Source organism: Anolis sagrei, chromosome 1 (genome assembly GCF_037176765.1).
Source record: "Anolis sagrei isolate rAnoSag1 chromosome 1, rAnoSag1.mat, whole genome shotgun sequence".
NCBI classification, from domain to species: Eukaryota; Metazoa; Chordata; class Lepidosauria; order Squamata; family Dactyloidae; genus Anolis; species Anolis sagrei.
In genome coordinates, this window is record NC_090021.1 from 125,144,587 (window position 1) to 125,288,765 (window position 144,179).

The following is a 144,179-nucleotide window of genomic DNA, read 5'->3' on the forward strand; positions in this document are numbered from 1 at the left end:
TGCACAGCCACTCATAGGATGAAAGTGCAATAAATTAATTCATAAAGCTGGGACTCTAAAGCTATTTCCCATGCTAAATGTAGAGCCGTAAATATGCATGTAGTGACATCTGGGGAAGTGGCTGAAAACTCAGCTGTCATGTAAACCAGATTCTATTACACTGGGAGCCTTTCAAAGATCTTTACAGTGGCACAATTTCACTGAAGGCCAAAATATAGATGATTAAATATCACTAAGGGAAGCAATTAGGCATATGCACAACTCAGATGCAAAAAAAAAGGTGACCCTTGTCTTTCATCAAGATAATTTCACTCTCCTCTTGTTGCTGCTGTGCATCCAGTTCTGACAGTTTAACGTTCACGTTCTCCTTGTCCTGGGGACAGGTGTCCTGCTTCCCTGTAGAGCAGTGGTTCTCAACCTGTGGGTCCCCAGGTGTTTTGACTTACAACTCCCAGAAATCCCAGCCGGTTTACCAGATGTAAGGATTTCTGGGAGTTGAAGGCAAAAACATCTGGGGACCCACAGGTTGAGAACCACTGCTCTAGACTAAAGCTCCCAGCATTCCTCATCACTGGCTATGCTAAAGGTGTGTGTGTCTTGGTAAAGGTTTTCCCCTGATATTAAGTCCAGTCATGTCCAACTCTGGGGTGTGGTGCTCATCTCCATTTCTAAGCCGAAGAGCTGGCGTTGTCCGTAGACACCTCCAAGGTCATGTGGCCAGCATGACTGTATGGTGCCCATGTCTGTCTACATTACAGAATTAATGCAGTTCGACATCACTGTGTCTGTCATGGTTCAATGAAACAGAATCATGGGAGCTGCCATTTGGGGAGGCACACTTTGGAAAAGAAGGATTTTTCACGATGTTTCCACACTACACTTTCCATGATTCCATAGCATTGAGCTATGACAGGAAAGGTGGTGTTCAATTGTATTATGTTTGCACTATAGAAAAAATACAGAGTGCTAAGACTACTGGAACTGAAGTCCAACAAGATCTAAGGCTTCCCTGCCCTACCCAAATGTTATTCTTTCTCATTCTTCACAAATGTAAAAACATGGAGAATTATTTTGACTCTTGGGGGAATGCTATGCCAAAGAGGTGTATTCTTACAGTGCGATCTAACAGTATTAGGGCTATGACACTCTCCCATTATCAACAATCCAAGTACTAAAAAATGAAATAAAATAAAGCTGCAGCCGAAAGATATTATTTGTTAAATGATAGGGCAGCAAGAGAAAAGAAAACTGGAGCACTAAATCCAAAGAAGTATAACTATCATGTGTCCTCCTCCTCCTCCCGCCCCCACAACCATTGCAATTGAAGAGTCACATATAGTTGCCCCAAACTGATCATACCTTGAATTCTAGCCTTTAAACATCCCTATTTTACATTCCACCGTATTACTTAAGTCCGTATCAGAATGACCCAGAGGAAAATGAATAGAAGTGTAAGGTTGCCCGATTCATGCTTTGCAAGCTTTTCTTACCTCTTTAAGGTGATTTATGAGATGAGTAAAGAATACTCGTAATAAACATCAGTGATTGTTACAGATACATAGCACATGGGCCCATATCATACTAACAGCCACTCATGGAAATATTGAAATAAAAGCCCTTTTCCTCTCTAACAGTAAAGCAAATGAAGTAGCTATTTCTCATTTGAATTGTGTTGTTTTATAAAATTAGACTTTAAAAGCCAAGGGATTTCTCACTGATATGCAACATTCATGCGAGGAAATGGGAAGCATAAAGTAGGATACTACACTACAGGCGGTCCTCATATATAAATCAGTTACATACTTCTGGCAAAACTAGAATGGAATTGTAGATCTTTTTTAGCACAAAGTAAATCTCTGCAATTCTTGCCTTGTGGCGCCATCTATTGTTTATGTAGGTACATTCCACACTTGGCCATAAATGATGCTTGCAGCAACTGGAAGAGAGGCATTTGTGAAAACAGGCCACTTACTATCTGTCTCTTGTCTCACTTTACATAAACCAAGCATGAGCCCATTACATTTTAATTTTACTGAAGTTTTCCATTTCAGATAGGAATGTTGTTGTAGTTGTTGTTGATGCAAATTTGAGTAATTTTTTTCAAAAATAAACAGAAACAAAATGCTTTCTCTCATTTACATGACACAATTCAATAGGAACAGCTGCTTCCAGCATGGGGAAAAAACCATACTGTATTTAGTTCTTGTGGGTTTTTTCGGGCTATATGGCCATGTTCTAGAGGCATTTCTCCTGACGTTTCGCCTGCATCTATGGCAAGCATCCTCAGAGGTAGAGGTCTGTTGCAATTAGGACAATGGGTTTATATATCTGTGGAATGGCTGGGGTGGGGCAAGGGGCTCTTCCCTGCTGCAATTAGGTGTGAATGTTTAGCTAATCACCTTCATTAGCATTTGAAGGCCTGCCTGAACCTGGGAAAATCTGTTGCTGGGAGGTGTTAATCTGTGCCTGGTTTCTTCCTCTCTGTTGTTTAGCTGTTATAATTTTAGAGTTCTTTAATACTGGTAGCCAGATTTTGTTCATTTTCATGGTCTCTTCCTTTCTGTTGAAATTGTCCACATGCTTGTGGATTTCAATGGCTTCTCTGTGTAGTCTGACATGGTGGTTGTTGGTGTGGTCCAGCATTTCTGTGTTTTCAAATAATATGCTGTGTCCAGGCTGGTTCATCAGGGAAGAGCTCCTTGCCCCACCCCAGCCATTCCACAGATATATAAACCCATTGTCCTAATTGCAACAGACCTCTACCTCTGAGGATGCTTGCCATAGATGCAGGCGAAACGTCAGGAGAAATGCCTCTAGAACATGGCCATATAGCCCGAAAAAACCCACAAGAACTGAGTGATTCCGGCCATGAAAGCCTTCGACAATACATACTGTATTTGCTTGCCATATAGGTGTTAAAGATGGGGAGCCTCTCGAGAAAACAAAGTGGCAATCCTAATAATTGGAAACTGTTAGAGTGAAAGACAGACTTTAAGAGCTCAAAGGACCTTAACTTATGAATCTGTCTGTTTTTTGGTTTTTGTCAGTAGTTGAATGGGCCTTAAGAAGCTTTGCTAACAACAAGGCAGCAGGAGATGACAGGATTCCAGCTGAACTGTTTAAAATCTTGAAAGATGATGCAGTCAAGGTGATGCATGCCAGCAAATACGCCAGCAAATATGGAAAACACAAGAATGGCCATCAGACTGGAAAAATCAACTTATATCCCCATACCAAAAAAAGGAAATGCTACAGACTGCTCAAACTTCCATACAGTGGCACTTATTTCTCATGCCAGTAAGATAATGCTCAAGATCCTGCAAGGAAAACTCCAGCAATACATGGAGCGAGAGTTGCCAGATGTACAAGCTGGGTTTAGAAAAGGCAGAGGAACAAGAGACCAATTTGCCAATATCCACTGGATAATGGAGAAAGGCAGGGAGATTCAGAAAAACGTCTATTTCTGTTCCATTGACTATTCTAAAGCCCTTGACTGTGTGGATCAGAATAAATTGTGGCAAGTTCTTGGTGGTATGGGCGTACCAAATCACCTTGTCTCTTTCCTGAAAAATCTGTATAAGGACCAAGTAGCAACAGTAAGAACTGACCATGGAATAACAGACTGGTTCAAGAGTGGGAAAGGTGTACGGCAGGGTGGTATACTCTCACCCAACCTATTCAACTTGTATGCAGAACACATCATGCGATGTGTGGGGCTTGACGAATGCAAGGCTGGGGTAAAAATTGCTGGAAAAAACATTAACAACCTTAGATATGCAGATGATACCACTTTGATGGCCGAAAGCGAGGAGGGGCTGAGGAGCTTTCTAATCAAGGTGAAAGAAGAAAGTGCAAAAGCTGGGTTGCAGTTAAACATTAAAAAACCCAAGATTATGGCAACAAGGATGATTGATAACTGGAAAATAGAGGGAGAAAACGAGGAGGCAGTGGCAGACTTTGTATTTCTAGGTGCAAAGAATACTGCAGATGCAGACTGCAGCCAGGAAATCAGGAGACGCTTACTTCTTGGGAGGCGAGCAATGTCCAATCTCGATAAAATAGTGGAGAGTAGAAACAGCACACTGGCAATGAAGATCCGCATAGTTAAAGCAATGGTATTCCCCATAGTAACCTACGGATGTAAGAGCTGGACCATAGGGAAGGCTGAGCGAAAGAAGATAGATGCTTTTGAACTGTGGTGTTGGAGGAAAGTTCTGAGAGTGCCTTGGACCACCAGAAGATCCAAGCAGTCCATACTTCAGGAAATAAAGCCCGACTGCTCATTGGAGGGAAGGATACTAGAGGCAAAGATGAAGTACTTTGGCCACATAATGAGAAGACAGGAAAGCTTATAGAAGACAATGATGCTCGGGAAAATTGAAAGAAAAAGGAAGAGGGGCCAACCAAGGGCAAGATGGATGGATGGCATTCTTGAAGTGACTTGCTTGGCCTTGAAGGGGCTAGGGGTGGTGACGGCCGACAGGGAGCTCTGGCGTGGGCTGGTCCATGAGGTCACAAAGAGTCAGAAGCGACTGAATGAATGAACACCAACAGTAGTCAAATTTTCAATCTTGGTAGATTCTTTTGAGGGAAAACACCATGCATCCCTATTAGTCAACCATCAATTAAATGGGTCTACAACAGATTGAACTACCCAACAAGACATCTTGGGTAATTCAATCTGGAGTAGACTCATTGAATCAGTTGTTGACTATTGAGTTGGAACATAGTGTGGAAACTGCTTGAAAAAGAAGGTCCAAAACGCTGTAGCTGTTGACCTTCCTGTTGAAATGGTCCGCTGCCAATCTGACATCTCTATTTAGAAAGGGGTTATAATTTATGTGACAAACGAGTTTCAAATGGGGTTGCATTTTAATATGTTTTTACCTTTTTACTATGTTTAGTTCAGTTTTTAAATACTTTTCTCAGGGATACTCAGTGTATCCCAATGAGTTTTTTGAGGAGCGTTAATCTCAAAAATGCCCCATTTCCACAAAATTTGTTCTAGCCAGGCTTTTACTCACTCTTGGTGCCGTGTACAAATTTACCTCATGTTAATAACCCCATCCACCTCACTTTCTTTCTTCATGATCCTTCTTCTTCTTACCTTGAACTAACTGCACAAGCCTACATTCCATTGAAAGAATTGACGGCTTTGTATTTAATATGTACAGAGAGTCCTGGAGTTACAAGCATCCAATTTACAAAAACCTCATAGTTAAGAACCGAGATGAGAAAGTGAGAGTAATCTACTAGTAGGAAGGGAAATTCACTCCTGAAAGAGCTATCATGAGAGAAAGTTATTATTATTATTATTGTTGTTGTTGTCTGCTCTGATGCTTTATCACCAATCCTTGTTTCCATAACAAGCCATTTTTTTTTCAAAATTGAATGCAAACCCTGGAGGGCAAGAATCAAAAGGCAAACGTATATCGCAAGATGAAGAAAGAAATTGAGATTTTCTTTAAGAGGTGGGCACAGTGAAGTGATGGGGTGAGGCAAGAGAAAAGAAAGAAGTGAACTGGATTATATGGCAGTATGGACTCATATAATCCATTTCAAAGCAGATAATCTGGTTTGATAACCTGGATTATATGGCAGATTATATGACAGTGTAGAAGGGGCTATAGATGGGGCCTGAGGCCTCATCTATGGCCTGATCTACACTCCCTTATCATCTAGGTTATTTGTTTTGAACTGGATTATATAGCAGCATAGACTCATATAATCCAGTTCAAAGCAGATAACCTGGATTCAGATATGGCATTGTAGATCATGCCTACGTAAAGGTTGTCCTCTAACATTAAGTCCAGTCATGTCAGACTCTGGGGGTTGGTGCTCATCTCAATTTCTAAGGTGAAGAGCCAGTGTTGTCCATAGATACCTCCAAGGTTATGTGGCCAGCATGACTGCATGGAGCGCTGTTACCTTCCCACTGGAGCGGTACCTATTGATCTACTCAATATTGATGTGAGGAGAAGAAGAAAAAAATGGGGAGAGTAAAAAAGAAAAGGTGGGAGAAAAAGAAGAAAAAGGATGTGAGAAGGAGGGGAAAATGGAAATAGAAGGAAAAGGATAGAACCTCTATGAAGATACCCGGGAGTCAAAACATCAAACCACTATTTTCCTTATTTTTTCTTCTTCTTTTCTCAATTTCCTATTTTGTCTTTAGGACACACCATTTTCTTTCTATGTGTGTGTGTGTATCTTCGTTTATAGTTCTCTCCTACTTTTTCTATATTTTCTTAATTGCTTTCAATTGTTTTTATGAAAAATTCTCAATAAAGATTATTCTTTTAAAAAACAGGAAGGGTCCTGAGGCTGTGAGGAATGGTGGGAGTTGAAGTCCAAAACTCCTAGATGGCCCAAGTTGGCCCAGGCCTGAAACAGAGATCGGAATGGTCCTTGGCTGTAGCTCTATGGTTTTTCTCTCGGCGAGAGCGGAACAGGAAGAGGATAGGGGAAGGAAGCCGTCGCTCGGGGACGAGCACGTGACCGGAAGCCGCGTGTTTAAACGCTGGCGCGCGGCGGCCGTCACCTTGCTATGGAGTCCCTGCTGGCAGGTATCCTCGAGGGAAGGCTAGGGCAGGGAAGAGAAGGGAAGGGAAGGGAGGAGGAGGAGGAGGAGGGTTCCATCTCGCCCAGTCCTTCCCAGGCCGGATTCCATCCAGAGCTCACCAGGAAATAGTTGAGAAATAGCCCTGATTATATGCAGGCCACATGCCAATCCCTTATTGAATTCACACCTTGGGCTTCCTCACCCAGGACTCTCCAAGGAATGAAAACAAGGGGAAACTTCCAAACATTGGTCCCAGTCCCCTCACGTAGAGTGATGCTGATTCAATATCTTTCCCAGCTTTCGAATTTCAAAATTCAGTCATTCTTAGAGGGCATAGAGTTGGAAGAGATCTCATAGGCCATCCAGTCCAACCCCCTGCCAAAAAACAGGAAAATTACATTCAAAGCACTCCCGACGGATGGCCAATCAAGCCTCCAAAGAAGGAGCGTCCACCACTCCAGGTTAGGTCAGCTCTCACAATCAAGAAGTTTTTCCTAATGTTCAGGTGGAATCTCCTTTCCTGTAGTTTGAACCTTTGCTCCTAGTCCCAGTCTCCAGGGCAGCAGAAAACAAGCCTGCTCCCTCCTCCCTATGAGTTCCCCTCACATATTTATTCATGGCCATCAGGTCTCCTCTTGGAGCCCCCGGTGGCACAGTAGGTTAAACCCCTGTGCGGCAGGATTGAAGACCGACAGGTCCCAGGTTCGAATCCAGGGAGAGGCGGATGAGCTCCCTCTATCAGCTCCAGCTCCTCATGCGGGGACATGAGAGAAGCCTCCCACAAGGATGATAAAAACATCAAATCATCTGGGCGTCCCCTGGACACCTTTATTGTAAAACTCATTCATTCCTTGGAATACCCTTCCAGTGGCTTACAAGTAATATGGATTTAGTTATTTATCATGTCAGCAAATTGAGGATACAGTTATATATAGAAAAACCACAAACAGAGTTAGAAACTTGGCATTATACTACATTTCCTTTGACCAGAAGCTGGCCACTTGGAGTGCCTCTGGTGTCACTATGAGAAGGTCCTCCATTGTACATGTGGCAGAGCTCAGACCGCATTGTAGTAAGTGGTCTGTGGCTTGCTCTTCTCTGCACTCGCATGTTGTGGACTTAACTTTGTAGCCCCAGTTCTTAAGGTTAGCTCTGCATCTCGTGGTGCCAGAGCATAGCCTGTTCAGCACCTTCCAAGTTGCTCAGTCTTCTGTGTGCCCAGGGGAAGTCTCACATCTGGTATCAGCTACTGATTGGCGCAGTGGGTTAAAGCCCTGTGCCGGCAGGACTTAAGACCAACAGGTCGCAGGTTCGAATCCGGGGAGAGGCGGATGAGCTCCCTCTATCAGCTCCAGCTCCTCGTGCGGGGACATGAGAGCCTCCCACAAGGATGATAAAAACATCAAAATCATCCGGGCGTCCCCTGGGCAACGTCCCTGCAGACTGTCAATTCTCTCACAACAGGATGCTCCTGAAACGACCCAAAAAAAAAAGCCACTGATTGAGGTTCCAGGTTTTAACCTACCACTTTTGGACTCTCACTAACTGAGGTGTTCTGCAAGTATCTCTGTAGATATTAGGAAGCTGTTTCTTAATTTAAGATGTTGACATGCTGGTTGATATCCATACAGAGGATGGGCCAGAGATGTCAATGCCTTTGTCCTTTCATTACAGGCTGCTACTTCCTGGTGGATATCAGGTGGTGCAATAATAATAATAATAATAATAATAATAATAACTTTATTTCTAACCTGCTCTCTCCCCCAAGGAACTTAGGGCTGCTTCCAAACAAAGGCAGACATTCAATGCATCATACAATATTAAACAACATCTTAAATGTGAAGACATTTGCCCTTGTGCTTTGCTACTCTGCTGCGAAATATGCATGTCCAGTGTGGAATACCTTTTACCATGGTAAAACAGTGGATGTGACTCTTAATTAGAAATGTTGCATTATCACAGGGTGTCTGCATCCTATGCTGCTGGAGAAATACTATTTAGCTGGTATAATTTTAGTCTGTTGTGCCTATAAGAAGCAACTTGTAGTAATATGGGTACAATGTAGTAATAATAGACAACATTTAATTGTAAATAGATGTATACTTATGACAACTTACCAAAATCAGAAGAAGTCAGAATCTTTCCAGCAGGGCCCTGTTGATAAAAGGCCCTGAAGAAGAGTAATTCCAGATGGAACATCAATGCCTTGTATTTTCCATATGCAGTATGTTTGTATCCTTCCTAGACTGCGCTTAATGGCTACTTCTGTATTTGTTGAGTTCAAAGTTCATTCAAGCAGCATAAATACCGCACAGATATCAAATCTTATCTGCCCAGCTCAGTTCTTGGATGAGAGACCACCAATGAAGGCTCTGTTTCAGAGGAAAAAATATGCTAAACCACCTTTGAGTATTCATTCTCTTCTTTTAAAAGAAACCTGTGACAGGCAAGCTGAAGGCACAGACATACACATGGGCCCATTCATCTCTGCATTATCAGAAGGAATAAAAGTAGACATAAAAACAATGGGAAATGGAAAGATCAATACTTTACACACATTATAGTTATATTTTTTCAGCAATAGTACATTGCAGTTTCAATAGAGTGCTCTAGATCATTTTAAAATAATGTAATTACAGCATACAGCTAACTTATAATTACTCATTTTGTATTTGATACCTGCATTGCTACTGCATTGTCTTTTAGAGGAAGTCTAACATATTGCCTTGGTTCCCTATATGACACACAAAAACTTTGCCGTCTGTAAAATGGGCATCATAGTGGCATTCATTGCAGTTGTTCAGATGCAAAATGAACACAAGGAAAGCCTTACACTGCAGGGACATAATGTCTTTCTTTGCTTCACAACCACTTCATCAAAAAATTGAACCTTTCTACAGCTGTAAACTTTGTAAAAGAATACAGTGTTGTTACTAAGAGTACTGCAAGCAGAATTAGAAAGGAAAGTTTGGATATCTGGTTGTGAAAGGAATTCAGGCTTATATTTTAAATACTATATTTTCCCTTAAACTGCTGTGCTTAAAATAGAAAAATGCTGCTTAGTTGCCTTACATTGATCCTATAACCTTTCCATGACAGAAATGACTCTGTATGACACTAGGTAACAGCTGGTCACTTTAAAATTGGAGTCTAAGGCCCCTTTCACACTGCCCCTATATCCCAGGATCTGATCCCAGATTATATTCTTATCCCACCTTAACTGGCAGTGGAGACTCATATTTAAAGCAGATTATCTGGGATCAGATCCTGGGATATAGGGTAGTGTGGAAGGATCCTAAAGTACAATACACTTACTGGCTGTCATGGAGGTACAGGTTGGCTGTTAAGGTAAATTTTAAGGAATTTTAAGCAGCAGTCTTTCAGATATGTGTATGTGCATCATCTTAGACATGTTAGTTTAGGTATTGAAAAGCAGCATTTCTGAAACGAGAAGGCATCCCTGAACACAGAGATGGTTTAACTAATGTAAACAAACCATAACATAGACATGATTGCAAATTTGACAGTCTAACTCTAAAGTGAATATTAACCTTCCTCTCCCACCATGTAAATTTATCTTTTCTTTGTTACTTAGGTGTAACAGCATATGTTGAAGTATGGTCCTCCAGCAGAACAGAAAACTATTCACAAGCTTTCACCCAACAACTTCTTGAAATGGGGGCAAAAGTAAGTAATATTTTGCAAAGGAGGCTCATTGATTTATTTTAAACTGCAGTTTGCTTGCATTCTAATTCTGGCTTCACAGTTTTATCGCAAAGCATCTTGGGTTTTGGACCATCAATGATTCAGGTTTTATGCAAAAATCTAGGAATCAATGCATTCTCATCAGATAATATGTCTTGTACCAAGTAGATATTTTTATTGTCACTGCAATTTTGTCAGTCTGTTTGGAATAGCTTCCAGAATACCTATCATTCAGAGATGGAATCAGAAATGTTTTTTCTTTTCCTAGAAATACCAAATTTTGATTTGTTGGTTTCAATATTTCATATTTTCTATCTCTTTGTTTTCAATACTGCTGTCCTCAGGGATTGTCCCATCTATAATCCAAACTTCCTTTTTCTCAATAACTATTATATCTGGCTTTTTGAAAACTAATGGTTTATGAGTATGGACAACAACTTGTTATCATTTATGGGCTTTTCTAGCCCATAAATCAGTATGTATATAAATGCACGAAGCCATTTTTTGTGAAGTTTTTAGCATGACTCCTAATACTGACTATAACTTGGTAAGTACAATATTTTAATGTAATTTCACTTAAGTTTCTCTGTTTTCATATTATTTTGTTCATCTCTTCATTTCTTTTCTTGCCATTTTCTAAATTGAAAAGTCTTCTCATTCTTGCTAAAGCATCATCCATACAGATGTTCAATGATAATATAACATTGGGTATTCATTAATATTTAGTGGAAAATATAGAATGAGTTTCAACTGTTTTTTAAACAATCATTCAGTGAATTCCATGCCCTCTTTCAGTTTCATTGCTGCTGAGATGGAAAGGGGTTCATCTCAGCTGTGAAATAAAGGGCAGTTGCTCATTGTCTCCAGAGATCTCATGTCAAGATCATTCAACATGTAGAAGAGAAGACAGTATCACTCCCCAAGGCTTTGTATTCAGAACAGCTGCCTTGGTGATTAGAATTCAGCCAAAATATACAAAAGGAAACATTCCTGCTGAGGAGCATGCACAGGTTGTGAATCCTATCTATTTGTGAAATCCAAATGTGATTATACTGTTGCAGCCATTATTATGCAGCAATCTAATCACTATATTAAGCAACTTTAAAAATTACTCTTAAACTTTTTGAAATATCAGAAGATTGTTCCCCTCCCCTTCAAATCCTTTATTTTATGGGTGAACTGTAACTCCCAGATGCCAAGTTCAATAACCCCCATATCCTGTCAGTATACAAAGTTATTGTTTGGTCTTTGTGCCAATTGTGATCCAGATCTATCGTTGACTGGGTTCAGTGCTCTCTGGATAAGGGTGAACTACACTCCGATAATCCAAGGTCAACTCTCTTCAAACCCCGGAAGTATGCACACTTGGCCATGTTGGGGCTGTATGTCAAGTTTGTATCCAGATCCATCACTTGCTGGGTTCGGTGTTCTCTGAATACAGGTGAACTATAACTTCTGATGCCAAGGTCAATCACCCCAAAGTCCACCAGTGTGCAAAGTTGGTAGTGTTGGGTCTGTGTGCCAGGTTTGGTCCAGATCTGTCATTGATGGGGTTCAGAGTGCTCTTAGATTGCATGTGAACTATACATCCCAGTCCCTACAACTCCTATAAATCATGGTGAATTCTCCCCAAGCTTCACTAGCATAGGAAAGAGTAGGAAAGGGTTAAACAAGAGGCAGTGGGTGGGGTCATGCAAATCCCACACCAATGGAAAGAGAAAGAGAGACTCTGGGATGTGGTACTCACTATGACCTTTTAAAATGTTTTTTATTGTAGTGGTATCCATCTAATCTAGGGGTCTTCAAACTAAGGTCCGAGGGCTAGATATGGCCCTCCAAGGTAATTTTCCTGGCCCTTGCTCAGGGTCAGCCAAAGTCTGAAATGACCTGAAAGCACACAACAACAATCCTATCTCATCAACCAAAAGCAGCCCCACACTTCCCATTGAAATACTAATAAGTTTATATTTGTTAAAATTGTTCTTCATTTGAATTATTGTATTGTTTTTAAGTGTTTTTGCACTACAAACAAGGTATGTACAGTGTGCATAGGAATTCATTCGTGTGTTTTTTTCACATTATAATCCGGTCCTCCAACAGTTTGAGGGACTGTGCCTTGGCCCTCTGTTTAAAAAGTTTGAAGACCCCTAATCTAATCCATCGGATTATATATGGATTATATACATCCATAAACCATTACATTTTTGCCCCTTCTTCCCCTCCCCCCTCTCTCCAACTTTACAACAAAGCATTTTTAAAGTGCGGCCAGTCCAGGATTCTGTCCATTTTTCCTTTATCTGATCATTAGCTTTCCCTTCATCAACCCATTTCACATATCTTAACCAGTTCTCTTTAATTCTTTGTATTTTTATAGACCATGGTATATCTTGTTGCATTATTTCCATAATATCCAATTGTACTTGTTCATAAGTATATTCATTCCATCTGTCCATTGTCCATTTTTTCTTATCCCTTCATCCCAATGCTATCACAGCATGGGCAGCTTTAATCATCGCCATCAAAGTTTGTTGGTCTTCTTTCTTCAGCGTTTGTAGGCCCAACGTTCCAATTTCCAACAGTCCCGGCCCAATATACAAATTTACCTTGAATAGACCATTTATTTGTTCTAAAACCCTCTTCCAGAATCTCTGCACTTCCTCACATCCCCACCACATATGTGTAAACCATCCCTTCTCCTCTTTACAATGCCATTGTACTCACTATGTCCTTGGAGGGAGGGTTTTGCTGGCTCCTCAGCAATGTGAGTTACAGCTCTTTGTGGAGGTGGGAGGCTGTCTGCAAGTGGACACCTCTGTCACATAAACACATGCACATTTTTACTTTTATTATGTGTATAGATTATAGATTATTATTAGACTTCATAGTTTAGGGAGTCAATGTTAAGTAATTCTTTTAAAAATATTTTCTCACTTTTCAACCCCCCCAAAAAACATATTAATATTAAACAAAAATATGATTACTTTAGGGCATGGGTTTCAAAGTCATTTTTACCAAGGACCACATCATGCTTATAGTTTCCTTCAGAGGGCTTGTTGTAATTGTAAGATTATATAAATGTAACTATGTTGCCCTGTCATTGAAAGCTTCACGAACGACATAAAATGACATGGTGGACAAGATTCAGCTCGTGGGGCTTGTGTTTGACACATGTGCTTTAAGATGATATGGCTCAGCTTCTATTGTACAGTTACCATTTCCATCAACTTTCATCTTAATCACTTGTCTGTTGTCAGTTGGGTATTTTATTTCCTGGTTGCAACCTACTTAGGCCTTTCCTCTCATGGCTGTAGGCCTTTCAGGGTTCAAGAGTAGAAGAGGATGGAAGGCATGTCCAACAGGTCAGCTGATGAGGAATGACATTAAGATGTTACAGTATCTGCCTGTATGCTGCTCACTTCTTCCTCTGAGGAATGCAGGCATTGATTGCATTGACCCTGCAAATCTGTGACTAGAAACATTGCAAGACCCAAAAGACTTTAGATATGTGGGATCTGAGCAGCCAAAAGACCTAGATTTTAAGGCATTTTCCCAAATAGTGGTTCTATTTAAGTCATTTATATAAATGAAGAAATAAGATAATAGGGTTGATTATTTTAGACAATGTTACTAATAAGATATCAATGAACTTGAAGATTTCTATCGGACTGTGTACAACTTGCTGAGGAATAATAATAATTGTAACATTACTTTGAAAGCTGCAAATATTTTGACAGAGGGGTAAACATGTATTATTTGTCAGTATATCCAATGAACTTAATTTTGAGAAAGAGTTTCTAGGTAACCTCTTAAAAGTCTTTGTGTTCTTTCCTTTATGTTTAGGTTTCCAAGCATTTCAACAAGCAAGTGACTCATGTGGTATTTAAAGATGGACTCTCATCTACATGGAATAGAGCACAAAAGGCTGGGATTAAATTGGTGTCAGTACTTTGGGTTGAAAAGTAAGTCTTAATACATTCTTGAATTGTGCCAGAAAGGATCATGTTGAAAGATGATGGTGCCATCAACATGAATATTTTATATTTGAATAAAATAATTACAAGCAAGAACAGCTGGCCACAATTATGTCATATTCCAAACTGAGTATCCCAAAGGAGGCTTACACTGTGGAGAGCACGTAATTCAAAGGTAGAACATATGCTTTGCAAGTGACATGTCCTAAATACAATTTTCATTATATTGCTTTTAAAAGTATACTTAGACAGTATGGCTGCATGACACATCAGAGACCTGCTGTCTGTTAGTTACAGTGATGGACATAATTGGGAAGATAGAAGGAAACCGTGGTCTGCCGTAGTGTAACAACAATGAACGAAAAGACAAACCAGATATTTAAAGAAATATGTAAGTGATAACAAATAGAATTCAATTAATTCTGAACAAACTGCCCACACAACTGATAAATGAATCAATATTAAGTACATTTTATACCTGTTCAGGAGATTAATTTTGATCATCATGGGGACTGGTGAACATGTGTGCCACTTTCACAATAAAATAGCTGATCTCTTTTAATTTGTTTTATATTGTACTCTGTTACAAATTATAGTAATGCAAATTGATAATATTTTGCCAATTAGCAAAATGATAACTGTGACACTGATGAAGAAGTCTTCATTATCACAGTGTTTGTAGAGATTGACAATGTGTTCATATAGAAAATGACAGTTGGCTGGCCTGTACTATCTTTCCAAAATATTTAAACTTTGAAATTTTATCTCATGGCACAGTATTTTAATGACAAATGCATTTTCACCCCCATTATAGAAAGAAATGCCAAATACTGAGGATATTACTATAATTTGTGTGCTTTACAACTGTGATCACTAGGTGTCACTAAAATCATGCAGTCAATCTAAAGAGAACATTTAGTGTTGATATTTGTTGTGGAACTCCTATCGTGCATTGACATCTGAGATGTTTGAACATGCACTCTCAGTACTCAAAGGGCAGTGTCTAAGATTGTCACACATTCATCAGTATCCTAGAAATTGTATTTCAGGTCTGTGTAACCAAATATTTCACGGTGGAATGTGCTGTTTCTCAGTGTTCGAGCTAGCTAGTCATGCTCTTTTCTAATAAAGGTTTGAATGCCCCAAAATTGTCAGCATGGGTGGCTGAGATAATAGCATAAAACAAACTTTTTCCCATGAAATAATCTTTGCATTGAACCCACAGAAAGCAAAGGTGCAATTATCTCAATCACCCATGTGAACAATTTTCGGGTATTAGAACCTTATCAGGTTGTGTGTAAGATGTGTATATTAACATCTATGAATTTGAGTCTCATTTGCAAATAAAAGTATTCCATTTTTTATTTTTAAAAAGCTGAAATCCAAAACACTTCTGGTCCTAAACCAAATATTTTAACTAAGGGACCCTCAGCTTGTATCCTTCATTTTGTTTTCTATCCATTTATCCATCCCTCCACCCTCTTCTTCCAATAGCTATGGAACCTAAATGGATTTAATCTATGGTAATCTGATTTAGGAGGTTTCTACCTACTTAATGTATGTTTGTTTTCTACAAATACATTTTTCTGCTTTCTGAAACTTTGCATTCTCCCAAGCTTGCTAATATTCCTTCTTTCTCAGTATACTTATTTTTACTGTACAGTAATTACAGTTTACGACTTGAGTTTGCTTTTACTATATACAGACAGTGCTTTGGTTCAATATGCCAGTCAGCAATTTTTCCTTCTAGGATAGTGGTCCCATGCTAGTTGGGTTATTCTCAGTGTCATAAAAAAAATTTTCTGTTCACATGTCTTTTCCCCCCTGAGTTTGTTGACTGCTCTGGCATCTTGACTGCATTCCCCTAGGGCAGTGGTTTTCAACCTGTAGGTCCCCAGATGTTTTGGCCTTCAACTCCCAGAAATCCTAACAGCCGGTAAACTGTAGGCCAAAACACTTGGGGGCCCACAGGTTGAGAAACACTGCCCTAAGGAATGAATTTGCTAGTAGGATGTATGATGATTAATAACAAATCATCTCCAAGAAAGGTTAGCCTCCAGTGTCATGTTTCTCATTAAGATATGTTAGAAGAAATGGAAAGGAACTTAAAGTGGAGGTACCTGGATCAATGTTCATCCCTTAGTAACTGTGGCCAATTTCTAAAAGAAAGACACGAAGACAGACCGACCCTTGTGTCCAATAAGGTCAAAGTTAGCTGTAGAAGAGAAGTATAGTACCTGGAACATATACTTTTTTCCGTGTCAAGGGCGACTTGAAGAACTGCAAGTTGCTTCTGGTGTAGAACACATACTGAAAAACACTATTTTAATACAACACAATAAAGCTAGCATTAGAGAACTTTTAGATCAAATGCTAGAAATGAAGTGTTTGGGTCTTGTTTCAGACAAAATTCAGTTTACAAAATTGAGGCTTGTTCCTAAAAATTATACATTAAAAACATCTTGATTTTATGTCAAGCCTACCTAGGTGTGTTTAGGAAATAGTAAAGTCATCTAATGTACAGTGAATCCTTGGTATTCCCGGGTTCCAGGACCACCATCCCCACTCCCAGAAGGTCAAAAATGTGCATGTTCAAGTAGAAACATATAAGCCTCATCTTGCATTTGCAGTCTCATTAAAGGACTTCTGTTCCTTGTGAGAGATTGAGAATGTGAAGCTATATGTCCTGATGAAAAATAGTTTTATGGCAGGAATTGAGGTGCAGGAAAGCTCTGCCAGTTTCCCATTTTGCTTTAAGAAAGAACCCTTTCTGCCTCAAAGGCAGAATTGGACAGCTGGTATGTTCCTCACCATGAATCCATATGCATAATATTGTGTACATTTGAATCCACAGTGAATTCAGTCCATGGTGAGCCCACAGATATGGCAGGGCCCACTGTATTATGACATTATGTGCAAACATTTTTTTTTACGTTTTTATATAAGGCATGGCGGGCTATTTACAAAGCAGAATTCATAGAGAAGTAGCCACGACCAGGAAAGAATCATCGGTTTCATTGCTATTAAGTTTATTTGCTTTCTTTTACATTTTACCACATGCATTTTTCTCCCAAAAGCTGTTTTGGTTGTTTTACTCGATTGTGCATGTCATAGAGGGTTGTGATTTCTTGGCAGGCATATGGAATACTCCCTTTAATGTTTGGAAGAAGTTGCTATAAGCATCTGGATAATTCTGTATGCTTGAGTTTTCAGGGTTGGGGAAATGAGCCAGAGCTCTATCAAATTTAGAACTGGCTTGGTATATGCTACTAAAATTTTGATCCTTTCACAAAAAAGTGGGGGCATGAAGGCCTTTGCTTCTCAGAATGTAAAACAAAGTGATTGACCTGAATGACATTTAAGACTTGCCAGAAGGGCTTTGCTTGGATTCTGGCTGCCAGCAAAACTCAGGAATGTGACCTTTGTCCTTAAAGATTCTCCGTTCCTTTCCTATCTTGAGTCTAAATTACTAGCTCTTTACAGTTTTGTGCTCTATCTTAATTCAGATGAATCAAAATAGAAACTGTGGCATTTCAAATGTGACTTTTACAAGCAAACAAGTGGCTTATTTGATAACCTTCCGTTTTTGTGCAAGATATGCTCCATAGCAATTTTGGATATTGTAGGAAAAACAGATGAGAACTGATCTGAAGATAGTTAACTTCAACTATCCAAATGAGCAGGAGTAGTTTACTATATCAATTTGTTCTCAAGAACAGCAATAAATCCAACAGAACCACTGCATTTAATAACTTTTTTTCTCTTCAGATGCCGAGAAACTGGAAATCGCATTGATGAGTCACTATACCCAGCCAAAAATAGTAATGAAGGATTACCTCCATTTATTAAAAAGGTGTGAATGTCACTTGAAATTTGTTGTTTCTTCTTGGTCTTTAGTGTAGTCTAATTTGTTATTACAAATCTGTATGTATTCATCTCAAGATCCTCTGTAAACAGATCCCGACCTATGTATTAGAGATCTCCATCCAACTCCTTTTGGAACTAGGAATTTTACAGATGCAACCCAAATACTAGGAACATGTAGTACAAACACCAGGTTCTTGTTGGTATTTTTAACCACAGCATAACCAGAGAATCACTTGCTGAATGGTAGAGTAAGCACACATATAATGAATTCATTGGGTCTGTTTTGGTTGAGACTTGAAATATCATTCCATTCAAAATGTGTAAGCACAATTAGGTATGGTAAAACATACCCTTTATTCCTGTTGGTTTTTCCAAATTGATGTCCTTTCTCCTATCTTTGGAAAGTTTGGTAAGTTTCCCTGTTTCTGAACAATTGTACACCATGCTGGTTTCTTATAGTGCTGCTTACCCATCTTTCTGAAAATGAGGAATGATTGCCTTTCAAGAATTTAAAATTGCTTGCCAGCAGAAGCCCTTTAAAATAGGCCAAGCTGTCAGAATTGCAGCCTTATTCAACAGGCTGCTTTGAGCTATTGGAAGTGAAGTTCGACCCACTTAAAATGGAGATCCATCACACTCCTTTTCCCTTAGCTGAAGAAAGGAAGTATATGGAAAACAATTGTGGAGAAGACTGAAAGACATCTGTTTATTTCTCCAGATTATAAAATGAATTGATGGTTTAACACTTTGTGTTTATATGTTTTCTGATTGACTTTATTTACTAAATTTTCAAAATTCAAAATTGGAAATTAACAAATATATGTCCCCCTGCTTTTTGTGGAGCTTTTATAAATCGAAATCTGTTTGTTAGGTCATGTGCCAAAAGTGGATTGTTATTGCAAGATATATGAATCAATGTCATAATTTTTTTTCAGCACAAATGCATGCAACCCAAAGATTTTACTGAAAAATCTCCTCAAAATGATCGGAAACTACAAAAAAGGTTGGAAATTATGGCTAAAGAATTAGCAGTACAAAAAGCAACAATAGGCAAGTACATGATTTGTTCACATTGTTAATTTTTGAAACCATTCACACAAAAATGGTAAGGATAGAATTAAGATACTGTTCTGCAATTGTGTTTCCAAACTAATATCGGTAAGTGTAAACATCTGTGAAATTTGTAAAAAGAGATAACTGTGGATAGATAAAAGGAAGAGAGGCAAAAGAACTTTCTTCAGTCTTCGGTTTCGTTTCATTGATTGATTCCTTCTGGATGGAGGAGTTCAAAAGAATGAAAAGAGAGCACTTATCTTTTCCTGTGCAGATATTTCCCAAATCCTTCTTGGTAAGGACCTCCCCTCTGTTCCCACAGTTCAATAGAGGGGTAGATTAAGGATCAAACAGTTCTTTTATTCCCTTTGGTTGGGCCAGGAGAATGATCAGTAAAATGAGTTCCTGATCTCCTGAGGATTCTCTCTGGAGGCAGCAAAAAGTGCATCGCCACGACCCATGAGAAGAACCTCCTTTGAACCTCTCACCCCTCCAATATAGTTTTGAGTCAGAACAAAACACCCTTCTATCCTAACCTCTGACCCCTCCCCAATTTAGGCTTCTTGTCTTTTCATGAGGAACATACTGGAGTGCTATTGAATTTGAAGCTGTATGTACTCCTAAGGTTTCTTAAAATTGGTTGCATTTAAGTGCAGTGTTTAATAATATGAGTGACATCACAGTTGAACAGAACAGGACATCATCCAAAATATGAACTTTGGCAAACCACAGTTCACAAGCAGAAGTGCCATCCACTTGTAATTTTTGGTCCATTTTGTGGCCAGATTTATGTGATATGTCTCCCAAACATTGCTCTGTGGGGGATATTGGGTATCGGTGTTTCTCTGAGAATGTTCTAGAGCAGGGGTTCTCAACCTAGGACCATTGAGAAAAATGAGACTTTTGGGGGGTCAGAAGTACAATATCTTTAAAAACTCCACAGCTTTGAGGTAAAGCCAAATTATTTTTCATAGCATTTTCTATTTCATATTTTGTAGAGTCGGGTTTCAGTTGTGTGAATTAGTTACTCAGCCTAATGGTCAGAGGCAGTCTTTGGTTATCCCTCAGAGCAATAGAACCATATATAAAAAAAGCTTGTTTCTAGTCATCACAAAGGTTACATTGATTGAGAATTACTTAAAGTAAAAAACTTTCATTTAATTTCTATAAATTAAAACAAATATAATAAAGCTTGTTCTATTAAAAAAACAACCTGTTTAAAAAACTGCTTTGCCACCAGGAGGATGCGGGGGGCCACAGGGAGAAAACAAGGCTGAAAGGGGGCCACGGTTCAAAAATGGTTGGGAAGCATTGGTCTAGATCACCCCTCTTCAACCTGTGGCCCTCCAGGTGTTTGGGATTCCAACTCCCAGAAGTAGCCTTTGGCAGCTTGTCCAATGGTCAGGATTTCTGGAAGCTGAAGTCCAAAACACCTCGTTGGCCACAGATTATGTAGGCCTGGTTCCAAAGAACAGTGGAATTGGTTGGTTGAAACTATGAACAGAAGGTGCCGATAAAGTTCAACAGAAGAGGTCAATTGTTAGGGCCTACATAGGGTTGCAACTGCAGCCCCTTTTTTATTTTTTACCTTTTAGATTTCCTACAAAAAAATTAATGAAATGTCCCCTTGAAAAAGATCTTACGTTCCCTTTAGGCATGGTGGTAGCTGTTCCAAAACAATTTTGGGGGGAGGGGCCCAGAAGAGGCCCTTTTTCATGCATAGAATGAACTGTTATGTCAGCATCCAATTTACTTCCAAGTAGAAAAATGCCTTTCCTGGGCCTAAAATAACCCACATAGGGCCAAAATCACAGTGGCATTGTCTTCCTAAGCATCATGCCTTTGAGTGGCCCCACTCCCTTTCCCCTCCCAGCCTTCACAGAATATGGAAGTATGGCCTGAATTGTTGTCCTCCCCTCTATTGCGGGTATAATGCAGAGTGCCCTCAGGAAAACCGGTAAGAATGGCTGCCTCTTCAGGCCACCCAAACTCCTCTGAAGGTTGCACATGGCCTGCGGGCTGTATGTTATGCAAGTCTACCTTAAGTAATCTCAGGAGCAAATGTGTCTGTTGTTGATATACAGAATAGAGAATTTAAAGTAATCTGTATTTTGCAGAAATTGATACACCAGTTTTAATATTTGAAGAAAATGGGTCGTTAGCCTACAGCCCCGCAAGTAAAATCAGGTATCAGTGCAGTGCAATGGAGAAAAGAATAAAGGACATGAAGGAGAAACGGGAAAACATGTCCCTTACAGGTATGTTGAAAAATGTAGTTTGTAATTTGCAAAATAGTTGAAATACTTTTCCTTTTTATTGCTGACAGTTTCTTAGCATTGCCACCACCAGATATTCCTTTCCAAATATCTGGTTTTAGTGGTGAACAGTATGCTGTAATACAATGTTCAATGTCAGAATTGAGAAATACAGCTGAGTATCACCAGCAAAAAAGATTGATATTGAAAACCATACAAAGTGTAAGGTTGCCTAAAAATAATTTATTTAAAAAACAGCAACAGAACCCTGCGGAACTCTAACCTAAAGGGGGGAAAATACATGACCCCCAGGTACCACATTAAATGATTGGTCTGAGAAATAATATGTGACCCCAATGAAAACTAAGCCCTAGGTCATGACATAAATACAACAAAAGAGCATGAACAACTGTGGAAAGACTGCAGTGAGATCAAGGACTGACCATAAGCATTTTGATTTGGCCTTACTAAGATAGCCTGTGATTTCCATAAGAGCTGTCCGTAGGGCAGTATGTTCCAAAACTTTCTAGAAGAAAGGCTACCGTAAGACAGGATGATAATGAAGAATTGGAGAAGCAGTAGCACTTGGAACTAGCTGAAAGCAACAGAGCAATAATAAGAGAAGGAAAAATGGCAGGGACAACAAATATTAAGAAGAGGAGGAAGAGGACCAGGAAAGTGAGCAGATGAATTCAAAGACATTATCATTTTGGATAGTTTGTCTGACAAGGCAGAGAGGAAAGTAGGAAATATAGAAGAAAGATGCAGTTTGTACATTAAATAATAAAGTTTTGAGCCCAAATCAACTCATATCAGCATATTAGTTTAACTTGCAGTTCATCCATCCAATTTCAACATGTAAAAGTCCAATATCTTCTGGAGATCCCCGGATTCATCACATATTATTTAAAAGCGAAAACTGATTTTGTCTTTTTGTATTACTTAATAAATAAAGGTTAATATTTCATCCTTTCTCCCATTTCCCAGCTTCACAGATGTCTCAGGTGTCTTATCCCAGTTCAGTTCCAACAATGCAAGAACAGAGTCCTCTTTCTACCAGTGCAACTTGTGAATTGTCATCAGGTAAATATACATATATATTTTACATCCCAAGCTTAATATTTTGAAACATAAATATTAAACAATAAGTATTTAAATTTAATATCTGAAGTGAAATCTACCATATGTGACATCATAGATGATTTTGGAATATGCCATAAACTACGGCACAGCTGAAGGAAGTGGAATGTGAACCTTCTTGTCACATTCCACCTTTGCTGGTAATTTCAGTTCAAGAGCATATTCTTCATCACATGCAAAACAAGTTAATATAACAGAAAATCAGATACTTCTAGATCCCATTAAAATATATACTGTTTAACTGCTTAAATGCATGTGAGTTCAGTGAAACTTAGATATAGCTGTGTTTTCCTGGATATTTAATTGCAAACAGTTGCTGCATACATGTAAAATGTTCATCAAAACTGAAGTCATTGCAGCCAACATCCCACATAGACCTACCAGCCCTATGAGAAGTGACTTAAAGAGCTGGGCATGTTTAGCCTGCAGAAGAGAAGACTGAGAGGAAACATTATGGCCATGTATAAAAATGTGAGGGGAAGTCATACGGAGGAGGGAGCAAGCTTGTTTTCTGCTACCCCAGAGACTAGGAAGCAGAGCAATGGCTTCAAATTGCAGGAAAGGAGATTCTACCTGAACCTTAGGAAGAACTTCCCGACTGTGAGAGCTGTTCAGCAGTGGAACTCTCTGACGTGGAGAGTGGTGGGGGCTCCTTCTTTGGAGGCTTTTAAACAGAGGCTGGATGGCCATCTGTTGAGGCTGCTTTTAATGCAATTTTCCTGCTTCTTGGCAGGTTTTGGACTGGAAGGCCCACGAGATCTCTTCCAACTCTATGATTCTTTGACCTTGTTTCTCTGTTGGGAAGGGGGCACATTTATTCTGTTACTATTGAGAGCTATATAGATTCTTTTTCACCATGTGTGCCTGTGGGATACTGAGTTATGGTGAAAAAGCATTGTACAGATAATTGTGGTTGCTTGTGGATTGCTTAATTGTGGTCACTTGCAAAGCCAGTCTTTACTAAAGACATACTCACAGCCATCCCTTTTTACTTTTTGGAGGAGAGCTAATTAACTGTTGTTTAATGGATGAATGCAAAGCCCCAGCAACCATTGTGCAAGTCTGAGATCCATTTTATTTATGCTTGCATAAGATTGTACCACATTGGGAAATGTATAGAATCTTGCTCTGTATTTCTGTTTAGTACAGTGTTGTTCACTGTATTAAAACCAACTTGACCCCTACTCTAGTAATAATTGATACATCATTGAAAAGTGTTGTCTTTAATTTTATGTCATTTTTAAGTGATTAAGTTACTGGTGGTTTTTTTGGATTTGAATTGCTGTTTTTGTGTCTGTTTGGGTTTTTTTAGGAGAAAGCAGTGACATTTTAAACCCAGGTTTAGCCGATGCATTGGAAAATATTGATACAAAGGGTCCTGTGAAAGAGTCAAATGAATTACTGTGTGAAGTTGACAGTATTTCCACTTCTGCATTATGGAATTCTCCGTTATCTGCAGATGACTTCAAACGTACAAGCCGAGAACAACCCAATGGAAAACGTTTGAAAAAAAAACTAATTCTCCCAAACAGCTTGGAAGATGAGTGGCTTGTTGAAAAGGCAAGATGTGAAATTACCTCTACACAAAAACACAGTGGGAGGAATGATTGCTTTAGAATACTAATTGGAAATCACCTTTCTCAGCCAAATAATTTGGATTATAGTGTTTCTTCAGAGGGTACAACCCATTTGAAAGATACAGAAGAGACCAGCAGGAACCACTTAAATTCAGAAATCAATGTGCCTTCCACTAATCCAATTCTTTCTCCAATAGTAACTGGTTGTTCTTCAAAAGAACAAAAGAAATCCAGAAGGAGATCAAGTCTTAGACGGAGCGCCACAGTTTTACCTAAGAGAGATTCCCACAATGACTTTTTGCAGGCATTGCTTAGTCCTGTTCAGACCACCAAAGACCAAGACACTTCTTTTGAAGATTATTTTTCACCATCTAACTTTAATAAGGCTAAAGTAAGGTTGAGCCTTCCTTTTTCACGCCTGCAGGAATCACAGAGTCCTGATGAAACGGTTTGCAAATACAGTCCATCAAAAAGTGAACCAGAGGGAATCTTAAAAGAGCCTAGTAAAATCAGTGCAACTCATAGCAGAAAGAGAAAAAGAGTGACTGAAATTAATGAGGGTGTGTCAAGTAGAGACTGCGTGCTACCTATAACGCCTAGGAATAAAGAATGTTCAACTCTAAATTATATGTCAGAGAACGAAAAAGGAGACACAAGTGAAACAGACTCTCTTTTGAATCTCAGCATTCAAGAAAAAAATTCTGTAAATAGATGTTTTCCCCAAACTGGTAAGTTGCTGCTGGAAGATAACACTGAGCTACTTGAAGACATTTGAAAGACAGGCATTCTAAAGTATAGTTAGGAATGACAAGATATCCAATATATTGTTTCTGAGACCAAGATAAGAAATTTTCATACACAATTGGATAGTAGCAGGCTTTTAAATGCTCACTATTCCATAAATGTATTTCTAACCTAATTGAGTGTTCAATGAATATTCAGTGGAAGATTTTGTAAAGATTTAGACTACGATCACCGAAGATGGTTGTATAAAGCAGGACTCTTAACCAAGTAATTCACAGAATATTGAATGAAATTATTTAATATCAACATGAAGGTGAACACCTGCTGTGGGTTTTGTTCTCTTCATTTCTCTATTGTAGAAGATTACACTTATAATATTTGTTCTAGTGTGAAGCAACCTGTATTTTTTAAAATAATAATGTTTTCTTTAGATTAAAGCAGAACCGTTCGCTCCAGGCCTTGGTGATGTTTTAACTCAGCATTGTTGACAGCTATACCTTTTTTTTAATTTTTAAAGCTGAAAGCTGTTCAGTGTTTTTCTGCAAATCATAATTTTTGAATATTTCAATGACAGGAAGGTGTCGTCACTTAGTACAGCTAGATCTTCATTGAAGGCCTGCAATTCTAAACATGTTTGTGTTATGGCTTGATCACATAGATACATTTACTCTGAAGAAAGTAAGGCTTTAGAAAACATTTTTGAATGGCAGAGATTTTTTTTCATTTGAAAATGGGTTATTTTGGTTAAAAAATTGAGTTGGTGCATGGGGGATTAGAAGGATCTATAGCAGTCCCAAATAGAGTGCTAAATATCCCCCAGCTTATGTGGTTGCATGATTCACACTCTTGAGGCTCTTGTTAAGTAAAATCCTGACAAAGAAGAAGGTTTTCCAGATCGTTATATGGAAGTGATGGCTGCTAACATGATTATACATTTCAAAATACTTTGGATACAGCCCAAATACTTTTCTAAGGCATTTCTCTTAAACTTTGTTCATATGTATCATTGGTCTGTTTCTTATACAAGTGAAAGAACGTTGATTCAAATGCCTTCAAATGTTTACATTTTTTGTGTTTCAAAATCTTGTAAAATAAAATTGTTGAACATTTCTATTTGTTTTTTATAGCACACCATAATTTTCTCAAGATAATGGCTGTCTTGGATTTTAAAAATGTAGATAATATCAAAGTTATTGAAGTTGTGTGCTACTGTGCTATAAAGTCTGTATTTGGATCTCATTGAGGCCCAGTGAAGAAACATCTGTTAAGTCATTTTAAGAGGGTGATTGCGTTAATCAACACATTTGCTCTTATACTTTCACAAAATAATAATGTTATTATTATATATTATATATATTATTATAAATAATAATAATAAACTAGCAGCATCCTTTTGTAAAAGGTCCTGTTACGTTGATAAAAAAGAGTACCATTCTTAAATTATTATGCTTAGAGTGATATCTTGCTAGAGAGATGGTCTTACAGATAGTACTGTCTTTAACATTCATCAGCTATTTACAAAGTAACTATCCCAAAACTTGTAAACTAAGGTTAAATAATATCTCAGTGAAGGACCTCTGTATACCATATTTACCCGAATCTAATGCTCACCTTTTCTGGTTACATAACCGCTCCAAACTTAGGGTACGCAAACAAATCATGTCACAGGGTAATTTTATTGCTGTTTCAAAGCCAAAGGGGAAGGTGTTCCAGGAGCTGCACCTGGAATTCCTATTTGAGGGACGTCATATCTCATCTCTCAAGGGCAAGATGGATGGATGGCTTCCTTGAAGTGACTGGATTGACCTTGAAGGAGCTGGGCATGGTGACGGCCGACAGGGAGCTCTGGCGTGAGCTAGTCCATGAGGTCACGAAGAGTCGGAAACGACTGAACAAATGAACAATAACAACAAAATCTCTCATTTAATGGCCATGACTCAATGCTGTGCAATCCTGGATTTGTCGTTTAGTGAGGCATCAGCATTATTTGGCAGAGAAGGCTCAAGGGCTTGTCAAACTACTGCCCCCATGATTCCATAGCATTAAACCACAAGGCATTCTACAGCATAGATGCATCCTAAGGTTTTCCTTTCCATTGCTGGAAGCTTCGATGCTCTAACAATTTTGTTTTTAAAGAAGGAATCCTAACCAGGCAGCAACTGTAATGTGAACATTTTTGCCCAAAAGACAAAGAGTGCACTTTTTTGTATTGTCGAAGACTTTCATGGCTGGAATCACTGGGTTGTAGGTTTTTTTGGGCTATATGGCCATGTTCTAGAGGCATTCTCTCCTGACGTTTCACCTGCATCTATGGCAAGCATCCTCAGAGATTGTGAGGTAGGAGTCACAACCTCTGAGGATGCCTGCCATAGATGCAGGCGAAACGTCAGGAGAGAGTGCCTCTAGAACATGACCATATAGCCCGAAAAAGCCTACAACAACCTAGTTCACTTTTTTGTTGCTGCGCATTACATTCCCCAGCAAGTACTTTTTTTGTTTTGTTTTTGTTTCAGGGTTTTGTAAATAGGCTCACATTAGATTTGTTGGTGCATTAGACTCGAGTTAATATGGCTATGATTTAGAACTGGAACTAGAAGTTTTTCAAGATTTCTAGTTCTGATCTGTAATTTTTAAGTACTTTAAATAGCTGTAATATCAGACCTTGGAGAGGTTTTCCTTTTGGGCTACAACCTTCAGAAAATTACAGTCCAAAAAAGTAACTCTTCTGAACTCTGTATAATTCTGATAATCCATCCAAGCTCCATGATTGATCTGTCGTGCTTTCACATAATACTGTATTTTATCAATGCTAAGATGTACTTTTTTCCTATATAAACATCTCTAAAAATGGGGTGCATCTTAGAATCACACACGAATCTTACGTGTTTTTGGTGATGGTGGTACTGAAATTAGAGAGCGTCTGACAATTGATGGCATCTTACAATTGAAGAAATGTGGTATTCAATATTAAATTGGATTCTAAAGGAATCATCCAGTGTTGTGAAAAACCTCACCTAATTAGATACAGCATCTTAAACCCCCCTTAATAAAACTTATTCAAAAACCTAGAGCAGACTCACTAACCTGCTGACATCGGATCCCAACTGACCTCATCTCAACTTTGGGCCACTCTGAGCTTTAGCATGAAGTGAGCTCAGTCTTATTTCTATTGATGGGCAATACATAGTTATTTGACCTCCTAGAATAATTTCAAGGGTCCATTTTAAAATTAAATAGTGAACACATGCCTACTATCATGCCATTACCATGGATACATACACCTTATTTCCATTAAAGAGTGTTCATTGTCCTCAAACTCCATTTTGTTCTAAAACTCTTCTTTACCCACTTCTTACAAACATAACCGTGTGAGTGGCTCTGAAAAAAAAGAGTTGAATGTGGAAAAATGTTACAGGGTTCTGTATATTGGTGACTAAATATAACTAACAGCCAGCAGGCCTTGTTTTGGGATTATTACTATTATTATTATTTCACTCTCCAGTGAAAGAGAAAGGAATATTTTTTGTTGTCCACAGATTTTATAAGGGGCATGCAGCAAGGAATTGGAGGGGTTTTTTTTAGTGTCTCTTTGGAAATAACAATGATTTACACCATGCCCATTTTGAAAGAAGTATTCTAAATCTCAAAGTTGAGATTCTTGCCCTTCCAGATCTTGTTAGATTACCAGGTCTTGCATCTGTTACTATTGGCTCTTGTTTAGGGCTGGTAGAACTTTGCAATCATATAGCTTGATGATGACAAGTTGCCTACTATTGTATTGTGTATATATACTGTAGAATAATTCCAGTTTGACACTACTTCAACTGCTGTGACTCAATGTTATGAAATCATGGGAGGAGTTGTTTGGTGAGACACTAGCATTCTTCGGCAGAGAATGCTAAAGACTTTTTAAAACTACAATCCCCATGATTCTAGCTTTGAGCCATGGCAGTTAAAAGTGGCATCAAACTGTATTGATTTAATATGTTTCAGAATTCAAATCATTTTGTTCACACCTAATGTTTTGTTAGTATGGATACAATTTTTGAGGGTGCTTGGGTTTCATGGTTTTGGAGAGAGAGCTCAGAGACATGCAGACACTTTTTATTATAGAAATAAAGAAGGACACACAGATTATGAACAAACCTCCCCATGCAGCTTAAAACAGAGTTATCAGTCACATTTTGAAAAATGTCTCCTCTTAGACTACAGATAAATGTCTCATTACTCCTTTAACTGTGACCTTTCGCAGAGTACTGCAACGTATTTTCCTCCTTTGAAAATTAATTCTGAATGGATTTGGCTTCTAGGTGATGACGTCAAAAGTGATTCTTGTGAGCTTTGGTGTGGCCCGATGAATGAGAAAGTAAAGAATACTGTGAAAATCAAAAAGGTTAGTCCAGTCAGATTTTCCCTGATCCACTTAGAACCAAAATGTGAAAGTTCATATCATTTCTGTCCCGACCCCTAGTTCAGCAACATCTACACCATGGACTGAATAGCACTTTGTCTTCATGTAAAAATCTTCCTGAGCTTGCAGTTCTCCTTTAATGCAAAGGACACCTTCCCCTTCCCAAATGGTGTGGGGTCTTTACGGTTGTTTTTGTTTGGCAATTTGTTTGTTTTCGTTGGCAATAAATCCTGACATGTACTTCCCAGCCACTTCTGGTTTTATTTTTATTTTGCTGGGGTTTCCCACAACACATCTTGGGAGAGGGAGGTTTGACACCTAGACCTCCAAAGTTTGCCCACCCTTAACATAGCAGATTTTATTTATTTATTGCATTGATAGCCCAACCCTTTCCCCAATAATAGAATTTAAAACAGTAGTTAGAAAGTACATATTCAAAATTATAGCAGCTAGTCCTGTAATGAAAGTAGGAAAAAATCAACTTTTTTATTAAACATTTCCACATAAAAGTAAAATATAAAATGTTTATAACTACTAGGGAATAAATGGGCCAGCACATCTGTGATCCTGGGATGGATGGGGGATACCCATCAAGGTCCAAGGTGGCTGCCTTGCTCTTCTACTTTTTTCTCTCACCTCCTCCTCCTCACTTTGCTCTCCCTAGCTTATTTTTATGGCAGCTAAGAATACTGGAAGAAGAAAGCTGTGAAAGCCTGGGTGCATTGAGCAAGAATAAAAAAGAAAGGGATGTCTGGTTTCTCCCTTCCTCTGCCCAGGTGAAACAGACACCCACAGTTCAGTATTGGGGTCCCCCAAAATTGGCAACAGCAAATGGTTTCTGAATGCCACTCATTTATACAAATCCGTTAGCAACAACATACAGTGTTTACAGTGGACTCTTCAGAAGATGCTTCAGCTGAGTCCACAAAAAGGAAAATCAGCCTCTTTAGCAAGCCTTCCACATGCCAATTTATGAACAATACATGTTTTGTCGAAGGCTTTCATGACCAGAATCACTGGGTTGTTGTAGGTTTTTTCGGGCTATGTGGCCATGTTCTAGGAGAGAATGCCTCTAGAACATGGCCATATAGCCCGAAAAAACCTACAGCAACCCAATAAATGTTTGGTTTTTATACCTATTTTATATACCTGGGGTCATATAAACATTTCTCAGGTAGAACTGGGTCACAAGTGGAAAAAGTTTAAGAAGCCATGCTCTAAAACAAGGTGTCCAAACCCAAAATAACCTTTCTCAGCACAAAGAAATGCTCTTTGTTTGTACACGTGCTGATGTTCTAATGAATTTTAGTGCAGCATCACCAATTTTGCAAACAATGGGGCAGGCATGCTGTCCACAGGGTGTATATATATTATCCCTACCATACTATAATAATATCACTTAATGAGCGGGGGGTGGGGGGAGCAATATCTGTAATGACCTATCAAAAGCCAATTTCATTTGATCATGAATGATTTTGGGATTGGGTGCATCACTTCTATAGGTAATAGAATAAAGTTCACACTAGGGCATTTACAGTTAAATATAAAATAGCTGAAGTTTAAAGCGAATAGGCTCAAAAGCTATTATTCAATATTTTAAGAAAATAGGCATAATATTGAGGAAACCTGTTACATACGGCCCAAGAGAGCTATACATTTTTTTAGATCTTTACAAGATTGAGGTGGGGGGAGGGGGGGAGGGTAGGCTCATGATACTCCTCTGCATGATAAAGACATTTATTTGAGGGTTACAAGGTTGCACTGGTTTAGCACCAACATAAATGGATGAACCTACTGTTTATTCTTTTAGTCCATATGACATGGCGTCATGGTTCAGTGAGGATTTCCTCCCATGTGGAAAGAAACCATATATGTATAGAACACACATTCCAGCAGATCTCCTGCAAGTGGGATCATGGCTATGTGTGATTTTTGCCAATGGTAGATTGTATACTGTACTATATTATTCCAGCTTTTATTGCTTTATGTAAAAAGAGGGGAAAGGAGGTGCATGTTCCAACCCCTTCTCCACTCCATATCTGGGAAGGGAATAACTGAGCACAAATGCAGAATTCAGTGCTGTCAGAAGCCTATTCAATAAGGTCTTACAATTGAATGGAGTGCTCTTTTCAGGTCTTCCCTGTCAGCTGAAGTAGGGGAGAAACAAAGGATATCCTCAGCTCTTACTTGGAATAAAGCAAGAAAGTTTTGCATGTCCAATCCCTCTGTTCAGAAATCAAGGCTCGGTCTTTTTGGCAAGATGGATGGCTAGCTGAAGTCCACTTAAATAAAACAATATTAAGTCCAGTTATTGTTGGATATAATCACTACAACCTTTGTATGCCACACTTTTGTACACTTTGCATACAAAAGTGTAAATATTTAGCTCTTTGGTGAAACTGAACACATTGATGGGGAAACTGAGATGTAAATGATTCTCTCTTATCTTCCTTCTTTGCATCTCTAGCCTTTAAGAACATTAGTCATGACAAGCATGTCATCTGAGTAAGTATTGCATTTAATGACGACATTCTGATCTGTATAAATTTTGGAAATGAATATGTAGTCTTGCACTGTTATGGACCATATTAACAATTCCTTGTAAACCCTAGTTTAAAACACATGTTGGTTTTGATGATTAGAAACATAAGGTAAAGAAGGGACTATGTGAAAATTTTGGTGAGAGAGACACTAAATATATAACCATTTAAAATTGTATTGAAAAGATATTATTTTTACTTTTTTCTTTCTTTTTGCGCTTCTCCCCATATAATTGACCTTTTAATTTATAGTATTTTAGTTTATCATATTTCATATTTCTCATATTGCTTCTGATCTTTGTAATTTTAATATATTTTTAAATTCTTAATAAAAGCCATTATATACAAAAAAAATTAGTAGGACTGTATCCTGTTAGGGTGACTTGGTTGATGGAACACTCATTGACTGAGCAGAATTGTCTGTTAGCAAGGGAAGGAGGTAGTATTTGCCCATTCTGGCCACTTCTATAGTCTCCCCCAAAATTGCTCCAGAAAATTAGGGGATCCTCAGACCCCCAATTGCTCAAGAGAGGAACTTTTCAAAACATCACTACCATCACTGAGGGGGCCCTGGTGGTTCAGTGGGTTAAACCACTGAGCTGCTGAACTTGCTAACCGAAAAGTTGGTGATTAGAATCTGGGGAGCGGGGTGAGCTCTCACTGTTAGCCCCAGCTTCTGCCAACCTAGCAGTTAGAAAACATGCAAATGTGAGTAGATTAGTAGGTATCGCTTCTGCGGGAAGGTAACAGCGCTCCATACAGTCATACTGGCCACATAACCTTGGAGTTGTCTACGGACAACGCCGGCTCTTTAGCTTAGAAATGGAGATGAGCACTACTCCCCAGAGTCGGACACGACTAGACTTAATGTCAGGGTAAACTTTTACCTTTACCTTACCATCACCTTTCTGTGAATGATAACCTTTGCTCAATCAAAGAGCAAACTTGTCAGTTGGATCCAGCCCATTAACTGCATGAAGGAGAGCCTAACTGATTTGAAAGGACAGCTCCAATCCTGTGCATATTTGCTCATTTATCCTGCTATACATGAATTACCTGGCAGTTGTGCTGAGATGAGACAGCCCTCGGTATATTGATTAAACGTAGAGTTCTTTTTTCTTTCAGAATGTTTAGTACTATGTGATTAATATCTAATATTACCTAATGTGTAAGAGTATGTTTAGTATTTAAAAACGTGTAATACTGAGAAAATCCTGTATGGAAACATCAAGATAGCATTATCATGTCTTCTTTTTCCCTCCTTAAAGGAAGCAGAATGCAATAATTCAAGTGGTGAAAAAGTTGGGAGGTTTTCTGTTTTCGGATGAAGTATGCAAAAATACAAGTCATGTGATTGTAGGGAGCCCCCGTCGTACCTTAAATGTGCTCATGGGGATTGCTCAGGGCTGTTGGATTGTCTGTTATGAATGGGTAAGTAAGATAAGTGACCACTTATATGTTTCCTTTACAAATTATATATATTTTTAGAGTAGTTGGAAAAGAACAAATAATCCACCTTAATCCAAAATGTATAGAGAACATTTATTATCAGGACAGCTTGAGTCAATGAAAATGAATTGATAGTTGAAGTCAAAGGAATGCATACATTTAGCTAATGCTAAATTATTTCAAGTGAACTTATCAATAGATTGCAAATACTTTTAACAAATTTTGAAGCAGAGATCTATACAGGAATAGCTATCCAGGTCAAAAATGTCAAATTGAGTCTTCTAAATAGGTGGTTTGCATGCAAAGGAAAACTTTTCTGTCTCAGAAAACAAATGCATTCTTAATGCCAGCCTATACATAATCTTCTGAGGTGATATTATGAGAAATTGAAATAAATTAAATATTACTGTTTGAAATGAGATAACTTGAAAAGTAAGGTTATGCAATAAACTACATGTTATATAAATAAAAAAACAGCAAGATTCATAATGGATATAATGAGAGAGAGAAAATAAATATGTAGTAAGATGAAGCATGTTAATTTAATGAAAGCAAGCAGGCCCTTTAGAGTAGATCTACAAAAGAAAAACACATTCTTGCTATGTTTATTTTGAAGGCTTTTTAAGAAAAAGAATCAAGAGTTATATTTCCGCAGAACAGTCATAGGTTGAGTGATTATTTTGTCTATAAAAGGAGTTGTTTGCACACAGGGTACAGCTAACATTTTACTCTGCTAATTTTGGAAATCAAAAGGAAGTGAAATTAAGGATAGTTACCATATATACTCGAGTATAAGCCAACTTGAATATCAGCCGAGGCACCTAATTTTACCACAAAAAACTGGGAAAACGTAATGATTCGAGTATAAGCTGAGGGTGGAAATGCAGCTGCTACTGGTAAATTTCAAAATAAAAATAGATACCAATAAAATTAATTCATTAATTGAGGCATCAGTAGGTTAATTTTTTTAAATATTTGCATAAAACTGTCATTTAAGCTAAGACTGCCCAACTCTGATTAAACCATTATTCTAATGTAAATGTTTTTATGCATCCTTCCAATAATAATAGAGTAAAATAATAAATGTAATAAAAATAAATAGAGTAAAATAATAAATGTAATAACAGCAACAACAGAGTAAAATAATAAATAACTTTGACTCAAGTATAAGCTGCAGGAAGCTCTTTCAGCTTAAAAGGGGGCCTGGAAAACTCAGCTTATACTCAAGGATATACGGTACTTGGTTGTTTTGTGTGCATACTAAAAAAAAAACCACCCCAGAAAATCAAACCAAAAATGAAATTATTAATTTGAATTAGAATAAACCCACTGAATCAATAGGATTTAACTAGGGAACCAACAAGACTTGTATAATATATCATTCATTAAAAACATTACTTTAGCTGGGATGAAAAAAAATGTGTTTAATTCCTTATGATCTGTCATTTCAAAACTATGACAGTTAAGTTTATTAAAATTGATTTGGGGAGAATCCAGAAAAACACCTTTTCAAGAAGACATTTCTATTTTTGTATGGAAGCTGGATTTTTAGTTTCAGTTTTTCTCTCCAAATACAATATTGAAATCTCCCCCTGCATTCTGGAGCTGATTTGTGGGTGTGTATACCTTAATGTCACCAACTGACTCATAACGACCATGTGAATTTTATAAGGTTTTCTTAGACAAGGAATATTTAGATGTGGTTTTGTCAGTTCCTTCCCCTGAAATGTAGCCCATAGCGCCAGATATTCATTAATGATCCCCCATCCAAGTACTAACCAGGATTGAACTTCCAATTTCAGACACAGTATATACCTTTAGGATACTTTGGACCTAGGATCAGATTTTCCAGAAAGTAAATGGAATTATTATTTGTGATTTTATTAGATAATAATATTAATAATAATAATAATAATAATAATAACTTTATTTATATTTCGTTCTCTCTCCCCAAGGGGACCCATAAAGTGCTAGATATTTTTTTTAAATTTTATTTTTGCCGTAAACATCTTGGTCCAGATGAATTGGATGGCCTTGGATACACATGAACACACAATGAGTCCATATGTTTTATTCTTTAAGGTTCTAAACTCACTATGTTAGCCTGTTGCAGTATAATATGCACCCAAGCCAAGTGTAAAAATAAATTTTTCCAATACATGTGTGTATATCTCCTCTACTTCCATTGCTACTACAAAAAATGTAATGAAGAGAAATAAAATTAGAAGACACTGAAATCTCCCTATCCAGAGATTTCTAAGAATCAGTGCTGCTGCAGAAACATGAGGACTTCAATGCTATATGAATTGTTCACAATTATTCATATTCTATAGAATAAGCCAATTGTGGTCAAACAGGACTACAAGTGCAGCTAATATGGATATAGCCTTATTGGGATGCAGTTCTTCAAATGGTGGCTTTTCTGTAAATGATCTTAGAACATTTAAAAAACATGGAAAAGGCATGATGTACAGAATGAGACAACAGGACAATGGTGAAGAAAAATAAAAGAGGGATAAATTTACAGTGGGTAGATTTAGAGAGCCAGTGTGGTATAGGGGTTTGAGTATATGACTAAAACTCTGGGAGAGTTAGGTTTAAATCTCTTGTAAGCCCTGGAAACTCATGGGATGACCACAAGGAGATCCACATATGCTTGGCCTTAGAGGAAAGCAATGGCACTACCTTCTTTGAATAAACCCTGCCAAGAGAACCTTAAAGAAAGGTTATCATAAGTCAAGGTTGACTGGAAGGCACATGATAACTCCACCTAAATTAGTTAAAATGGACAGACCACTTAGAATGTTTAGCAATCGAGAGACAATCCTGCTATGTTTATTTTTAGGCAGGAAAGTATTTATTTTAATAATCAGGTTTTAATTCCAGGCAGTCTCCAAGTTACAAACAAGATAGGTTCTGTAGGTATGATCTTAAGTTGAATTTGTTTGTAAATCGAAACAGGTACAGTTTTAAGTGTAACTCCAGCCAAATATCTGTCTGTCTGTCTATCTATTTTTGTATAGCATAGGAAAAGATTAACAACCTCATTGGTGTTTGTTTGGCTGCCTGTGCTCCTGTTCAGAAGATTTCACACTTTCTGTCCCTGTGATTGTTGGATTTTAAAAAATGTGTCTTGTGGTGGAAACAAAGATTGGTGATAAAGCTTCACTGGAGACACCCTTTCCCCATTATCTCTGGGGTGAATTTTCCTTCTTAGGGATAGATTTCTCTCTCTTCCTGTTCTCTTACCCTCGATTGTAACTATGAAACATTTGTAAGTCAGATGTTTGTAATTCAGGGACTGCCTGCAGTACTTTTCAAAAACCTGAGTGTAGGATGAGCTTACGTCATGTTGGTGCCTGCATCCAAACAGCAAACTACACCTTTCTGCTTCCCCCAGAGTTTCACTGCATGATGACCGACATCAAACACGTTATTTTGGGAGATATGGCCAAATGGGGAAGGAAGAACAGGAGCACATGGCAAATAAGAAGAGGAGGTGAAACTGGCCCGGCACACTCCTGTAACATCACTTACCTCCATGTGGTGCCCCCGGTGGCGCAGTGGGTTAAACCCTTGTGCCGGCAGGATTGAAGACCGTCAGGTCACAGGTTCGAATCCGGGGAGAGCGCGGATGAGCTCCCTCTATCAGCTCCAACTCCTCATGAGGGGCCATGAGAGAAGCCTCCCACAAGGATGGTAGAAACATCAAAACATCTGGGCGTCCCCTGGGCAATGCCCAGTTCTCTCACACCAGAAGCAACCTGCAGTTTCTCAAATCGCTCTTGACATGAGAAAAAAAAACTTACCCCCATGGATTCAATTCCTCCTTTTCCTTTAGTGCTGGAGAAGAATTTTATTGTTACCATGGACTGCTTAAAAGACAAATACACGAGTCCTTGAACGAATCTAGTGTGAACTCTCACTAGAAACCAAGAGATTGTCACACTTCGGCCATATCATAATTCACTAAAAAAAGACAATAGTGTCCATTATGGTTGAACATAGTAGGAAAGAGGAAGACTGCCTTCCAGATGGATGGACCCAATCAGGGGAGCAACAACGCTGATTCTGCAAGACCTGTTCAAGGTTGTTGAGGATCAGGGCAAATGGAGGTCTCTCATTCATGGGATTACCATAAGTGAAAGTCCACTTTACAGCAGTTAACCAGGCAATAACAGTGTAAAGCATTTTATTGGTGAAAAATAAGTAGGTGCATTGGAGGAAATGACACATTTAAGCAGAATACTGTAGAGGATATCATATTGTTCCTGTGGAAAAAGTCATTGAACAGTTTTAAGCTGCTTTTGTTTTGATCTTTTGTTACAATCCCTTTTGTAATGGGTCCTTCCGGAACGGACCTGTTAAATCATTGTTATAAACATCCCAGCTGCTGACCAGTGGCTAATGTAACAATGAATAGTTCTAATTTTTATTGCTTTTCCATTCATTTCACACATACCAACATTTGCATAACACTGAAAGCAGAATACTACAGTCACAGATACGGTCATTACTGAGGCCTTACAGCTGAGGCCTTACTGTTTCTGGGTTGTTGTAGGGTTTTTTTGGGCTATATGGCCATGGTACTGTTTCTGCAAGGAAGCCTGGATTTGTCACAAAGCTTCTTTCCCACCTGCAGCTAGCTTGTTCTCCTCAAGATCAGTCAAAAACACTATCATACCACCCACAATGAAGTAAAATTTAAATATAGGCAGCCCCGAGTTACAAACATCCAACTTACAAATGACTCATAGTTCAGGACGGGGGTGAGACAATAGGAAATGAAAGAAATCTACCCTTCAGAAGGGAAATTCATTACTGAAAAAGTTACCAGGGGGAAAAGTTATCACTGAAGCTTTCTCACCAATACCTGTTTCCACCACAAGCCATTTTTTTTTCAAAATCCAGTGATCACAGGAACAGAAAGTGAGGTGAAATCTTCTCAACTGGGGCACAGACAGCAAAACAAACACCACAGGGGTGTAACCCTTCCTTATGCTATCCACGAGTCTATGACATGCAAGTGTGGAGAAGAGCAAACCACAGACCACTTACTACAATGCAGTCTGAGCCCTGCCACATGCACAATGGAGGACCATCTTACAGCAACACCAGAGGTACTTGAAGTGGCCAGCTTCTGGTCAAAGGAATTTTAGCATTAACGCCACGGTTTTAGCTTTGTGGTTTTTTATACATTATAACTGTGTTCTCGATTTGCTTCTGACATGATAAATAAATATGCTATCCAAAGGTGTGTGTGTGTGTAGCTGGGGTTAATGCTTAAAAATGTACAGTTCCGGCTTATATATAAATTTAACTTTAAGAACAAACCCAGAACCCATTTTGTGCGCAACTTGGGGACTGTCTGCAATTGCATCTTTATATTGATCTGGGAAACAACATCTTGTCCTTTGCTTCAGATAGAGAAGCATCTTGGATCAGCCCTGCAAATTGCTACAATAACTGATGCAAAAAAAAAATGATACTGAAACATATGTAATCACAATTCTGTATTGCATTTGAAGTACATTTTTTCTCTGGAGTAACATATCCTAAGGTTATTTCATTTTAGACTTCTGAGGCAAGCGAGTGGCACTTCATGTCCTGCAGAGCAGGCTTTCTGGTTTGCATCTTTTCTGTAGCTGTTGGCTTCTTCAGCACCTTAAACCAACTGGAATTTTGCCCAATCCCACCTAAGCTGGTAGTGTTTGCATAGGTTCAAGAGGCTACAATGGGAAATCAGAATCTCACTTGTATTTCATCCTATATGGGCATAAGGCACATTCATTCATTTCCTGAATGAATGCAGCTGCAATGTACCACTGTGAACTTGCTTCAATAACATAAGCATAATTCTTTCTTCAGAGTTTCAGAGTGCCTCATAAAGTCTTCCAAGATAAACTTTTGTAACGTGTTAGGACTTCTGTGTGGCCCTTTGGACATGGAACCTTTTCTCACTCCCCAAATTATATATGTGTTGTGGTCTTGAAAAAAATAACCTGATTGCCACGTAGCAATTTTCTGAAAACAGGGGTACTTCCAGAAAACTTTGGGCTATTTGTTTGATCTATTTTTGTTTTAAGTTATGGTATGTCATACCTGAAACAGCATCCAGAAACCAACATGGAAATCTTTGTTCATTCCTTAGATATAAATCACACTGCCTAGACATTGTTCAGCTGAGTTTTTCACCTCTAAGAAATATTAAAGCCAACAAAAATGTGTTGTACAATGTTTTCATTGCCATTTCATGTACGTAATCATACAATTCCAGAGAGGGCATGGTAGTAAGCTACTCAGCTTCTTATCTATTTTTTTTATAATATATTCAATAAGCCCTGCTGCACTGCCTTTGAACCACTATTGGTTTTTGCCCCTTTACTTTATAGGTGCTGTGGTCTCTGGAATATGGTTACTGGATTTCTGAAGAACCGTATGAGCTCTCAGTAGATTTCCCTGCAGCTCCTGTAAGTAATAAAAACGTATTTTTAAGCTCCTCGGGAAAAGTCACATTTATCATGCAGAACATGGAGTAAGGATAATGATTTGTTTAAAATACAGCGGATCAAATGTTGATAGCTATTTTCTTCCTTTCCTGAATTAATGCTCATTGGTAAAGGAAAATGCAGACTTTAAGCTTGTAATCAGTAGCTAATTTTCTGCTAGAGAAGGCTCTTTGGTTTTTTTAAAATGCATTCAAAACATTGAAGAATTGTAATTACCCGGTATTATTTTAGCATAAACAAATTGAGAAAGAAAAAAGTGCAATTTCTTTTCCTTTTTTAACAAATTCTATTGCCATCACATGTTAAAACTCTTTATCAGTTGTAGGGATTTCATCATAAAACATAGATACAAAACCAGGATATTTTAAGAGATAAAAATGCAATCTATTATACACAATATTGGACTTTTAAAGAAGATATATAAAACAAAAGCTTATTAAATATACTAGCCTGTGCTACCAAATATCCCTGAATGTGTGATTACTAATAATAATAATCTGAATACTGGAGTTAATTACAAAACATCACATTATCTACATACTTACAACTATGACAAGAGAAAGGAGTAGACTAGAGTTTACAATGGAGTGTCTTCATTTTAGAGTTTGGCGAGAAAGCATAAAATCATACTTCTTAAGCATAGTAATTTTATTTGACATACTTAGATGTGCTTCATAGTTCCAGTTTTGCACATATGCTATAAATGTTCAAGACATGTGGTCCTTAAACTTGAAAAGTATCCATCTATCTCCTTTTTGCCAAATCATTATTCCGTCGTATATGTCTAGCTTCTGAACTTCTGTGGCTTTTCATTCAGGACGGAAGTCAATTCCTGCAGTGTACTTATGCGTTTTGTCTAAGCAGGATGAGCAGTCTCTGGCTATTTGCAGTTTAAATACTTGCCAGGTGGAAGTATTTTGAATTTATTTCACTAAGTGTGTTGTACAAAGTGCAATTTCTTTTTAGAAATCTGCTGGTCGGATCATCATAACTGTGGCCTTGAGAGAGTAGCCTGCTCCTTTCCAGTAGTACCACTTAATTCCTTTAAATCTGTTTGTGTTCTGTCGCATTGGAAAGTACACGCCATTCAGATTGGATGGACCACATGCATCAAACCACCATCCTGTTAAAAAAAATAATGTTTTAAAAAGAATTCTGAAAAAAGAAGGGATATTTACTTGTGCACAGAATATTGCATATGTGTTATAATTGCCTCAGTGTAGGCTGTCAATTCATCATCTTCCTAACAATAGCTGTTCATAGGGTGAACAAAAAACACGTGTTTTCTCTTAAGGCATTTTGGAAGTGTTGAACTACAACAGCTCCCAAAATTGCCCAGCCAGTATGTCATCTCCTACAGCATTACCATGGAATTATTGATGTCTTTATTGCTATCCTGCTGTGCTGGTCCTTCTAATTATTTGCACATGAAATGCCGTAATTCCAGCTTAGTCTACAGATTCTGGATGGAATGATTCCATGCATGGGCTAATGTCCCTAATGTCACTAATGTCCCCCATCTGATGCTCTGTGAAGAAACTTATGCTTGTATGGTGATATATATTTAAAAGGATAAAGCAACACGTGCATAAAACAAAATTTTAAAAGTAAAATTTAAAAGACATTTCAGATTTTTGAGTTAAGAGCTAGCATGAAAAGGAGTGCTAGCACGAGAGTCCAGGGATTTAGGGCTTCAAGGGAGCAGCCTCCATGCCTCGTGCCTTGTGCTCTTGTCTACTTTGGGGAGATTGCTGTCCACTTTGCTCTTGTCCACTTTGAGGAACTTTAGGTTATTGATTGTGTGTGGTTTTTATTCCTGGTATGTTTGGCTTTATGAAGAGAGGGAGGGAGGGAGGGGGAGCAAGAGAGGGAGGGAGGTTGGAATGAATACAATATGAAGAAAATGATGCTTCTGCCTCTTCGCTTTGTGCTTCTATCATTGTGCCACAACTTTGTGCTCCTACCATTTTAAAGTTAATCTTTCTTTTTTATTGTTCCATGTGAATGTGCATTTATACATTATTTGTTATTTAAAAAGTGAATTTTCTTATTTAAAACCACGTAACAAAAATGGGGGAGGTGATTTGGGAGGGGTATGAATGAATAGCATATCAATGGGAAAATTCGCTTTGAAATAAGATTTAAGCTTTCTTCCCCAAAATGCTTAGATAGCATCTTGAAATCCTTTTGAGCCCTGTTTTTTGTTTCTTGGTTCTCAAATCTCTTCCCTTAATGTTCTCGTGCTAGGTTTGCATCAGGCATGGGGCAAAAGGAGGGGATGTATTCATTACTGGACTTTCTTCTCCCACCTTTTTTCACATCTTCTCTGATTAGAGCTAAATGTAGAAGGGATCATTCTGGCAGTCCTAATGTCTGAAGTTGTCATTCTAGTGCTGTGAATCATCTCACATCTGATTTAACAAACCACTTATTCCAAACTGCAAAACGTGAAAAATGGAAGTAGCTTTTCTATTTAAACTTGCTTTCAACATCCACTCGCTGTTTGCATTACAGATTGATGAGGTGCCAATAGAAATAGGAAAGGTGTGAAAATAGGAAGAGTAGAAAACGCAACTCTTACCTCCTGTTAGCATTTGTGAACATTTGCAGATACATTTGTCATTGTCTGCATCCTTTGTGCTAAAACCATTTCCTGGCTGGCTTATGCTGCTTATTTTGCCGGCTGTGCCCGTAAGTCCTTTAAGGTTGATCCTGTAGGAAAGCAAACACACGTTGAAGCATTTGTTGTGGTTGTGCAGTACAGAGGAAGTGTTTTCCAAGAAGTATCCTGTTCAGTTCTCTGGTTAATGATCCACTCTGTGTCTTTTGAACAATATTTGCCAGGGACTTGTTGTCAACAGAATATGTTGTTCTGGAAAAGGAATAACCTGTTTGCTCCCGAGTTGCTGTACCAGGGGGTGGGATGTTTTTAAACTGAAATTGATGTTTAAAGTGAAGACTAACTTTAACTGTTGATTGCCTGTATCCCATGATCATAATATAAAAACAATAGATAGAAAATATATGTATAAGAAAGACACCAGTTCATAATACTCTTGGAATCACAGAGTCATAGCCACAGCTTGGTTAGGACAATTGCATTGGATGTTTGTATAATGGAAATGTCATTTTTAGAATTATGCCCACAAGCATCTGTGGTGAGGAGGGAAGCAGTAAATGCAAATCACTTATGGCCCATCCACACAGCCATGTAACCCAGAATATCAAGGTAAAAAATCCCACAATATCTGCTTTGAGCTGGGTTATCTGAGTCCACACTGCTATATATTCCATTTCAAAGCAGATAATATGGGATTTTATTCAGCTGTGTGGAAGGGGCCTTAGTTCATCTTCCCTGATTTTACTTGCTTCAATGTTGGTTATTACATATACATTCATTTATTCCATAAATTGCTCTACTGTTAAATTGCTCAATGAAGAGAATGGCTAAAGCATTTCATTGAGGAGTAAAGATAATCCTGATCATGCAATATGTTTTGATTGAATTTCCCTGTGCATCCCTATTCCCCCCTTTAATTCCATAAATTGTGTTGGGTTTTCATATAATCCTACATATGGCTATTCGCTTAGATTCTTAAGTTAATTATCTTAATGTCCTAACAATGATACACTTATTTTAAAGTTTTAAATCTCTTAAACCTTAACTCCGATATGCTTGTAGGGGGACTATGTCCCTCGTTTCTCAAGCTAGTCATTGACCATAATAAAGTGAACTTGAACTTGAATATGACCCTTTAATTCAAGTACTGGAAATTATTTCCATTCCTTTGTAGAAGACATCTTCCCTCTTTCATCCATTCCATAGAAGACATGTACTTCTGCTGAGAGATGTACATTTATTAAATAATGCATATACATCTCTCAGCAGAATGGCAATGTTTGGCCCTTCATATGTTGGACTGCAGTCCCAGCAGTCTCAGCCATCATAGTTGATTAGATTGGATTGTGGGAGCTGTAGTCTAAATCAGGTGAAGGATCAAAGGTTCTCCGCCCTTTCCTGAGGTATTATCCATGCAACTAAGGTTGAAAATTAAGAGAGAGGGTATTACTCTGTCATCATACACTTATACGTATGTAAGTTTATGGTCCTCCTACAGTACATCCTGTTCTTTGGGTAAGGAAAATGGCATTGTTAGCTTAAGTAGAATGTCTTTGTCAATCCTCATTTTAATTCATCTGTATCAATATTTCAATGTTTTGTTTGGCTTTTCTCTGACTGCTTTGTATTTCAGGGTTTTGAAATGATAAACAGAAATTACTCTTAACTAATGTTTCGGTATAGCTGAACAGTTAGGTTGACTGTGAAAATATATCGGTTTCATCAGTCAAGCATGTTTTTAAACACACTATTTCATGGCTCAAAAACTTGGTTGCATTTCAAAAGGAATAATTTTTGCAGATAGCCATTTTTGTCTTCAGAAATTATTTTATAATAATATAAATGGACAAGAGTAATGACCCGTTTTGCAAAGGTTACCTTTATAAACATTATATAGTCTTAATTTTTAAAATCCGAATCCCTGCTGCAGAGCCCAACTATTTCCAGATGAGGAAATATTTGGTTTGGAGTCAAAATGATTTTTTGCTTCCTCATCATGAAAGATCTACAACTTTCTGTAGGATATTGCTGTGACCCACAAAACACTCAACAGATCACTCCTAAGTAGGCTTGGAGGGAATGAAATGTTACATCTGCCCATGAACACATGTGCACACGCCAATTCCAAAGCCCGGCTGGCTCGCAGGGTGTGAGAGGTTTGTTATTTGCCTTCCATGTTCAGTTCAAAGTCTTCCCTGGTGATTGTTTCAGACAGCAGAAGAGATGAGTTATACCAGGCTATGGGAAAGATGGCACCTGATCCAAGCTCATGTCCAGTCGCTAAAGGATCTTTGGACTTTTCTGTTCCAAGAATAATTGGAACGTGGGTAATTTGAGAACCTAATACCTACTTCTGCCAATGATAACACTATTGGCAATAGATATTCACCCAGATAATAGGCTTGAACAGGATGGGACTCTTCATCATTGGCTGAAAGTTGCCTATTCAGCACAGTATTGAGTGTTGGAACACAACTGGAAACCAAGAGTCAATTCTCTGCTCAGAAACTCATTAGGCAGGTCACATACTCCCAACCTGAGAAACCCCCATGATAGATTCACCTTGGGAGTTACCATCAGTCAGAAGGCACAGAATAACAACAACAAATCTTCCTGAAAGGGGGGCAGCAAGTAGCTGTAATCCCAGCTTTTCCCCGTTGGTTCAAAGAGAAAAGGAAATTTAGGATCACTACAGTGATAAATTTATATTTGTAAAATACTAAGGAATTTCATGGCAGGCTGGAGCCATCTCGCCTAACATAATCAGAACCCAAGAAAAGAAACTAATGATGTTTCTTCTTTGGAAAGCAATATATATCCCCTTCTCCAGTCTATCCTGTGAAAAGATGCTTAATACCTGGATAAAGTGTAGGTAGTAGTCCTGGAAAACAGGACTGATGTGAACAATTAACGTGAAATAATACCCTTTATTTGTTTTTATTGTAAAAACAAACATAAATAGCTTCTCTGCTTATCAGGAGTGTGGAACAGTATACTTCAATATTCTAGAGTGCCATGTAACAGTGCTGGTGCTCAGTCAAGATGTGAAACATGCATTCACGATACATGAATTAAAAATGAGTACTCTTGGTAGGTTGTTGTAACTAAAGTCTATAAATACTGGCACCAAATATAATATATTTGAAAGTGTTACTAAGGTCTTTTTCTTCTGTTCAACAGAGTAATAAGTCTCCCTCCCCTGGAAATCAATAGGAAGGAAAGGAGGCTGCTTAGTTCTTTCCCCATGACAATTACTGTTGAGGACTGCAGTTGTGCATATGCATACTGCAAAGTAATTTTGGTTAAATTCAGCCGTGACGGAGCTTCAGATATTGTCTAAAGTGGAACAGTTTCCAAAGTTAAGTTGTATGGTACTGAAGGCCAGGAAAATGCGTATTCCGCCATTATCTCTTTCTTGTTTATTTCAGTTAAAAATGCAGTAATTCCAAATTATAAATAACTTATAATTTGCTGGTTTTTTGTGACATCAGAATCTGCTGATTAGGTGTGATTTCTGCACGTAGAACACTGTTCTGCATATTTTTGCAGGTGCACATAACTTAAAAATTCCTTAAGAGAACAGCTCCCTCTTTACATATCTAGAATTCTTCCTTATACATAAGCAATGCATACAGTGGTCTATAATCCAAGGGAGGTGGAAAGTTAAGCTGCACTTCATGTTTCATGCATATCTTCTCTCTCTCTCTCTCTCTCTCTTTCTCTCTGATACAGACACATACATACAAACACATATAAAATTGCTATATTATTGTCCAAGAACCTCAACACTTATTTCAGTTTTGATTTACCTGTATTTTTGTTCTTCATTTGCTAGATAAAAATGTTCATATAAGGAATATGCCTCATTTCCTTCCCAGTCTTTCAAGTATATTTTAAGAGCATACTGCTGCTGATTGGTTAGTTGATACACCAACTCATTTCCCAGCCAGTGTTCTGCAGAAGGATTCCCAAATCCCTGTAATCCAAATAAAAAAAACTTGGATTAGTTTAATCTTCCTTCCATCTCATTATGTCTTTTCCAAGAGACAAAACACATTTAAAAAGTGTTACGGCTGTAAAGCTGTCATCTCAGGGGCATTACTGTAGTTTCTGGATTTTTCCAATTTTTTGAGGAGAGTTCAACAAAAACTAATTTAAGAGGAGAAGAAATGGCAGGTAGAAATAGCCATCATTTGAAAAACCTGTAAATTAAACAAGTGTGTGTTAACAGCCAGCATAAATGTTGATTTAAAGAAAGCAAAAATTTGTTACATCAGTTTCTCTTTAAAAAAGATAAATATATTCTAGTTTTATCCTAAGAAAACACTGTTATTAATACTAACAATCCTAGTACTAAGAAGCTTGATTTTCCTTAGCATCCAAAATTGGATGATAGGTTATGTGGTGCCCCCTGAGAAAAAAAGAGTGAATAAAATCTGATTAGTCACTGATTTTGAGAATCTCCATCTTTATTTAATCTGTACATTTGTTGAAAATACAAATATTCCAAAATATAACTTAGGCATTTTTTTAAAAAATCGGTGTAGAGTAATCACAGAGACCTGCCAAAAACATTACTACTGGGGAACACACACACAAACACAATATTATGTAGGTCAAAGAAGTGTAGGTCATTACATGGGTATGCAAAGGGCCTGGGTTCAATCTCTTTGTTTCTCAGATGAAAATAATTATTTGGGGGGGGGGGGGGGGAGTGACACCAGTAGAAAGATGAAGAGAATTCTGACAGAGTTTTATCAAGATTGTTCAGAAATGTATGGGGATTTGAATTCATAAATAATATGTTCACATTTTATGTTAGTTACAATTTTTGATAGATTATATTTTCATGTAAGTTATAGCTGTTATATTTAAGTTGTCCTTTTATGTTGTGTTATTCTGGGTTATTACATTTGTACTTATTTTTATTGAGGCATTGAATACTTACCTTTTGTTTGTTGGGATCCACCCTGAGTCCCCCCCCCCCCCCGGGAGATAGGGCAGAATATAAATTATTATTATTATTATTATTATTATTATTATTATTATTATTATTATAGAACATAATTTATTATGTACTTTTGTTAGAGATGGGGGATCTCTGCTCTCATCTCCCCCCTATTGTTTGAACCACAGTACCCACAATTCCTTTTCATTGCCCTGCTGTGGCTTTGGGCACTTGAAATCCAGACTCCCCCTATCCCTGCATAATGTTGCTCTGTCTTACCGTTTTGTACTCTTCCCAAGTTCGGTCAAAGTCTACACTGCCGTCTGAGCGCCGCTGAATTATTGTCCAGCCTCCTCCACTGGTTTCCATATCACAATATGCCTATTAGAACGCAGCAAAATAAGGAGTTTACTTTTATTTCATTCTGTTAGTTATATCTAATATTTTGGGAAATATACAACAAATATGTATATCTATGACGGGAGGGCAAATACTCTTAAGATAACCAATCCAATAATCAAACACGGTAACCATTATCATATTGTGAATATTGTGTTCAGAGTGGAGCTTGAATCCTATCGTTACTCTCCAACAAAGTAAATCTCAAAATACTGATGGTATTGACTTGAATTACTTGCCATTCAGTGTTTGATTCAATCAACCTATTCTAGTTGGGAACAATCATCAAAATTCAGGCCAGTATTTTCACTGAGGCCCTCTTCCACACTGCTGAACAAAATCTCACATTATCTGTTTTGAACTGGAATATATGGTAGTGTGGACTCAGATAACTCAGTTCAAAGCACATATTGTGGCATTTTCTGCCTTGATATTCCGGGTTATATGACTGTGTGGACGAGCCCAGAATCAAACATCTGTTTAGTGAAGAAGATCCTTGACCACATTCTCAGGGAGATCATTAGGACCTTTTTATCTAACTACTCTGTGTTGTAAGTAAAATATATTCCAGAAGTGATTACAAATATCTTAAGCCTCTTTCCAGCAGGTCTTGTCATTTGCTGCCAATTTTTAGTTTCCAAAACATATCTGCTTTTGTTTCTGAAGTCTTTTCCCTGATGTCCTGAGGGAGACCTACAGATAGCTGAAAGTAAGGAAGAATCATTCATGGGCAGAAGCCTGTATAATCAAAGCTTGGATTCAAAATAGAACAGAAGGGAGCATATTATCTCCCAAAAATGCATAACTAATCATAATGAACCATTCAAAGAATAAATTCCTTTAACTCGTCACTTGCCTGAACAAGGTAGATTTTGACATTTTGACTATTAGAAGGCACAATTTAATGTCAAGAGCAGGAGGGGCATCTCCTGAGTTTTTCAAATGGATGTTGCCATGAAATGTTAAGCTACTACATATAATTCACAAACTTATTTAATTCCACAGGCTCATTTTTTTAGAAATATGCTAAAAAAGATTCCACAAAATGTGAAATGTAAACCATAATTGAAAGAACCACATATCCAGAGAGGCTTTGGGCTTCATTGTCACCAGCAGAGCTCAGAGCAAACAGCTTTTTAAATTGATGGTGTTTATGATGTGGCGTTATGCATGGTAACAGGGGGACCATGCCCCATTGGCCTGCCTAGAGCAATTTCGCAAAAAGTTCCATGTGAAATTTAAATATAGTGTGGAATTGATTTGCCATCCTTTTTTATTTTATTTTACAAAAAGGGGAAAAGGATTAGCTGATAAATCTGGGATGAAATAGTAAGCAAGTCAGTGTTATGTTGCACTTTCTAATGAAGGCTTTGTAAAGGAAATAACAAGATCAGTAATGTACATTTATGCAGGCAATGTTTATACAGCTCTGGAGAGGCCAGAGCGGGCATTGACAGGAAAAGACCAAAACACAAACAGTCACAGTCTGGCAAATCAACAATAATTCTGTTTTCTCTTCTCAGAACTTAATATAAAACAACATAAAGTAACAGCTTGGCAATTTGAAAGAGTTATTGGGAAGCGTAGCCCTCTCTGACAAAAATGTCATCAACCTTTCCTTTATAAAGTAATGGTAATAATTCCATGGCTTCCAGATGAAGAGTGAAATCCACCAGGACTGCTTCTGCAAAACTTCAATTTTACAAGGGTACTGGATAGGGCTCCATGGAAATTGCACTGAAATGAACTCTGCAATAATAGTCTTTGATGGATTACACTCCTAAGGCTGCTGATAATCGATTAAATTTCTCCTTCAGCAAATAACATGCATTATGAGGAAGTCTAAACACTATAATCGCTGTACTCTATCTGGCAGGTCTGGGAATAAAAATAGTATCATCAGTCATGCTGCCTAATTGCCCGCCTAACAATGACCTTGTTTGGGGGCACGTTCTTTCAAACGTATGTGGCTTTTTTTTTTTTACCAGAAAACAGTAAAACTGTGGTTGGTAGAAATCTGAGGACAGTTTGAAATAGATCTGGCAGATTCTCATTGGGTGGCTTGACAGCTACTGAAAAAGAGGAGGGACTGATTCAATTGAAAAGTTAGATGTTGCTGTTTAGTGATATGGATGCTGTGATTACCTACTAAATTCCTTTAGCAAGCAAGCTAAAGGAATTTCTGCGCTAACACTCTTTGATATTCTTTTGATTAGTTTATTCCCCAGTGACTTGGTTTGGAAATTATTGTTCCTGGAGCCATGGTAGAAGAACTAATTTGTAAAAGGAGTGGGAGACTGTGGAAGTATGCAGTCCATTTTGTGTCCCTAAACATGCCGCCTTCTATATCTCATTGGACTTCAGCTTCTACCAGCCCCAGGTAGTACAGCCTAGGTAGCATAATTAGGAATGCTTCAAATGTGACCCATACTTGACTTATCTTTGCCCTAAACAATGACTGATAGTTATCCCTAGACCATAATTGTAAATACTCTTTGATATTGAATAGGCAAAGCAGAAGATATTTGTCCCAATTTCCATTATTTGATAAGAAGGAATCTAACCAAGCTCTTACCATTTAACCTGAATGACACTATTTACACTTTCTGCTTGCCAAACCATTTCCCAAATATCTTATTCTAACATGGAAGCAGACATATAGCCAGTTAGTAAAATAGTTTCAGCTATATAGATTATTGGATTGCTGTGAGTTTTCCGGGCTGTATGGCCATGTTCGAGAAGCATTCTCTCCTGACGTTTACCCTCATCTATGGCAGGCATCTTCAGAGGTTGTGAGGTATATTGGAAACCATACAGCCCAGAAAACTCACAGCAGCCCAGTGAAAGCCTTCAACAACATATATATAGATTATATAGATTAGGTTTGCTGGATTTCATTTCTTAATGCATTTTTGATAGGATGCTGACTTACTTAATGTTTATGAAATGAAAAGTAATTACTGCAAGGGTGCCATTGCTCTTGCCTTCAGGTGTCCTGAATGACCTTGGGAGTTCGTGAAAAATTAATACATTTGTCCAAAACCAATTAGGCAAATCTGTGTGCATAATGATAGTTTTTAAAGTACCTGTTGCTATTACCATAATAACTTACACAAGGATAGATTATGAAAAAGAATTTCTGTTCTCCTTTAGGGAGATTCTTCATCTTGAAAAGTATATTTTTCTACCTAAACCTAAAGAAGAAAATGGAATACCTTTTTCTCCTCTCCTGTATTAGGCACTGTTAATGTATAGATGCCGCTAGTTGTAAGTCCTGATTTGAAGGCTTCAGCACAATCCTTGAAATTGATCTGTTCATCTCCAGCCACCAAAGCATTCTTGGATGCTAAGGGAAAAAACATGAAGACCTGTAGGTTGGATTCAAGATCTGTCTTCCTCTGACAGAAGACTCTGCTCATCCATCCAGTATTCATCACACTCCATTAGAACTCATAATATTCCATATTTTTCCCTAGGCCTACATCAGCGTTTCTCAACCTGGGAATCAGGACCCCTTGAGGGGGGTTGTGAGGGGACTGTCAGAGGGGTTGCCAAAAACCATCAGAAAACACAATATTTTATGCTGGTCATGGGGATTCTGTGTGGGGACTTTGACCCAATTCTGTCGTTAATGGGGTTCAGAATGCTCTTTGATTGTAAGTGAAATATAAATCACAGCAACTACAACTGCAAAATGTCATGGTCTATTTTCCCCAGACTCCACCAGTGTTCACCTTTGGGCATATTGAGGATTCATGCTAAGTTTGGTCCAGATCCATCATTGTTTGACTCCACAGTGCTCTCTAGATGTAGGTAAACTATAACTCCAAAACTGAATGTCTATGCCCATCAAACCCTTCCAGTTTTTAATGTTGGTCATGGGAGATTTGTGTGCCAAGTTTGGTTCAATTCAGTCGCTGGTGGAGTTCAGAATGCTCTTTGATCACAACAACTTAACCTCCCAAATAACAAAATCAACCCCCCACCACCAGCTCATCAGTATTCAAATTTGGTCATATTGGGAATTTGTGCCAAATTTCGTCCAGTGAATGAAAATGCATCCTGCATATCAGATATTTACATGTTGATTCATAACAGTAGCAAAATTACAATTATGAAGTAGCAATGAAAATAATGTTATGGTTGGGGATCACCACAACATAAGGGACTGTGTTAAGGGGTCGTGGGATTAGGAAGGTTGAGAACCACTGGCCTACATGATATTTTCAGGTGACTGGAAGAACTCCTACAAGGAGGAATCTCTTTTCAGCCATCCCAGTGGTGCATTCCTAGTGAGAACTACACAGTAAAAAGATTATTGTGTTAAAAACAAATCTCCCATTCTTAAACCATTCCGTTCCCCAGCGCATACATAAATCATTTTCTCTCAGCTTTGCAAAGTGTTTACTATTCAGGCAGGGTTGATATATTTTGTTTGCTTAAAATGCAAGCATGCTTCCAAGCTGCTAATTGTTTTTCCACACTTCTTTGATAGTTGACACGTTTAGAAGTGTCCCCCTTGACTCTGGCAATTGTTCAGGATTTGTTTTTTCCACTTGGGTGCCAAAGGCAGCATGGTTTGTTTACTTGTTTGTGCACTGCTATCAGCAGAAACATGCACAGTTTTGGAAATGTGCTTAAGAGACTATTTTTAGGCCTATCAGGCCATATCGGGCGCCATGGTTTCCTTGAAAGAAAGAAAAATCTTTTGAAGTGTTATTAAATATTTGTAGATACAAATAGGACCAGCAACAAAAAGTTGCAATGCATTCTGCTACTGTCAGCTACCAGCCATATTCAACTTCCAGGATTCACCATTATATTTCCTCTGCCTCCTGTTTTTATCTCCTACCTACCCTGTAGTATTAGTAAGCATTTTGTACCTCCTGGGCTTGCTAAGACATTGTCCTGAGTTTTAGTTCAGTACCAACTTTTTTAGGGTGGTTGTTTTTATTGCTTCACTCTTATTGATTAAATGTGGTTTTTACTACATGAGGAGCTCTCCTCAGAGAATGAATTTGCCATTAATATTTCAGATTACTATGATTTATTTATTAGTATATACCTTCTCAAGTTAATCTTTGAATAATGACCAAAGGTTTTCCCTGTCAGCTTCTTAGAGTGTTGGGTCAATACATTTCTGTGCAAGAGAAATTTCTCACATTCTCAAAATTAGGGGAATGGAAAATGTTTTTGTTGGCATCTTTCTTGCTGGTATTATAAGTGCCAAGACCTTCTGACTCCTTCCAGGGTTAATTTAATTCTGATACAAGAGGAGAACTAGGATTGTGTTTGGCAGGTCTTGTTCATCTATTATTACATTGTTACCAGATCTGAATAACTCTCAGAATTACTATGGTAGAAAGGCAGACTCCAAGTTAGGTTCTGTAGGTTTGTTGAATTTGTTTGTAAGTCAGAACAGGTATATATATTTTTAAGTGTAACTCCAGCCAAATATGTATATTCTTTAGCTTTGGATGGCATAGAGAAGCGTTAACACCCCTGTGGTGTTGTTTTGCTGCCTGTGCTTGTGTCCAAAAGATTTCATCTCACTTTCTGTCAATGTGATAACTGGATTTTGAAAAAATGGGGTCATTGTGGAAACAAGGATTGGTGATAAACCTTTCCTGGAGACATCTTTTCCCCATGAAAACTCTTCCAGGAGTGACTCTCCCTTCCTAGGGGTAGATTTCTCTCACTATGCAAAGACAGATAGATAGATAGATATAGATATATGGCTGGAGTTACACTGAAAAATTGTAGCAGATTACTCTCACTTTCTGTTGTCTCAACCCCATTCTTAACTATGAGTTGTTTGTAACAGGGGGACTTCCTGTACAATCTTAATACCCAGACACAAATATAGGCACACGAGTTCTCACACTCTTGCTAAACTCAGGGTAGCTGTGGTTCTTTTGCTTTATACCCAGAGGGGTAGGTGGTAATACTGGCCTAAGGCTATGCATGTCTGATCTAATTACACTATATGTTCAGAAAACAGCGGCCCTAATTTGAGGGACATTCCAGGGTATGGAAATACAAAAGAGACATTTTCTCACTAAGAATTCGGGTGTTTGGCTTCACTTACGATTTGGTGTAGAAACAATGGAAAACAGGTTCTGCACAGTCTCCCTCAAGTCATGCTGCTGTTTTTGCAAAAGAGAGTTGTTAGCTGTGGCAGTGACCAGCTGTTGCTGCAGTTCTTCAATGATGGAGTTCTGCCTGGAAACTAGGGACTGGAGCTTATCTTTTTCATCCTTTATTGACTGGAGCTGGACTGTGTGCTTGTCTTCCATTTCAAGAACTTTTTTTTCTAAAAAGCTAACGAATACAAAATTGACCCAGTTAAGGAACAGTGGATTGTCCAGCATACAGCTTTGCCTAAGGTTATTTGCTATGAAAAAAAATCTGAGCTTGATGAGACTCTCACATATTTTTTTCTCCCCATGGGCAAAATAACATCTGATCCAAGATATAATTTGATTATGTGAATGCAGGATCTCTCTAACTACTTGATCTGTCACCAGCCCAGGAATAGTGTTTTTCCACTGTAATACCAATGAGCTTTCTAACATTATATTTGCTGTGCAAATAAAAAAAAGAGATATCCACTCAAACAATCCAAATTCTGCACATCAGTGTGTGGTGAATTTACCTTAAATTTGATCCAGACATTAAAGGACCTATCCAAGGTGCTGAAAAAATTTCAGCATCATAAGTAAGTCCTATAAAGTTTGAAATAAAACTCTGGGTCCATTTCCCACACCACCAACATAGACATCTGGCTGCTCCTATTAGGCATAAATGATACAAAGTAACCCAATGTGCATTTTTTTTATTTGTATCATTTACAGTTTTGCATACATTCTTCCGATTTTGGTCTCGGGACAAGGTAGGAATCCATGCAAGGCACTGAATACCTCCCTGAGCCTTGTGATCTCATTTAGCTTTTTTTTGGGTTCAGCAGGCATTGGCCATATGCCAGTATCCTTCCTATCTTGTAAATACAAACAGATCTTCAAGATGCTGAATGCATCATGCCATACCAAGCTCAGCACTCCAGCAGAATTGCTGTAGATGTATAATCCTAGTTGTACCACTTTCTCATAACTCCAATGCAGCCTGGATCACATAGGTTTTCAACTGTTAAGAGTCTTGTAGTAGTGCCTTCTTTAATGTAAACATTACCTCTGGAATGATCTTCTAATGAACTATAAACCACATTTTGTACAGAGCTAGTGGGTGGAATCCAATTCTATCATTTCACTGATGCATTTGTTTCTGCCATCCTTAAAACTAGGAAATTTCCAGAACTTGGGGGTGGGTAGGTGGGGACACTACAGGTTTGAGAGAAGAATGTCCATCACATTAGCAAACATCCACTAGTACCATCTTTAATGTGAATTTTGGTAGCATTTGAAAAACTCCTTGTTACAATTTGATCAGAGATAAATTTCATTTTACTTTTCTCTCATTAACTTTTAAATAATCTCATATGACGTATACTTTGTTATATACTTCTTCAACAACAGTGTCTATTTTAGTAAGTGGCAAATGGAAAATTATTCATTTCCATCATTATTTCTATGCTTGATGCAACAGATGACATGGCAATCTTGAACTCATATTTACTTTGCTCCTCTTGGGTAAAATATTTTGTTTGCATAAAACAAACCTTTCAGGAACATACACAAATACAGCAGGAGAGTGAAGACAAATGTGAAAACATGCCCTTTCCCCCTAATGTTAATGTTTCCTAGTACTGAGGGACCTTATTTCAGCAAAGGCTTCCTACTGAATAATACAGTTTTTGAATTCAACCTAGCAGTATATGATGATAAGTAAAGCTTGGGGACCATATAATTTGGCACTTGCTTGATCTTTGTTTTAGAAAACAGCTTATTTATCTCCATAATATAGCTGCTAACATATCAGCCTATCACTATGAACTGCAAAGCACCACAAATGAACTAATACATTATTTGATCACTTGCATTGCAGCAAATTGCATTCCGTTTTGGAGAACAATAATCTTGATTTCTCTTGCATGTGGAACTAGCCAACTACAGGTCAAGCTCAAAGCTTGTTGAGTAAAAGAAGGTCACGATTTCCTTCTCTTCTCCAGCTGGACTAATGTGATCCCGGCTCAGCAAGAAATGTTAACAGTTCTTCTGGCCAGCTGTCACTCAACTCTTCTGGGCAAACAAAAAGAATTCAAGACCTTTTGATGTTTTTGTCAGACTCACAACTGATCCAAAAAGGAACATTTACCAAATATTTATCTTTTCAGTAGTTAAACAAATATGATATTAAAATTATTGTGGCATCCAGATTTTGACTGGCAGTTAAATGAGCTTGCACCATTGTTTCCCTTAATACATTTTATTGTTATTATTCTAGTCCCAGTGTTTCTCCATAAATGGTTTGGATGTAAGCAATATAAATTATTTGAATATAAACAAGTGGAAGGGGACTGAGGTCTCATTTCAGCACATGGCGCATCTCATGTCTTCTCAGGATCCTGGTTTCTTTTATGCTGCACATTTGTGCAGTTGCTTCATGTTAAAAATAGCTTTGCACAGCTTTTGACAGAGTTCCCAAATTCCATGTTTACAAATTATATTTCCTAGCACTTTTCCATTTTAGTCAATTTCCGAAATATGTTTTTGTGAAAGAATGTCAGAAGTTAACATAACCAAATTACAAGCCTTTGTAGTTTCACAATTGGGAAAATGCTTTTGGCACACCGGAAAACTTCGTACCTGTTTTTTTCTTGCAGTTTACCAATTTCACTGGTCTGATCTGAAATCTGCATTTCCAGTTTGTTGGTTGAAAGTGAATGTTTTAAAAGTTGAAGTTCAAGTCTGGATGTTTGATTCAATACCTACATTTTTGAGAAAATAAATTTTTAATCCCATTTAAACATTTGGAGTAATAATAAGATAATAATATGCTTATTTATTAAAGGATGATCCAAACTTTAGAAAATGTTAGTGGCATTATAAAGTTTACTGTGGCAATAAGAATTCTATGGGTTGCAACCTAAGTTGTTCTCAGGAGTCACCAAGCACATCTATACATACAGCCTCCTAAATGTGGCAGCATTTTGTGACTACAGGGATACATTCACAAATTTCCAGTATAACATGCACAGGAGCATGTCTACATTATCATATCCGGGGATATTAAAATCATTGCTTGTATTCCATAAAATTACTTAATATTTTTTTAAGTTCCCTGTATTATTGGTAAGAGTGCATTGTCTTATTTTGTTATTCATTCCATAGTTTCAGTTTTAGACTGACGTGACTTGCATCTGCATCTCAGGTGCATTCCTTTTAACTCTCAAATATGACATCTGCTTTTAAGAATGAAGAAAGAAAACTGTCATGTGGAGTGCGGCTTTCCGTTCCATTCTACCCTGTGTCTTTTAATCTGTAACACTTCCCCCATTGTGTTTTAAAACAACTGCTTTAATCCATCAAAATTTGGCTTCAGTTGGCAGGAGGAATTTACTCATATCCTTCATGTTGGATAGTCATTCAGGACATGATTTCACACTTAAGCGTATTTCCAAATTGTCCCTAAAGAGTTATTTTTATGGAAGATTTTAATGTTGCCCTTTATCTTATATTTCAAAATGCACAGTAAAACCTTGAAAATAGGTTAAAACTTAAATTGAGACAGGAAAAAATATTTTAAAAGCTTGGCTAAATAAAACAATTCCTTGGAACCATGCATTTTTTTCTGTACCAGGGAAACTTTTCTGAGAAGAGCATTGCATAATAGGAATCTCATGTTCAAGAATCATATTACTAATTGATAATGCTAATACCTTACTTCAACAGAAGAGACGCATATGGAAATACTTTTGCAGAGTAATTTTAAAAAGAAGTTGAATTGATATGAAAATAATCCACCATTCAGGTACTTCAGTTCCAAACTCTCTATATTTATTGTATTTCGGGTGGTTTATTATTTAAATAAACAATATTTAAACAAGATTAAGATCTTCTGGGGAGGCCCTGCTCTTTGACTCGCCTTCGCAGATGTGGTTGGTGGGGATGAGAGATAGAGCCTTCTCAGAGGTGACCCCTCAGCTGTAGAATTTATTTATTTATTTATTTATTATTTCAGGTATTTTTACCCCGCCCTTCTCAACCCCCTAGGGGGGACTCAGGGCAGCTTCCAGCCAGCACATATTTGATACCTACAATTAAATACAATAGAATACACAACAAAACAGTAATTATAAATAGTTAAAACATTGAGTTACTACAATAAAATAAACTCCCTCTCCAGTAATATTAGATTAGCTCCCTCCCTCCTGGCCTTCAGGAAGAAAGTGAAAACAAGCCTTCTGAGAATAATTTTAGTGCAGTAGAGGGATACTGAATATGTGCAATAACTACTTGCATGACCCCAGATTACAATTTTGGATGGCGTGGTTTTAATAGTGAATGTTAATGTTTTTAATTGTCAATGTGGTTTTAATTCAAATGTTTATTTTAATTGTATGTTGTTTTTATAGCATTGAATAATTGCCTGTGTGTAAAGCCGCCTTGAGTTCCCTTTGGGGGTGAGAAGGGCGGGGTATAAATATGGTAAATAAATAAATAAAACCACTGTTACTACTGGAGATGGAAACTCTCTACAGCTATAATAGACCACTTTGCACATGAGATATGTGCTACCAAAGGAGTTTTTCTTCCTTCCTTCAAAGTAAAAGTCTTGAAAGCTATGACAACTATATAAAGGTTCTTCAACACCAAAATTAACGTCTTGTGAATAATGTAAGGAGTTTTGAAATGAATTTATTTTTTCAGGATATTCTCTTGTTTGTTCTGTAAATGTAATAGCTTGTGGTTGCTCTAAGAAAACCACTCTTTTGGATGGAATTTGACTAGAGATCTATAGTGAGGGCCACCCCCCTGCCCAGCATGAGTATGGGAACATCTCTGTTCCCCTTAAAGAACCACAATTGATTTGGGACTTGGACATCAACTTGAAAACATGTGACGATTTATTTTTCTTTGTAGCTTCCTGTTCTTCCTTAATCTTTCGCCCACTCAGTTCAGTGTTTTCATTTATCCTGCAGTTAAATTGGAATTATTAAAATGCTAAAGCATATCCTAGTTTCCTTTCAGATTGCTATCTTACATAGGGGTGCATAATTTCAGCCTCTCCAGGTGCATCAACACTGTAGAATTGATGCATTTGAAGCCCTCTTTAATTGCTGTGGTTCAATGCTCTGGAACCATGGGAGCTGTAGTTGGCAGAGATGGCTAGAGGTCTTATAAAAATGATAGCTCCCAAGATTCCATACCATTGAGCCATGGAAGTTAAAGTGGCACCAACCTGCTTTAAAGCTGCTTTGGAGATGCACTCTGGGAGTCTTCTAAGTAAGGAAGAACCACAACATATGTAAGTTCTCGATTTTGATCGAGATTCCCATCAGAGTCTCTTCTCCGTTTGCTCTCTCTCAGCTTTTCAAACTGTGCCGCAACCCATTGGTGTGTTGCCCATAGCATTTTGGTGTCATCTAAAAAAGCTTGGGAGACAAAGTGGCAGGCAAAACAATGTGCTCCCAGGCATGATTCCCCTGATGCGACTGCCAAGAACAAAGGCTGCCTGGTGAGGCAAGCACTGTCTTCATATGAATGGCTAAGCCCCCTCCTTTGCATCAGCTTGGCAGCTGTTTGGTTGCCACAACAATGGAAGTACAGGGAGTCCCCGAGTTATGAACATTCAACTTATGAACACCTTATAGTTACAAATGGGCCTCTCCCCTCCCTCCCTGTCACAAAATGGTAGTGCTGACCCAAAGCGTGTTTGTATCTCTCCACCTCTCTTTCCCTTTTCTTCCTATCAATCTCTCCAAGCTCCTTTTTCCCTTTCTTCCTATCAATCTCTCCAAACCTCTTTTCCTTTTTCTTCCTATCAGTCTCTCCACCCCTTTTACTTTTTCTTCCACTTTTTATCTGATTGCTTCCTCCTGCAGAATTTTGAGATTGATAGTTTAGTGAGGCTGAGGACCTCCCTGGCTGAGTAGTTTAAAGGTCTCTCCCTAAACTATAACTCCATAATTCTGCAGGAGGCAGCAGCCAGATTTAAAGTGAATAGATGCTCTAGGTCCAATATCTCCTTTGTCCTCCCTGTATCTCTCCACCTCGCCTCGCCTATCCTTAATCTCTAACACCAGTTTTAATTGCCCTGGCTCAATGCTATGCAATGTTGGGATTTGTAGTTTGGTGAGGTAGCAGCATTTCTTAGCAGAGAAGGCTAAAGGCCTCGTAAAACCGCAGCTCCCAGTGTCCCATAGCAATGGGTGGTTAAAATGGTGTCAAGCTGCATTCATTCCACAGCATAACTACACCTCAAGGATAAACAAGAGAGTCTCCTGGAGGGAATGGAGGTCTATTTCTGTGGTTTTCATTTCCATTGCTTGGAAGATTTGTGTTTTTTAAATAGGGATTCTAATCACACAGGAATTGTAACGTGTACCTTTTTTTTTTTTGCCAAATTACAAAGAGTGTGACTTACAAACAAATTCAACTTAAGGAACAAATCTACAGATGCTATCTTGTTTGTAACTTGGGGCTGCCTGTATTGCAGCACTGCTGACTGCTGCAGGTCAGGTGGCCTCTCCCACTTGCAAAGCTATGCTAGAAACAGCCCTTCACTCTCTAATCCTCTTCCAGTCCCTACCGCCAGGAACAAAGGCTGCCAGGCGAGTCAGGCACTATCCTAATGAGGACAGCTAAGCCTTCCCCCTTGCAATGGCTGGTCTCATTAGGACAATTCCTTCTGTGAAGTCCCAGTTTACAAATTTGGCTGGAATCTCTTTCAGTAAGACAGTAAATCCACCTCAAAGAACTAGATAATGGGGAAAACTGCTGGCCAAGGTACTGAACCAATTTTGAGAATAGATTTTGGCATCATAGGTAAGTCCTGGGTCCATTCACAACACCACTGACTTAGAAGACTTGCTGCACCCATTTTGCATAAATGATACAAATTAACCTAATGGGCATGATTTTTATTTATATCATTTTGAATAGATTATTCTGATGCATACACTAGGTGAAGCTAGAAGAATCATACCACCTCCCTTGGCACATGAAGGATTATTCACAATTCCTTTTTGTATCAGTAAATTCAGATTATCCCAGATTTGATTCTGAGGGTTTGCCTTGACTCAGGGTTTGCCTTAAATGTTAAGTAATTATTTTAATTCTGAGGGTTTGCCTTGATGCTGAGGATTTGTCTTAAATGTTAAGTAGTTATTCGTTTTTTAATTCTTGCACATATTTACATATTGTTACTCATAGATTTACTTTATTATCTTACAAATCATATAGTGTTAAAAATATAAATGAAAAGTTTTCATGAAATACGTTGTGTCCCCATACATTTTATTATTACAGTTTATGCATGTATGTGTCCTTTTCTCTTGTAAGGGCTTGGTTTTACCTCCAGTTTGCTAGTAAAAATGGATTATTGTGTTGTGAAATGATTCATGTCAAAAAAAAAAAAGCAGGTCACCAACATGAAAAGTTTGGGAAGCCCTGCAGTAGAGGAATGTAATCATCAACACCATTCATTTATTTCTTGAAGCCTTTCCATGGCAATACAATGGTGTGTGCATAACATTTGATCATTAAGCTACTTCAAAATACACAGAGAGATAATTCTTGAATTATTACAAACCACAGCAAGACAAGTGGGTTAATCAAACAAATGGTTACTTACATGTGCTTCAACATCTGTTAATTTCCGGGTTTGTTCTGCTGTTTGGTTTAAAAGGTTTGTGCCTATTTCAATCATTACCGCTGTCTGGTTTTGCACTGCATTCTGCTGGATCTCTACCATTTCTTTTTTCATGTTATCCTGGATATAATTTTCAAGCTGTGTGACAGGAGAAGAAAAAAAGATGTTTATGTTTGTGTACTTTTTCGTATCTTCATAACCCTTTTTTCTTAATTCTGCACTGATTGCTAAGCTTTCTTCACATTCAGTTCATTTTCCTCCAAACTTTTTATAAAATGTTTCATAGGAAAGAGAAATCTGGTATAAATCAGAGATTAGCAACTGGAGACCCCTCAGCATCCTGAAAGGACCCATCTGTATCAGTGCAGAGGCAGAAGGGATGGGAACGGGAACAGTTGCTGTGACTGTAGGATTTGCCAGCTGTTTACCACTGGGTAACAGTGGCCTACTCCCTCTTTGCAGTTGGCCCTAAAAACAGTTCCAAGACGAGGCTTTGTGTTTATTACGGCTTTATCCAGAATGAAAAGTCAGTATGTTCCATATATATATGCTAATTTATTAAAAATAGTTAACATTTTCTATTATAACAAATCCTGAGTAGTATCCAGAAAATATAGAAACGGATTAGTGAGATGAGCAGAAACAAAGACTTACCACAATGGATTCATTAGTAGTAAAATCCTTATAAAGCAGCATGCATAAGGACAAAATACATCTGAAGTTTACACTTGCTGCCAGATAATAGTGTTAAACAGAATTGTCAGCTGGTCCCCAGTTTTTGCCCCAATGCTAGCAAGATGCAGCTATGAAAACTATTTGCTCTACTATTTAAGGTAAACAATGCATACTGAATACAAATTAAATAGCAAAGAAAGTGGGATGATGATCACATGGGAGTCAAGGCTCTTCTGGATTCTTGGACCAGTTCTTTAGAAAACTTCATGTTCCAAGTAGACTGAAACATACTTAGTCCTTCTCTTTTTATTATTTATTTACTACATTTATATCCTGCCCTTCTCATCCCGAAGGGGACCCACAACAAAGGCACAATTTGATGCCTTGAATACATATAAAAATAAAACAACATATACTTTAAAATCGCAAAATTAAAACATATAACTTAAAACAATTACTTAAAATCACATGGGTTTTAAAGCAAATTCCCAAATTAGTGTAGTGTAAAAAAAATTACATGTTAAATAACCAAAAAAGAAAATAAGGTGTAAAACCTTATTTTCTTTTTTGGTTATTTAACATGTAATGTTTTTTTAACTGCAGTAATATTTGTTTTTGCTGTTCTAATGTAACACAAAACAAACAGCATATTTTTGACATTAATATTGAAATTTGAAAAATGTACAGGAAGAAAATAGTGTTAGTAACCAGCAAGTGCAGTAGTTCTCCACTTCCTAATTCCGTAACCCATTAATACAGTTCCTCATGTTGTGGTAACTCCCAACTGTAAAATTATTTTCGTTGTTACTTCATAACTGTAATTTTGTTACTGTTATGAATTGTAATGCAAATATGCAGGGTGTATTTTCATTTACTGGACCAAATTTGGCACAAATATTTGATATGTCCAAATTTGAATACTTGTGGGATTGCAAGGGAATTCCTTTTGTAATTTGGGAGTTGTTGCTGCGATTTAGAGTTTACCTACAATCAAAGAGCATTCTGAATTGGTTCAATTCCATTAACCATGGAATTGAACCAAACTTGGCACACAGAACTTCCATGACCGATGGAAAATACTAGAAGGGTTTGGTGGGCATTGATCTTGAGTTGTGGAGTTGTAGTTCACCTACATAGACATAGAGAGCACTGTGGACTCAAACAATGATGGATCTGGACCAAACTTGGTACAAATACTCAATATGCCCAAATTTGAACACTGGCGGAGTTTGAGGAAAATAGACCTTGACATTTGGGAGTTGCCGTTGCTGTGATTTCTAGTTCACCTGTAATCAAAGAGTATTCTGAATCCCACCAACAATAGAATTGGACCAAAGTCCCACACAGAACCCCCATGACCAACAGAATACTGGCGGGATTTGGGAGTCTCAGATACAGTCCTCCCCTTGGCTGAGAGGCCGAGAGGCCGCCCAATCACAGAAAGAGGAGGGCTTTTGGTGGGAAGATTCGCAGTCTGTTTCCAAAAAGGATGAGAAGGATAGGCAGAGAGATCTTTAGGAACCCCTTCTCTGCTAAGAGCATCAGAAATATATGTTTTCTGATGGTCTTTGGTGACTCCTCTGAAACCACCTTTGCGACCCCCCTAAGGGTCCTGACCCACGGGTTTAGAAACGCTAAGCTAGTGGCATGATGCCATTAGATATGTCTGTTTTGTCCTATTTGTGTTTTTTGCAGAGAGATGATGTTGCTTTTTAAGTGTCTATATACATATCAAGACTAGAACTGTTCAGCTTTCTTTTGTCTACAGATATTAAATATCTTAATGAAACACTAAGTCGCATAAACAAGCATGTGTAGTACACTACTTTCTTTATTTTGCTACATATGATCTAGGTAGGGAATGTATGTTGCTGAAAGTAGAAGCTGTTAAAATAATGCTCATCCCCAATGTAAGATTAAATGTTATATTAAACATCTTTGGCATTGGAGGCAGGGTTAGGTTATATTATGAAATATATAAAATTGAGCTTGTCTACCTGACACAAGGTTGCCATAAAAGTTTGACAAGTTTTTGAACTGACCATAATCATTTCCTTAAAATGACATGGCAAATCTTTTATCAGAAGTTTGTGTCAGGTAGACTATTTGAAGTAAATATAATATGAAATAGTAAGGATAGGTTCTTGATGGTGAAGAAGTGAATTCAGGTGGAGGCTGAACTCATTCATTCCTATTTTCATCTGTGCAGTGTTGAAGAGTATGCGTTTTCTAGCATGTTCTGGGCATGCTGTCAAGAGTCATGAGAAGTTGTGAGGCTATCTCAGAACTTGGCTTCATGGCTACTTCCCACCATTGTGGCCTCCAGGGGCACTGCACCGGTGTTAGCAAACAGTGGAAATTTTATTTAGAGATGAGAGTAGCCTATACAAAGGCTGAAGCATTTAATCATCTTCCTGGACCAAGAGTTCAAATACGTAAGAGTATCTCATACCTACATTGTTAGGGATTAGACAAGAAGTCTGGTATGCCATAACAATGTTGTTTGTACATTGTTGCTCAACTTTCAAACAAAACATTAAAAACTAAAGGGTGAGAAACAATGTCTCCCTTCAAAGAATGCCAAAATAATGGTTTCGAAATTATCTCGAGGCACGTTCTCATAACCATTCCAACATGAGCAGCCAATATTATATTCCAAGATTTTTGTCAATGGTTGTTTTGTTTTAATTTTAAACATTGTTTACATTAGTAATTGGCAAATGTGATATCTTTCTTTGGGCTCCAAATTCTCTGAATACTGATTCTCCCAACCCTCTCATCCTGTTTCTATTGTAGTTCTAAGTACTAAGGCCTCTGTTGGCCTCATGAACTTTCTTTTCTACAGCTGGATGCTCTTCCACATCTCATCATTGAATCCCCTTAATCCAGGCTAATATTTCGCAAAGACTCACTCAATTCTTTCCTTTTATTCTTAATTTGACAGAATTATGGATCTTTGCTGATAATCATGGGCAATGTCGCTTTTTACATCACCTTTCTACATGGTCTTTATTTCTTATTATTTGCGTATAAAACTCCTTTAGACAAGCATTGTATGTATCATTTTCAAGTGCACCACAATGTGTAAAATTGTATCTGAAAAACTGATAAAATACTCGTGAATTCCATGAGTTTTATATTATTTTTATTTTGTTTAAACTGCCTTTAAAACTGGCCCCCATCAATATCTATCATCATTATCATCAATATTTTAGTACTAATTTTTTTCACTAGGCATTAAAACTTCCAATATAGCTACTTTTCTTCATCTCACTACTCATTCCAAAACCCAGTCTCATAGCAGATGCGTGTATAACATATTTTTAAAGCATATTTTACCAGAAGTTGTAACACTTACATTTTGGACTGTAATGTAAAGAATGAATTACAATGAGATTAAGTCACACAGCCCTGTCCTACGGTTTTACTACAAAAGGCCTGAAAGCTTATCTTGTTGTATTGTCTGAATGCTAAATAATGGTTTGATACAAGATGGATAACTGGTGGCCATTTAAATATTGTTGGATAGTGGTTCCCATCAGTTGCAGCATAACTGGTGGCAATAGGTTATAGGAGTTACAGACCAACAGCCACCAATTGCCCACCCTTGAACCTAACCACTGTTTGGCAGTGTAAGAAGGTACTTTAGTGAGCCATGGTTTCACACTGCCCACTCATAGTGAAGAGTAGCATCTGAATATAACCGGTGATTGAACTTGTGACACCATTTCAAAGTCTTAACTAACTGAGCATCTCTTGCCCTTTGGGAAATCAGTTGCATATATTGAGAGACAACATGGTTGCTCTTCTTTAAGAAGGAAACAATATGCATGTTTTCTAAGAGGTTAATGATTTTGCCATTGTAAAATGGGAGAGAGAAATAGACTGCCTACAGTTTGTAAGGGAATAGAAGGAAACACAAGTTTTAGCACATACCATTCCTTGCACACCAGTTTGTATTACATTATTAATCATTTTAAAGTAAAAAAAAATTTAGCCAATTTCTATTTGAAATGAAGACCTCACTGATCCTTGTTTACATCTGTTTTTGTAGGGCAAGTCAGACACTAGACTGACAAATTGGTTGTGCTTTTCTGAAGATGTTTTAGTTACTCCTCATCTGCGTGATTTATAATTCCACCCAGATGGAGAAGAACGAAGACTTCTCATTTAAGAGGTCTTCGTTTTATTTTCTTTAGTGCTCTTTTAAAAATGTAATTACGCATCCGTGTTCTTGGCACAGCAGTTAAATGCTCTCATTTTTTGCCAGCTAAGTGCCACCCATTATGAATGGCACAAGCAAATTTTACAAGACATGATGTAGATCACTGTGTGGAAGAAAATTGCCTGGAATGTTTATCAAATTGAATGTTAAAAAACATTTTGTAGCCTAGAGACAAGAAGGCCAGAATCCAAAGGACTTAGGCACACACACTGTAGTTCTTTACCCTGTACAGGAATAGCAGATCTCCTACTCCCATATCACAAACCCTTCAATGACTAAACTGTATTTGAAGCGCCAGCTCTACTTGCTCTCAATCCACAATTCAAACCATCATATTCTGTTGGTTTTCATTAGAGGAAAAAATGCAAATGAGAACTGGAGTTAGAGCAACAGGAAATCCTGCCTCAGTTTCTCCTTCTGCTGTATCTAGATTATATCTTAATACAGGCAGTTCCCAAGTTACAAACATCTGACTCACAAATGACTCATCATTAAGAACAGGGGTGAGACAATAGGTAGTGGGAGAAATCTACCTCTAGGAAGGGAGATTCACTCCAGGAAGAGTTGTCATGGAGAAAAGATGTCTCCACTGAAGCTTTCTCACCAATTCTTGTTTCCACAACAAGCCCAAATGTTCAAAATCCAGTTATCACAGGGAAAGAAAGTAAGAAGAAATCTTCTGAACAGTACAGATAACAAAATAATCACTTTACACTTTAAAATGTCCCTGTTCTGACTTGCATATAAATGCAACTTAAGAACAATCCTACAGGACATACCTTCTTTATAACTTGGGGGCTGCCTGTATGAGAACTGGGCATACATCTGTAATTCCTGCTCAGGTGAAAAATACACAGATGACAAACCTCAGTGGAACACAGCAGTGACATCATCACCTGCTTTTGAAAGTACAGTACAGAGTTTTAAAAACCTATGAGTCACCATAGGAAAATGGGTGCCCAAAACTATAATGGGAATATCAAATTAATTGAGCAGCTTTGTTTCATTGGCAGCCTAAGTGTCTCTAAAATATTGTTTTGGTGAATTTAGAGAGAAGGAAGTTTCCATGCATGGGTGTTTTTGTTGAAATAAACTGAGGAATGAATTAATATGTTGCAAATCATAACATACCATAAATGTGATTTGCTACGGAGTTTTTTAAAAGGGCTTGGAATAGTAAATATATTTGAAATTACTGGTTTGTTTTGTTTTTTACATTTATTGGGTTTAACATTACCATAAGGAAATTCTGGTTCAGGCTATTTTGGATAAAAGTAGGAATGAAAACAGGATTGCCTAGGTGACTTAAGGTCACCTGATGTTTTGTTTTTCCTTTTCTGAAGGAAAGCACATTTCCTGCAGCTTCCTTTTTTTCATCATGCAATGCAGACTATCTAAGGTACACAAGTAGTTTACTAAACCACCCCATCTTCAGTGGAATATCTAAGGAAATAACAAAAATCTGATTAAATTTTGCGTATGAGATTGGCATATGTTTGATGAGAGACAATTTGACTAAAAGGGCTATTGTTCTCCACCTGATAAGAGGAACTGTTGTGCCAGATTCTTAGTTGCAATCAGTGTCACATCGTGTTTTCATGTATTCAACCTAAAGAAGTTGGGAGTAAAGGTGATAGGGGTTGTCTCTTTGTCTGTTTGCCTCCTCCATGTGTACAGTTTTTTGTTTTTGCATGAACAGAGCTTTGACCTACAAAAATAGTATTCTTTTCATTTAAAAAAATCATGAGATAATAGAGTTGAATGGCATTCCAAGAGCCATTCCCTTACGCATGTAGGAGTACTCTGGTAAATGTGAGAGAGAAACATCCGACCTCTGTTTAATTTTTTTAAGTCTCTGTAGCTGAAAACATGTTGGACTTTATATTTTCATGTTTTCTAATCAATCTTCTACAAATTCTTCTTAGTCTGGGTTGCTGTGAGTTTTCTGGTCTGTATGGCCATGTTCCAGAAGAATGTCCATGGTGGGAGAAAGAACTCTTGTCTGCTTGAGGCAAGTGTGAATGTTGCAATTGGCCAGCTTGATTAGTATTTCATGACCTTTGAAGCTGCAAGGCCATTCAGTTATAATCAAGGTGGCCAACATTCACACTTGCCTCAAGCAAACAAGAGTTCTTTCTCCCACCGTGGACATTCCACAGATATATAAATCTTATTTGCCTGCTTTCCAACAGACCATTCAACCTCTGAGGATGCTTGCCATGGATGTGGGTGAAACATTAAGTCCAACTGTATTCGACTCTGGGAGTTTATGTTCATCTCCATCTCCATTTCTAAGCCGAGGAACCAGCATTGTCCCTAGAAACCTCCAAGGTCATGTGGCTGGCATGACTGCATAAAGTATCGTTACCTTTCTGCCAGAGCGGTACCTATTGATCTACTCACATTTGCATGTTTTCAAATTGCTAGGTTGGCAGAAGCTGGGCCTAGCAGTGGAAGCTCACCCCACTCCCCGGATTGGACCGCAACCTTTCAGTCATCAACTAAGTGGTTTAACCACTGCACCACCGGAAGCTCCAAATAGATAAATATTTCCCCCATATTCAAAATGTGTTTCCTCATAATTGTTAGACAAACAAATCTTGTTAACTTTTCCCTTTGTAAAAGAAATGATTTTGGCTAAGCAAACAAATTCTTCAAATGGGAAACTATGAACATTTCTTCAATATCTCTAGCCGAACTGCATTTTCTTAGCAAAAGGAGAAAGTATGATTATTATAATTTGTAACCTTCCTGGAGTCAGATTTGCTTATTGTTTTGATTCAATTTGACATTTGCAGATCACATAGAGATCGGTTTTAAATATATATAATAGGATCTGAAGATAACATTTAGAAAATACTGGGAGGTGGAACTGCCCAATACATTCTAGTTCCCATTCTTGCTGATCTTTTCCTCCATTATGTAATTCCCTTGGCTTCGAGTAAGACACAAATCCCTCGATTCCTTGAGATTATCCCTGGTGTGTTATAACTAGTTCTTACATCCCCTCATGTTAATCTGTGCTATTGCTGGAGTTGATTTAGTATGTAGGACTGGAATAACATAGATCCAAGAAATTCCCACCATGGTATTGGGTACATCATTATACAGAAACACCTCTGTAACCATGGAACCCATACCCATAGTTTCTAGGAATTGCTAGGCCCTCCAGGCAATTCAATGGTACACTTCCCCTGGAAATTACCCTAGAGTTCCATTAGGGTATCTTCCCTAGGAATTTGCTAGGTTGTCCAATACATATCTATAGTACGATGGGATCAGAAGTGAGGGAATTCAGTGGTGTTCAACTGTATCTGTGGATTTATGTGGTGTGGCAGGAATATATCCCCCATGGATATGGGCGTCTTACTGTCTTTCAGCCTAATATGGTTTATAAGATTGTTGTAAGGATAGAAGAGAGAGGAGAATCAAAACCACATGTGCTGTCTTGAGGTCTCCAGAGAGAAATTTGGAAAGTAACTGTTCATTTGGATATGAAAGCATTACTCGGAGAGCAATTGTTTTCTCTGCATGCAGACACTAGCTTACCCTCATAACAAGACCACACTTTCTGGAAAGTAGGAAAGTCATGATCAACATCCCTCCTTTGGGGCTTATGAACCCAAAGCTGATATGGGAATGATTAGCATTGCTATGCTAAGAAAAAAAGAGAAGAATGAGTTGCTGTCTTGAACACACCCACCTAGAAATATCCCCACTGAAAATAAAGGGAGCTTCCACCATATAGAAGTATGGTCAGATGTGGCAGTATTTACAGTGTAGGTTTTTTTTTCCTTCAAACTATGGAGTGGTGTGTGGTTTCAAAATTTTTACTGAAAGAAAATACAGCATGCTATAGGGAGGAATTGTCAATATCCTTTTCTGTGGCTTCGTCCCAAGACATTTTTTAAAAAAATTGCTTCTTGTATCCATTCCTCAAATCCAAAGATTAATGAATGAAAGTGTCTCCATTACATACAGTTAAAACTATCTAAAAGAATATGTGTCCACATATGCGTTTGACTGAATTCTCTGATCTTTGTGGCAGGGTTTGTTTTGTTTTGTGTGTTTTTTTGTTTTTTTATAGACAGGTGAAGGGAGGACATTGGAGAGGGTGCCTTCTTGGTAGCTGCTCCTAGCCTCCCACCGAATGTTTGCTTTTCTGCTGATAGGCAAATACCATTTTATTTAGGCAGATTGTCGCTCTTAACTCAAGTGGGGGGGGAGTTATCCCCATAAGCCAGAACTAGGTGTCCATTTGGTCATGCAGCTACTACTTAAGAAATGTCTTTGATCTGTTGTGAACTTCACTGCAATCAGAATTCTCCCCTATGTGCACAATAATGGCACATTGTACAGACATTGTGTTGCTAGTTCTCAGGACACCTGCCAAATTCTCAGTTACATTTCATCTTCTGATCTGCAGCTGGTTGGATCAGTGCAAATATCAACATGTGTTGCACTTATGCTGTGTTAATACACCAAAAAAAAAAAACACAAGCATCAGGGGAATGGACTGGGAAAATTGTATTTGTGATATTTGAAGTAGGAGGCCAGAATTGCAATTCATGAGCCTTCTTTTGTGTCAGTCATGGCGGTGGCAGCACAGTGGGGGACAGCTGAGGTCTAGGAATAAGCCTTCTTCAAGCCCCAGTATTTGCACAGGACCTAGAAAAATTTCCCACATGTCCTGTGTACTATAAGCTGTTATGGTACAAACCATAATACCATTTTTTCCTACTGGTTATATATTTTGCTGCCCATCCAATGTTTTAAAAAGAATTTCCTCCTGGTGTCTCTGGTTGCCATGTTTTAAGCTGAATTTTGGGCTCATTGCCCTACTGCCTGTTTGGAAAATCAGCCTTTTCAGAAAGAGTTCAAGCCTGTCTCATGTTTGTTATATCACAAGAATTCATCTCCTGTGATATCATAAGGACCTACAGCCTGGTCTAAGGTACTGCCCCTGAAATTTCAGAGTGGAATGGTGCTGATCTGGACAGCCAACATAAATTCCAGTTACTTTAGTGGTTGTGGTTTCAATCCAGTTGCAAGTTGCATGTAAAGTAGACCCACCGAATCAGTGTTAACCTGGTATGCAGTTTTCATTGATTTAATGGAACTGCGAATTGGATTAGGCCTATGCTCCTAAGGATATCCAAATATGTTTGAAATGTCTACTAATAATGCATCTTGAATCTTGTTTCAATGGTTTGGCTAGTTTGAAACATATTTTAGTTTAAAAAATGGCAGTTTTCTGCTGCAATAACAGAAAAATCACTTTGTAATTTGGAACAAATTTCAACTACTGTATATGTTATTTAAAATAAAGAGAGAAAGAATGATCCTTAACATGTTTGTTCTCAAATTAATCATTTAACATAACTAATCATTAAGTCAAGAAATAAGCAAAATTTGGGACGGCAACCATCCATATTACTTGTTTGTAATGGCCTCCTTAACTACGGTACTAAGATTACTGAGAAGGATGTTTTAGCTGAAATTTCTGCAGGGCTCATTATTTTCTTAAAACTCCTTTCCTCAATAATATGAGCACTGAGTAGTAAACTTTGCAATTTGTTGTCATTCTAACTCTGTTCAATATAGCCTAAAATTGGCAGGCTTGTGCATTCACATTACAATTTTAGCCTAAGATAACCATTTGTTTGTTTTTAAATCCCTCTTAATGTAAGAAAGAAATGAATATGCTCTTCCATATAGTTAAAACATCTCCGTCTGTAATGAGGATTTGTATCCTGTGTATTTACAGACAAATGAAATGGCAAGTTCATAACTCCAGGCTGGAAAAGAGTCAATTTAATACTGGTTTACTGCCCTTTTTATTTCGGGCAGGAAGTCCCTGTAGACTTCTGTTGTTTGTCAAGAAAAAACAATCCTCTTGAGAATGCAGATGGGAATGCCTGAGAAGCCTACAGTATTAGTTTTATACGCAGCCTGCTGAGAGCAATTCTGTCAGTCCAGACCTCCAGCTATGCTTTCCTCTCTTATCTCCTTTTCCTGTCAACAAAGGAAAAAGGTGAAAGTAACTAAATGAAAACTAACTAGACATTGAGAAAGAGGAAAATGCTCACGGCAACACGCACACACATGAACATGCACATGTACACTCCATCCTGAAAGTTTAAGTGATAGCCCCTTCAATTTGGGAACCAAAATTGTTGGGCAAGAAATCATCTATGAAAATCATTCACGTGCAAAATAACAGAAAGCTACAGTTCTTGAAGTCAAACACACCAACTATTTTTGACTGGTTAAAAATCATTACAGTGCCATTCTATGCTTCAGTTGCTTGGAAAGCTATAATTCAATGTGGCACTTTATTAGGAGGAGAACTCTTGAGAGAACTAAGGGAAACAGACATTACTGTGTGGTACAAAAATAAAAGCAAAATACAGAGGTGGGTTGTGCCTTTTATTTGAATCATTAAAATCTAACCAAGGTACTTGATATACACTCAAAATGTTAATCAGAACATGGGATCAACTTATCTGTGGGTCAGTGTGAGGAGTATTGCACCTTAACTCTTTTTTTTTTTAAAAAAAAAAGGAACCATCCCCTTCCCTAAGCAGAGTGGAAAAAAGTGACAGCTTAGACCAATGTTTCTCAACTTGTGGATCCCCAGGTGTTTTGGCCTACAACTCCCAGAAATCCCAGCCAATTTGCAAGCTGTTAGGATTTCTGGGAGTTGAAGGCCAAAATATCTGGGCACCTACAGGTTGAGAAACACTGGCTTAGATCATCCCGAGTGAATATAAAAGAAACACCAACCCGCTGTTCTCTCTATTTGGTCGGTTCTGTGACCTCCAGTGCAAATCTGTAGTTTATTTCTGTTGGCTATAGACCATAAAATTGTGCTGGGCGACCTAGAAATGCTGGAGAGGTGTTCTCGCTAGACATTTTCTAGACCCTCCAATACACTGCTATGATATGCTTGAATAGCTATACAAAAAATCATTCATTTTTGTAGGGTTTGCAATTTCAGATTTCCATGTTACATTCATCACAAATATGGCAATCATTCCATACAATAAAAAGTCACTGAAGATGATGTATGTAGTATGAATAAACATACAGAAAGCTCTGTGTTTACTTAAAAGTTAACCTCATTTTTATCCCACATAATTTAACATAGTTAATATATTTATGTGCCTTCAAGCTCTGATTTATGGCAACCTTACCCTAAGGATATTTGCCATTGCTTTCCTGACTTGCCCATAGTCACACAGTGAGTTTTGTTTCCTGATTAGGGTTCAGTCCCAGATCTCCTGGAGTCCTAGTTCAACATTCAAACCAAAACACTAGATGATTCTCTAATTCCAAGTATTTCCTCATAATTGGTGTAATACAACAACAACTTCTTTTCATAATGTGTTGTGATGTCAACACTGCTGGGGAAGTAGGTATATTTATGAGACTTAAATATGGTAGTATACTTTCTCATATTGCCACCTGTGAGAAATGAGATACATTTACTTTCATAAATGATAAATGGTTCTCAGAAGCATGGACACATTTCTTCATATGTATCGGTATGGCAGGAATTATTAACTACTGAAAAACAATGGCAGGCATTTTCTGACCATAGACATAAAGCTACTCATGTTAAAAAAGCATAATCAGGCTGACAGCCACCAGATTTGTCAGCCATTAATGGTTCACTGAAATCATTGGGCTTAGAAACCTGGTTCTTACATTCCTTTAAAAATATAGTTTCAACACAGCAATTTTTCTTACTGCCAATTTCCTGTGCTACGCATTTTTTTTCTTGAGGAAATTCTCCATGGGCATGCGTAGGCAATCATGTGCCAATCCATATATCAGAATTAAAACACTGAAATTTGAACACTGAAATAAAGAGATGGATAACATTTCCACTGTGACATTTACACAGCTGTGATAATCTTGTCACTTCAACCTTGCTTTCAATTAGTTTCATGGAAACTGTAATCCTAGCCCAGGTCTGAATGGTTCCTACAGATATATACTCCGCTACTTGTGCAACAATAAAGACATCCGCCCTTGTGCTTTGCTACTCTGCTGATGAGTACGCAAGCCCAGTGTGGAATACAGCTCACTACGTTAAAACAGTGGGTGTTGCTCTTAATGAGAGTTGCTGCATTATCACAGGATGTCTACGCCCCACACCACTGGAGAAATTATACTGTTTAGCTGAGATTGCACCACCTGACATCCGTTGGGAAGTAGTAGCCTGAATGAAAGGACCAAGGCATTGACATCTCAGGCCCATCCTTTGTTCGGATATCAGCCAGCAAGCCAATGATTTAAATCAAGGAATAGCTTCCTAAGATCTACAGAGATACTTGCAAGAAAACCTCAGCAAGTGAAAGTCCAAAAGTGGCAGGCTAAAACCTGGATCCTCAATCGGTGGCTGATACCAAATGAGGGACTCCCTTCTGGGCACACAGAAGCCTGGGCAACCTGAACAGACTGCTCTGGGACCATGAGATGCAGAGGTAACCTTAAGAAGTGGAGTCCACAACATGCAAGTGTGGAGAAGAGCAAACCACAGACCACTTACTACAATGCAGCCTGAGCCCCACCACATGCACTATGGTGGACCTTCTCACAGCAACACCAGAGAAACTTGAAGTGGCCAGCTTCTGGTCAAATGCCATTTAGCATAATGCCAAGTTTTTAACTTACTTTGTGTTTTTAAATACATTATAATTCGCTTCTGACATGATAAATAAATAAATAAGCTACTGCACTTGTTCTTACACAGGCTCTGCAGATTTAAACTGGAGATAACTTTATTCAAAATGACAAAATATTATAAAATATAAGATAGTGGTTGCAGAGATACAATGCAAGAATACAAAAGCATATTTCTAACATACCCCTACAGTATCCATGCGAAGAATCATGATCCCCTTGTAGTTTCCCATCATTCCACATACTCCATATTTGGAATATTTCCTTTTAAATTCTACCTTCAAACTATATATGTGTGAGAATCAGGGAATTTTTCACTGGCATTATGCCTACTTTAATGTTTAACATTTTACTGCATTCCATGTTTTGAATGCTTGACGAACTTCCCTTAAATGTAGATTGAATTCCGTTACTAACCGTTTTGTGCACTTGAATTCTTTCTAGTTATGTGCAGAGATTTCTCTTCACAACATGAAAAAATGGGATTATTGAGGAGATTGGTTTGTCTGTGCATACACAAAGGAAAATTTCCCCACTTCAGATTACCAGTGAAGAATAATGTCATGAAGGCATCCCTGTGATAGAAAACACATACACATGCAGAACACACACTGAGCTAAAATCTCCCTTTCTAACGCCTTTTCTATTATTTATTTTCATAACTGTTGGGTGGTTTTGTTTTATTTAGTATGGAAGACCATTCAAAAATGTCATTTGTACCTGAGATCAGGAGAAGTGCAGTCTATTCTATAACTCAAGATTATGGTTTTGTATGGTATAAAAAGGAATCCTGAATGCTTTGTATTAAATTTTCTCCCATAAAAAGGATATTAGAGTCACTTTCCTATTTCTGAGAGTGGGCACGGAGATTGTAATTGAATGCCAGAATCAGAGACTTTCTTCGTCAAGAGGGAATTTGTTTATGTTTCAACTTGCCAAACTATCAGCATCCACACAAAAAATATTCTGGACTTTGCATTCCCATGCCCTGCTGGTTCAGCTTCTTTTTTGGGAATCCTAAAGAACTTGTTAACTGTTACAACGTGAGTAGGAAATCAATTGACATTTATAAGTCATGGTACAGACAAGATGATTTATAAGGCCTATCAAATAAATGGCATACTCTCTTGATGTCAGTGACATGAGAATTCTTTAGGTTTTTTTTAAAGTGAGCCAATGACAGCCTGTGTTCAGAAGCATCTGGTGTTATACATGCCTTGAAAATACTTTGGCAGAATTTACTAGAAGTCACTTGGATTTCTCTAATGTTTTTAATATCATATGAAATTTGGTTATTTGGGTTAGGAAGAATGCTATGATGCATTACAGTGCATTTCCCCACATGCTTCACTTTTCTCTGCTTACAATAGAATAAAAGATGCATCTTTTATTTGCTGTTTTTCAGTAAGAAATTACTAATATCTCTATAAATGAAGTGTATTTGAAAAGACAGAAATGTGATTAATTGATTTCCTAGCTGACTCTTTATACATGCATATTTAAGTGGTTAAGCTAAGTGCCCCAGTTCATTATGAAGTAATAAGCCATTTGGGTAGATTGAAGTCCACTTCATACAAGATCAAGAATAGCTATTAGCGACCCTATATGTAATTCATAAAAGTGAGGTCCATTCTTGTGAATGCTGGGAAACTACACCATTGTCAGATACGGCAATCTGCTTCCAACATTTCCTGCATTATGTGTGAAATGATTGCATGTTTGTCCCTCTAGTTCGCAATTCCTTGACTATTAAAACAAACTACTGATGGAATTGATTGAAAACATGGTGCCCTACAAAAGCCTCCACTTACTTTCCTCTTTTTCTGTTTTTTCCTACTTAATATTCTGTTGGATAGCCAATGTGTGTCTTATATTCTTGTTTTCTCTCCCACCATCCCACCTCTCTCTTCCCCAATTCTATTACCCAGTATTTATTTCTTTATTTAAAACATTTATATTCCGCCCTTTGCACTCCGCAGGGGACTCAGGGCAGAACACAACTTATATACGGGAAACATTCAATGCCGGGGCAGAAAACCACAAATATACGTAAACATTAAAATCACTTATATCCACTTTAAAATCAGTTGCTTAAAAACCATCCCAGGATGCCATTTTATCATTGCCTCATTGAACTGCTCCAAAGGCTTGGTCCCACAACCAGGTCTTCACCATCCTTCTGAAGGACAGGAGGGAGGGGGCTGATCTAATATTGCCAGGGAGAGATTTCCAGAGCTGGGGGACAATCACGGAGAAGGCCCTGTCTCTCGTCCCCGCCAAACGTGCCTGTGATGGTGACGGGACTGAGAGCAGGGCCTCCCCAGAGGGTCTTAGTCTTTATGGTGGTTCATAAAGGGAAATGAGTTCGGACAGGTGAGCTGGGCCCGATATGCTTCTTCTGCCTCTGCATCCACTCTTGTCCCCTCCATCTCTTCTTTTCATTTCTTTCTTTCTCTTCCCCTCATTCATTCTCCTTCCTCTATCTCTTTTCTCCCACTCTTTCACCTTCTCATTTTAGTATAACAACATCAGGAGGCTTTGCTGGATCACATGCGCATTTACTGTTGTTGTTCATCTTCCTTCTGTACAGTTGTATGTCTCTGCAGACCACACATTTGAAAGGGGTTGCCCTCAATTTTCTCCCTGAAAACAAAAGCACTTAAGTACGTCTGAAAGCCTCCTTATTTATCCAAGTATGCACATACTACACTCCTGTTGCTCCATTTTGGCCTATTTTGATTACATAGCTAGAAGAAGAAATATCCCTTTATTTTGAGTTGATGTAGGTTTTTTCGGACTATATGGCCATGTTCTAGAGGCATTCTCTCCTGACGTTTCGCCTGCATCTATGGCAAGCATCCTTAGAGGTAGTCTGTTGGAACTAGGAAAATTGGTTTATATATCTGTGGAATGACAGATATAAACCCTTTTTCCTAGTTCCAACAGACCTCACTACCTCTGAGGATGCTTGCCATTGATGCAGGCGAAACGTCAGGAGGGAATGCCTCTAGAACATGGCCATATAGCCCGAAAAACCTACAACAATCCAGTGATCCCAGCCATGAAAGCCTTTGACAATACATCCCTTTATTTTGTTTTTTCCCGTTCAACTTTTCCCCTCCCTCCACCACACCCTTAGTTTTAGAGTGTAATCTTTCACACAGTAAGAGTTACTTATTAGTTCAGTTTAATAAAGTGACGTATATACTGATGTTTGGGAGCATGCTTTTTTGAGCATCCAAACAGTCCTGTATTTAAACAGATGACGTTATGTACAGTGGGCCCTCGATATGTACTGGAGTTTGGTTCCTGTGAATATCAAAACCTGTCAGTGTTCAAGTTGCATAGTATAATGGTGTATTTTATTTTTTTAAAACAGCAAAATGAAGGTTTGCTTTTTGGACTTTTGTTGTTGTTTGGAAGGAAGGGGATGATTTAAGGTCGTATATAGTGGAATCCATGGGTGCAGAATTCATGGATATGAAGAGCCAGCCATACACATAAATCAGAGGTACTTGATGGTATCATTTTTAAAGCCTGTTTGAACACTTACCGATACTATAACAAAAATATTAGTAGCTCAGTTTACTTTGTCTTGGAAGAAAAAAAAACATAATGGTCATGGTTACAAGGCACAGTAAACCCGAGATACACAGGTACCTTGTTTTGCCATGGATGACTAACATGCTGGGAAACGCATCTTGTTAATTCCCACTTGAAGTGATATCTTTCAACCAAGCAATAAAACTTTCTTCTATTACTTGTTTGTAATATTATATGAACTTGGGCACAGCTGCCACTCTACTTTGATTTGTTTTGCCTCCCACAAAAATAGAGATGGAATCTATGAATGGGCGCAACTGGGTAGAATAAACCAACGTAGTTTGCCCTTGTTCAAATCACATTTCCTGCAGTCCTGTGGCTTATTGTATCATATAAACTCTGCCACTATGTTGCACAAAAGCCTTGAATTAGCCATCTGATGACTTTGAGGAAGGATAGGCAGGCAAGCAGTTTGATGGAGAGGGAAGAGCACATTATTTGTGCCCTGATTCCCTGAGGTGGATCAAGGAGAAAATTGGAACCCTCCACCCCATCCTTGAGCGCAGAGAAGTAGTTTCTGTTCATGTCAAGCCACAAGGTTTAATTGCTGATGCAAACTGCCCTCTATTAATGCATCACAGGTTATAACTTGCCTTCAGAGATGATTTTATTTGTCTCCGGATCCCAGCTGTGAAATGCCTCACATTATATTGCTGACTACTTTTTTTGCGGAAAGCAACTGAGTTGGCTTTGCTTTCATGCTAGATTTATATAGCAATAAAGGGACTGCTCTGATTTCCCAAGCATGCTGCTTGTGTTTTAGCTTCCAGAGTACCTATCTGCTGGTTGCCAAACATTGGACCCAACAAAAATAATATTGCAGTTGAAGGTAATTGGTCTCAAAATAATGTGTTTTGGACGGATATAAATATCTCTGCTTGTAATTGAGCACAGGCTTTGTGTTCTTGATAACTATTTGGGAAAGTTATAATTTTAAACAGCTTGCAAAGGCATGATATGGCTGCACAAAAAGAGAATTATCCAGTAGGCAGAAATGTCTCAGATATTTACAATGTTTTTTACTACAGATAGACATCTGGTTTTGATTAAAAATATTATATGTTAGTGATTGTTGGGATATCTTACATTTACAGAGGTAATTTTGCGTGAATTTTCCTGTTCTCACACTCTTGATTGTAGAGTAGGAAGCAATTAAATTTTAAAAAATAAGACTGGGATTGATATGTTTTGTCCTAGAATATATTAATAATCTGGTTTTATTCCTTTGAAATATTTTGAAAAGAAATGAAAGAAATTTAAGCTAAAATCTTAAACATATTTACCAGGAAATAAACCCCACAAGAAACGTTTTGGTTTATATTGGAGTAAACATTAATAGGATTGTTTGACATTAGTTAAAAACAAATTTGCACCCCTTTCTTCAAAATAACACAGTACTTCTATGATGTTGTTTCCATATTGAATTGCAATCATTAACTAAATACTTTGGATAAGAGTGAGAATGAAATAATAAAAATATAAAACAAGAAAACTTTTTAGCTACTCCCTTCTTCAAGAGGGCTGCGATAGCACAGCGGGTTAAACCGCTAAGCTGCAGAACCTGGTGACCACAAGGTCAGTGGTTCAAAACCACAGAAGGGGTGAGCTCCCATTGTTAGGCCCAGCTTCTGCCAACCTAGCAGTTCGAAAACATGCAAATAGGTACTACTTCAGGCGGGAAGGTAATGGGACTCCATGCAGTCATGCTGGCCACATGACCTAGGAGGCGTCTACAGACAACGCTGGCTCTTCAGCTGAAAAATGGAAATGAGCACCCACCCCAGAGTTGGACTCAACTAGACTTAATGTGAAGGAGAAACCCTTACTTTACTTTACTTTACTGCCTTCTTCAGTTGCTAAAGATGGAACTGAGCTGCATTTAAAGTGACATTTTAGGACTCACATGCTTTCCGCACTATGGATTATGGTTTTGGGGGGGGGGGGTTGTTTTGTTATGTTTTGTTTTGCATCTTAATTTCCCACATTCACACACATACAGTTGGCTCTCAGAACGTGGATTCTACATCTATGGATTCAACTATCCATTTATTGAAAATATACTTTTTAAAGTTCCAAACCTTAATTTTGCTATTTTATATGCATGTAATGGAAATTAAGCACCTATGGATTTTGGCATCCATGGGCGGGGGGGGGGGGGAGGGCACAAACCCCAACAGATACCGAGGGCTCACTATACACATGCATACTGGAGGATTAATGTGTGGCTGCAATGATACATAAGTGAGATAACTTCATCTTAACTCCCTCCATATAATTTACTTCTCTAGTTCTTTATCTTCTATCCCTTCCATGTATGTCTCTTGATGGTGAGGCCTGTGCTATTCCTTCTTTAGCTATCCAGTGCTTTGCCACTGCAAAATCCCTTACAACATGAGCATACTTGTACATCCCTGTGCATGGATTTTTCCAAACAATTAATTGCCAATAGAGATCAACTTTGTAACTGTTTTATGTAGGGTTTTTTTTTTTCAAAATCTGCTTTTGTAGTACTTGTTCAACAGTAATTATGTGGTGTCACACAATTCTTAATTTACACCACATATAGGTATATACAGAGTGCAGGCTAATGGAGAGTTATCTAGAGATTTCCCTATGTATTTTGAGAATGTTACATCTCCTCCTTTGGTTATTAAAAGTATTTACTGATGGCTTCCTGCACACTCAAAGCAACATACAATTATAAAAGATTATTTTCAAACGGAATAAAATTTAAAGCTAAAACGCCCTGTCTTGGTGCCACATCCTAAGCTCTAGGAGTGTCTTGGTGCTCCATCCTAAGCTCTAGGAGTGAAGGGGCATATGAGACAGCTTTTGCTAAAGATCACAAATTCTGTGCAGAATCACAATATTTTCAATAATGTGGCCTCAAGCATCATAGATAACAATCTGCACCTTGAACTGAGCTCACAATGAAAGTGGAAGTGCAAGTGTTTAGAACGTACAATAATCTTTTACCACATCAGTCATTATTTTGGATATTATTTTGGAGAAAAATCTGGAGATTCATATCCTGCTTGCAACAAATTGGTTTAAGTAATCTGTAAGACATTTGCGGGGGGGGGGGGTGTCTTCAAAGGACAAGGCATTCTATAGAAACAACATGAGCATGAATCAGTGTTTAACCTTTTCCTCCTTTGGGAATATTTTTGTGGTGGCATTCTCATTTGGGGCAAAACTTTGTAATGTAATGCATTTTCTTCAGCTGGCCGCAACTCAAAGAAGAATGTGTGCAGATGCAGTGACAGATGATTTCATGAGACTTGCCACAGAAGATCACTTGTGGATGTGGAAAGGCAGTTTGATGCACATAACAGCATCCAAATGGTATTACCTCAAACTCCACTCCTAAGGCTTCATTGCATGCCATTCAGATACCAATTTCTGCATTTATCTGTTCACACACTCATTCTGTAGTTTTACTAAATGCAAAGCACCTCACTCTAATGATGGCAGGACTCCGCCCAGGAAGGTTGTTAGCATATAGCCCGGAAAACACACAACAACCCAGTGATTCCGGCCATGAAAACCTTCAACAATACGTTATTAGCATATCTCTTATTAGTAGTAGTTGTAGTAGTAGAATCATAGAGTTGGAAGAGACCTCATGGGCCATCCAGTCCAACCCTATGCCAAGAAGCATGAGTAATAGTAGTAGTAGTAATATGTTTATGTTTATTTATACTCTGCTTTTTCTCTCTACAAAGGAGACTCAGGCTACAATAAATTTGAAATTTGGTAGAACATTCTGGAGGTTATTTTTGCTTCTGGGCTGTGCAGAGAACATGGCAAAGTAGGCAACTACCTCAGGTTTTAGATGCTGGGAGACAGCAGCAGCCCCTAGCCATTGCTCCTGAGCCTCCTGGCCATTTTCCTCTGTAAAGAATTGAGCTGTGTCTGTCACATAAGTTTTATACACCTTCTGGACTAGCCTACAGCCTTCAGGTGAAGTGGAAGGCATTATCCTTTACCGTTGCTAAAGTAAAATGAAATTCCCACTCCATTTGGCTTTTTTCCATGGAATGGCAGGAAGAGCTGTCTCAAGCAGGATAATGTCTTGGGTTAGCCCTATAAATTAACTAGAGAGAGGCTTACACATCCCAGAGATCTCTGATATTTGTTAATGGTTGCACATGAAATGCTTCCCAGGATATATGGCAAATTATGTATTATCTCCATTACAATATTAACGGATTTGGAAAGGTCAATATATTTTCCTTTGCCTAATTTACCTCAAATTTCCAAAGCAAATAAAGTTTACCAAGTGAAACAAGCATATCCAGAACCAATGTTAGTAATGGGTAGTATATAAATATTATTTAAAATAAATACATATTCTGCCTGAGATGCTAAAATGTATGCATCAGTTATTTGGGATTTCAGTATATGCGACCATATGGATTTAATTAGAAGCCTTTGCATTTCATAACCTAAAATATTTATATTAAACCCCAGGCAAACACAGTGAGCTTTTTTTAAAAGATTGTGTCCTAAACTCTGGGGTAGTAATTCTAGAATCTATCTGAGGACCACCTCTATGCAGCTCAGTATAGTACCTTGTTGATCTGTTTGAAAAGAATCAGCCACGGAGCCTTGACAATAGAATAAAGTCTGTCTGTGTGCCACTGTACAAATTTAAATGGAGATAAGGAAATAGTATAGTTCTTGTACCCAGAGTTTGAAACTACAGCTTCCAGGATCACCCATTCAACACTGGTTATGCTAGCTGGGACATTCTGAGTATTGCAGTCCATTAGCTTTTCCAGTAGGCTCTGTTCCTATTATCCTATTCAGACCAGATGCTCCCAGTATTTTTGGTACCATTGAACTGAATAAGCAAATACTAAACATGTATAAACAATATCCGATCTTGAATGAGGCCAGGGTCCCATCTAAGTGCATTGTGTGAGAGTGGTTCTCTGAGGCCTTCTCCTGCCCTTGGGAAAGCCTTGGGAAACAGCAGGGATTAACAAAGGAATGTGTGAGTAAAGGATATACTTTATCATCAACCTAAGGTTTCCATTGACTGCATGTTATGTAAGGACGAACAGATTTGGTGTTTTTCGTTTTCACATGAAACATTTTTTTCAAAAGTTGTGTCCTGCACATGATAATGATTTGTACAATCTGCAATTATTTTTTATTCCACTCCTCCCCCTCCTACCTTTTTTTTCCTTTTAGCAACGGTTTATGCTCACAAGAAAAGTGTTGAACCTCACGCACAGAATCAAAAACCTGTTTGATGGTTGACAAATTGTTGAGTTTTATCATCAAAAGTGGCAGCCTTGTTGCTCTCACATAAGTGAAAAGTTGGGCAGCAGATAATTTTTGGTGAAGCACCATAGCCTCTTGAGATGCCCTTTTTTGTTAACAACAAGAAAAAAAGGTCATTCTTGATATCCCTACTGTTACCTGACCATGGTAAAATATTTTCTGATATATGAACAAAACCAGTATAATACATTCTAATGACACCCTTTTTCTCTATGCTTTAGTAATTTATGATAGCATGGGTGGAAGGGTTTCCAGTTCTCCGGCTCTACTGGAATCAGGAGAACCTAAAGGACACATTTTTAAAGCCTTCCAACTTTCTCCAGAGTTTTTCTCTAATACGTCCAGTTAAGCTACCTTCCAGGGTTCAGGTTCCTTCATAGATACCAAAATGCATGGATGCTCAAACCCTATAATGTGCAATGACATGGTAAAATGGTGCCCCTTATATGAAATGGCAAACAACTCAAATAAGTGTCAGAGAAAGCCTGAGAATCCTTGAAATTGTGGATGAATACAGCAAGGTATGACAATACATCACTGTAGTGTTCAGTGCATGACAAACTCAAGGTTTGCTGTGATTGGCTGAGTCTGTGGATGCAAAACCTGGGAGTAAAAGGGCTGGCTGTAGTTTCATCCTGGTGATTCGCTTAATCACAAATATCTCAAATAAAAAGTAGGGGTTTTTTTTAGAATTCCACACATTTAGTCTTATCAAAGTGGCGCAACTCCAAGATGGCCAAACTGCTAAGGAATAAACTATAAATCATATAGTGTGGACATGTGTGCTATGAGTGCTTTGCATTACAAATGCACACAGACTATGGTGTTCTATCAACCTCCATCCATAAGAGCACCAAGAAGATAGTTAGCATGCTATGCATTTGATGAAACCACCTCCCTCCTGTCCTTTAGAAGGAAACCCAAGACTTAGCTGTGGGACCTTGTGTTTGACCATTGAATAGAGGCTTGTATGAAGAAGACATAAGCAATTTTGAAGTGACAATGAATTGACCCGGACCCAGATTTTAATTGACATGTTTTAACAACTGTTTATTTAATGTTTTGTTTTAATGAATTTGTTTATTATTTTTGTCATTATGATGGCACCAAGTGGTGTTTGCTGTGAGGTCGCCCTGAGTCCCCCCTCTGGGATGAGAAGGGCGGTGTATAAGTATATAAAATAAGTAAAATAAATAATATACATTTCTGTTCATCTCCCATAAATCATGGAAATAAGCATATCATCCCAGAGTATCTGAGTTTTCATCCTATTAATGCTTGTCATCTCAACCCAGGACCCAAATCAGGCTTCGGGGGAGGTCTCCAGTAGCTACATTGTTATTGTGTAGCTTCAAATAATTTCTGATTGATGATCAGCCAAAAGCAAATTAACATGGTAGAATTTGTTCAGAATTTGCTGGAGCTGAGAGAATGTGATGTGTCCAAGGTGGGCTTCCATGGCTAAATCAGAACTGAATCTGGTCTCTCCGTGTCCTAGTCCAATACTCAGACCACTACACCACACTAGTTCCCCCAATTCATGACACTGGTTCTTCCCGTCTTCAGTACACCAAATGAACTTGTTTTTTTCTCTTTAAAGTAATATACAGCTATTAAACTAATAATTTGTATGTTAAAGAGTGTGTATAATTCAACCCTTCAGAGCAAGAGGTGAAAACCAGGAGATCCTATAGTTTCTCTGGAATATCTATGAGGAAGCATTTTCTTAATAATAGAATGACACTTTAAGTATGCTGAGTAGTACATTGTTATTCACCTTTACAAGGAAGTTTTTCCGTTTAAAATTATTTCTGCATATTTCTAAAGGCATTCTACTCTGTATGCCATAATAATTATACAGAAAATGTAAAACAGAAGTATCTAGGAAGAAGGACTACCACTGAGTCAACTGTGTTTGCTATGGGAAGAAGTCACAAGAGTTGGCAACCTGATACCCTCCAGATGTTTTGGACTATGGCTCCTCTAATCTCCAATAATTGGCCATATTGACTAAGTTATATGAGTTTCAGTCCTAAACATCTGGGAGGCACCAGGTGGCTTACCCTTGCTTTGAAGCTTCTGGGAGAGAATGGGCTGTCACAGACAGCTACTGTATTTTGTGTGCTGTTAAATCAACAGAATACCTCACAACCCCCTCATCTCATTTAAAACTAAATACACAGACAGTGTGGCCTTTGGTCAGCTCTGCAGCACTCTGTGAATTTCATGCCTTCTGTTCCCAACTATCAATGCAGGATATAAGTGTAGCTTTAAAGAATTTGGTAGTAATAAAAGTTATGTTAATGGGTTGAGATGCTGGAAAAGCAAATTGGACAACCATTAAGTAGACATGGGAAAGAAAATTGGGAATAAGTATGTAGAAGACAGCAATAAATAATATAGTCCCTGCCTTGGTACTCTGGTAAATATCAGTATCTCCAAGATTTCTCCAAATTTTGGGTAAAGTATGCAAGTAAATGTGTATACATGTGTGAGCACGAACATCAAATATTTATGCAAGAGTAGATGCAAACATTGACCTATTCTTAAGCCAGTTTTGATATGAATCTCCCATTCTTTAAACTGGGCTTCTTACAGTAGGTCTGTAATGACCCAAACAAAAATAACTGATTTGTGTAAATAGGTAGGTTCAGAAAACTTTTACTGTTGTCAATTGTTTTGTGGCCACAACACTGAGCTAAAGGGACCCCATTTGGGGTCAGGACCCACAGTTTAAGAAGCGGTGATCTATCGAATTCAGCACCTCAAACATGTTCACATCACAGTAACTTGGATTTGTGGACACATTTTTATTGTGTGTTAAATAGCGATGTTTATTGTCTAGCCTACAGCAAACTCTGACTAGCAGAAAACCCCAGATGTAGCGCAGGCCTGAAAGTAATTGTGAGGGTTCAAATGAGTCCATGCATGGTAGACTTCACACTTCTCTTGAAATATGACTTAGTGAAAAATGCTATAACAACTTGACCTATCAATTGGTATACTGTATATTTATTAGTTTAGGACTACTGGCATATTAGGAAAATAATTATAAACAATATTATTTGTTTGTCTGTAGTTGTATGTGAAGACTGGTTCTCAAGGAACCTGTGCAATGCTGTCTTTCATTGAGTTACTTTCCAGAGTGGCCAGCGTCTGTGAAACCTTGAGACTTTCTATTGCGATGTTGAAGGGAGCAACATGATTTCCACACTCTTTCATTCAGACAGTTAGGTATCCATTCAAAAACATGACATTTCCTCTGATGAGTGATTAAAGATGGAAAGTGTAATACTGTTTGAGGATGTAGAATACACTTGGCACAAAGCTTTTCTGGATAACTAAAGAGAATTGCATGCTGACAGTATTATTTCAGTCACATGTCAAACAGAAGTGTTTATTTTCCTCGCCTGAAACTAAAATTCATATTGATTGTATAGGTCACCTTCTAAATGTGAAAGGAACAGGAATCTTATCGGTCAGATATAACAAAAGTGTTCTTCGAGGTTGTGGTTTTTAACATATGAACTAACTGAACTGATCAGTTGCAAAATAGTGTTGGAATGCACAAAAATGTTATCAATATCACGATCAATCAATAAAAAGAGTTTTAATAAACTGAATTAACCCCCTAAAGATTTTCCTTTCTGTTGCTTTCATTGAGCAGGTATCGTTTTGAAAAACACATTTTGAATACAAACCTACTAAGAAGAGACACTATAGCTGCATCTGCACTGCCAAATTAATGCAGTTGGCACAACTTTAACTGTCATAGCTAATGCTGTGGAATTGTGGGATCTGTAGTTTTATAAGGTATTTAGCCTACTCTGCCAAACAGCTAGTGCTTCACTAAATTACAAATCCCAGGATTCCATAGCATTGAGCCATGGTAATTAAAGTAATATTATTTATAATTATTTGCTGTATTTATACTTCACCTTTCTCCTGTTGGGGACTCAAGGCGGCAACAATCCCAATATCAAACTGCATTAATTCTACAGTGTCAGTATCCTAAGATAGCATAAGCACCAAGTGTGAAAGAACTAGTAACCCAAACATAAAGCTATACCAATGATAAAGTTCACTTGATAAAATAGAGACATAATTAAATGTTTTATTTATATTTGATTATGATTTAATACAATATCTTATTGTGTTTTATTTGTTTCTTCGTTTTTTGGCCTTGTTGATAAATCTTTAGGTCATCGAATAAATCTAATAACCTAAATGACAACTTAATTTCTTCGGCTTCATTTCTTTATTTCTGTGGTCTCTTCACCTTATATATGTTTATTATGAACAGCCTAATAACCTAAATAAATCTTCAGGTTTTCAAATACTGTTTGAACCCATTTTAGACGTTTGTCTATCTATCTCTCTGATATGTTTAAATAGCCAGCTGCCTTAAGACGAAATATGGAAATGTGTTCCTAGATACATGGTTGAAAGAAACAAGTTCCAATAATGATGGAGTGGGAGCGTGGAGGGAGACATATTAATCTATAGCCCCTGTCTCAATAAACGTTTGGTTGAAAAGTTCACAGGCTTATACAAGATTATATGTTTAACCCTCATTCAGACAGGCAGGATTTGGTTCTCTAGAGTCATGATTTGTTGCAGAAATAATAGTTTTAAGATACACTTGTCTACAGTGTTTTCTGACTATTCTTTGTGTGTTGTAAAATACCCCTATTCCTTAGCAAATTTATTAGGGAATTTATTCCATGCAGTTTAAATGAACCTGCTTACATTTTTAGCCATGTGTTTCTTTTTTAGAACGTAGTTGTTGGATCAGGAGACACTGTCAAGACAGCTGGCACTTTAGCAGGACTTGGTTTTCAGTTTGTCCTTGTGGGTTATTTAGTATGACATTTTCATATTTACTTGAAAATGCTGTCCATTGAATTCAGTATGGTTCAGAATAAACATATATGATGGAGCTCTACATAAATAATAGTATTAAAAGTAATCTTCTTTGGGTTCTGTGCAGGCAGCTTATTTTGTTCCTATAATTAACCCTTTCTGCAATGGGTTAAACCCTTGTGCCTTCAGGATTGCTGACCGAAATGTCAGTGGTTTGAATCCGGGCAATGGGGTGAGCTCCCACTGTCAGCTCCAGCTTCTCATGCAAGGATATGACAGAAGCCTCCCACAGGATGGTAAAACATCCAGGCGTCCCCTGGGCAACATCTAATTCTCTCACACCAGAAGCGACTTGCAGTTTCTCAAGTCACTCCTGACACGGGGGAGAAAAAAACACTAGAAGTTGTCACTGCCCATAGCAGCCAATTCTCTTACACCAGAAGTGACTTGCAGTTTCTCAAGTCACTTCTGACACCAAAAAAAGATTTATATATTTAACGATTTATAGTGGAGAAATTACACTGAGACTATAAGAAAATGTTATCTGTTCACATCCCTCTATGCAACCTTATCAATAATAGTATTAAGATAATAATAACCCTCATCAGGTCTTCTTTTCTTAAATTCTACTGTTTGTTCAGTACTTCAAAATCATAAATTCAATTATAGCAATAATTGAATTTTTTTTTACAAATCTGTTCTATAATCCACCAGCTATTTACTCCCAAATGCTGTCACTGAAATGCCAAGAGAATGAGAATCCCTCCAAACAGTATACAGTGTGTATTTGGTCTTTCAGCTAATGCCCTTAATGCATTTTACACTGTAGTTGACACTACTAAAAATTTAAAATGGAAGTAAATTCCATTGGAATTTATGTGTCTGGGAATGTGATGCCAGATATGAATCAGAGTTTAAGTCTTTAGATGCAGAGTTTAAGCATAACTTCCTAAGAATGTAATATGGGGAGGAATAAAATAGCCACTTTTCTTTAAAAAACAGTTGAAAACTTTCTCTAAAAAGCAGAATACCATGTTTTAGAATAACTCATCAATGAATCACTTTATCTCATTCAGGAAAGCAGCATCCAATGCTGGATTTTTCACATGGCTCTACACAACATGCACCTCTATTCATAGTTTTCAGCAAAGTTGTTTGCTCTAAATACCTTGTCCTGAAATGCATTCTACCCTCCTACAAAAAGATTAGAAGACATTGATATTTTCTGTAGTAAAGCCAGAGCTTTCATAAAGGACAGCAATTAGACTCTTGCTGCTTTTTTGTTTTGTTTGTTTGTTACCTTCATTAGCCATTGAGTGTTGTTTTCCAGGATGTTTTCAAGAAGCTGAAGCCTTTGTACAGAATCATCATAATCTAAAGGTGCATCCCTCTGGACTGCATTTGAGACATAGGAAGTTGAAGCCGATCGACAGTTGTCCATCTCAGGCAGGAGAAAAGTATAGCTACACAATCCATGTTGGACTTGATATTGTTTCTTGCCTAGGGTCTCTATGCTTTTCCGAAAGGAGTTGTATCCTGAAACTAGAAGAAGACTGCAGCTCACAGTAAAACAAACAGGCAGCCACATTTTCTCTTGTATAATAGTCAGCAGGGTGAGTGTTGTTAAACAGCTCAGGTTATCTAGATTGCCCCTTGCAACCGTCGGTCAGTGCCTCACTGACATGGGTACGTCTGGGAAAAGAGTCCCAATTCTCCTTATATCCCAAATGTGGTTGAAAAGTTGCAGACTGTCCCATGCAGATCTCTCTCAGCTGCTGTCAGATCTGTATCCCGTGTTTAGCCATCGAGAAGTATTTTCCTCCTCCTTATTATAAAGGCCATAAAGAGCTCTTCTCTCTTTCCTCAGATGTCTTGATAAGAGGACCTAAACATGTGCAGCTGAAAAGCTTCCTCCCTCTTTGGGCATCCGTGTTCTTCCTGGTGAGGGTCCTGTTGTGAAGGCAGTGTGCCTGTTCAGAGCATGCTGTTTTATCCATTGAGCTGCAGGAAACGGAGAGGGAGGGGGGAGAGATCAGCTGCAGGAACACGTTGGATTTCCGAAGCACCTCCCCACTTCAGGGTCTCAAGGATCCCTCACAGTCCCTGGAAATCTCCTCCCATGTGGTGCTGCATGTGTATATTTTTCATTTCCAATACTTTAAAGGTACAGCCACAGGCATGTCTTTCCTTCCTTTTGGAGAGATGGGAAAATCCCCCTTTCCACTCATGATCTAAATAACATGTGGCTGGGGAAGTTATTTCAGCTCAAGGACTGAATTTGTTCTTGACAGGCAAAACAGCAGGGTGCATACCATGCTGTCAAATATAGATACTTGCATACTAGGGGCCTCACCTGTCAATTTTCCCAGTTTTTCCAAAGTCTGTCAGTAACAGCTATTGGCACAGTAATATAACTAACATGATTAATTCTCCCTGTGTTTTGATCCAGACTTTACAGGATTCCCTTAACTTGTGGTGTTGGTGCAAGGGGGATTCAGCGTGCTGGTTAGCACCTTTGTAGTTTGAGCAAAAATCCAAGCAAATTTGCCCCTCACTGACATGGAAGCCATCAGTCACCACTGTAGTCAGTGCCCCAAAGAGCAACTCTTTGAGAGGCCAGCTAAGTCCAGAACTGACTTTGCCCATCACTCGCTTACCCATCAGCTGGATTCATCCCCCCATCACATTTCCCAATCCAAAAAAGCAGTGACCTTGGAGACATGGTTCAGAACCTATTCCTCCATCCTTTTTCTCTACCAATATTCTGAACATGTCCATAACAGTAACAAAATGGCTTTCGGTCCGTACTATATATTGCAGTGAGGCCAATGTGCAGAATAAAGTTGGAGTCTGGACTGGAACCAACGTCATTCCCCATGTATGTCCACATGCATTCCCTGAAACCTGTGAATATAGCTAATATTGCCCTTTGCAGTGGGCAGCACTTCATATCCATGTATCCTATATCCAATAATTCATCCATCTATATGCCTTGAACATATTCATAATAAAATCCAAAATGCAAATCTTGACTTTGCCATATTACATCAAGTGCACCATTTTACTATGTTATTGTACATGTTGGGAATCCTTGGGGGAGGGATCCTGGAAGCAAAGCCCAGTGAGTATCAATGGCTCACCATATTAGCTTTCAGTGGTACTTTGGCTTGAATGTATTCCTGGAAATCATGACTAAATATGCATCTCACACACTTGGGTTTATGTATGTGGTACCAACTTAAGATAATGGTAAAAGTTTCCCCTCGACATTAGTCAAGTCTGTCTCTGGGTGGTAGCGCACATCTCCATTTCTAACACTTAGAGTCGGCATTGTCTGTATACGCCTCTAAGGTCATAGGGCCGGCAAGACTGCATGGAGCGCTGTTATCTTCCCGCCGGAGCGGTTTTGTTTTGTTTGTTTTTTTGTCGTGCCAGGAGCGACTTGTGAAACTGCAAGTCGCTTCTGGTGTGAGAGAATTGGCCGTCTGCAAGGACGTTGCGCAGGGGAGGCCCGGATGGTTTGATATTTTTATCATCCTTGTGGAAGGCTTCTCTCATGTCCCCGCATGAGGAGCTGGAGTTGATAGAGGGAGCTCATCCGCCTCTCCTCGGATTAGAACCTGCGACCTGTCAGTCTTCAGTCCTGCCAGCGCAGGGGTTTAACCACTGCACCACCAGGGGCTCCGGAGCGGTACATATTGATCTACTCATATGTGCATGTTTTCAAACTGCTTGGTTGGCAGAAGCTGGGACTAATAATGGGAACTCACCCCATCTGTGGATTCGAACCGCCAACCTTCCAATCAGCAAGTTCTGCAGCTTAGCAGTTTAACCCACTGGTCCACCAAGCCCCTATGGCACCAACTTAGACAAATATAAAAATGCAGAATTTGGTAATTGCAGGCATGAAGGCCTCTTATCTGTATAGAATAAGAGATGGCAAGAGTACAGTGTGACTCCCATATCTGCAGACTCCACATGGATACCTGAAAATACAGATAATAGCAAACCCTATCATTTACATTGGGACAAACAGTGGAGTTAGTGAGAAGAGAGTGTGACTTGTACTGAAGGCCTTAAGTTAATAAATGAAATCATGTACAAGTGAAACTGTGAATACAGGGGTCATATTGAGGTCTTTTTTTATCTATCATGATTTCTTTTTATCTATCACGATGAGTTTGCCCAAGCTAGTATTCAAATTGAAGTGCATGCTCCTATTAGAAAAAGAGGGACCATTTTCCCATATAAAGTTAAGTTTATATGATGTATACTTCACCATACTGTTTGCATTATTGTATGCAGAAGATCTCAGATTCAGGTTGTGGCATTTTCAGTTTTAAAGAATCATGCAGCAAGTAATGGCAAACACTGCTGCTTCAGAATAGCTGCAAGTCAGAGTAGGTTGTAAAGTGTTACAGTGATTTTGCCCCCAACTGAACAAATAGCCTAACATGGGATGAGGCACTTTCCTAAAGTAGGTGACTGTGACATATGCATCTTTCCAGCTGGCCAAACTGTTACCAGTAGAAATTTAAAAATTGTAACTCCTATTTATCCTTCTCAACTAGAGAGAAAATTGTTTGACCACATTTCATTGAAAATTATGCTAACATTCTTAGGAATCCTAAAAATTCTTGTCCAGAAAGGAAGCAAGATTAGTCTAACTCAATTTGTCATGTTTTGCTTGGCATGGGGTTTTTTTTTTGTTTTGTTTTTTTGTTTTTGGTTTTTTTTTTTGTGGTGAAGGCCGTGTTTTGTGGATTTGTCAGGCCAACCATGCATTAGCCTTCTGTTCTTGGTGCACTTTCTCATCATCAATGGCATGGTCAGAAGCCTGAGGAGGAGGGAACGTGGTTGGAATCTCCCGTACTATCCTGCTAATTTTACCACAGGATGTTGACGTGGCAAGAATTGGGCGCCAAAAAGAGATTCTTGGCTTGGTCTCCATGATCTAGAAGGCCTTTCACTCCCACATTGCTATTTGAGATCTTTCCGAGGTTCACATAGTTCTCAAACTGTGCAGTTTTGCTGATAAACCCACATAGTGAGTCTAACATAAAATAGACATAATTATAGTTCCTGTTCCTCCCAGAGTAGTCAACACAGCCACAAAACCTTGACCCCACTAAATGTCTCTCCTCCATCAAGCCCCCAGAAAAGCTGGAGAACTTAAAACTTGCTAACTCCTTTGTGACATTTAAGCTAAACTTGATAAATGGGTTATTTGTGGGGGCATTTTGCTCTGACGGCTCACTACCACCATCTTTTGTACAGCTATTTCTGTGCATGCCAGATAATATACTCAATATATATAAATATTTGTATGAACTAGCTATATGGCTATATATATATATATAGAGAGAGAGAGAGAGAGAGAGAGAGCCATATTAACTCTGTAACTGCACTTTTTTCTTATTTGAGATAATCTGGAGTCTATATGACAATACCCAGTTGTATATAGAACATTCCCACTTCTATTATAAGTCTTCTCAATTGAAAAATAGATTTTGAAATCTTCTAGAAAATCCACAAAAATGTTAATTGCATTCACCAAAAGTTTGCTACCTTATTGGTGTACAGTGGAGCCTTGGTATCCGCTGGAGGCTAATTTCAGGACCTCCCATGGATACTAAAATCCACAAATACTCAAGTCCAATTATATACAATGGTGTAATAAAGTGGTGTTTCTTATATGTTGTCATGGCCAGAATCACTGGGCGCTATGAGTTTTCCAGGCTGTATGGCCATGTTCCAGAAGCATTCTCTCCTGACGTTTCACCCACATCTGACCTCACAACCTCTGAAGATGGCTGCCGTAGATGTGGGTGAAACATTAGGAGAGAATGCTTCTGGAACATGGCCACACAGTCCAGAAAACTCACAGCAACCCAGTAACTAGATTAAGTTTGCTGGGGGGGGGGGGGGTTGATATTTTCAAAGGTACATGTCTGTCTTCCCTATGAAATCTCATGTAATAAGAAATATTTTGCAGATGGAAGCCCAGTAGTGCAACAGGCCTTTCCTTCTCTTTCACCTCTTACTGCCTAGTATGTTCTGTGCCAACCACAAATATGCTCTGAGTATTGCCAAGGCATTCAGAACAGATTTTGAGGGCAAAAGGAATAATTGATCCCCTGTCAGGCTTTAGAAATAAGTATGTCAACAGAATTTTATTGCTGAACGCAAGTCATAGCATGCAACCAGGAATGCAGAAAGTGCCATATGTTACAAATACAGTTTTGCAGTCCATGTACTTTTACTGGGCGGTCCCTGTGGGATCTTTAAGAAGTAGCAATTGATCACAATCCTTTTTTTTTCTTTCTCCTGGTCGCTAATGCCTTCTTATCTTCTTTTTTTGTTTCAAGTGCCTTAGAGGCTTACATTCAAGCAAAAGGGCAGGATATAAGTATTTTAAATAAATAAAACAAGAGGAATGCGAATCTTTTCTTAGGTTGTTTTCCCATGGGAACAAAAGCATTAACATTCAGAAAAATTAAACTGAAAAATATGCTATGAACTTTCCTTGAACCATTGGATAGAGTGGGATATAAATCAAATAATTTTTGAGCCACATTTTTTTTTCATTTGTTTATATTTGGGGGTTTTCCAGCCTTTCATTTCCATCTGCTCTTGAAGCCATAACCACACCTAGGGAGTGGAGATTTTGTGTAATGTAATTGCATCATATTAATTCTATTCTATTACATTTTGTATTATTCCCCATGTTATCTGCCTTTCCATCTTCATCTTTGGTGGATTCCTCAAATGGAACAGTTGCTCTTATGTTTTGACTATTTGCTTTTGATGGATTATATACTTGTCGACATAAAAAAGCAAAACTAACTCTGTTAAATTTATCCTTTTTAACAACGGCAGTAGGATTCAGTTCCCTCAGCATAACTCACCTTATCAAGGAGGCAGTAGAAAGATAGACTTTGCCAGATGTGTTTCTGGTAATTATCTTTCCTGGGAAACAATAATTTCCCCTTCCTCCGGCAATTTCTCTTTGAATGAATGAACAAATAAATGCACATGCTATATTACTTTTCTCTTTTAAAATACATCACTGTATCCCATTGACATTAATTTTTGTTTAGTACCAGCTGTATGGCTGTTTTCAACAAGTAGGTAAAGGTATGATGCTATTGAGAGATTTTTCACTCCAGAAGCTGGGGAACTCAAACACATGGAAAGTAAGATAAATCCTCAATGTTTTTCTTTGCAAGACCATCCCATTGATTTCAGATGAACTTCAATTTCAATCATCTAGTTTGGAAGCATTGTAGTACTGAAACCCAATGAGCATGGGACAGTAAAAAAATCATAATATTCTCCTGATTGTCACATTGGTTGGGATGGGAATTTAGATCTACCCTTTTCCCTTACATCAAGAGTCTTATATCTATTAGGCTTCTATACAGACACCTGTGTGGATAATTAGAGGTAATCTACATAGCCATTTCATTCTTCTTCCAGCATCACTGCTCACATTATGAGCTGCATCCATTTGCCCCTCTAGAAATTTAGCTATGGGCAGTGACAACTTCTAGTGCATTTTTTTCCCCATGTCAGGAGCGACTTGAGAAACTGCAAGTTGCTTCTGGTGTGAGAGAATTGGATATTGCCCAGGGGACACCCGGATGTTTTACCATCCTGTGGGAGGCTTCTCTCATGTCCCTGCATGGAAAGCTGGAGCTGACAGACATGAGCTCACCCTGTTCCCCAGATTTGAATTGCCGCCCTTTTGGTCAGCAGTCCTGCCAGCACAAGGTTTTAACCCGTTGCACCACTGGGGGCTCCACTTCCAATGGTAGAAAGTAGCTGTCTTGTGAGCCCTGAATTGGTGCTATACTGTAGTTACCTGGTGGCAAAATAAGTCATCTTCTGATGTGCTTTCCTGAGAAAAAGAGTGTGGAATTTTTTCAGCTCTACAGCTAGTAATAGTAAATTGAATCCCAATCAGGTAAGAAGGCTAGTCAATGTAGGTGATAATCCTATGCATAGGCAATAGAAAATAATAGATTTGCTTTCCCTTCTGGCTGTCACCCTCCTTTACATGATTTTCCCCAGAACAAAAGCTGATGGCTTCCATATGCAGGTGTCAGTGAATCTGCTCCAAGTTTTTAAGTTAGAGGTGCAAAATAGGTTCCGCGCATTTCAAAGCAGCTTTGAAGTTTGGACTAAGGAACTTGTCCCATTTATGAGGCCCTCGTGCCGATTCACTAGCCTCCTTGGCAGATTGATGGGGCAACTTCGGTACCTCGCGCCCTCCCTTCCACCAACGCTTCCCTATCACACGTGGGGATGTGACGCCACACAGCTTGTCCTTGTGGTAGCCCTGTTGTTTCAAATGGAACACAAGGAGGCTCCCCTGTTGGTGCTGTAGTGTCCTACCACAATGCTGCCCCAGTTGACCTACACATCCCTGCTGGAAGTGAAACTACATCGTGTGATGGGCAGTGTGAGGCTCCATCACTCAACTAGGGCCGCATGGGGCTCCGTTGCTCAACTGGGGAGTCCTAGGACGCTAAAAATCTCTCATGTGATGGGGTATAAAACCCAGAGTGGATTCCGCACCCCACTAAGATGAAAGCCATTTTGCCAGGGTTCTGCCAACTGTTTCTAAGTTTCAGCCCAGAAGATGTGGAATAACAGAATCATAGAGTTGGAATCATAGAGCCATGCAGTCCAACCCCCCACCATGCAGGAAAAGCACAGTCAAAGCACCCCTGACAGATAGCCATCCAACCTCTGTTTAAAAGCCTCCAAAGAAGGATCCTTCTTCACAGTCCAAGGCAAAGAGTTCCACTTATGAACAGCTTTTCATTCATACAGCTCTCTGTATGAATTATCAAAGTGGAAGAAGACAAATTGAATTCCTGTTTAGCTGGTTGATAAGCTTTTGAGTTATGCTACCAATTTTACCTATCTCTAGGAAGAAAAAAAGAAACGCACAATCTTTCTTATGTGGACTTTCTTGCTCAAAGAGTAGAAAGACATAACATAATAAAGACCATGTGAAAGTTTTAAAACACAAGCCAGTTCTGAAGTCATGTACATTTATAGGAAATCCCCCTTTAAAATAACACAGCCAAATTTTAAAATATTTTTTAAATGACTTATTTAGAAAAGGGGGAAATTGTAAGATTATAAGTAGTAACTAAGATTAAATGGAGTTGATTGAAGAAAGGATAGTCTGGGAAAAGTCATTTAGAAACGTTTTGCATGAGGCAGATAGATCACAGTTGCTTCAGGATAATAGCTCCTTTGGTTGAGGCCTATTGACATTGTTGCTCTAGTGTTGTTCTCCCATGTGCTACCATTTGGAACATCTTTTTTCTTTTATTAACGTAAAAGAAATGCATTGATGACTTCCTTTTCCACTTCTGTAGTGCTGTGATTTCCTGTGCAAAAGTTTGATTGTGCATTTATTCCAATTTTTGGTGATCAGGTGATGGCCAGTAGACATGCTTTGCATGGGGATACATCAAGGGAGAAGGAAACAGGTGGACGTTACAATATGAATATCCATTGGCCAAGTAACTGGGAAAACCATTTTTCCCCCACACTGTAGCAGTGGTTCCCAACCTTTTCTTCACTATATCTTTTGTAAGCCATGGATCCCCAAGATTTAATTCAAGATGTAAGGCACTAGACTGCATCTAAAATACCTTCCTCCATTCATTTATCCCTTTCTCCCTATCAGTCCATGTATGTTGTCTTTTCTATGTCATTTCCTTTCACTTTTTATACCCCAAATATGTAGGGAAGGGTGTCACTCTTTTGTATTAATAATGTATACATATTTTATACCTTTTAATTCTTAAAAAAGCAATACAGTCATCTGCATCTCTCCGTTAAAAAAGCTCTGTTACAGTCAATGGACTTATACTAAGGTAGAAAATTGTAGCCTAAAACATTTAGCAGAAAAATGCCTTTCAGCATTGTGAAATACAGTAATGAATACACATATATATATCCCAATATCTAGAACAGAACAATACACATATAAACAAAAAATGAACATTCCATGCATTGCTTTTATCCTTCTCTAATTATTCATAGATCAGTATTTTGAATGGGAAAGTAACATTTATTTAACTCTTGAGACTATTCGGATTTGGATTATGCAGATTTGGAGTAGGCCAGGGAATGCATTTGAACAACAAAATGATTTTAATTAAAGATGCATTTTTAAATGTAATTTTGAGAATTGTATGGCCAAAATTGTACACATTCAAATTCCCTTGATCTCAGTGAACGAGGTGATTAATTTTGTAACTGAAACCAATGATGGTCTAAATGGTCAGTTTCCATTCAACTGTTGCAGATCTTCAAAAATAAAATCTAGTTGCTTTTCCTTCTCTTCAGCAAAAAAACACATTTATGTAATTGTTTCTTCTTTCTGGTAATTCTTGTAACTTTCAACTGTTCTGCTCATGATGCTATGTTGCTGTCACTAACATTTTTGGGGACACAAAAACAGATTTTGTCTTCATCATTAGGCTTGAAGAGTCTTTCAGTTTTTATCAAAGGTGAGAAACTACAGCAACATTCCAATACGAAGTTAGAGATATTAGGTGCAGTTTATATTTGGGGCTTCCCGAAGAGTTTCCATTGTCTATAATGGGAAACCCCTCAGCAAGAGAGTCCAAAAGTGGCGGATAAAAATCAGGAACCTCGATCAGTAGCTGATACTGAATGAGAAATTCCCTTCTGGGCACACAGAAGACTGGGTGACTTGAAAGGCACTGAACAGACTGCGCTCTGGCACCACAAGATGCAGAGCCAACCTTAAGAAATGGGGCTACAAAGTGGAGTCCACGACATGCGAGTGTGGAGAAGAGCAAACCACAGACCACCTACCACAATGCAGTGTGAGTCCTTCTTCTTTCTTCCAGTGACCAGAGGCACTCAAAGTGGCCAGCTTCTGGTCAAAGAAAATTTAGTGTAATGCCAAGTTTTTAATTTTGTGTTTTTTTTATACATTATAACTATATTCTCAGTTCACTTCTGACACTATAAATAAAAAAAATGGGAAGCAGATTTTACAGGAGATAGTGTTAATTTAGAAGTTATCTGAAACTGATTTCGCCATTTAATTCTCACCTAAATTACAAACATTCCCTAAAATATTGTCTTTTCTTCCCTTTAAAATGTAGGTTTCAGAAAGAAAGTAAACATGTATCATTTTGCTTGAGCAAGTTTCCTAGTGGATTTTTTTAAACATTTAATTGTTTAACATTAATTCTGTCTTCCATACATCTAGAACATTGCCAATTTACACTGGTATCAGGGGGGTATAAATACATGTTACCTCAACTTTTGGAGTCATATGACTCATTCAATATTGATGTCAGAGAGAATGAAAAGGAAGTGAGAAATTGGGTAAAAGGAATAAACATCCATTTTAGAGCAAAAGGATGCTTATGGCACGAGTAAAGTAATTAGTTCCTGACATCTGTTTCCCTCATAGAAAAGGGCAGTCACATGTTAAGTGTTTTCTAAAAACAAGAAATGGTGGTAGGAAATGTGGACTCTAATGCATGTCAGTGTGCTTTTCACAATGAATAGGGTTTCTATAAGATAGCCGGTATTCATGGACTGCAAATCCCTCTGAGCTTACCTTGCCAAAAAAAGGTCTGCCTTAGGATGGCCATAAATTGGAAATAACATGAAAACACACAACAGCAAATGACTTGCCTAGATAAAATCTCAAATGTCAGAAGTGAGGTGTATACATTCACTAAGGATTTTCCCATCCTCTTTGCTCACTGCAGTATTTTATGTCCTCTGCAAAGCTTCCCTTGAAGATAATAGAATGGAGCTGCATTAAATGTGCTGCAGAGGGTTGCAATTGAAAGGAGAAGTGGAAAACATCCTAGACCTGTGGTTTTCAACCTGTCGGTTCCCAGATGTTTTGGCCTTCAAATCCCATAAATACCAACAGCTGGTAAACTGGCTGGGATTTCTGAGAGTTGTAAGCCAAAACACCAGGGGACCCACAGGTTGAGAACCACTGTCCTAGACAGGATCTTGAGATCTTGGCTGACCTGTCAAAGAGTACCATCTCTTTAAATAAAAATGTAATGGTCATTTGTGAGATTAACATAACTCAAAAACCACTGGGCGAATTGACACCAAATTTGGACACAATACATCCAACAAGCCAGCGAGTAACCATCACTCATAAAAACACTGAAAAACAAAGCAGAATAGACTTAAAAAGCCAAAAAAATACATTACAATACAAAAAACATATACACAGACTGGGCCACAGCAACACGTGGCAGGGGACGGCTGGTATTCCATAATTGTATACATGCTCTCCTGGCTGCAGTATGTATTGCTTTAACCTTCATCTGCCACTAAGGCAACTGTTGCATTTCTAAAGTCATTGCAAAGTTTCATGCAGCCAACACTCTAGTTTTGAGGCATCCTAGAATGTAACACTATACAGATTTCCTGTTCTAGGTTGGCCTCGCAAATGATACACCACTGTATGTCTTGATCAGAGTGACAGGAATTATTCTCTTATGAATTAATGAGGAGAAAAATTCTACACCAAGACTATGCTTGCAAATATTATTTCCAGGACTTCCTAATTCTGCAAGTGTGAGATTACATGCTTTCTTCACTATTCTGAATCTGTCTATGAGTGATTATATAAATACTATAGGTGAAGCATCCCTGTTGGTGTAACTTCACTTTCTAAGCAAACTTATATGCGTTTAATATAATTAATGCTGAAAGCAGGAAAATCAGAATTGCTGTGTGCCTATAGCAACACTAAGGTGAATCTATTCAAAGGGTTTTCTTGGCAAGATTTGTTCAGAGTGTATGTGTGGGGAGAAGGGGGTGCTTTTTCCTTCCTCTGAGGTGACTTGACCAAGGCCATCAACTAGGTTTCCATGGCCAAGTGGGGATTCGAACTCTAGTCTCCAGAGCCTTAGTCCAACACTCTAACCAATATATCACATTGGCTCTCAAAATCAGAATAAGCCTCCTAAAACAAATAGTATGTTCTTTTTTCACTTTTGGAAATACATCTACTTTTTTCTAATGCTGCTATGCTTTATCCAAATGCATCCCAAAACGTGTTAAAGAAAATTTCTGAATGAACATGGGTTAGGGAAGGGAGATTGAACACCTTCTGTGAAACTCAGTACTCATGCCAAATACTAGTAGTCCTCTAGAAGAGGTTTAACACCAATGTATGGCATAGCTTTGAAAATCATAGTTTGTTATCTGGGGCTTCAAATTGCTTACTTCCATTTACAAAGCCAAAAACAGGAAACAGTGAAAGTTTTTAAAAATGGGTGATTGTGTTTGACATACTTGAGCCATCCTTCCAAATTAATCCAGATTCTGAACATGCCTCATGTACCTGAATGCCACCAGAATACAAATACTAGTGTTGAAGCTTGCCTCTGTCTCAAAAACAAAACAAAAAAAAACACTGTAGTGGACACACCATCTGAATGTCTTCTGAGTCATAAATGGTCTTGAGCTCCAGAAAGCATAAAATTTAACATCACACACAACCAATGAAGTTTATTCTTTAAATGCCTGGAGTTATACAACTTCTACTCTACTTACCACTTCTTCACATGGGGCAGTTTTGTCCCATTTTGTCACTTTGCTTTGCAGCAAGGACAGGGCCTCCCATGCGCCATCACATGATGCACAGTAGGCCCAGCCCACTTTCCTCTCAAAGTTGGGGTGAAATGCCAAAAGGAGCTTCTCCAAGACTACAGGGAGGAAAATTTTGGGCTGCACCCCTTCTATTTCCCCATGTGAAGGCAGAAAGGGTGGCGGGGCTACGAACGTTGCTGCATGTAGTCGACCCTTTCTGACATCTGGTAGGGGGAGGGAAAGGGTGCCAAAGCACCCTCTCCCATCCCCTCCATGTAATGAGGGGAGGAGGGAGGGTGCACAGGGCGCCATGAACCGCCCTGCATGCATTCCCTTTCGCCAGCGATTGCTGGCTCAACTGCACAGGCCATGTGAAGAGTTCTTTAAAGACATTGCCCAAAAAGGACAGATACATTCCCTGCTCATATAGCTGGTTTGTGGAGCCAAGTTGTTTAAACATGGTCTCATGGCTGCTTCTGTTAAAGTGGCCAGATTGCTACCCTTTTTAATGCAGCCCAAATAATTTCTATACAAGGTGATAAGAAAGTTATTCTGATATATTTTGTCAGCCATGACTGTTTCATACATGCCAAGTGAAACAAGTTTCACATATGCCAAGTGATCCTTAGTGTCAAGCACTTGGTGAACAGAAATGTTTGAGACAATTCCCAATCAAACCATGGCAGGTAGAAATATGGATGAGTAGACATTTCAGGGAAATCATATCTACGGTATTCATTCCACAAGCCCCTGATACATTACTCCATAAACTATTGCATTAGTGTACCATACAACTACCATAGCCGCAGTTTCACCTAAGTACATCTGAGAAAATATGTTCTTTCTAGTAATGTTTTAGATCATCCAGGCAAATACGTGCTAGAAACTACCATGGGATTGCATGGGAGGACCTACCACATTGTCAGAGAGGATATCATACCCATGGTCTCCTGTTTTCATAATAAATGATTTCTTTCTAGGAATGTTTTAGATCACCCAGGTAAATCTGTGCCTGGGTGATCTAGAAGCTACCATGGGATTGCATGTGAGGACCTACCACATTGTCAGAGAAGATACTATATCCATGGTCTCCTGTTTCCATAATAAATTCAATAATGTTTCCCTTGAACAGGGGTTGCACTTTATATGTGTATTCTGTGTTTTTCTTTTCTTTTTGTAAGGATTGAAGTATTGCATGTAGCTATGTGGAATGTTATGTAATACTTTGGATATGTGGGAGTTAAAATTCATGTCCCCGTATAGATCCTCAATAAGTATTCCTATTGTCTGCATACAGTTCAATTATAATTACAATATGGTACCAATAAACAATATATTTAGCAGGGAGAGTTTGGGTGAACACCACAGGATAGCTGGAATGTAAGGAAGAGGCCATGTCATGGTATTTGACCCAGTGCAAATCCAGCTGTTTTTGAGATGGGTCTATGATTCCTGCCAAAGTTTGTGCATTCTTATTTCTTTTCTTTTTGGCTGTTTCAGATAATTTTTAATATTCAAAGCCTGAAAGGGCAAGATACTTTGGCCAGCGTTCTTTTAGATAGAGAACTGGAAAGTAACACTAAATCATCTCAAATAGTTCTGACATGTTGGATTTATTATGGATTTAATGTGTATATAGAAAGTTATAAAAATGTAAAATGTCTACTAACATAATTTCTATTGAATGGTTTAAAATGGTGTCTTCTGGCTAATTAACCATTTGATGTGACTCTTGTGTAGCTTGTTCTCACTTCTGACTTATGGCAATCTAAAACAACTGTCTCACTGAGGCTTTTTTGGCAAGATTCAATCAGATGGTATTTGCCATTGCATTTCACTGGGGTTGCGATGGAGTGACTTACCCTGTCATCTATTGGATTTCCATGGCTATCACAGCCTGTTAACAAAGCCAACCAAGCCAACAAAACCATTATATGAAAATATTTTTCAGTAGGAGGTACATTAGCTGTATCTAGTCATCTCCTCTCCATATGCTAAAGAGCAAAGGTAGGTTTTTAATTTTTTTAAAGAGAGAAGGGCTGTTTTTATCTCTTTAGGGAGGGTGTTATAGATTATTTATGAATGTCCCCCAGTTGGCCGGCTTTTAACTTGTCAAAGCATGTGACATATCGAGATAGGAAACATAGCAGTACATGCAGATAAGATCAAAACAAGAGGTCTTGAAAAATAATTTATTTAAAAAGGTGCTAAGGATTGCATACAGGCATGTAGCCAGGGAGGGGGGGGCTTGAGGGGCTTCAGCCCCCCCCCCCCCGAAATTCTCATGGTGGTTCACGAAAAGGCCTTACTGGTGCATTATTTAAACTGTTACGTTTATTCATATCATGATCTGATCACCATACTCAATATATATCCCATATGCATGGGGGTATTGGGGTAATGATACAAAAGGTTTGCTAGGCTAGACCCTCTTTCAGTCAGACTCAGCCCCCCCCCAAAACTCAGCCCCCCCCCCCGAAAACCCCCCTGAAAAAAATTCAGCCCCCCCCCCAAATGAAATCCTGGCTACGGGCCTGATTGCATAACTCACCTGGAGCTTATAAAAAAAATTGGACTACTGTTCCCAGATACCTTATATACTCGAGTATAAGCCACCCCAAATATAAGCCAAGGTACTTAATTTTACCACAAAAACTGGGAAAACCTATTGACTCAAGTATTAGCCGAGGGTGGGAAATTTCAAAATAAGAATAGATACTAATAAAATTACATTAATTGTGGCATCAGCAGGTTAAATGTTTTTGAATATTTACCGTATTTCAAAGAAAAACAGTAAACTAGCTCTGTAAGTGGAAAAGTAGGGCCAACAAAAACAATATGGTATAAGCGATAACTTAATAATGATGGTGATGATGGTGTAAAATAATGTATACTTATAGACACAGATATAGAGGTACATGGAAATCTATTGATATCTTTATGTATATAGGATTTGCAAAGACCTACAAACATATGAGGAGAAATTCATATATAAAACCAATGTATATAGATAGATACAAATATATAGGTACATAGGGATTGCAAAGTATTGCAGGGGGATTTCAGGGGGAAATGCTTCTATAAAATCAATGGATATTCCTGACTTGCAAGGCCTTCTCTCCCTCTCCTTTCCCTTTTCAAAACATTCCAGCCTGGGAGGTGAAGCAGAGCAGAAGCAGAAAAGAAAACACACTGTTTAGTGAGGGGAAGATGAAAGAGAAATATATATTGCAAGCAGTGGCCTCCAGGCTATGCTGCCCGGCCTTGACCCCATTATAAGCCGAGGGAGGATTTTTCAGCCCATAAAAAGATCTGAAAAACTCGGCTTATCTTCAAATATATACAGTATTTCAGTACAGCACAACCATGATAACAGTGGTTAATTTCACCTATCATGGATTTGGTTTAATAATTTGCACCAGTGGAAGATGAACAGATGGCCAAGTTGACATTTGAACTAGCAGAAAGCACTGATGATGTGGCTCATGTAGAACAATCAGCACAGTATTTGGTTTCTCCAATCAAAGATTTAACAGCCTTCCATGTGATGATGATGGTGGTGGTGGTGGTGGTGGTGATATCTTTTATATTTTAGCAACTTTTCTGCAAGGCTTGGTGTATATTATAACATAGTGAAATACATTAGATAAATACATAACAATAGATAAAATCATAAATCTTTTTAAAACACATAGATTAAAAACACTTAGACAAGATTAAACACAGCAAAATCCATTATAGGTATACAATAACAATTTAAAATTCATAGATTAAAATTGATTGCGTAGGCCTGCCAGAAGAGAAAGATCTTTAATTCTTTGTTGCTGTTTATAGTTGTGGGAATGTATAAAGAAATCCCATTGTCCATGACTTCAGGAATATATCTGGCCTTCTGCATGGACACTTCAATCTATGAGGAAAAAACACCTTTATTTCATATTCCTTTTAGAGATTAAGAGTTCTGTCTTGAAATAATCCTCTAATTTGCAGGATACTTCGTGGTTGAGAGACCACTTTCCCCCAAATATGTGATGACTCAGATAAGAATCTGCCTGCACATCTGCTATACAATAATGGATTTTTTATTTAGAGAAATTATATTTCTCTGCCTCTATTTTCTACAGTGTTTACTTAAATTCATGTTATCTTTAAATACTATACCAGTGTGTGCTAAATAAAGATTTGGATGCAGAATATATTACACTGAGAAGTTATCTATTTGCCATGTGGAACAGATAAAGCATTTTTTATTTGGTTAATACTGTGTATGCTGCAATTTACAGCAGCTTTAGACAGAACAGCTGAAGAAACAGATCTTCAGTGTTTAACATTTATAGCCTCTTAAATCTTAAAACAGGACAACATAGTTTTTCAGTATTAGATGGCTGTTTGAAAATCCTTATTGACTCTTGATTTATTTCTGGTGGCACAGTGGGTTGAACCACTGAGCTGCTGAACTTGCTGGCCAAAAGGTTGGTGGTTCAAATCCATGGAGCGAGGTGAGCTTCTGCTGTTAGACCCAGCTTCTGTCAACCTAAAAGTTCGAAAACACACAGATGTGAGTAGATCAATAGCTGCTGCTTCTGCGGGAAGGTAATGGCGCTCCATGTAGTCATGCTGGCCACATGACCTTGGAAGTGTCTACGGATAATGCCGGCTCTTCAATTTAGAAATGGAGATGAGCACCAACCTCCAGACACGACTAGACTTAATGTCATTCGGAACCAATAAGAAGCTTCTTTGCACACTTACATGAATGTTTATCCTTTTTTTCTAGAAGTGGGATTGCACAGTGATTCTTTAATATAGCCATTGATTAGCAGATTATTTTTAGTGTTATCATTCAAATCCAGAGAACATGCATCTAAAATTAAAGTTTTCAAACTAATAAGAGTTTGTTCCTGAAATTGTTAGCTAATTATACTCAGGCCCGTAGCCAAGATTTTGTTTCGGGGGGAGCTGAGTTTGATTCGGGGGGGGGGGCTGAGTCTGAGTGAAAGAGGGTCAACCTTAGCAAACCTTTTGTATCGTTACCCCAATACCCCCATGCATATGGGATATATTGAGCATGGTGATCAGATCATGATATGAATAAACATAACAGTTTAAATAATGTACCAGTAAGGCCTTCTCGCAGACCACCATGAGAATTTCGGGGGGGGGGGTGGCTGAAGCCCCTCAAGCCCCCCTCCCCCCAGCTACATGCCTGGTTATACTGCAGTACATTGCAAAACAAATATATCTGCATGTGCTTCCTTTTTCACATTTCGAAGTTTATCTGTTCAAAGAGCTAGATAACATGGATGGAGAACTACTTCCGTCATCTAACTGTTGAAAGAAATATGAAAAAAAAATCAGCCATTACTGAAAAATAGAGCACGATTCCTAAAAGCATACAGATTTTATGCCTAAATATTACCAAGGGACCCAATAAAGTGTTTCAGAGTCCTTTCATTGTGCTTTACCAGAGGGACTACTTAGCACGGATGCATTCAGTTGTGCTAGTGAGCTCTTTTGCTCTTTTTTTTAATGGATTTCCCCTGCCATTTAAGTTCAAATAAAGCTGCAGATCTGAAGGATTATTTTAAGAAAACTTTAGTCATTTTGCTTCACACAAAGTGTTTTTTTTCCATAGTTTTAATAAACGTGGTGATGTTGGTTCTGGAGTGGGTCAGATGCTGTTGGATGTAACTCTGCAGCCCTAGTGATGCTCATTGGAAAGGAAGGCTGAGAGTTGTAGTTGAAATGGTTTCCATTGCTGCTATAGCTGAACTATGGCTAAAAAGACTTGTTGAGAAGTAGTAGAGGGCTGGTAATAGTGAAACTTTTTTTTTCTTGCATGAACATTGAAAAAGACCATTTTGTTCCATGCATGTTGTGTGTTGATTCCATACATTTTGTTGTCTCTTTGGCATTTTGAATCTTCTTGATCCTGGAATAAGTAAACTGTTACCTAAATGTTTCTGGTCACCTGAATATCAAGTGAAATGTGTGTGCTAGAAATAATATCATACGAAAGCTGACTGGCACAACCTGGGGATCACAACCAGATACAGTGAAGACATCTGCCCTTGTGCTTTCTACTATTCTGCTGAGTATGCATGCCTAGGGTGGAACACATCTTACCATGCTAAAATAGTGGATGTGGCTCTTAATGAGACATGCCGCGTTATCACGAGGTGTCTGTGCCCTACACCACTGGAGAAATTACACTGTTTAGCCAGTATTGCACCGCCTGACATCCATAGGGAAGTAGTAACCAATAGTGAAAGGACCAAGGCAATGACATCTCCAGCCCATCCCCTGTTCGGATATCAGCCAGCACGTCAACGACTTAAATCTAGAAATAGTTTTCTAAGATCTACAGAGACACTCGCTGGAACACCTCAGCAAGCAAGAATCCAAAAGTGGCAGGCTCAAACCCAGAACCTCAATCCATGGCTGATACCAAATGAGAGACTCCCTCCTGGGCACCCGAAAAACTGGGTGATTTGAAAGGCGCTGAACAAACTGCGCTCTAGGATCATGAGATGCAGAGCCAACCTTAAGAAATGGAGCCACAAAGTAGAGTCCACGACATGCGAGTATGGAGAAAAGCAAACCACTAACCATCTACTACAATGCAGCCTGAGCCCTGCCACATGCACAATGGAGGACCTTCTTGCAGCAACACCAGAAACACTCCGAGTGGCCAGCTACTGGTCAAAGGACATTTAATAGAATACCAAGTTTGCAAACTTTGTGGGTTTTTTGTTTGTTTTTTAATACAATACAACTGTTTGGTTCACTCTTGATATGATAAATAACTAAATAACCTAAATGTTAAGAATGACACCATGCAAAAGGTGTTTTGCTCCAGTTCTTTTGAGTGTGTCCTTCCAAAGAGCAGCAGGGAAAACCGCAGATTTTTTAAACCCAAGTCTGGAGATGGGTGGGTGAAATATTGCCCACAAAAAAAATCAATGTTAATGGCATCCCCCCAGAGGTTATAATGAACCGGACACAATAATAGGCCTTGCCTCGTGGCCTATTCACCTCTACCTTCCTTCCCCTCTTGCTATTGTTTCCCACCTGACTGAAATTTAGACAATAAGCCTCATGGAGCAGAGACTTGTCTTTGGCACATTTAGCTCTGTCAGCTAGTACATGGCATTTTATAAGAAATAATAAATCAGTCCTCTCACTAACACAGTGTTCTTGGAGCATTTCTACTCCTCTAGAACATGCATAAGGCAAAAGAGAGAGAGATGGGATCCTCTTCAGAGCCAGGAAAGTAACTTAACAGTGCAGTGTTTTTTCAAATGTTTGCGGAGCCTGTGATTAATTATGCTTGTTTTCCTCCATCTCTTTAATTAGAGTGTTTTTATGTTTGCTAACAGAGACGTTGGAATGTGGTCAAAAAAAACCCTGAAATTATATGGACAGGGCTTGATGCAATATCTTATTTGTATAGGAAACACTACATGTTTGAGGGTTGTTGTTTTTTTTATATATTAAAACAGGAAGTTCAGTAATCCGTTTACAGCAGAAACAAAAAAAAGTTCTCAGGTGCTAATTGAGTCAACTGCTGTTAACTACAATCGCATGCACTCAATTTCCTTCTCAAGTTTTGTGTAGCTTAATTTTAAATTTTAAAATTATGCACAATTTTAACTCTTAAATATGGATGAATGAACCCAAGAGCACTGTCAGCATCATGCTATTTAGATCCTAGAAGAGGTTTATTTTTGAAAATACGAACAAATTCTACAGGATCCAGGGTTTTCTACAAATCTATCAAAATTACTATTCAGAGTAATGTTAGCTAGCAGCTCCATATCAATGAGATAGTGAATCTGCTCCCATTTTTAATCTGAACTTTAAAATTGCTATACAGTATTCCCTCACTTATTGTGGGACGCCATATTAATTTTAATATGTATACATTATTTTATATATTATTTTCTTACTTATGCTTCCTTACCCGCCACCCAGCCCATCTCAAGGGTGCCTGCCTGGCCTCCGCAGACCCCTGCAGAGCCTCAGGAACCATGCAGGCAACAGCAAGCCAGGGAGGCAGGCCTTCCCCACCGCACCTCAGGCCACCGCACTTCGGGGGTCCCTGATCTCCACTGGATGTAAATATTTTATATTTTATATTAATATTTTCAAAAACCCACAAACAGCGAGTCCGCTAAAAGCAAACTGCGAAGTATTTATTTATTTCTCGCATTTCCATCCCGTCCTTCTCAACCCCCGAAGGGGGACTCAGGATGTCTTAAAATGGGCCCCATTCCAAAGCCATTACATAACAAATTACAAAATTAAAACCACAATTAGACATAAAAGCATAATTAACAATACATAAGCAATGGTTAAAACAGTAAAACGGTCTCCAGCCATATCGTCATTCCAGTCATATTCCCTTAAAGTGCTGCTTACATCTATTGTCCAAAAGCCTGGTCCCAAAATCATGCCTTTAGTTTCTTTCAAAAAGCTAGGAGGGAGGTGGCCAATCTTACCTCTGTTGGGAGTGTGTTCCATAGCGGGGGGCCACCGCCGAGAAGGTTCTGTCTCTCGTCCCTGCCAGGCACATTTGTGCTGTTGACAGGAGCGAGAGCAGGGCCTCCCTGGATGATCTTAGGTTTCGAGGTGGGACATAGGGGTGGACGCATTCTGACAAGTAAGCTGGGCCAGAATCGTATAGAGCTTTATAGGCCAAAACCAGCACTTTGAATTGGGCTCAGAGGTGGACCAGCAGCCAGTGGAGCTGGCACAACAGGGGGTGGTATGCGAGGGAACACTGTACATCGATGAATCCTATACCTCAAATATAGCAATCACTATAGACATTTGAAATGAAACTCATAGTAGATGTCCTAACTAACTGTCTTAAGAGTCTAGTCAGCACTGGTTTGCAACCAGGTCCCTGTTTTTGTTGAAATAGATTATGGTTAGTGCTACTTTAGCTCCAGTGCTTTTGCACCCAAGCAACCCCACTGTGTGAGACCCTAGATAAAGGATACATTTTCCTCAGGGGCATGTAACCTGATATATATTGGACCTTTGGTATCTGCTGTAGTTTAGTTCCAGGACTGCCTGTTTATAGCGAAATCTATGGATGTTCAGTAGCGTAGTAGAACAACAACACTAATAATGTATTTGTGTCCCACCTCTCCTCATGGCTCAAACTTATATAAAATAGAAAACTCAAAATTTGTTTTATAGAATTTCTTCTTTTGTGGGAGGGATATTTTCAGGTCATAGAAGATTGAATCCTAGATGCAGGAGGGCCAGCTGTACAAGAACATTTTGTTTTTTAAAATAAAACTGACAGACGTTAGGTTCTAATCTTGAAATGGAAACCCGTAGGAAGACAAGTTCACTATCTTTGAGGTTAGAGTATTAAACAAAGCTGCTAAGATCTTAAACAGGGATGGGGGACCTTTGGTCGACAGGCCATGCATATCTCTCAGAAACATCCTTTATGTCTACATCTTTGATCTTCCTCCACATTCTCCCACTGTGTATGCATATGTATGTGGGTAGGAATAATAGTGTGTATATGTGTGCTCTTGTGTCAATATTAATGGTAATGTATGGAGCTTGGACAATGTGAGCTCATGTACCAACAGCAGTGTGACCCTGCCTAGTGCCTACTTTGAGATGTGACCTATTTCACTTCTGGCACACAGCCCTACTTGCTTGCGTGGAACGCATTCAGCCTCAGGCCAGTAAGGTTCCCCACCCATGACCTAAAGGATGAAAGTGGGACACAGTCTTTTTCAAAAGCTATTTGTAGATTCTCAGGAGATTTGTGTTCCCTTCCCATCACTTAACTCCAGCGGCTGAAGCAGAAAGGATGCTTGAATTTGACTTTATTTTAATTTTTTGAAATTTGGCACAGCGCAAGGTACTGTCGGGCGTCTTAATGGCATCTTAGCTAAAATTAAAGAATAAAGAATGTACTCGGCCTGTGCTTTTAATAATTGTAGTTTGTTTTAGATAGAACAGAGGGTCTAGCATAATGCATATTTTTGGTTAATAAAATAAAGAGTGACTCTTAATGTAGTACTTCATTTATGATGAACTAACAACATTGTTTGGGAAAGAAATCTTTAGGGAGCATGTTTGCCAGGCTTTTGCTTTCAGCAGTACCCCTGACACTGTTATTATTGGAATAAAAACTCTTTCAATGCATCTGAGCATTAAACATTCACAAGTTGCCTTGTATAATCCAAGCAAGGCAGAATTGGGCCCTAACATTAAGAATTTGTACTCTCATGAATGAGCACAACAGGCAAAATTGATTCCATCAACTCTAGAGGTTTGGTGATTCCCATTCTCATCTGAAACAAGAATTCCTTATGCTTCTTATAAAGCCTTGTATTTTAAAGTTTCCTTGTCTGCACATCCTAATGGACCATGTAGCAGATGACATGCAGACCTCAGCCTGATACTCCAGCAAGCTGTTGGCCCATCCTGCTGGACAATACGTATCTAGATGAACAGACAACCTCGCCTGACAAAACATGCATAGGTTTCTGTGTCCCAAGGAAATAGCATTATATTTGCAACAGTGTGCCAGCTTTTCAAAGCAGGAAGAGTTGAAGGTATGTTATGGAGACCCAAACCTTGATGTCATAAGCCTTGCCTGTAATACTACTTTTTCTGATAAGTCGGGAGCAACAACATCCCTCTTTAAATAGTGATGGATAATGTTGCTTTTTCTTCTTGTTGTAATAAATAACATATACTCTACTTGTATTTCTTCTACTTGTTATTGGCAGGGCATTTTGAAGGGACTTTTACAATCTATGGCCATTTTAACCTGAAATAATATCATACCCTTTAGTTAGTCAGTTTGCAAATCAGAATGAATAATGGAAAAGAGTTTGTTTTAAAAATTGTAATAAATAACAGTAACAGCTTTTCACCAGATCCAGTTAATTTATACACTAACTATATTGTGCATGAAGCAGGATTAGACATGGAGGAAGATGTGAAAACTGGATGGAGACGCATCAACAGCTTAAGATATGCAGATGATACCATGCTTCTAGCAAAAACATTGCAAAGATTTTGAACAGTTACTGAAGGAAGTCCAGATAAAAAAGTGCAAAAACAAGTTTACAGTTGAGCATTAAGAGAAAAAAACATAACCTTAAAGCAGACAATTTTCCATACTTTGGCTCAGTCAAATGGAGACAGCAATCAAGAAATCAAAAGAAGACTATGGGCTTGTCCACACAAGGGGCGGGGGGGCCCTCACTCATCTCAAACCTGGTACTATCAGGCCAATGTACAAAAAAAAACATACTCACCTCAAACTTGGTATGATCAGACCAGACTTTGTGGACTAGTGGTTATTATGGCCATTTCTGCTTCTTTTAGTCTTTAGTCCAATTTAAGAAAACTTGCTGATTACTCCAGAACCTCTAAGAAACTCGTGTATGCTCTCCCTCCCCCTCCCCCCTTGTGTCTTTGAAGTATGGACAGTAGAATCAAGTTGGATTTGGGGTGATTAGTGGATTAGTGGTTCTTATGCAAAGGCTTTGTTGACTAGTTTTTTCCGAGGCTTTGTGGACTAGTGCTTCTTATATGGAAGCTTTGTGGACTTTGTGGACTAGTGGTTCTTATGTGGAGGCTTTGTGGATTAGTGGTTCTTATGTGTATTAGTTAAGAACCTTCCCAGCTCCCCCTGACGGAGCAAGTGAGTCACTTGGAAAACCCAGATGGACTCTGATGCCGTTATGGATTCATTATGGATCTGTAACTGTTTTGCATTCAGTAAGACGATAATGACACTGTTACCATACTCATAAATATTCCTCCCAGCTCACTTTTAACAGCCACCAGCAACATTGAGCATCTTGTTCAAGGAGGATATTTCCAGCCCTCATCCACTAGCCAGTGAAGCTAAAATGAGAAATTATGACGGGATCCTGCCTGTGTTTGTTGCAGCCTCCAATACTAGTGTGAGGAGGCTAGAAACATTGCCCTCCTTGCACACTAAATGGCAGCTGAACAATACCTCTACACTCAGTATTTCAGAGTTTGAACAGGAGACTTTACTTAGTTATGCATCTGTAATATATGAAAAAAATGGTAATAACATTTCATATATTTCTAAAAGGCTATGTTTTTAAACTTTTAGAATCACTTTTATTGTTTGCATTTTTAAATAGTCAAGATTATAGTTTTTCCTACCGATGAATATTGGGTGTGTGTGTTATCACATACATGAGTATATAGTACTCTGGTTTTTCTTCAGATCCTATATATTTTGTGTCAGTGATCACACTGTGCCATTATTAAGGAGGTGGGGTTTTTGCTGCTCATCAACAACTCTCTTTACATCCTATCCTAGGTATATCTTTCTTGGGACCATAACTCACATAATTTGGAAACCAATATAGATGTGAAAAAAGTAATAATGCAATATGGAGTGAGAGCCATAACAATTTTGAGATCACTAGACATGGTAATCACCAGTTTGTATTAAATTTGAATAGTTTGGAATGTGAATTAATTTACTCTCTCTTTTAAAAATGGGGGGGGGGAGTTTAAAGCATTTAGATTATTAATAAAATGTGCTTAGGGGTTTTTTAAAATGTATTTTATACACATTGTTTGGTATTTCATATACATTTAGAATGTGGATACAAACAATTCTTCTGATGGAAATGTTGTTTGCTGCACAGGAAAAAGTCATTCAAACATCATCAAGTATGAATTTGAATATTTGCCAGATAGCAGATTTATCTGCCAAGCATTTTTACAGAATATTCCCACTGGAATATTGTCTTTCAGACAATTATTGAATTTTAGCTTTTCTTATCAGTGTGTGAGAGAAGTAAGGCTTATCTACCAGTTCGCAGTGTTAAGTCACATTTTAGTCATATTGTCTGAATTTTAGTTTCCTCTTCTTTCTTGGATGTAGGATATACTTGAACAGGGAAGAGAGGACAATCCTCTCTGTATTTTCTCAGAAATACAATCCACTGAACAATGTAGCTTATTCTCACGCAAGTGTGTAGGGGATTTCCATCTTCATGTAGTCCATTGGCCTTTCTATATGTGTAAAATAGTCCACAAGGTTCAAGGTACAAGAGTAATCCAAAATCCCAAAGTAACAGGACATCCAGCATAGGAATGCAAGGAAACGAGAAAATACAAGGCAAAATAAAATCCAATAATAAAATCCAGGAACAACCCTTCAAACTTGGAAGCATGAAACAGGAGCAAAGACGTGAAACTAGAATTCCCTCAGTAAGCTTGACTAGGACTTGGCAGGAGCAGTTGTCTGAATTACCAACGTTGACCAGACTGGCCAGGAATGATCCCGGCCTCTCTAATAAAGACATGAAGTCATGCTTCCTCCCATGAGTTTCTGCTATGGGTTTTTTCTGTAAGAGATGCTGTGACCTTTGGAAGTTCTGCTGAGCAGGCCGAAGTTTCCAAAAACTAAGCCTCCTATCTACCAGCTCATTATCTTGCAACACATTATTTTCTGCACCTGGGGTTTCATACTCTGAATTCTTTTCCCTAGAGAACAGCTCCTCTGCACTAAGTGGAATGTGACTTTCACTGACTGTTGGAAGCACAAACCACTCATTTTCAGAATCCCCATGATGTATGTCCACATAAACATGAGTACCAGGTACAATCATGGTACAACAGACCGGGTGAGATCTGTCCCACCAGTGGAGACTGGCATTCTTAAAACTTTTATTTTCACCTACACCTGATAACTTCACTGGATATTTGACTTTGCATGTACACTTAAAATGTGATGGTATGAATCATGCAGGTAAATCTGCTTTGTGTTTAGTTGATTTTTAAAGTCTTTGGAATTGTTCTAAGTAGGTGTCATGCAAGGACAGGTTCCCTTTGGCTATCCAACAATTTTTGGACTATAATTTCTTTTCCATTGCCTTCCTGGAGTAAACTCACAGGGAATGTGGGCCAAAACACTTGAAGGGCCAAAGTTTATTACATAAACGTGTATGGAATCCTGGTTTGTGAGGCTATGTATGACATGTAGTAACTACCAATGGTCTAATAGCCCATCTTAATTTCATATGTGAGCTTGGGTGTCAACGTCATTGATGCAATAGTTTGAATACACATATGTTTTAGCAATTTTTGTAGAAAATGTGGCTGGGGAATACATCTCAATGAATCCACTTGTATTTTGCTCTTAGATCCAATTTTAAAGGACTTTGGGGAACAATTTTGAAATCTCAGCCATGCAGCCTACAAGTATATTTGAATGTACAGTACAGCTTGATATCACTAAAAGTCTTAGGTCTTTTAATTTTGGTGTATAGTGATTTCCAACTTTTATTTTGAAAGATATAGAGTAGAAGGCCCACCCCACTCTCTAGTTTTCTTGTCAACTTAAGCATATTTTCAGAATAATAAGAAAAGGCGCTGTGAAAATGAAACGACTCTTTTATTACAACCACAGCAAATAAAGACTTTCAGAAACAAGGTTGAACAAGCAGGAATTCCACAGATCTTTTAAAACATTTCTTCCAAAATGTGTAAAACAGCAGGATCACAATCAAGTTAAACTGTATGTATGTTCCTTGTGGCAATGTAAGGCTCTTGCTGGGTTTTGAACATAAACAGAGTTTGTCAGTTCTAATCAGCTTCAGATTGGGACTTTTAGGGCTCCAGGCTAGCAAAAGCGACAGGACAATTTTAGCACAACGTCTCTTGAAATCCGATTTGATTATTAATTTTAGATAAAGTTATGCTAGATTAAAGTCTCCTGCAGATTGTTTTTCTTCTTTTGGTTTTCCATGATTAGCCTAAACAGGAGATTACTTTCTGTCTGATGAGAGGGAAATACTTTTTTTAGTACTTAAAATGTTTGAATTGTATTTATAGTGAAGTGGTTCTAGCATTTTAAACATCATGTATAATATCCATGTTCGTGTGAACATTTAACTGTTTAGCTGAAGCACTTTATCTTTTCCTGATACATACTTTGCAGTTTATTAAAGTCAGTGTATAGAAAATGCATACACACTATACCATTTCTTAACTATCACTGAAAAATCAAGCTTACACGCTTTCTCTGACATCACCTCTTAGGCATAATTCCTATTTTGTTCCTAGCATTAGCTATGCTTGAGTCTTATTTTTGCTCTGGCAATAGCACAGTTAATATATTTTGTATTAATATTATTATAATTATATTAATTTTCTCCAGGTCAGTGTACATGTAGAGTATCTCCCTTTCTTTATCCTTATAACCTTTCACTGATACTAAGAGTGACGAGCCTATGCTCAGCCAGGAAACTTCATGGCTGAGAAGGGACTTAAACCTAGACTAATATTAAATGAAGTACCGTCTTAAATCCTTGTCAATATCACAATATTGTTCATACTCTTCTGCTTGTTTTCTGACTCTTTAAAGATCAAACACACATGGAAGATTTTAAAAAAAATTCCCCACTGACCTGATATTAATTTGAATATTTCCATTATTTAGCCACAGCTTTAATAAAATCCAAGAAATACCTGTTTAATGTGCCCTAATAACGAATGCCTCTGTAAGTACATGAAGATAGAGAAAAGGGTTCATTCAATTCTGAAAGTCTAGTACATATGCTCAGCACATGATATTACGTCAGCATAGGCTGGATCTAAAAGATCCCTAAATCACTGGATGACACGGATTTTCCTGCATTAGATATATCATAAGCTATTTAGGTCCTATTATTTTTGTAGTTGTTAACACTTGTTCAGCAGAATCTGAATGTCAATATGCCCTTGATTTATTGCACTTGATTTGGTTTTTACTGTTTCGAGTTTGAAGTAGCAGTGATGAAATGTTGTTCAATGGAATTTATATTCTGGTTGTCTATTACTAGAATAACAGAAGGATAACACAGTCTGCGTTTTAGGAACATCTTTTTGTAGAAAGCAGCCATTGAATTTGATAAGAGTAAAAAGGAGCATTATAGCAAAATATATTTCAAATGTTTATATAGATTTAACATTTCATAACACACAGAGAGAGAAACACATAAAATTTTCACGTGCAACATGTTCTAATGTTCTGTATTGATCTAGGTCAAGGATGTCTCAAGAAATGTTGCTATCTAGTTGAGTAGCAGACCCAAATCAAGATACATAGTTGAAGTTAGCCAAATTATTCCAGCACAAAAATTCTCAAAATAGCAATAATCAAGTAACTAACAATTTGCTTGTGAAGGACAACCCAAATCTGGTGCTTCTACCAGGCAGTTGTTCTTCCAAACATTTGACGAAGCTCTGGTACGAGCATCAAAACATAATAATGTGAGGTTCCCCTCTTCTTTGACGCAGATCTGCCGATTTCAGCGCTACCTTCCTAACAAGAAAGATCACCAGAAACTTTTTTCAGATCAGCCCATAATGTACGTCTCACATACAAGTCAACCTCCCTGCAAGAAACTCTGTGAGTTAATCAAGCTTTGTGGAGGAAGAGTGTGTAAAGCAATCCGTGATGCTAAAATCTGTATCGGCGAATGCAAGATTGGCAAGTACACTGGCATACAGTGTTTATCAGAAAAATGGATTCTAGGTAAGAAACCACATTTTTACTTTCTAGCATATGTTTAACAGCTGAGCTGCTGAACTTGCTGACCAAAAGGTTGGTGGTTCAAATCCAGGGAGCGGGGTGAGCTACTGCCAACCTAGCAGTTCGAAAACATGCAAATGTGAGTAAATCAATAGGTACCACTCTTGCGGGAAGGTAATGGCACTCCATGTAGTCATGCTGGCCACATGACCTTGGTTGTGTCTTTCTTTGGCTTAGAAATGGAGATGACACGACTAGACTTAATGTCAGGGGAAACCTTTACCTTTACTTTAACATAAAACTATTGCACCCAATACTTGAAATAAATATATTTGCCATGGCTTTTTTCCTATTCCTAAGATCAGGGGGGAAATCCTGTTGTCATATCAATTTATCATTTGAATTCATTTAAAGATTTCCCCCATTTAATTGGAGACAAATTCATGTCAAAGGAGTGCTAATGAAGTCGAGGAGGAATTTAGAAGGGTCTCGCCCTGAAGGAGAAATAGGTGCTTATACAGTGAAAAGATTGTTGTGTAATCTCATTGTCTGAACAATGACAGCTGTCCCAAGTATACGTGCATTATTTCCCTCCTGTCTCTACACAAAACCCTTTGGTATAGAGTGAATTTATGAGTGAGACTTGTACTTAGAAGAGGTAAGGGAGCGATTAGTATGCTCCCATCAACTCAAATTAATTCAACACACTTCTAGAATGGGGAGAATAGAGCCTCAGTAGTTTCATGGTCCAGAGAGAAGACCCTGCATTCTTTTCATCAGTGGATCTCCCAGTTATCTGATTGATTTTATGCAGAGACTGGGAGGAAATGCACACATCCAAAAGCTGATCCTAATTTCATCATATATCAAAATATTGTCTGAGCATTAGTGACATTCCTGTGATTAACAGAATATTTTTTTTCTAAACAGTCTGCTAGAAATCAATGTCTAGACTTTTCTTATTAAAAATCAAAAGATGGTTCATAGTCTTAATGTTGTATATTTTCAGTTCTATACTAAGCTATATCTCAGTTGGATGAGTTAAGTGAACTGAAACTTAGCACTGCCTTTCACTTCTTGGTACCTTAGGACAACACTTTTTCTTGCCTAAACAATTTAGGAATATGTTGGGTCTTATACAAAGGGTGTCACTTTTTTACATACTAGGGCAAATGATACATGTTGATTCTGTTGTTGATTCTGTGTTCATTCTAAATAATATTCTTCATTTTCCATCCAGATTCAATAACCCAGCACAAGATCTGTCCTCTGGAAAACTACACATTGCACAATAAAGTTTAGCAGCTATAGGATTATTTATTAATGTCACAATCTTTGAAATTCATCTGGCAAACTGAACAGTGAGTCATTGCAAGCTTCACTTCGTCAATGGAACATTATTTTAAAAAGTTGAAAAATACAAGCTTTATAAATATGACTCCAGGAACTTCCAATATTAAGAAGTAAGAGAAGTATTGAGAAGTAAATCTCATGTTTAGTTTTGCAGACTGTAGAGTCCAAAGCAGGGAAGAGTCAGCGAGCATTACATAGAGAATCCTATTGTGCTAAAGTCAGTATTCTAATTCAGCGAATGTTACATAGGACTGTAAATAGAAACCTTTATCTGGTTGCTCATGAAGTCAAGGCCTAGAAATTATGAAGATGAATAAGACAAAAACTTTCAGCTTGAAAAATATTTGTGTTCTTTGTAAAATCTCAGCCATTGCCTTTGTACCAATGTTTAATAAAGATGTCAATAGAAGACTGTCTGCCAATGAGGAGCCACCTTTCATGGACAACCATATGAACCCTTTACTGGGGAACAACTTGCTGCCGAGACAACAATATATCACAGGCTAAAACAGAACTATTTTAATCAAAATTGACATGTGAACACATGGTTCCCAGTAAACAACAGAATATGATGTTTAAAATGTTACCAAAGTCTTTTCGCCCTCTCATAAATGTTTTCACACGCCAAAAAAACCCTGTCATCACTGATTTATGTAACCAAACAGCCTAAACTGGTTTTGTCATAAATTCTCTTGAAATGAATTTTAAGTTGTGAACAGGGCAACCTCTTGGGACAACTGCTCATTTTTATTAGGCACATGTGTAACGATTTTATAGCGAGAGATTAATAAAGATATTTACAACAAATGTATTTATAAATGACAGTCTGGAAGCCATTGCTTTCGTAAAAATACGTCCCACTTGGCAAATACGGTGTTTTGTGCATAAAGATTCATCATTAAACATACTTGATTTAGCGATTAACGTGAAAATTTGTCCCAGGGTATCAATAATAATTGGAGCATATGCAACTAGGGCACATTTTGTCTTTTACAAGGATGGGTCAAAAAGTTTTGCCTCCTGTGTTATAAAAACGTTATGAATGACCACATAACAGATCATAGCCTGAACTGTCATCTACACAAAACTACCGTTGAACATAGTCAACACCATCAATTTGTACACATTTGCACCATTGTTTAACCCAGGCATCGAAACCATTTTGGAAAAATTAAGGTTTTGCTTCATGATCCATGATTTTAAAGCTGTTTTAAAGCCCTGATTTGGCCCCTTCTGATTTTTACCTGTTTGGACCTCTGAAAGACAACCTACGTGGTTTCATATTCAATGACTTGGATGACATTAAAACAGCTTTAAACGACACAAATGTGAACAAATCAATGGTGACTATGTTGAATGGTAGTTTTGTGTGGAGGACAGTTAAGGCTGTGATCTACAGCAACTTCTGCTGTTATGTGTTCATTCATAACATTTTTATGAGACAGGAGACAAAACTTTTTGACCCACCCTCGTATATATTTACAAAAAGGCCTCTGAACAATCCATCACAGGCAGAAAAATCTCCTCTTCCACTTGAGGTAGTTCCATTCACTGCACAGCTAAATAACAGGTTTGCCACCAGTTGTACACTCAGCTGGATGTTTTATCTTTATAATGTATGAGTTTTCAGTCCTGTTCTGTTTCATCAAAAGACATAAAAGTTACTTACAGGTCTAGATCACTGAAATACAAAGGCCAGTGAGGCGATTTCTGAATATTCAGTGAATGAGGCATTGTGAAAAGTTAGCCTGTCGACTGGCATTATTCTCTCAAAGGCGAGATGATTTAAAGGTCTTCACTGTAGAAGAAACAGCAAATCAAGCGAGATCATCATTCTTGCATTTGTTTCAAAGCACATATTAAATCTGATGTAGAAAATAATTAGGAGCTCGCCTGTCCTTTAATAGACAAAAAGCTATGACTCTTCATAAGGTAAGTATGGCTCTGGAAGAGTCAACAAAACCAAATGCATTAAGCAACACTGACTGATTTTACCTTTTTTCAAGTAGTCTGCCATAGGCCAGTTGAGACGCAGCATCTCCTGTTTACAGGAATAGATGGTGTATGGCCTTTGCTTACTTATCGGAAATTATAAGTATAGGCACATTCCAGCATAGGCCCCTTCCACACAGCTGAATAAAATCCCACATTTTCAGCTTTGAACTGGAATATATGGCAGTGTTGACTTAGATAACCCAGTTCAAAGCAGATATTGTGGGATCGTCTGCCTTGATATTCTGGGTTATATGGCTGTGTGGAAGAGCCCCTAGCCTGTACGGTATGCTCTTTATCCCTTTAAAGAGGATAAGGTAGATCTATTCCTCAGTAGAAGCCACTTACAGAAAACAGGTCTTCTAGATAGTATTGTAATTTTAAGATAGACTCCCAAAGGGAAAATTATCCACCCATGAATACAATGTTATTTGAACATTCCCAAATGTAGCTGTCTTCTTGTCTTTGGACAACAAATGGGCAGTGCCTCTTGGAAGATACGAGGGGATTATCTCTCTCCTTTCTTTCCTGGCCTTTTCTGACACAGACCTTGGAACTAATCATTATTTGTACCAACTAATTAATTCCCCTTTCCAACAATGACAGCATAAACATATTGCATTACAGTTACAAATTGAGGGATAATTTTGTCCTTTTGTGATGTAATTGTACCTTTTTCATTGTTTTATGGACTATGGCATCATTACGATGAAGGGTAAATACCACATTATATATTCAGGGGACAGCTTACACTGTGCCTTATGCTGCTGAATTAAAAAAATCCACTCTTTTAAGGAATAGCTAATTAGTTTTAATTATTTTTGAGAAAATGTAGTTAAAAGTAATTAATAAAGTGTTGAATTTTAAAGGTGTTGAATTTTAAAAGGTAATGATAATGTTGGCTAAGCTTTATTTTGTTGAGGAACTTTCCTATCGTTTTCAAACATCCCTTATTTCCAATCCAAGAAATCTTGTTACATTTATGGGTTATAGCCATTTTGGTCCGATCTTATTGTTGCTGTTGCCATTGTTCACCAATTGTGTTTTGAAATCTATGTTCTGAAAATAAGGTTTTCTTCCATGAACCCAATGTTCTCCTGAAAAAAGACATTTTCTCAATTAGCTTTTTTTTAAAAAAAAAAAAAAGTACATGTTTTTGAAGGTATATATTTAAAAGTACAGTTCATCCTGATATATGGAACACACACTCAGATTGGCTCTCTGATACAACCATGTTGCCGTACACAAAATGTTAATCACTTCCTTCTGTTGAAGATAATTAGGATGCTGCTTTAATAAATGTCTCTAAAAGCACCCCTTTCACTGGGTTATAGAAACCTTTATTAACTAGCACAGATGTAATCTGAGAAGTAAAAGAATATTGTAGCTGTAGGACATACTTCAATATCTCCCGCTAACAGTCTTCCATAAAATATCCCAAAACGATAAGGCATTTGTGTGCATTTCTGGAGAGAAAAGACTGTTGTACTGAAGTCTTTTCATCATAAAACTGGGTCTTACAATCACTTATTTGCATCCCAACACAGGTAGTAACATTAGTTATGAGATTGTTTGGAGGGGCTTGATGGTAAGGATGAAAGCTAATGATAACTGGGTGGAGCTGAGATCTTATTTATTGTATAGAGCCTTTCATCATATAGGCCTCCAGGTAACACATATACTGCACAATCAACCCTCCATATGCAGATTCTGCATCCACAGATTCAACTATCCATGGCTAGAAGGTATTGTTGAAAAATCTCAAAAAGGAAAACTTCATTTTTGCCTTTTTATATTTTACTGTCTATATGTCATTGTATATAATGGGACTTGAGCATCCATAGATGTTGATAGCCATGCGGGTCTTTGGACCAAACTGATTAATACCAAAGATCCACTGTATTGTAGATAACCAAGTAAATAGCTCTACGGGTGCTAATGTCAGAAAATCTGAACAGTTTTCCTAGGGTGTAAATTGATTTCATAGTGGATGCCTTCATTTCCTTCTCTTGTTTAGGAGCAAACACTTTGAAGAGCTTGTTTACAAGCAAGTACTTGTCAACCCCTTAAGATGTTTGCATTGTGCAACAGCATTTTTTGGATTCCTGTATCCTGTGATCAGATGTTGTTATATTATTTGAAGTCAGGAAGCTGTTAAATCTCATTCCAGTTTCCCACTGAATGACTAAAACACAGACAGGGAATGAGTTGTCCCCCTACAGATGTGATTGGACTGCAACTTCTATCATCTCATGCCCTTACTGACGTTGACTAAGCTAATGGGAATTGCAGTCCAGGAACATCTCAAGGGTTGTTTTCCCATCCCTGGCCAAATCATTTTGATTGAATGGAAGCTTTTCAATAAAATTCTTTATATAGCCTGGCACAATGTTGCCTTGTTAGATAGCATATTTTCTGCAACATCAATTTGTAGTGAATGGTATTTTGGAACATCGCCCCTTCTTTCAATTTCCCTGAACCTGCCTGTAAGTGTTTTGGGCAAGGTATAAGCAGAATGGGGGTATTTCAATTACCTTCCTATCTTTAGTATGAACATGCCCTAGAAAATGTAAACAGATGTGCCCACTTGATTTTTTTTTATATCTGTAGTCTTACATTACAAGTTTTAACACTTAAAACAGCATCTTATGTAAAGCAAGAGCAGTGTCTGAGATTCTAGCAATGAGATATTCCTTAGGAACAGTTGGGGTTTTTTTTCTGTGTCAGGAGCAATTTGAAAAACTGCAAGTTGCTTCTGGTGTGAGAATTGGCCATCTGCAAGGACGTTGCCCAGGGGATGCCCGGACATTTTGATGCTTTACCATCCTTGTGGGAGGCTTCTTTCATGTCCCCGCATGGGGAACTGGAGCTGATAGAAGGAGCTCAACCCACTCTTCCCAGATTCAAACTGCTGACCTGTCAGTCAACAGTCTTGTCAACACAAGGGTTTAACCCATTGCACCAACGGAGGCTCAAGGAGCTACTGAAATAATTATTATGGGGGAGAGGGAAATTATCGATTCCCTCCTCCAGTATTAAGAAAGTAATATGTCTATCAGAAAAAAAGCAGTGGGCCACTCCACGTGGTTTTTTACTACAGTCCTCATCAGCATATATAGCCAGTGGTATAGAATGATTGGAAGTGTGATGGCCCACCTTGACTGTGGGGCTAATTTTTTTAGAGCTGAAGAAAGCAAGTATCGTATGTATCACTTCCTGGAATGTGAACTACTCCTGCATGAGCAGAATCCTGGACATATTTATCGCAAGGAAATTCTCCCACCTTTGTCCAGGCTATTTCCTCCCAGTTTAAACCGCTTTTAAGCTGGTGTTCATTTGATATTTAGATGTAAATATCCTGTGTCCTGTACAGCATGGGAGACATGATATCATATTTTTAGTCTGTAAACATCAGCATTTCCTCAGTTGTCTCAAAACAAAATGAGCTCTTTACTTTCTTTTTTCTGCAAAATTTGTTCCTGCACTTGTTGTGCAGTGTATTTATCCTTCTCATTAGAATACTGCTTACTTTTTTCCCCCTTGCTACCAAAAGCTGTGTTATCTTTACATGAAAGTTATCCACTGTAATGTCAACCAAAAGTATGGTGATGACTGGGTTGTTGTGAGTTTTCCAGGCTGTATGGCCATGTTCCAGAAGCATTCTCTCCTGATGTTTTGCCTGCATCAATGGCAGGCATCCTCTAAGGATGCCTGCCATAGATGCAGGCGAAACATCAGGAGAGAATGCTTCTGGAACATGGCCATACAGCCTGGAAAACGAACAAAAATCCAGTGATTCTGGATGAAAGCTTTCACCAACACATATGGTGATGACTTCCAGCTATATTTCTTCTTTCCACCTAATTCCAAGGAATTTGTTCCTATGCTAAAGCAGTTTCTGACATCACTAATGGTCTTGGGCGAGGGTGAACAAATTGAAGTTTAATCCAAACCAGTTAGAAAGGTTCCAGTTAGAAAGGCAGATCACAGACCTGGGATTCAGCTTGTGTTACATGGGGGTCACTCTCATCCCTGAAGACACATGTTTTCAATTTGGATGTACTCCTGGATTCAGGCCTGAACCAGAAACCAGTCAAAATGCCTCCGCACAATTAAAACTAGTGCACCAGCTGTGCCCAGTCCAGGGAATGTCTGGTCTGGCCATCGTCTTGTTTATATCACATGGATTACAGCAATGTACTCTGTAGGGGAGACATTTTGAAAACTGCTAAGAAATTTTAGTTGGACCAAAGTGCCCAATTATCAACCAGTATTTGCAGGGACCTTGAAGGAGCTGGGGGTGGTGACGGCCGACAGGGAGCTCTGGCATGGACTGGTCCATGAAGTCACGAGGAGTCGGAGATGACTGAACGAATGAACAACAATTCGCAGGGAGCATACAACTCTCTTATTGCAATACAGTAGAGTCTTGCTGGGAATCCCCAGTGGCCAGGAGCCCCCGGTGGCACAGTGGGTTAAACCACTGAACTGCTAAACTCGTTGACCTAAAGGTTGTAGATTCGAATCCGGGGAGCGGTATGAGCTCCTGCTGTCAGCCCCAGCTTCTGCAAACCTAACAGTTAGAAAACATGCAGATGTGATTAGATCAATAGGCACCGCTCCGGTGGAAAGGTAACAGCGCTCCATGCAGTCATGCCGGCCACATGACCTTGGAGGTGTCTACGGACAACGCCGGCTCTTTGGCTTAGAAATTGAGATGAGCACTGTTACCTAGAGTCTTGCTTATCCAACATAAAAGGGCTGGCAGAATTTTGGATAAGCAAAAATGCTGGATAATAAAAAGGGATTAAGGAAAAACCTATTAAACGTCAAATTACATTATGATTTTACAAATTAAGCACCAAAACATCATGTTTTTCAACAAATCAACAGAAAAAGCAGTTCAATACACGGTAATGTTATGTAGTAATTACTGTGTTTATGAATTTAGCACCAAAACCGCAATGTATTGAAACAACTGTGGATCCAGGCAAGAGACAGACTGCGTTGGATAATACAGAACAATGGATGAACAACGGTTGGATAAGCGAGACTCTACTGTAGTTCCAAGTGGCTGCTACTCCATTTTCCAAAGTTCTGATTATGACCTGTGCAACCTACATGGCTAAGATTCAGACTACTTAGGCTCTGTGATTTTCAAAGATGTGAACTCATACTTAAATTCCATATGGAATTCTGCTAATTATAATAATCATCATTATCCTACCTTTTTCATACAACATGCTTTGAACACTACATTCTCCTGGAAGTGGATGCCGCAGCTTTTTATATTAGACCAGTATTCCAAGATTGCCAAAAAGAGTCTGCTGAGTTTTCCTTCGCTTATCCAGTCATGCTACCATCAAATTTGGGGGATTCCTCAATAGAAATCCTAGGAAGAAATGTGAAATATTCTATTCGCTGTTGGTCTGGGATAGGATTACCACCCATTGCTTTCTGACAATTTCATTGTTTTCTCTATTTCACAGAGACCTTGATAAAGTATTTTCTTCTTTAATCTCCCCGCCAACTAATTTAAATAATTCACAACACCATAAAAAAAATCCAGCAGTGTGTGTATGAATGAGGAAGTGCTCCATCAAGGACTCGATGTTACAAGTGGAGGGTGAAGCGGCAGTTCCCCTGTGGCCAGAATTGAGCATACCCTCTAGAAGTCAGAAAGCTGGAATGTTAACTAGCCCCTGTGTCTGTCTATATATGGTGCATGTCTTTTTTTTATTTCCATGTATATGTGCATTGTAATTCGCCCTGAGTCCCTTGCAGAGTGAGAAGGGCAAAATATAAATACTGTAAATAAATAATAATAAATAAATGATTGCTTGAGAAAGATCTGTATAATGGGCCCTGAACTGTTAGAGCACTATAGGATGAAATCAAGGAACACCAGCTCTGCACATCTAAGGAGCATGGGATGAAACAAATACATCCCTTTCCCATGACCTCATCACAACCTTATCAAACTGGTAAGGGCCCAGGAATCAGGTGTACATACATACAGCCTCAGTCACATATTGCACACAGCTGTTGAATGTGTGCAGGCTTCCTGTCCAAACACCTATATGGAATCCCTTTGCTTCAGACATCTGGTAGTGCTTTTGTATTTCTTTTATATTGCTGCTTAGAGGTATAAGCCAGGCTCAATATGCTCACCATCTGATTTTTTTTCTAAGTTATTTTTCTTCATTTCTATATGCCTGTCTTAATATCTTCTTAAATGAAGCTTATCATTCTTAACTAACTGATAAAAGTGCAGAAATGAGCACAGCTCCATCTTTTCACCAAAAGCATTCCTATAAATAGGCACACAATGTCTGGGATCTCCACAGCTTAAGTGCTACTATAAATAGTTTTTCACATTTTCCCACTTCATGCTTTTGAAAAGAACATTCCCCACTTCCTTTCTTGGTGAACCCCTGGGAATTGTGCTGGAGCACCACTGCTCAGAAATATGTATATTCAAAGAGTTATAGAAACAGAGTTAACAAACTTGATTAACAGCAGCCTCTACAGAATCTATCGAATGCACAGAGTCAACACATTCATACTTAAGTGTCTAAAACAATTACTTCTCTTCAATTTGGTTCAGGAAGAATTTTCTAACCACCCTTTTTTATTTAGGAATTTTAGCTGCAGAACAGCATGGGAACCAGTGGTTGAATTTTGTGAATTAAAGTAAGCAAAGCAGATACTAAAAATCATATATCCACATTGTAGAGTTAATAATTTTCTTGGTGTAATGACGTTCCCCGCCCCACAATATTTGTGTGTTCTATATTTTTTCTTAAAAATAGACTTCTTAGATAAAGCAACACTCAAATTGCTTTGTGATTGGTTTGCTGTGAATTTTCCAGGCTGAATGGCCATATCCCAGAAGCATTCTCTCCTGACATTTCACCTGCAGTAGAGAATGCTTCTGGAACATGGCCATACAGTCACGAAAACTCACAACAACCCAGTGATTCCAGTCATGAAAGCCTTCAACATATATTGCTTTGTGATTGATTTCCAATGAGATGTATCAACTGACTAAACTTTTAGCACACCCTGCTGGCTAAGAAAGTAAGCATGGAGGACAAAAAAAAAAAAAGGATCTACAGGCAGTCCTCAAGTTACAAACAAGGTAGGATTTTCTTAAACTGAATTTGTATGCAAGTCAGAACAGGTACATTTTTAAGTGTGACTCCATATATATGGAGTGACTCTCTCTCTCTCTCTCTCTCTCTCTCTCTCTCTCTCTCTATATATATATATATATATATATATATATATATATATATATTGAACAGGTACATTTTTAAGTGTGACTCCATATATATATATATATATATATATATATATATATATATATATATATATATGGAGTCACACTTAAAAATGTACCTGTTCAATATATATATATATAGAGAGAGAGAGAGAGAGTCACTCCATATATATATATATGGAGTCACACTTAAAAATGTACCTGTTCAATATATATATATATAGAGAGAGAGAGAGAGAGAGAGAGCTCTTGGAGAGCATAGGAAAGGGTTACCCTGTGGTGTTTGTTTAGCTGTGTTCAAAAGATTTCACCTAACTTCCTGTCCCTGTGACAATTGGATTCTGCAAAATTTGGCTTATTGTGTAAACAAGGTTTGGTGATAAAGCTTCAGTTAAGACATCTTTCCCCCATGATAACTCTTTCTGGAGTGAATTTCCCATCCTGAAGGTAGATTTCTCTCACTTCCTCTATGTCTCACTCCCCTTCTTAACTATGAGTCATTTGTAAGTCAGGTGTTTGTAACCTGGGGACTGCCTGTATAACACTCACTGTGTTTGAATAAATGTAGGCAAGTTTAACATTAAAAAGATGCATAGAGATTCACTAGGTATTGTAACATTACATTGTCCTGTAAATTATGCTAGTCAGCCGCTGCAATTGCACATATTTGTAGTACTTAAGATATTGTTTTTAAAAAACTGAGGAATTGATTAATAGAAAACCACCCTTCACATTTTATTGATTATTCATTGAATATGGAGTGTTTATTAATCATCCAGTTATTCACTGAACATTGGTCAGCCTTTCAAGAGAAATATGTCTCCGTGAAATCAGTGAGGCAATAGAAGATAATTGCATATTTCATTTGTGGTGGACTTGCATCCGGTTGCTCTTCACTATCACATGACAATCAAGGAATGCTCTCCATTGTTTATGAATTCTCAGTGCTCTGCTAAAGCTATCAATGAGCTTCCACTTATAACTTTCCATTAGTATACAAAACTATGTGGATGGTGAACCAGAGCTGCTCTCAGATTGTCAGCTGGCAATCCTGGATCATGCCTTTCTAAATCCAGTGAATATCTGAGAAAGTCACTCTAAAGATCATGGCAACTGGCTGAATGTGCATTAATGGATATTGATTACAGATCTTGCAATCTCATTTATGAAATTGAGTGCAGACATCTAGGATGCTATCTACGGTATAGCAGCACAACAGGGGGGCAGGGGCTGCATGAGACCCCAGCAGATCTTGGAAGACTACATACACCTGCTCAGCTCCTTCCCCCCTCCCCCCCAAAAAAACCCAAAAACATTATTCTGACTCAAAAGGCCTCTTGGGAGCACGAAATCCATTTCCCACCATGTTCTGGGGGCTTCCTGTGCCGTCTTAAACCTAGGAGAACCTTTTTATTAGCAACAGAAAGAGAATCACTCTAATAAGCATTAGTATGTAATAATGCACATCTTTAAATGCTTGAAATCATAACTTCAAAACTTGGTTTCCAAGGTTTTAAATGTTTGCACTGGAGCACTTTGCATTCAGTATATGTTTCTTGGCTGTACAAATCCCAGTTTTTTTCTTGTAATGCTGGAAGGCATGCATTTGTAGGTGACATTCATTGTCATAAGACAATGCTGGAGATGTTCTGTCCACAGGCTGCAAATGTGAAGTTTATGCATTCAATCGTGTCCGATTCTTTGTGACCTCATGGACCAGCCCTGTTGACTGTCATCACCCCCATCACGCATGTAGCCGGGGGGGGGGGGTTGAGGGGCTTCACCCCCCCCCCCCGAAATTCTCATGGTGGTTCGCGAAAAGGCCTTACTGGTGCATTGTTGAAACTGTTATGTTTATTCATATCATGATCTTATCACCATACTCAATATATCCCATATGCATGGGGGTATTGGGGTAATGATACAAAAGGTTTGCTAGGCTAGACCCTCTTTCACTCAGACTCAGCCCCCCCCCCCAACTCAGCTCCCCCAACCCCCCCCCCTGAAAAAAATTCAGCCTCCCCCCCCCCCCCCCCCCCCGAAACGAAATCCTGGCTACGGTCCTGCCCCCAGCTCCTTCAGGGTCAAGCCAATGACTTCAAGGATACCATCCATCCATTTTGCCCTTGGTCGGTCCCTCTTCCTTTTTCCTTCCATTTTCCCCAGCATCATTGTCTTCTCCAAGCTTTCCTGACTTCTCATTATGTGGCCAAAGTACTTCATCTTTGCTTCTAATATCCTTCCCTCCAGTGAGCAGTCAGGCATTATTTCCTGGAGGATGGACTGGTTGGATCTTTCCTCGGTCCAAGACACTCTCAGAATTTTCCTCCCGCACCATAGTTCAGAAACATCTATCTTCCTTGGCTCAGCCTTCCTTATGGTCGAGCTCTTGCAACCATAGGGTACTATAGGGAATACCATTGTTTTAACTATGCGGACCTTTGTTGCCAATGTAATGTCTCTACTATTCACTATTTTATTGAGATTTATCATCTTAATTGGTCATCTTTTCATTAAGTAATCTTAATGAAACGATGACCAATTAGGATGACCAATTAAGATGATTTTTAAATGCTGTGTATGATTTTTATGTTTTATATCACTGTTAGTATTTTAAAGTATCTATGATTGTTTTAATTTGTTGTATCTGCACTGGCATCGAATTGTTGCCTATTGTTAACCACTCCGAGTCACCCTTGGGCTGAGAGGGGCAGTATACAAATGTAGTAAATAAATAAACTAAAGAACCATAGGGTTCTAAAGCCATAATTTCTTCCTGCTCAGCAGTTCTGGTATAGTGAAGAAAGCAGAGTAGAAACTTGGTAAAAATCAGAATTTCTTCTGCTCAGTGTCTTTCCAAACTAAAATCTCAAATATTCTTGGTTCCAAGTCACAGCAGTTTAACTGCTATAAAGTCATATCAGTCAGACTGGTATATACTAATCAATATATCAAACCTGTTATATGCCAGTCTAAACCTATTATATGCCAGTCTATATACCAGTAAATGTGTACATAGACACTTATATAGAAGGTATGCTGAAGAAGTTAATCTTTATCATGCCATTTCCCATTCAAGAAAGAAGAAGTAATTATACTAAAGCTATCTGATAATGGTTCTAAACGAATGTATCCATCCTGAAACACTATATTCTGCCAAAGTGCAGCAAACACGGAATTGGCATTAATGGGAATGAAATACCAAATGTTCTGGTTTGTTAGAAAAGGCTCGTGGCTGCATTTGTGAGAGCTTCAGCAAAAAAGAGTTGCACCGACCGACTTTAAGAGCAACATAACTGTTTTCCGAATCTGTCAAATTGAATACAGAGCAGCTAGGCTATTAAAAGTAAAATATTAAGCCCTTCATGCTGGCTTTACAAAATAAAAGTCATAATTTGGTCATGACCCTTTCGTGGTAAGAGGATTGTTTAGACAGATAAAAATGTTGCTCTGAATCTAAACAGGAAGCCACAAAGAGCAAAAAAGGAGCAAAGGAATGGGGGCCAGGGAGAGAGTGATCCCAAAGATAGCAGGCAGAGAGTCTAATTGGGACCCATCTTATTTATAACCAAAGAAAGCTGAGCCTATTAAAATGATGGTAATAATGATTTCAATGGGAGAGGAAAGGGGAAATTGTGTCATGAGTCTAATCTTTGCTAATATATTCCTGCACCAATTTAACATGTGTCCTGGGCTATGTGAGAATGCATGAAACTGGGGGTAATAGCAAACCCTAACTTTTCATGCATAGGGTCAAAATATTTTCTCCTATTCGTCTGCTGTCCCACGGGGTGCATCTACATGGTGGAATTAATGCAGATTGAAACCACTTTAACTGCCATGGTTTAAGGCTATGGAATAATAAGAGCTGTAGTTTTGTGAGGCGCTAGCTCCTTTTGGTAGAGGAGGCTAAAGGCCTTGCAAAACTACAACTCCCATACCTCCATAACATTGAACTATGTTTAAGTAGGATCAAACTCCAGTGTAGATGCACTCATGGAGGAGAGAGTATCAGTTTCAGCAGGATAAAGAAACAGAATAGATGAGAAAGGACTGCAACTGACAACAGCAACTATGAGTCACACAGGTAAGTTAAACTGCAGGGACTACTCCCATCAATAGAGTGGTTGTATTGTAGTTATTTTATTATATTTATTATATATTAGCCGTCCCCTGCCACGCATTGCTGTGATCCAGTCTGTGTATATGTGTTTTGTGTATGTATATATGTGTATGTGTGTGTGTGTATTTGTGTATATGTGGTTTTGTGCATGCATTGTAATGTTTTTTGTTTGTTTTTTGTTTGTTTTTTTGCTTTTTAAGTCTCTTATGCTGTGTTTTTCAGTGTTTTATGAGTGATGATTAATTGTTGGCCTGATAGGTATATTGTGTCCGAATTTGGTGTCAATTCATCCAATGTTTTTTGAGTTATGTTAATCCCACAAATGAACATTACATTTTTATTTATATAGATGTGTTGGTTGCCCTTTTGTCCAAATTTATGGATAACAAAGACACCACACTTGTGCCAACTATTTATTGATTTATTATTTGTTTTTGTTTTTTAAAAAACCTGATAAACTAGCTTGCGAAGCACCAGTCTCTAACTATGTGTGGGCTCCAGAGGCATTCCTAGAAAATAAAAACAGTGGATGACCACAGTCAAGCCTATTGTTTGGAAGAATGTACAACTACAAAAAGAAAAACACTAAGTTGGTGGTGATGATGATTTGTTATGCACATGACAGGTTAAAACATAGTTAAAACACAAGATCATTAAATATATATATTAAATTCATATAATTTAGCACAAAGAGTGTTTGACAAACTGTGAAACATTTTACTTTAACCTATGTTCCCTTGTATACTGTCCAACATTTCACAGATATAAATCAGAACACATGTGGCAGAGTTTAGTTAAAAGAATATGACTGGACAACAAGGTGCTTTTGATTAGAAAGAACACACACTACTTTTCTGAGCAGTGAGATCCTGGAACATGTTAACTGAATTTAGGAAAGCCTGAAAATATTAAAAGGCAGGCCAGTAAATACAATATGCATGCACAAAGCATGATTAACTGTTGTACTCCAGGGCAGGAAAGCCCTCTGACTTTAAACACCACACAGCTGAGTAAAAATGCAAACAGTTTAAGATCATCTGGGGAGGAACTGCTCTCGTTACTGCCTTCATCACAAGTACATTTGGCAGAGACGAGAGACAGAGCCTTCTCGGCAGTGGTCCCTCGGTTGTAAAACATCCTCCCTATAGATATTAGATCGGCCACCTCCCTTTTAACATTCCAGAAAAAAGTCAAGAACAAATGCAGAGTAACTGACATAGGAAAATGGAATGACGACAATGAGACTGGACAATGTTTTTAACAAGGCGGCACCATGAATCTATATTTTATTGATATGTTTAATTTTTATTATATGTTTTGTTTTAAATTGTATTTATGATATTGTAAGCATTGAATTTTACCCTGTTAACCGCCTTGAGTCTGAGAAAGGCAGTATACAAATACAGTAAATAAATAAATAAATGCGCGGATGAAGGTCCACTCTGACTCAGCTATTCTTAAACTATAGAAAGATCAGAGCTGCTTTACTTCCCCACTCCACAGAGTTAAAATAGCCAAGTGTATGGCATGCTAATCAGTTCCTAAAGCAGCTGTTTCTGGCGCTAAAAATAGCTGGGCTGGGGCCTAAGGGGCTCCATGGGCTCACTCTTTTCTTCCCTCCGGCAAGAATACCTGACCATGTCAATGCAGGAAAATGCAGCATAGGTCAGACGATACGACTTTTGCAATGACCCAGAGGCTGTGGTATAGTTGAACTAGCTGGTTGTTTGATGTATGATCTATCTGTCATGTAAGCAGTCACTGCACACTGATATGTGACAACATTTACTGTCCACTTCTCAAATGTCACTGTGGGAGGGAATGCAATGGGCCAAATGGAAAGGTTAAATAAACACTGAATGTGCAGTTTCCAAAGTGGGAAGCCTAGGATAGCAAAGACTACTATAAGTCCCATGACAACTTAAATGTCTTGAATCACGAGTTTTCATTTTCGTTGCTGGCTTCCAGAATGTCAAGGAGATATACAGTGCAAATGATACCAGCCAGTGAGGTCAGCTAGAGAGCAATCAAATGCAGGAATTAACAACAGTGGCAGTTATATTAACAAAACATTTGCTGCTCATACCACAAATATGCTGCTGCTAGACAAGCCAATTCACACAGGTAGTGCGATGAGAAACTAGTATCGCAATTCAAAGCTCTGCTGAAAGATTTCCCTAATGAACTGTTATTGAGTGATCTCTCACTCTAATTTTCCTTTCATGTGCCTTTTCACTATAATGTCTATTTTAAGATCAGTGACAGATGGGGCAAATAATCCAATATCTGTAGGAAAGAAAAATGCACATAAATCTAACACAGTGTTTCCCAAACTTTGATCTTCCAGCTGTTTGGAACTTCACCTCCCCAAATTCTTGGTCATTGGCAATGGTGACAGGAGCTGCTGGGAGTTGAAGTCGAAACTATTTCTAGCATCAGAATTTCTAACTGGGAAATCCCAATGTACTCTGAATTAATTTGGGCTTTCCTGAAAATGATGCCTCAAACAAACCCGCATTTTGGGCCTGTCTAGTTGGGCCCTAGGTGAGTCATCATTGGGTTGTTGTTGTTTATTTGTTCAGTCACTTCTGACTCTTCATGACCTCATGGACCAGCCCAAGCCAGAGCTCCCTGTCACCCGTAGCCACCCCCAGTTCCATCTTGCTTTAATGCCTCCCCACAAGGTACAATACTTAAGAGGGCGTAATCCCCCATTATCTCTGTAAACCACTAAAAGGATGCTAGACTAAATACATGGTTGTTAATTTTATAAAGTCAGGGCACAGTACTCTACCTCTCTTCTCCAAAGACTTTTAAAATACTGCTGGAAATAATAATCTGAAGATTATACTGGGCATTACAGGCCAGGAAAGATATCAGAAAGCTGGAACGTGTTTAGAGGAGGATGACCCAAATGATCTGATGCCTGGAAAACATGCTCTTTGGAAATGATTTAGTGAGTTGGACAGGATTGGCTTGGAGAAGAGAAGATTGAAAGCAGACACAAAAACAATCTTGAAATATCTGCGAAAGATTAAGCCAGCTTGTTTTCTGATATTCCAGAAAGAAGTGCAAACCAATATTACAAGAAAAAAAATTCCACCTGAACATTAGGTGGAACCTGTCAACTATCATTGTGGTTCAAGGATGGAGTAAACTATCTCAGAGTGCAGCAGACTCTCCTTCTTTGGTGTTTGATCACAAATTGCCTTAATTATTGTTGGCTTCAATGCACATTTCTGCATGGCAGGGATTGGACTGATGGCCTTTGAGGTACTATTGTATTAATCTAATGAGTTTGTGGTGTTAAGGGTGCTTCTAAAGCAGGGAAAGGGAAAGTGACATGCAACCTCTGACCCTGCTATGAGTCTCTTTTTCTGGGAAAAGAAAAAAAATGAATGGCATCTCATTGGTGGCAATGAGAAGGAGCAACAACTCACTTTTAAAGTACATCACAGGGTAACTTTACACAAGTGGTTCCCAACCTGTGGTCCATGGACCACCAGTGGTCCACAAGAACTAAAATATGGTCTGCAGCCTCATCATTATTACACCGTTGCAACAAGAGTGACTAGTCTTGCGAAACCCTCTTATAGTGCCAAAGCTTCTTAAATATAGTTTTCAGTGGGCGAGCAGATGGCGACTACTGGATGACATATGCACTGCATCAGAAACTAGAGCTGATGTCATCTATCCAATGCAATTTTCTGAATCAGCACCCCAAATAACCAAACCCAATCTAAAGTTGCCCAAAAACTGATTGATAACCCTTTTGGTATTTATGTTGGAGAGTGGTCCCTGGTCAAGTGGTCCTTGGTAAAAAAAAAAAAAAAAAAAGGTTGGGAACCACTGCTCTACACTGTTTACATCACACTTTTTTCCAAAACCATGGCAAAATATCTGGATGCTGTGTGTCTCCTATTTTCACAGGTGCTATGACATTTTGGCGGGGAATTGGGGTGCAGTTTGGCAGCACTTTAACTTCCATGGGACTTTAATTTTGCAGGGTCTTCGGGGTTCTCTGCCTTGGCTTTGGGCATTGCCAGAACTGTTCAGCCATTTTACATAAACACCTTATTCAGCAGATATAAAGATAATTCAAGCCATTGCCACATTGTAAATCCCACAGAGAACAGAAGTGCTAAACACATTGCCCTATTTATACAGTATATGCCAGAAATACTGTGTTACTATATTTTCATTTAGGGAAGCAGCAACTTACTCTTGAGTGGATTTTTAAAGCAACACTCCTTAGTTTCTGATCTGTCCTTGATAAAGTGGACTCTAATTCACCAAAGTTTATGTCATTGCTTAAACAACAAAGTGTCACATTAGATTTGTAGCCTTCATTGTTAGTGTTATGAAAGTACTTCTGTTCCTCAAGTATTTTTCTGATATCTCTGTTCCTTTAAAGAATTCTTTCCCATGGCAAGCTATTTGATCTTTGACCATTTTAAGTGAGCCAAAAATTATATTTCAGTCTGCATTAAATGATCGTGAGATGTTTAATTTTTTGCAGGTTATGGTTTTACAGTACAAATATTTTATTTGTACTGAGAGAATATTATAATACTACAATTTTAGTTATGTGTGAATTCATTGTGTGTGATCTTTTTTACTATTTTATTTTGTGAACACTCCTAAAAGTTTTATGATGGTGTGAACATATTAAATACAGTTCCGTTCTCCAAACTCCCTCCGTTTTCTATAGATCTCTTTGTTACTTTTCATACAACACCTCACCTTTATTTCCCTTTTGGTTGCTATTAAAATGGCTTATTTCCATAATGCTCAATATGTCTGTGCAGGTTATTTAATGGAGCATCATAGCTAAAATGGCCTTCTCAACAGGTGTGACTCCACAAAAAAACCTTTTTGTTGCTGCGGCAGCACAACAGGTCAAACCATTGTGCTGATGAACTTACTGATCAGAGGGCCAGTGGTTCAAATCCACGAGACAGGGTGTTTATACGAGAGATGGAGAATTGAAACCAAGGGACTTTCCACACAGCCCTATATCCCAGAACATCAAGGCAGGAAATCCCCCATTATCTGAATCCCACATTATCTGAATGTGGACTCGGATAACTCAGTTCAAAGCAGATATTGTGGGATTTTTTGCCTTGATATTCTGGATTATATAGCTGTGTGGAAGGGCCCTAAGAAACAATTTTTGCTAAATAATAAGGGAATGGCCAAGTGTTCCTCAGTATTATAGCAATACAGCATTTTAAATACAGAAAGTGCTTTGATATTTTATAAATGCTCATTGTTGCCATGAATAGACAAAAGCCTGAAGTAATTGTGCTCCTGAAGAAGATAACATGTGTCTTAATAGACCTGCATCTCACAAACAGTTTCCCATGACCTTGGTTTGGTTATACAGTGTCGAATAATTTAACAAGTAAATACCAGAATTCTGCTTTTCCGGGATGATAAAAGTGGAAAACTTTACCAGCTAGAAGTTTAGACCGTCATTCAGATATGACAGAAAAGAAAAACTGGAGGCCACTCTAGTTCAAATCCTTGCTTAGCTGTGAATCTCGGTGAGGGATGTTATGTGAGTTTGTCATTATAAGGCAAGTAACAGCAACTTCAGTTTTAAAATATCCACACTGCAGCTTCAAAAATACAATTTAATATACTTCTGGACTTTTGGAAATTGCAATCTTGGTATACGGTATTTGCATTCAGAAGTCTCAGGTTTAAGGGGCGCCCCACACAATTTTCAGGCAGACTGTACCATTGGGAAAGCAGCACAAAGTGTAAATACAATTGGATCTCATCTATTTTCCATCTCAAGATATTGCAGAGACAGGTGAAATTTACATTTTCAAAGAGTTTCCTCTCATGGTTGATAGATTATTTATCAAATTTGCATTATATCTTATCCAGGCTTGAAGGACAATAGGGCAATACATGTATATTTCACCTATCTTGCTTCTCAACTAAGGGTGGAATTAATACAGTTTAACTGTCATGGTTCAATGCAATGGCATGATGGGTGTTGTAGTTTGGTGAGACACCAACATTCTTTGGCAGAGAAGGCTAAATCTCTTCTAAAGCTACAATTCCCATGATTTCATAGCATTGACCCATGGCACTTAAAGTTGTGCTGAACTGCATTATTTCCACAGTAGAGATGTGCCCTAAGTAAGGTAGGTTAGTTTTGCAACCAGCGACTGCTCCAGAGAACACAGAAGTCGCCTTTATATGTCAAATCAGAGAGTTGATCTAGTTTTCATTACTCTTAATCGGAGTACATAGTATTGATCTACTCCGCTAGCTTGCACCTACTTAGGTTCTCAGACAGGTGTCTTTGCTATTGTGTTTTTTGATCAGCATTTTTGGGAACTAAAGAAGGGCATTCTGCTTAAAAAAGCAAGGGTTCTTTGGATTTCTTCTAAAGTTATCCACTCAACTTCACAATTAAGAGTCATGAAAACTGGATTTTCATGAGTTAAAGCTGCCTCTAATTTGTTATCCTCCACCACAGGATCATTACTTCCAGGTAAACTCTCAAGATTTCTAGACTTTTAGTCTCCTAACTGGTTAATCAAGTCCTACAAGGTTGCTGATCCTTTAATATATTTTTTAATGGTGAACATTTATGTGAGAACTATTTATTATTTTAGAGAGGGCTTTACACCCTGCAGGGAATCTTTCAGTTAAATTAACTTTGGCATACATCTCTGAGTGACTCAGAATCCCCACCAGTTTTAGAAACACACATCAAATTCATGGGAAAAAATGAAATCTTCAATATTTTAGTAAGTATTTATCACTGTTGAATACTATATTCAATTGTAGAAGCAAATGGAATTACAAGTTAGCTTTATTTTGCCTAAATAGATAGTGGCTTTGATTTTCATAATTGCAACCTCTGTGGATTTTAACTGTGGCTCAAACAGCACAAACTCTGCATGTTTGTTTGGTAAAGGTTTTGAGTACATCTGCTAACTGCTTGTACTACAACTCCCTTCATGTGTCTTCCAAATAAATGATTTGGCTATGCCCTGAAATAGTTTCCTTTTTGTAGCCTTTCCTCAAAAGAAATAGTGGAATTATTTTTGTTTCATACAAACCATCTGTGGGGGGTGCTTTGAACGCGATTATCCTGCTTGTTGACAGGGGGTTGGATTGGATGGTCCACAAGGTCTCTTCCAACTCTGATTCTATGTAGACTGTCTTAAATCATCTGCCTATATCTTAGGGGCATCTACACTGAAGAAATAATGCACTTTGACACCACCTGCCATGGCTCAAGCACAGTGGAGGACCTTCGTACAGCGAGACCAGAGGCACACAAAGTGGCCAGCTTCTGGTCAAATGACATTTAGCATAATGCCAAGTTTTTAAGTTAGTTTGTGTTTTAAAAAAACATAACTGTACCCTGAATTAGCTTCTGACACAATAAATTTAAAAACTTCTGAAGATTTTGATCCTGCCTTTAGCACAAGTGACTCAAGGGACATCATTCAACATACTGTAATAACACTATGTAAAAAAAAAAGAATAGTTTTCTGTTCCTGATTTGAAAGTGTTATTTCCTGTTTAATTTTGCTGTACTTACTTTGAAAGTAGCTGTTATAGTCCAGAAACTTAGTTTTTATGACTGCCACAAACTATGCTAAACTGATTGAAACTATGAGATATTAATTGAAAAACTGTAGCAAAATGTGCTGCAGGATATCCCACAAAAAAGTGTTTGCAGTTTAATAAACCTTTTCCATATTTTTATTATAGAACCAATTAGGAAATGATATTTATAACCCAGGAACAAAAATCATGTTACATGGTATAAAAGAAAACAAACAGACAAAAGCCCGCACAATCCAGTAGCCCTTACTCTTCTGGTTAATTGATGATTCTACAACTCCAGAACAGCTGGAGGTCAGACCTAGATGTTAAGGGAACTTGTTCTCTACAGCTGCCTTTTTCTGTTTGATGCTTGGAAACTGACTGTAATTTTCTTCTGGAAGGCAAAGAACACAAACTCACAGTAGCTCACAATCATTTGGATATAGATTGAAAAATTGCTCTTCCTGATTCTGGGACCTAAACAACACACACAGTAATTGTCAGTAAAAGAAATAGGAAGTATGAAAAGTAGGAAAAGCCAAATTATTGGATTCCTGTCTATAACCAAGGCAGAGATCGATGTGGTTTGAATACTAGACTATGGGACACCAGAATTTGAATCCTCATTCAGCCATGTAAATCCATTTGGTCATCATAAGCAAGTCTCACTCTCTCAGCCTCAGAGGGAGGCAGACCTCTTCAGAACATAATTTGATAAGGTTCACCTTAGGGTCACCATAAATAAGGAATGAATTGAAGGCACATAACAGCAAGTCTACGGAAATAAATAGTGTAACACTGTGAAAAGGAAATGGATATTTCAGTGGAGAGGAACTTGGAGTACATATTTGAGATGCAGAAGTTCCCAGGTTTAATCTGTGGCATATCAAGTAAGAACAAATATAGATTAACATGTTCTGGGAACTAGCTTTCTCTCAAGAGTGGTAGGTCTGCTGCCAAGTTACAACACTGAGTCAGACCCTTGGGGTGCATCTACACCAGTGGTTCCCAGCCATTTTTGACCAGGAACTATTTGACCAGGGACCACTCTCATTAGTACCAAAGAGGTTACGAATATGTTTTTTGTCAACTTTAGATTCGGTTTGGTTATTTGTGGTGCTGATTCAGAAAATTGCATTGGATAGACCACATCAGCTCTAGTTTCTGGTACAGAAAATATGCCATCCAGTAGTCGCTATCTGCTCACTCATAGAAAATCGTATTTGAAGTCTCACGACCCACCTGGTTGGGAACCACTGATCTACACCATAGAATTAGTGTAGTTTGATGGCACTTTAATTGTGATGGCTCAATGCTATGAAATCTCCAGTTTGGTGAGCCCCCAGCACTCTTTGCCAGAGAAAGCTAAAGGCCTTGTAAAATTACAGGATTCCACAGCATTGAACCAGGGCAGTTAAAGTGAAATCAAACTGCAGTAATTCTACAGTGTAGGTGCCCCCTTTGGTATCTTTGAGGAACCTTTTTTTTTGCCCAAGGACCAAATTCTTGCAAAGGACTTGTCTGCTACAGAAAAGTAAGCCAGAAGAAAGGCAGGCAAGATAAATGGAAAGAATACAGCCGCAGCATAGTGGCTAAATGGATCAGATTTCTGACTTTTTGTTTTAATGCCATGGCTCACCTCTCTACTCCTTATCAGCGAAGCAATTCAATCCTGGGGTAAAACTTAACACCTCCACCTGACTGTTATAAAGGCACAAAACACACTGGAGTTCTGCTAGAAAGAAGACACTTGGCCTTGTAATGCACAGCCTGTCTATGGATGCATCGAATTAACACACGTAGATACCACTGTAACTGCCCTGGCTCAATGCTATGGAATATGGGGGTTGTAATTTTACAAGGGCTTTAGCCTTTTCTTCCCAAAAAAGCTGGTGCCTCACCAAACTACAGTTTCAAGGATTCCATAGCATTGAGCCAGGGCAGTTAAAAGTGGTCCTGATCTGCATTAAATCTATGAACCATCGGTCTCCCCAGAAGTCAGTTCTATTGGGTTCAAATAGGATTTCTCCTAAGAAAGTATGCATAATTTCAGTTCCTTCAAAAGAATCCGTTTCTCATTACCAGCTCATGCCCATGGCGGACATACAAGGAAAGCTTTTATGCTTGATAAGACTATTCAAAAAGTAGACTTTTATTGGAGGGTGTGTTTTATGGCCTGATGTAGCTGATAGGCTCGGTGCAGTTTAGAGCCATTTTTTTCTCAAAATGCTGACACACCTTTTCTCAGGTGAATAATATTCTAAGCAACTGAACTCTTTAGCAAACAAAAAAGTAGCCACATTGTGTGAGTGACAATTTTTGAAGGCACATGTAAAGCTGCATATACAGTTGGTCCTTCATATCTATGGAGTTTGCACCTATGGATTCAACCATCCATGACTTGAAAATATTTTCCCCAAATTTTACAAAACAAGCCTTGTTTTTGCAATATTATACAAGGGACGCCATTTTACCACGCCATGGTATATAATGGGACTTGTGTATCCACAGATTTTGGCATTAACTGGGATTCAGGACTAAACCCCAGCACAGTGTTTCTCAACCTGGGGGTCGGAACCCCTAAGGGGGTTGCCAGGGGGTGCCAGAGGGGTCACCAAAGACCATCAGAAAACATACATGGGGGTTCTGTGTGGGAAGTTTGGCCCAATTCTATCATTGGTGAGGGTCAGAATGATTTTTGATTGTAGGTGAACTATAAATCCCAGCAACTATAACTCCGAAATGTCAAGCTCTATTTCCCCCAAGCTCCAAAAGTGTTCAGATTT

General features: G+C 38.3%; 2 protein-coding genes across 2 annotated transcripts; one reads left to right on the top strand and one right to left on the bottom strand.

Moving 5' to 3' along the window:
- The first annotated feature begins 6,482 nt into the window (after positions 1-6,482).
- On the top strand, positions 6,483-120,837 carry MCPH1 (microcephalin 1). Its single transcript, XM_060788506.2, has 14 exons — positions 6,483-6,563; positions 10,155-10,246; positions 14,105-14,223; positions 18,004-18,088; positions 19,038-19,152; positions 21,273-21,413; positions 22,398-22,493; positions 23,863-24,855; positions 29,182-29,264; positions 31,750-31,787; positions 33,091-33,253; positions 39,664-39,741; positions 118,828-119,065; positions 120,303-120,837. The coding sequence occupies exons 1-14, from the start codon at positions 6,545-6,547 to the stop codon at positions 120,362-120,364; spliced, it is 2,322 nt and encodes a 773-aa protein (XP_060644489.2). The 5' UTR covers positions 6,483-6,544; the 3' UTR covers positions 120,365-120,837.
- Positions 38,772-91,039, bottom strand: ANGPT2 (angiopoietin 2). The gene is made up of 9 exons (XM_060788517.2): positions 90,167-91,039; positions 61,500-61,655; positions 56,510-56,631; positions 53,836-54,068; positions 50,963-51,093; positions 47,628-47,729; positions 46,210-46,376; positions 42,362-42,492; positions 38,772-40,903 (listed from the first exon to the last, which is right to left on the bottom strand). The coding sequence occupies exons 1-9, from the start codon at positions 90,452-90,454 to the stop codon at positions 40,743-40,745; spliced, it is 1,491 nt and encodes a 496-aa protein (XP_060644500.1). The 5' UTR covers positions 90,455-91,039; the 3' UTR covers positions 38,772-40,742.
- Positions 120,838-144,179: the final 23,342 nt, after the last annotated feature.

Coding starts and splice junctions, on each gene's coding strand:
- MCPH1 (XM_060788506.2), top strand. Junction 18,089..19,037: donor TACCTCCATTTATTAAAAAG/GTGTGAATGTCA, acceptor ATTTTTTTTCAG/CACAAATGCATGCAACCCAA. Junction 119,066..120,302: donor ATCAGAAAAATGGATTCTAG/GTAAGAAACCAC, acceptor TTTTCCATCCAG/ATTCAATAACCCAGCACAAG.
- ANGPT2 (XM_060788517.2), bottom strand. CDS start 90,454: ATGTGGCTGCCTGTTTGTTTTACTGTGAGCTGCAGTCTTCTTCTAGTT. Junction 54,069..56,509: donor AAACTGCAAGAAAAAAACAG/GTACGAAGTTTT, acceptor TGTATTCGTTAG/CTTTTTAGAAAAAAAAGTTC. Junction 40,904..42,361: donor TTCACAAATGCTAACAGGAG/GTAAGAGTTGCG, acceptor TTTTTTTAACAG/GATGGTGGTTTGATGCATGT.